The sequence below is a fragment of the Rattus rattus genome, chromosome 2, assembly GCF_011064425.1.
Source record: "Rattus rattus isolate New Zealand chromosome 2, Rrattus_CSIRO_v1, whole genome shotgun sequence".
In the NCBI taxonomy this organism is placed as follows: domain Eukaryota; kingdom Metazoa; phylum Chordata; class Mammalia; order Rodentia; family Muridae; genus Rattus; species Rattus rattus.
The window spans coordinates 825,396-937,100 of record NC_046155.1 but is presented as its reverse complement, the minus strand read 5'-3'; the positions used below and the strand labels follow the sequence as shown (position 1 = coordinate 937,100).

General features: G+C 49.1%; 9 protein-coding genes across 14 annotated transcripts; 3 read left to right on the top strand and 6 right to left on the bottom strand.

Annotated features, from left to right (window-relative positions):
* Positions 1-20,763: 20,763 nt before the first annotated feature.
* Positions 20,764-21,298, top strand: LOC116893592 (ATP synthase F(0) complex subunit C1, mitochondrial-like). Its single transcript, XM_032895290.1, has one exon. The coding sequence runs from the start codon at positions 20,789-20,791 to the stop codon at positions 21,197-21,199; it is 411 nt and encodes a 136-aa protein (XP_032751181.1). The 5' UTR covers positions 20,764-20,788; the 3' UTR covers positions 21,200-21,298.
* Positions 21,299-49,989: 28,691 nt separating this feature from the next.
* Prdx5 (peroxiredoxin 5) lies at positions 49,990-52,931 on the bottom strand. The gene is made up of 6 exons (XM_032896492.1): positions 52,703-52,931; positions 51,273-51,407; positions 50,818-50,949; positions 50,509-50,547; positions 50,333-50,394; positions 49,990-50,237 (listed from the first exon to the last, which is right to left on the bottom strand). Exons 1-6 carry the CDS (start codon positions 52,868-52,870, stop codon positions 50,132-50,134), a joined length of 642 nt encoding a protein of 213 aa, XP_032752383.1. The 5' UTR covers positions 52,871-52,931; the 3' UTR covers positions 49,990-50,131.
* A 159-nt stretch (positions 52,932-53,090) lies between these two features.
* Positions 53,091-54,380, top strand: Trmt112 (tRNA methyltransferase subunit 11-2). Its single transcript, XM_032896494.1, has 4 exons — positions 53,091-53,493; positions 53,582-53,683; positions 53,790-53,879; positions 53,965-54,380. The coding sequence occupies exons 1-4, from the start codon at positions 53,416-53,418 to the stop codon at positions 54,070-54,072; spliced, it is 378 nt and encodes a 125-aa protein (XP_032752385.1). The 5' UTR covers positions 53,091-53,415; the 3' UTR covers positions 54,073-54,380.
* Positions 54,192-64,319, bottom strand: Esrra (estrogen related receptor alpha). Its single transcript, XM_032896491.1, has 7 exons — positions 64,106-64,319; positions 62,577-62,913; positions 57,231-57,347; positions 56,980-57,108; positions 55,926-56,093; positions 55,563-55,832; positions 54,192-55,224 (listed from the first exon to the last, which is right to left on the bottom strand). The coding sequence occupies exons 2-7, from the start codon at positions 62,899-62,901 to the stop codon at positions 54,965-54,967; spliced, it is 1,269 nt and encodes a 422-aa protein (XP_032752382.1). The 5' UTR covers positions 62,902-62,913; positions 64,106-64,319; the 3' UTR covers positions 54,192-54,964.
* A 613-nt stretch (positions 64,320-64,932) lies between these two features.
* Positions 64,933-68,529, bottom strand: Catsperz (catsper channel auxiliary subunit zeta; the record flags this gene model as incomplete). The annotated part of the gene is made up of 5 exons (XM_032896431.1): positions 64,933-65,181; positions 65,822-65,888; positions 66,085-66,155; positions 67,416-67,759; positions 68,312-68,529. Coding segments are annotated over 5 exons (810 nt in total), but the record flags the coding sequence as incomplete, so codon positions are not given.
* On the bottom strand, positions 68,291-76,782 carry Kcnk4 (potassium two pore domain channel subfamily K member 4). 4 transcript variants are annotated; one of them, XM_032896488.1, is made up of 7 exons: positions 76,389-76,782; positions 74,729-74,994; positions 70,898-71,024; positions 70,612-70,772; positions 70,243-70,429; positions 69,718-69,857; positions 68,291-68,986 (listed from the first exon to the last, which is right to left on the bottom strand). In XM_032896488.1, the coding sequence occupies exons 2-7, from the start codon at positions 74,915-74,917 to the stop codon at positions 68,594-68,596; spliced, it is 1,197 nt and encodes a 398-aa protein (XP_032752379.1). In that variant the 5' UTR covers positions 74,918-74,994; positions 76,389-76,782; the 3' UTR covers positions 68,291-68,593. The 4 variants fall into 4 exon arrangements, with proteins under 4 accessions (XP_032752379.1, XP_032752381.1, XP_032752378.1 ...); XM_032896490.1 differs by having other exon boundaries at positions 76,518-76,782; XM_032896487.1 differs by lacking the exon at positions 76,389-76,782 and adding an exon at positions 76,133-76,285.
* Positions 76,783-79,606: 2,824 nt separating this feature from the next.
* On the bottom strand, positions 79,607-82,831 carry Gpr137 (G protein-coupled receptor 137). Of its 2 annotated transcripts, none has more exons than XR_004387043.1 (7): positions 82,079-82,831; positions 81,949-81,998; positions 81,086-81,311; positions 80,819-80,968; positions 80,570-80,726; positions 80,326-80,444; positions 79,607-80,071 (listed from the first exon to the last, which is right to left on the bottom strand). XR_004387043.1 is itself a non-coding variant. In XM_032896484.1 (7 exons), the coding sequence occupies exons 1-7, from the start codon at positions 82,433-82,435 to the stop codon at positions 79,912-79,914; spliced, it is 1,191 nt and encodes a 396-aa protein (XP_032752375.1). In that variant the 5' UTR covers positions 82,436-82,831; the 3' UTR covers positions 79,607-79,911. The 2 variants fall into 2 exon arrangements, 1 of the variants encoding a protein (XP_032752375.1); XM_032896484.1 differs by having other exon boundaries at positions 80,570-80,698.
* Positions 82,832-83,527: 696 nt separating this feature from the next.
* Positions 83,528-92,812, top strand: Bad (BCL2 associated agonist of cell death). Of its 2 annotated transcripts, none has more exons than XM_032896485.1 (4): positions 83,528-83,993; positions 84,429-84,611; positions 91,551-91,741; positions 92,306-92,812. In XM_032896485.1, the coding sequence occupies exons 1-4, from the start codon at positions 83,876-83,878 to the stop codon at positions 92,429-92,431; spliced, it is 618 nt and encodes a 205-aa protein (XP_032752376.1). In that variant the 5' UTR covers positions 83,528-83,875; the 3' UTR covers positions 92,432-92,812. The 2 variants fall into 2 exon arrangements, with proteins under 2 accessions (XP_032752376.1, XP_032752377.1); XM_032896486.1 differs by lacking the exon at positions 83,528-83,993 and adding an exon at positions 84,050-84,177.
* Positions 92,813-94,593: 1,781 nt separating this feature from the next.
* On the bottom strand, positions 94,594-110,765 carry Plcb3 (phospholipase C beta 3). The gene is made up of 31 exons (XM_032896483.1): positions 110,515-110,765; positions 107,785-107,862; positions 107,554-107,622; positions 107,328-107,468; positions 106,992-107,071; positions 106,857-106,910; positions 106,424-106,499; positions 106,211-106,311; positions 105,534-105,700; positions 105,310-105,456; positions 104,005-104,245; positions 103,760-103,844; positions 103,492-103,678; positions 102,659-102,867; positions 101,252-101,348; positions 101,091-101,175; positions 100,746-100,870; positions 99,945-100,099; positions 99,694-99,855; positions 98,972-99,071; positions 98,784-98,888; positions 98,514-98,605; positions 96,963-97,116; positions 96,841-96,876; positions 96,533-96,725; positions 96,051-96,207; positions 95,884-95,960; positions 95,704-95,793; positions 95,563-95,620; positions 95,248-95,334; positions 94,594-95,154 (listed from the first exon to the last, which is right to left on the bottom strand). The coding sequence occupies exons 1-31, from the start codon at positions 110,611-110,613 to the stop codon at positions 94,951-94,953; spliced, it is 3,711 nt and encodes a 1,236-aa protein (XP_032752374.1). The 5' UTR covers positions 110,614-110,765; the 3' UTR covers positions 94,594-94,950.
* Positions 110,766-111,705: the final 940 nt, after the last annotated feature.

Here is a 111,705-nt window from a genome sequence, read left to right as displayed (position 1 = left end):
AGGGTTCCAGACTCCATGGGGAATAAAGGGAAGACCTTTGCTCTGTGGGCAAGAGAGAGTGACCTCAGCCTGGCACTCTGTCACTAAAAGAGCTCTGGCCATGCTGTGGAGTTTATAGGCTGGTCTAGCATTCACTGTAGGTAGTCCAGGATGGCCTTGAGTTTGTTCTTCATTTGTTAGTATCTCTGACAGCCTCATGCCAATCCATCAAACACTGAAACCTGCTGCAGATGCCGCATGTCCCAGCCAGCTCCTCTGAACTCCAGGAGGGAGTGGGTACTGACCGTGCTGTATTTCATGTATACTACTACACGGAGAAGTGGCTGTGGCCCAGTAAACTCCTTAAAGGGAAGCACGCAATACTTGGGAATGTGGCTCAGTCTATAGAGGGTCTGCTTAACGTACACAAGGCCCTGGGTTCAATCCCTAGTACCTTATAAACCCGGAGTAGAGATACATGCCTGTAATTCCAGCCCTCGAAAGGTAGAGGCAGGAGAACCAGAAGTTCAAAGCCATCCTGGATTGCCTATAGTGAATGCTAGACCAGCTAAGCCAACTTAGTGAGACCATCTCCCAAAATAATGATGAGGCCGGGAGTGGTGGCACACATCTTTACTCTCTGCACCCAGGAGGAACAGGCAGGTAGATCTCTGAGTTCAAAGCCAGCCTAGTCTACATAGTGAGTTCAGGATAGCCGGGCCTATTTAGAGAGACCCTGTTTTAGAAAAAAAGAAAGACAGAGGGAAAGGAAGAAAGATGGTGATAGTAGTCACGTGAAGTATGACATTGTAGTCCTACTAAGTGCTTTCATGGGGCAGTCAGAGAAGGCTTCCAAGAGGAGGCAGGAGGCAGCCTGCTGAGAAGGAAGGATATTCAAGGAATCAACGCATGGCTGCACTAAGGCAGCCAGAAGCATAGATCAGGAACTGCTTGTGTTTATCTCTTCTTGTTTGTCACGACATTTCTGAAGTCAGATGACAAGGTACTGCTTGCCCTTCCACTGGCTTCAGCCCTGATGCAGCTGTCCTTGTAGACACAAGCAAAATCCAAAGCCCCAGCAGCAATTCCTGAAGAAAGGTGTGGAGCCTAGGGGAGGACTCAGGTCTCTCGGGGAGCACCCCTCCCACAACCCAAATGGTGAGAGCACCGGAGGCAGGGACCCAACCCTGGTTTTCAAGTCCCCAAGCTGATGGTGTAAACTGTTTAAAGGAGGGCAGCTCTGTGGAGGACTCTGGATGTTCCAGGGTGTGAGGCCACTGCAAACAGACGTAAGGACTCTCAACAGAAGCGACCTCAGGAGTCACCTCTGTGTGGGAATTCTGCCATGGAGCTCAGCAATTCCTTTTGATCCCACCATCCTGTGGTATGTGTGTGTGTGTGTGTGTGTGTGTGAGAGAGAGAGAGAGAGAGAGAGAGAGAGAGAGAGAGAGACAGAGAGAGAGAGAGAGAGAGAGAGAGAGAGAGAGAGAGAGAGAGAGAGAGAGAGAAATTATATATGATGTGAACCTGATCTAATCAGGAAGCAGATCTTCCGGGAAATATAAAAGTCCTAGCAATGAAGCACCTCAGACATGGTTAACTTCTCTTTAGTGGCAGTTTTTATTATACTTAACGACATCTTAACGTTGATATGAGGTAATAAAAACAGCAATGGAGCAGTGGTGGCTCATGTCTGCAATCCCAGCACTCAGGAGGCTGAAGCAGGAGGATCAAAATTTGAAGCTGTCTCAGCTACGTCTAAGGCCTTGAAGCCTGACAATTTGAGTTCGATCACCCAGACCCATACAGTAGAAGGGGAGAAACAACGCCAGCGAGCTGTCCTCTGGCGTTCACACATTCATGGTGGCATATGGGACCCCACACACAAACGTAACCAAAAATTAATAGAAATTAGGCCAAACACAGGCTTCACATGACCTGGGCATGGTTAGTAAATGCTGGGGTCTCATTAACCCATTTGAGCTGGACTCTTCTGTAAAAGAAAACCTATGGAATATTTCTCATCTTACAGAGAAAAAAAGTTGAGGCATAGAGAGGTTAAGAAACCTGCCTAAGGGGCTGGAGAGATGGCTCAGAGGTTAAGAGCACCGACTGCTCTTCCAGAGGTCCTGAGTTCAATCCCCAGCAACCACATGGTGGCTCACAACCATCTGTAAAGAGATCCGATGCCCTCTTCTGGTGTGTCTGAAGACAGCTACAGTGTACTTATATATAATAAATGAATAAATAAATCTTTTTTTTTTTTTTTTTTTTTTATCAATTTTTTTTCTTTTTTTTTTTTTTTTTTGGAGCTGGGACCCAACCTAGGGCCTTGCGTTTGCCAGGCAAGCGCTCTACCACTGAGCTAAACCCCAACGAAATAAATCTTTTAAAAAAAAAAAAAAAAACCTGCCTAAGGTCACACAGCTATGACGTTAGTAGCAGAGGGCAGCAAGTCCAGAGGATAAGGAGCAAGGGCATTTAATTAAGACAAGTCGGGGCTGACCAGCAGCAGAGAAAGCACGCAAGGCTGTAAGGAAGGCTCTACCCTGAAACGTCTGGGAAAGAAGGAAACCAGGTCAAGAAATGCTGAGCAGTCCACAGGTGGGGTTCAGCACAATTATTTGTCAAACGACACAGCTGTGCCCTGGGCCTCCCTAGTAATACTATCCAGGGATTGTGGGCTCCGGGCCTCCTCCAATTTCAGTCCAGGAAGCACTCCTAGCCTGGCCTCACAGGTCCTCCAGAGACAGCCTGAGTGGTGACTGGGGCTCACCTCCACACCTCGGCAGAAGGAGGCCCCTGTCTTGCTCAATTCTGTGCCACGCCCTTCCTGAACCCTGAGGCAGAGACCATATCCTGATTGCTTTTACTTCCTCCACCTAGACAAGCCTGGCTGCACCTCCATCTGTCTCTAGACTGCTGAGTCAGGGGAGGCAGGCTGGGCAGCGGGGCACCCCGTCCCTTGGAACAGACATTCTCCAATTCCCAGGGTACTCTGCTGGCAGTCAGGGGTCCCTCCCTTGGCTTGAGTCTTCTCTTAAACATTTTCATGTACGTATGCATGATTATGCTGGATAGTTTTGCACCTGACACCAACTAGAGTCGTTTTGAAAGAGAGAACCCCCGTGAGAAAATGTCCCCGCCAGATTGGCCTATGGGTAAGGTAAACCTCTGATATATTTTCTCCACTGAAGATTGATGTGGGAGGGTACGGCACAATGTGGTCACTGCCACCCCTAGGCTTCTGTGGCCTAAGAAAGCAGAAGAAACATATAAGCCAGTCAGCAGTGTTTCTTCATGGCTTCTACTTTGGTTCCTGCCTTCAGGTGTTTGCCTTGAGTTCCTGCCCTGGCTTCCCTGGATGATGAACTACAAACTCTGTGAGATGAAATAAACCCTTCCTTCCCCAGATTTGTTTTTTTGGTAGTGGTGTTTTATCACAGCAATAAACTCCTGAGACAACAATTAAAAAAAAATTATTTGAAAAGCAGGACCTTTGTGGCACATGAATGTAACCAAAACTTGCAAAGCTGAGACAGGAGGATTACAAATTTGCGGCCGATCTAGACTACATAGTGGGACCATATCATACTGGCTCATACCTGTAATCCCAGAATTTGAGAAGGATGAGTCAGAGGCCAGCCTGAGTGGGCCAAGTGGTGTATTCCAGGCCAGTCAGGTGCCCCTAGTCCCAGCACTCAGGTGGACCTCTGAGTCTGAGGCCAGTGTGATCTTCAGAGAGGGGTCAGGACAGCCAGGGCTACAAAGAAACTCTGTCCTGGGGAGGGGGGGCGGAATGTACGGAGAGAAACTTAAAAGTCTATCATGCATCACTTCTCCTGCCCAGGCTAGAGGGAACCTCTGGTCTGCCCCCAGGCTAGAGAGAACCTCTGGTCTGCTTTCGTATCCTTTCTGAGGACACAGTGAGACTGCCCCCACATGGCCGTGTGCCTTCTGTGATGCTTCACTGTGTTTGCAATCGTGTTTGTTTTTCTAGTGGTGCTGACAGGGGGCTATGGCTTCTTACATGCTAAGTGCACAGCACAGCCTGAACTGCAGCCCCAGGCGGCCAAGGGCTGTTGTCTTTCTCTTCAGGGAGCCAGGCATGGTGACACACGCCTTTTGTTCCAGAACTTAGGAAGTAGAGACAAGCAGATCTATGTGAGTTCGAGGCCAGCCTAGTCTACAGAGAGAGTTCCAGGACAGTTAGGGCTACACAGAGAGACCTTGTCTTGAGAAACCAAACTAACAAATAACAAATGAATAAACGCATGTTTATAGTGACTGTAAATTTTAGAAGTGACACAAATCCATTGGTATTTAGCATGACACTCAAGATGGCTTCTTACTCTGAAACTCTGAACCTCCTCTCCAGTAATTTGAATAATATCGTAAGGAGCATCAGTCCATTGTTCCAAGCGCCTATCTAAATACTCAGAGTATTAGTAACATTTTTTGCTAAATGATTAATAAAAGGGACTATCTTAACTTCTTGCCTCAAAACAGAAGCAATGACGCGCTAGCTATTAATGTAACCAAAGCTTCCTTACTGGTAATAATCAAACCCACTGCCCTCTTGCTTCTACTTAAAGCCTGACTCACTTCTTCCAAATTGTGTAAGCCCTTTTCAGGATACCAGGTTTCAGGTAAATTTACAGGGATCATAATAAAAGCTTTTGGCGTACTACCATTACAGTGCAGAAACACAATTGGACAAAAGACAAAACAAGAAACACTGAACTCATATTCAGAGCCTACAACAAAGGAAACATTCCTAATTAGTAAAAGATTATGTGGGGTAATTCAGGATGTCACATTTACCTTAACCCTAGAAACAGTTCCATTCTTTTTTCTTTTTTTTTTTTCGGAGCTGGGGACCGAATCCAGGGACTTGAGCTTGCTAGGCAAGTGCTTTACCACTGAGCTAAATCCCCAACCCCTGAAACAGTTCCATTCTTATCCACAACAAACATAACATCATTCAAGGCAGCTGTCAATTTCCAAATATGTCTTTGAAAATGCCCAGAACCGGGGTTGGGGATTTAGCTCAGCGGTAGAGTGCTTGCCTAGCGAAAGCGCAAAACCCCCTGGGTTCGTCCCCAGCTCTGAAAAAAAAAAAAAAAAAAAAAAAAAGAAAATGCCCAGAACCAGCCCTCCCAATGCCCACTGTCATTTCCTTTCTTCCAATATTGAATTGTTTTCCAGACCAGCCCCATGATTGAGTCAGAATAACTGGTCACGTTAAAGGAAAGAGAAGGGTCATTCTAACAACTTCTCTGTTTGATTAATTTTTCAAAGGCAGTTTCCACAGTCTCCATGTTTTTTGTCCCATGAGGTCTAAAAGCTTGAGGCAAGGCGGCTTGCCTAGTCTGGGATACAGGCAAGCAAAGGTAGGTCAGAAACACAGGCCCAGTACAGCTTATTTATCACCATTGTCAGGGCACTCGGCAAGCTCATGGTTAGCATCATTCTTTGTCCCAGCAACAGCGTGTCTCACCAATTGCTTTGGCAGCCACCACACTGCTTTAGCATCCTGCAGGAAAAAGACACAAACATACCTTCTTCCCCATATCAGGACTATGCCATATGCCAGTAAGTGGATCCTTCCATATCATCTAGGCATAAGAATGCTGAGTTGTAGGGCACCAGCAGCAGAGAGGTCCTTAGCGTCCAAGGTCAAAAAATTCAAAATAGAATTCTGTGGTGAAAGAGTATACAACTCTCCCCTCTTCTGTTTTATGTAACTGACTTTTTTAGCGCTCCATGAGCTTGTTCCAGAATTCTCTGTCCTTGAGGACACGTGCATTATAAATATAGCTAATAGGGGTCTGTCTGACAACAGGAGTAGACTCATGACTTTGAGACCTAGTAAAAGCTACCGGCTTGGGTTAAGAGACACAGAACACATTTTCCTCAGAAGACTAGAGATACAGATTGAACACATATGTTTTTAGCACGATGAGAAACATCTTTAAGTTTGTATTCAGAAGACCACCAAAGGGGAATTAAAACCTCGAGCTTGTGATTGAACTGTAAACGGCCAATGTTCCACTCGATTTATATATATTTAACCATAATTTTTAAAAGTTTCTTTTGCAATATCAGAGCACAACCATAATTATGGAAGGCAAAACCAATTTTTAACAGTGTAAACAATCCAGTCTCTCTAAAATCAATACCAAGGGCATTATTTTCACGTTACAAAGTTTGACTGCCTGTTCTTGTATACAGATGCATGATGGGGCATCTTTTAATACCTCATTAAAGAAACATCGTTTTAAATCCTACCTTTTATAAGTCTGGTTTCTAGGGCAGGAATTGCATAAAATATTATCCCAATTTAAAGGTATCTTTAGAGACATATTTCCCTGGGGTGCCTCACACCATATGTTGTTGCCCAAAATGACTCCAACTTTGAGTTTCCAGTTTTAAGTCAACTTTCTGTTACCAGTGTTACAAAATTTTAACCATACTCAATAACTTATAAGCCAATAATCTATAACCAAGAAATGCAGAACATAGTCATACATTTAGGACCAGTCAGAAACAAACATGAAGTGGCTACACACATTTACCTATTTAGTCCAGACAGACAACTTTTTCATATTTTTTTCTAGCTGTAATTTCAAGGAAGGAATGCCTCGTCACATGCTGAACCCAATAATCATAGTCACAGAGATTTTTGTAGGAGAAACAGCCATTGTCTCCCTTACCTGAGGAGCTGCTGGCCCCTTTAAGAGTGATTTATGAAACACGGCAACAATCAAGCAAGGAAACAAGACCACAGGTATAAATTAACAGACATGGACAGCCTGGAGCACCAAGGATAGACATTAGACAGAGAGGGAAGAACTAGATGATGTCCCACCAAAGGGACCCAGCACCAGGACTAGGCATTTCCCCAGGGGAGCCAGAGAGGAGGCGGGATGTCGCCTGAGCTCCTCCTGACCTTAGGAGAGCTCTGAAACAGCTTACATTCATGTTCCTTCTCTTTCACCGAAGTATCCCTGGACAGTGGAGATGACTGCTTTTCTGAAACCCACTTGTCCCTCTCATGTCCAGGGCCTAAACTCTCTCTAGTTGAAATCCAAAGGGTAAAAGCATTTATGGGAACTTTTTCAGGACCATGTATTGGATAGGTAGTAACCTTTTATCCTCTCTCACACCTTCCCCCATGTCTGCAAATTTATCGTACCTTCCTCAGGGAACCAGGGACAGAATTTCTTCTATAAAAAGCAAAAACCGGAGGGTTGGGGATTTAGCTCAGTGGTAGAGCGCTTGCCTAGCAAGCGCAAGGCCCTGGGTTCGGTCCCCAGCTCCGAAAAAAAAAAAAAGAAAAAAGAAAAAAAACCAGGTAGGTCATTTTTGACTTATCTTCCCTTCTCTAGATTTTAGCATATCTCTAAGCATATGAACAAAAAACATTCTACCATTACCCTGTTCTGTTTTTACAGGGCTTACTCACTGCTGGCCCAAATTTCCTTTATTTTCCTGAGCACTTGCTTCCAGTTCCCAAGGTGTCCTTCACTGACCCTTTCCTATTCAAGCCCTCATTGTGGTACCACCTGACCCAGCTCACTCTGTCAGTCAACAAGGTCTCGAAGGAAAGAGTAAGGATTAAAGACAGAAAAGACAATTAGACAACATTGTAGCATAACTCCAGCAAGCTCTGAAGCAACTTTATTCTTTCCCACACTGCTTTACACCATGCTAAGTACACACAAAACATTGGGTCAGTTCTTGGTCAAAGACAAACAAGGCATAAACTAAAGTCCCCTGGATCACTGTATCTGAGGACTTATCAAGAAGATCGAGATACAAGGAACGCATCCTCAGCTGTATTTGTCTTGAGCCTACTTTCTTGTCCTAGCCCAATGTCAAATATTCTTGCTGGTTTCCTTGAAGCGGCACCAAGAGCTCTCCACTTGCTTCGAACTGTCCACAGCAGCTGACTATGATTTGCCTCATGCTCTAGCAGAATCGTGGTTTTGCCAGCAGATAATTTCTATGACTGTGTGATGTTTGGAATTCTGGGAACTTTTCAGAGGATACATAAATGCTAAGGCCTTGAGAGGTGGGGTGGTGGTTGGGGGTTGTTTTAGGGAAGTTGTTTGCAGTTTGTTAATAGCCATGATCAAGAAAGAAACAAAAAGGAAGAAATTAGATTCGGGGATTTTCCTACTCCCTCCCTCCCCTCTATCCTGCTTTCTCTCCTATCTAGTGTTAGGGGTGAAACGGTGGGAGGAGATAAAGGGTGGGAAGAGAAGAAGCCACAGTGTAGCAAAGACCAATGCAAAAAGAGGATCAGGAGTTCAAGGTTATCTTTAGCTACATAAGGACTTTGAAGTCAGCCTGGGCTACATGAAGTTCTGTTTTTAGAAAATCTGGGCCTTGTGGCACAGACTCATATTCCCAGCCATAAGGAAAGCTGAGGCAGAATGGTTACAAGCTCAACGCCTGCCTCAGCTCTGTGTCTAGCCAGTTCCAGCTCCATTTCAAAATATATAAGCGGTGGTGCACACCTTTAATCCTGGCACTCAGGAGGCAGAGGCAATCACTTCTTTGGGAATTCAAGGCCAACCTGGTCTATAGAGTGAACTCCAGGACAGGCAGGGCTGCACAGAAGAGACCCTGTCTCATAAAAACTAAACCAAACAACTGAACAAGCTATCACTGTATAGCCCAAGGCTGGCTTCAAAGACAAGGTCTTTCTGCCTCAGGCTGATAATTGCTGGGGTCACAGGCTTGTATCACACCTCCCACTGGTGGCTTTTTTTTTAATTTTTAAAAATGTTTTTATTTATTTTATGTGATTACACTGTTGCTGTCTTCAGACACACCAGAAGAGGGCATTGGATCCCGTTACAGATGGTTGTGAGCCATCATGTGGTTGCTGGGAATTGAACTCGAGATCTCGGGAAGAACAGCCAGTGCTCTTAACTGCTGAGCCGCCACTCCAGCCCACTGGTGGCAATTTTTAAAAGGGCTCAGTTCACATTGCTGTCCAGCAGAGGGCGCCAAAAGAAGGGCAAGAAGCTGAGACTGTCAGACAGACAAATGGATTGTGGACGCCATATCCCCTCCCTGGGTGCACAACAAATCTGTACAAGACAGGGCTGGGTAGGGGTTGGGGATTTAGCTCAGCGGTAGAGCGCTTGCCTGCGAGCGCAAGGCCCTGGGTTCGGTCCCCAGCTCCGAAAAAAAAAAAAAAAAAAAAAAAAAAAGACAAAAGATAACAAGACAGGGCTGGGAAAGACTGCAGCCTTTAGTTCTCTTCTGGTTTTGAGATTTATGCATAGCCACAATCCAACAGGAACGCCAGAAGGAGGAGGGCCAGAGGGCTGGGGGCCAGAGGCCTGACCAGGCAGCCTCCGCCACTGTGAAGCTTTTCCTCTCTAGCTGGTTGACCTAGGGGTCCCACCTGCTAGGATGTGGCGTGGCTGCTCTCCCACCCTGTACTCAGGTGGTTCATGGATGGCCCCAGGTTCAGAAACTCAAAACATAAAACAGCCTCCAGGGCTAGATGGCATCTCCACAGAGACTCCCTCCTTCCCAGCCCTGTGGGAGAAACTGTTCAGGTCCAGAAATGCTCAGTGACCCATGCTGCCTCTGTAGGAGGCCAGATCCAGCTGGAATGGAGCCCAGAGCCCTCTGCCCACAGCTTACCAGGTGCATCTGAAGGAAGAGAAGTCCAGGTCTATCACTGTCAACAGCCAGACCTTCCTTCCTGCCCTCCCCAAAGTCTCACTTCCCTGTCTGTCCCCCAAGGCTGTCGGCATCAGGACACATACCTCCATGTCCTTGCAGGCCTCTCCCTGTGCTTCAAATCAAGCTGGAAGCTCTGTCCATGACCTTCAAACCCCTGAAGAAAAGCCCCTCTACCAGGTGTGGTGGTGCATGGCTTTAATCCCAGCACACAGGAGGTAGAAGCAAGCAGATCTCTGAGGCCAGCCTGGTCTATAGAGTGAGCTCCAGGACACATAGGAAAACCCTGTCTCAGAAAAAAAAAAAAAGAAAAAGAAAGAAAGAAAGAAAGGAAAGAAAAGAAAGAAAGGAAAGAAAAGAAAACAACCCTGACTAGTAAGATTCTAATCTGAAATGTCCCCTGATGTCTTGTGGCTCCCAGATGTGGCCCTATTTTGGTTCTAAAAACAATGAGAAATTGGATCCCAGCTAAAGAAAGACAATCTCCGGGGAAAGGTCCTTGAGCATGCATTATTTTGACTACTTCCTGTCTTGCTCTCTGCTTCCTGTTCCGCCATGATGTGACTCCGGCTTCTCCACCATGCATTCCCCCAATACAATGGACTGAACACTCTGAAATTGTGAGCTGAGTCTGTGGCTCAGTTGGTAGGATACTTGCCTAGCATGCATGGTGTTCTGGAGTTTAAGTCCCAGCACTGCATATACCAGGGACTGGTGGCACACTTCCCAGACTTAGGAAGTGAGATTATAAGGTGTTCAAACCCATCTTCAGTCATATAACAAATTCAATGCCAGCTTGAGATAGGTGAGATCCTGTCTCAAAAACAAATAAGGTGCTGGAGAGATGGCTTCCCAGTTAAGAGGACCTGAGTTCAGTTCCTAGCACCCATATAGTGGCTCTCAATTATCTGTAACTCCAGCTGCAGAAACTCCCATGCTCTCTTCTGGCTTCCACAGGTGTGGTGAGCAAAGACACTTATACACATTAAAATAATAAATTAATCTTCGGGGCCGGAGATGACTCAGTGGTTAAGAGCACTGGCTGCTCTTCCAGAGGACCAGGGTTCAATTCCCAGCACCCACATGGCAGCTCACAACTGTCTGTAACTCCAGTGCTAGGGAATCTGACACCTTACACAGATGTACATGCAGGCAAAACACCAATGCATAGGAAAAAAAACAAAATAAATAAATCACTTGAAATTAAAATAAATTAATTGATCTTCAAAATAGAGTTAAATAATAAAGAATAAGTGAATAAAGAAATCTTTGTTTCTGCCAGGTGTTTTGTTATAATAACAAAAAAGAGTAAGTAATATACTTACCTGATCTTTCTTCTTCTCTCCTCTGTCCCCTCTATGTCTTTCTGTCCTTCTCCCGTTCCTCTCCCCCTCCACTTCATAAGGACCCCTCCTCTTTCTCATCCCTACTATACACGGTCAACAACCCACCTCTCACAAATGACTTCCCCTTTTCCCATGGACCCCAAACCCCATCCCAGACCTGTTGTGTTCTGTGACGGTCTCATCTGCCCTGTGGAACTGTTGTCCCTGCCAAGCACGTGCGGTATCTACAGCCACCTCAGGACTGCTCTGCTCCGTATTTGTATTAACGCTTTTGCCACCGGCCATAAAACATTTGTAAGCAAGGTGCAGTATGTTCTTCCACATGCCTGAGGCCATGCATCCAGGAAACTATGGTGCCAAGATCCAGAAGGCACCCAAGGTCATCCTCCTGCCTAAGAATTCCCACTGCAACGATAAAGAGAATGAGTCTCCCACTGGGTGTGGCGGGGCACACCTGTGATCCTAGTACCAAGGAGATGGAGCCAGAGATAAGAGTTCAAAGTCGGGCTGGAGAGATGGCTCAGCGGTTAAGAGCACCTACTGCTCTTCCAGAGGTCCTGAGTTCAAATCCCAGCAACCACATGGTGGCTCACAACCATCTGTAATGGGATCCGATGCTCTCTTCTGGTGTATCTGAAGACAGCTACAGTGTACTCATATATAATAAGTGAATAAAATCTTTAAAAAAAAAAAGAGTTCAAAGTCAGCCACTCCTCAGCTACATAGCAAATCTGAGGCCAGCCTGGGCTGTGAGATTGTCAAAAGAATAAGACAGAGGCCGGAGGGACAGCAGTGGCTGCTCTTCCAAAGGGCCTGTATCCAATTCCCAGAGCCCATGTGACCGCTGTTTCTGAAGATCCAAAGCCCTCATCTGGCATCCAAGGACAGTTCACATATGCTGCACAGATATGCAGGCAGGCAGAACACCCATACTCATAAAATAAAACATTTTTCAATTTTCATGATTAAAAAAAAAAAGAGCACTTGCCGCTCTTGTGGAGAATCCACGTGGCATCTCATGGCTGTCTAACTCCCGCTCCAAGGGATCGGATGCTCTCGTCTAACTTCCAAGAGCATCAGGCACGCAGATGGTACACATATGTATATGCTGGCAAAACTCTCATTCACATAAACAAAAATGAAAAAGGAAGGAAGGAAGGAAGGAAGGAAGGAAGGAAGGAAGGAAAGAAGGAAGGAAGAGGGCACCTCAGGACCAGGTGGTACACACCTACAGTTTCAACTGAGGCTCATGTTTCATGTGAGCTCAGAGTTCAAGATTGGCTTGGACAACGTAGTGAGAACCTATGCAAAAAGAGGAGAGAGACAGAGAGAGGGAGAGGGAGAGGGACAGGGAGAGGGAGAGGGACAGGGACAGGGACAGGGAGAGGGAGAGGGAGAGGGACAGGGAGAGGGACAGGGACAGGGAGAGGGAGAGGGAGAGGGAGAGGGAGTACAAGAGAGGGGAGTTAGCTAAGTGGGACTGGATGGGGGTATAAGAAAGCACAGCCTGAAGGTGGAGCTCAAGTCCACCACCGTGGGCTCTGAGAGCTCCAAAGGCACCCCAGTTTCTGAGCCGGCACTGGTGAAAGAGAACAGCAGGGATCCAGGTGCATCAGCTAGCAAGGAGGAGTCGGAAACCGCCTGGGGTCACCAACCACCCTTTAATTAAAATGCACGTTAAGAATCCACCACCATTAAACACCCCTTAAACAGGGAAACCAAATCCCAAAGGAAAGTGAGCTGTGAGAAAGTCCTCAGGGCTCCTCAGTGAGTGCTTCCAGGTGGGCCAATAAAACAGTCAGCCTTTGCCCTGGCAGCCCAGCCTCGGAGTCCAAGAGGAAAGAAACAGAAATTGTGTCCAAAGCCTCGCCTTGAATGAGGACACCAGATTTCCACCATGACAAGCCAAGAGAACCACACATCTCTGACTCGCTACGCCCAGACTTCCCGCCCGTATCCTCCCCTCCTGAGGCTTTAGCACAGGCTGTTCCCACATCTTAGAACATTCACCCAAGGTATGGGTCCATGCCTGGCAGCCTCACTGCTGGGAGCCAGACAGACTCTCAACAGAGGGCTACTGAAGGCAAGGCACCTTGCATGACTGTGAGGGGACCTGGGGGATGAGAATGTGGAACCCTAGACATGCCAATATGCCCCCTCGAAATTATACAAAGTTGCACTGCTCAAAACAGAGATGGCTTCCCAATGTATTAAGAATCCATATTAGGAGCTGGGCATGGTGGCACACACATGTACTCCCAGCACGCAGGAGCCTGAGGAAGGAGGGTTATTGCAATTATAGATTACATAGTCATTTCAAAGTCAGCCTGACCTACACTGTGAGGTGAAAGAGAGCCCGTGACTTGGGGCGGGGGGGGGGGTATAAAAACTCAGTAAAAATGGCTGCAGAGCAAACCTGAGGGCCTGAGTTCATTCAGTCCCAGGACCCACAGGGGTTGGGGATGGTGGTGACTGACTCCTAAAAATTACCTTCTGGTCTGAGAGATGATAAAAAAAAAAAGGGAGTCCTAAAGGATCCACTGCAGGAGAATTAGGGTGACAACAGATCAAGGTTGTGAGGACAGGGTCAGAGCAATGTCACCAGGGAGATGAGGCCACACTGAGATCTGGGACAGCTCAGCACATGTCCCTTTCAAAGCTGATGGTTTGGGGTTTTGAGACAGGGTCTCACTATGTGGACCAGACTGGCCTGAACTCACAGAAATCGTCTGTGACTATGAGTGCTGGATTTAATGGTGTGTGTCACCATGCCTGGCTTCCAAGGCTGGTAGAAGCAATACTAACGATTTGGAAACCATGGTCTCCTCAAAGTTCCCTTTTCTCAGAAGTGACCCTTGAGTGGCCAATAATTCTTGCTGTCTACCCAATGTTCCATAGCAACACTACCCACAGTTTCGGCTTGGAAGCGATTTCCCAATTACCCTTGTAGCTGTTTGGGTCATGTGACTAAATTCTGTCCAATGGGATATGTTGAGCCCCCTGCCCCCAGCATAGCCGTAGTCATTTTGTTCCATGCCTGCCAGCTATTTCATACTGTTTCCGTAATATGCCTGCCAGTCATTGACACCAAAAAATAACTTGACTCAGAGCAAGGTCATGGCGATCACACATCCTGTTACGTTCTGTATGTGGTTTGTTATCTTAAGAAATTCCACAAAACTTTATGTAGGACTCGTTAAATTAAAGGTCAATGTGAACTGTCATGTCTAAAATGGCTTGAGTCACAGCCAACCACCAGACAGCACTTCCTGCGCCTGGATATGAGTTCACTGTGGTTTGGGGGGGTTTAGCCTTTATAAGTTGACAGAGAAAAATGTTGGGGGTCATAGCCTCAGCCCCCCAATTCTGAGCTACGTCCCTGATTGATCAGTCTTAGGGTGTGCATTCAATAAGCCATCCCTGCTGGACTGAGATCAGTGTGGGGGGTGTCTCCTGAACCCCAACATTGGGTACATTGGCCACGACGGCCTCTACCCTCGAGCACCCCTCAGTTGCTGACAGTGAATGCCACCAAGCCACCTGAGCCCTCGGTTTCTTTGTACCTGCTCAGTTCTTTTTCTTGGTTCGGTCTTGTTTCTGATACCTTTTGGTGACTTAAGTGGAGGCAGCTGGGCAAAGGAATGCCCTTGGGTCAGGAGAATGGAGGATGCTCTGAGCCCTCTCTTGGGCTAAGGAGCTGGAGTACAATCCAGCCCTTCAGACTTGACTTGGACTTTGAAACTCGGTTGTGCTTGTTTTGTCTTCCACTTTCATTTTGATTTTTGGCACCACTCTCCTCTTTTTAACCCCTTCACTATGGAATATCTGGGTCCCTTTGGTGTGACATCCGAGTCCCTTCTCTCTCCTCCCCAACTCTATTGATTGTCCTTGGAGCGTTAGTCTCTCCACGTCTGTCGTCTGTCCGTTTATGTCTGCCGTTTCCTTTAGTTGCTGGATTGTTGCCCTGTGCTTCATATTCACAGTAAAAAAGGTTAAAACTTCATCTGCTGGATGTTTACCCCTTGGGTTAGATTTGACTCAATTCAAGGATCTTTAGGGGAAAAAAAAACAGCTGAATTGGGACAACGAAAACTGAAAAAATGGCCCTTGAAGCCCTGCTCCTGCAACTAGGAGTCTAGCATTGCTGAAGAAGCCCTCCAAAGCTGCTTGATCGGCACAAGCCGCACTTAAAGAGGCATCACCAGGTTCTCCGCAGCTCTGGTGAGGGAGCTTATGGCTAGTCCTACAAAACCTCCGTGCCCACGAGACTTGGACTCAGCAGGTGGAAGGTGCTCTTCCCTTGAAATTACAGCTAGAAAAAGTAAGAAAAAAATGTATCCGTCTATTCTAAATGCATAAGTGTATGTGGCCACTACATCTTTGTTTCTGACTTGTCTTAAATGTAGAAGCTTACTATGTTCTGCATGTCTTGGTTATAGATTATTGGCTTATAATTTATTGGGTATGGCTAAAAAAAATTAGTAACATCTGCTGTAACAAAAAATCAGCTTAAAACTAGTAAGACAGAGTTAGAGCAGTTCTGGGCAACACACACAGGGCATGAGCCAACCCAGGGAAACAGGTGGCTAAAGATACTTTTAAATTGGGATGATATTTTTATGCAATTCCTATCCTAAAGATCAGTCTATAAAGGAGAGGGTTTAAAACAATGTTTCTTTAATGAGGTTTTAAAGCTGCACCTTGGGGGTTGGAGAGATGGCTCAGCAGTTAAGAGCATTGACTGCTCTTCCAGAGGACCTGAGTTCAATTCCCAGCAACCACATGGTAGCTCACAACCACCTGTAATGAGATCTGATGCCCTCTTCTGGTGTGTCTGAAGACAGCTACAGTGTACTTATATAGAATAAATAAATCTTTTTTAAAAAAAGAGAGAGAGAGAGATTTCTAAAAAAAAAAAAAAAAAAAAAAAAAGCTGTACCTTGATGCATTTTCTTGCTGGCAGCCAAACTTTGTAACACTTGATATTGCAGTTGATTGCATTGCACTGATACTAATTTTAAAAACACTGGATTATTTAAATTGCTTTAAAAAAACTAGTTTTGTCTTCTAAAAATTATAATTACACTATTAAAACTTAATTTTGGGGGGTTAGGGATTTAGCTCAGTGGTAGAGCGCTTGCCTAGCAAGCGAAAGGCCCTGGGTTTGGTCCCCAGATCCGAAAAAAGAAAAGGAAAAAAAAAAAAAACAAACTTAATTTTGTCTTCCAAAAATTATAGTTATGCTCTATGACCTCACTTTTTTTGTTTTTTTGTTTTTCTTTTTTTTTCCAGAGCTGGGGACCGAACCCAGGGCCTTGTGCTTGCTAGGCAAGTGCTCTACCACTGAGCTAAATCCCCAACCCCATGACCTCACTTTTTAAAAGATACTTTATTTTGATATTGTAAAACAACTTTTAAAAAATATTAAAATACATAAAGCTATGAGACATTTTAAATTTCATTAAATATTTTATTATGGTATCTTTATTAATATATGATGGTTACAATGAAGAAGAACATTTTAATGAAACTAACTTAATGGTGACAGAAACTATAATGACTTTAGGTATCTAATGAACAACAGCAATTAAATTATGGACCCAAGAAGACAATTATGATTTAAAAATAAAAGCTCAGTCAATCCCTATTATGATATCTATTATCTGATAATGAAAATAATGAATATGAAAACAGAAGGTTTTTGTTTAAAAAATACAGCTATTGATTGATGAAATATAATATCAATTAGATATACATTCCTGAGGAATTTTCAATCAATTGTAGTTTTTGTCTTTTTCTTTTTATTACATCAGGTATATTGCTCTATAAATTATGGTAATAATACCAAGAATAAAAATTAAGGAATTTGTTAATTTAAATTTTTTTTAAGATTTACAAGATTTACAATATTAAAAAGGCTAAGAATCACTGGCTCCTGAAATCCACCCACCATTCCTTTCAGTTTATCTGAGCTCCAGCAAGGCTCCAGGATCCCCCTCCTTTCAGCACAACAGGCCAAGCAGATAAGAGCTCCCTTGCCATTTTTCCCAATTTGTTAACCTTCTCCTGTCCTGACACTTAGTGTAAACCTAATCATATGGGAAACCGCTATGTTCTATAATGATATAACATATAAAGATCAGAAAAGGTTCTAGTCTCTTTATGGAGTATATTTATGGATAAAAAAGGGGTTTGTTTTGTACTAAAATATCTTCAACTCAAAACTATAATTTTTAAGGCTCAAACCTAACAGGAATTGATAGTAACCTTGAAGGTGATCAAATGCTTTAATATGTTCAGAGATATATTTAAAGCCATTCTATGTACTGATACAGTTAATTACAAGGTTTAAGCTTTATTTAGTCTCTTGTTTTATGCTTGTAAGGAACAGTTTAGAGTAAATGGCTAGAAACAGATGAAGGTTGTTTAACTCAGATATGTCAGGTAGGTTCTAGCCCTCAGAAATCTACTGAATATGGCATTTGCTATGTTTAAACTTACCATGACAGTCAGAGACTCCCAAATCCTAACAGTGAACACACACTCACACACACACACACACACACACACACACACACACACACAAACACACAAGATCTCCAAGAAGATATGGGCACAGTGACAAAGGAAACCACCAGGATTGTGGAATGATAATGACTGGGCATAACTGCCCCAATCTCTCTTCCTGCTTCCAAGTCCCAGCCTGAACTATGGACAGAGAACAATTGGAGAACTGACTACCACACATTGCTTAACACACGGTGAGGTCAGTCTCTCACATGTTCCTCCTCCACAGGAAAAAGCCTCTTCATTCGGTTATGATGGGCAAAGACTGGCTCTGCCATTGGTACCATAGAGACAGGGGAGCCTGGGATAACTGTCTAGGTAATAAAATACGGACTAGACTCTGTCATTTTAATTGACACATAAGCCATTTAGACTACAACTTATCCTTCTTAGGTCTCTGGTCATATTGACAGCTAAACTAGTTGTAGCTTAACAGCTAGAAAACAACAGGCCAGGCTGGAGAGATGGCTCAGTGGTTAAGAGCACTGACTGCTCTTCAAGAGGTCCTGGGTTCAATTCCCAGCAACCACATGGTGGCTCACAACCATCTGTAATGGGATCTGATGCCCTTTTTGGGTGTGGATGAAGACTACTACAGTGTACTTACATATAAATAAATAAGCCTTTAAAAAAAAACAAACAGGCCACTAGTTTTTTATTTCAAGGTAATCCAGGACTGTGTTAATTCATTAGTCAATTTATTAGTTAGTTAAACCTACTAGGTCTCTTATTAAAAAGGGCAAACAGGTTTGCCATGCTCATGGGCTTCATATTAAATGACTGCTCTCAATAATCAACTGCCTGTGTCTCATAGTAAATAATTGAATAAAAATATAAAATGTAACATGTATTTAAGAAAAATGTGGGTCCAGAAAAATGTTTTAAATTGATAAATGCAAATAATAAAGATTAGAGGAAATAAAGAAACTTAGAGATGGCAGAAAATGATATAGATAAAAATACTTTAGATGAAAGATGTTTAAAGTTGGAAATGCAAGTTATAAATGATGGAAAATCTAAAAAGACATTTAAGGGGTTGGGGATTTAGCTCAGTGGTAGAGCGCTTGCCTAGCAAGCGCAAGGCCCTGGGTTCAGTCCCCAGTTCCAAAAAAAAAAAAAAAAAGACATTTAAGATTGGAGGGTCTAAGTGTCTAAGAAGGTGTTTTAAGGTACATGAATGCAGGTTATAGAGGCATAAGAAAGTGATTTAAGATATAAATAAAAAGGAAAATGTTCCATACTCCATCCCCCATGCTACCATTATACTAAGTTCAAAGTTCAGAATTTTAACATCGATCAATGAAGTTGTAATAAGCTAATGGAACCCTGACTGCTTACAGTTCAGTCACAAGCTCAAGATTTTAAATTCTTTTTGGTTGTCTTCTAAATGTAGACTTAAAGGTGTTTCTCATCACGCTAAAAACATCTCCGTCCAATCTGCATATCTAGCCCTCTAGACTGAGGAAAGAATGTCTGTGCCTTTTAACCCAAACTCACAGCTTTTGCTAGGTCTCAAAGGCATGAGTCTACTGTTGTATTACAGATACCTGTTAAGGAATTTTTGTAAAATATGGATTTCAGTACACTAGAATAAACTAGTACATTAGAATAAACACTAATGTATATTCTTTTGTAAACTAAAGTTCACATAGGCTTTAGGGAATTAAAAAGTTTTTCACAAAGCTTTAGGGAATTAAAAAATCATAAGATGGGTTGGGGATTTAGCTCAGTGGTAGAGCGCTTGCCTAGGAAGCGCAAGGCCCTGGGTTTGGTCCCCAGCTTCGAAAAAAAGAACCAAAAAAAAAAAAAGTCATAAGATTTGAATCCACCTGCCACAGATCAAATGGACTCCAGATAGGTACGCCCATGTGTTCTTGAGAATGGGATTTTCCCCTTGGTCTTGGGATTGCTCACCTTCCCCACTCACTAGACAGTTTTAACTTCCGTCGCTAGTCTATTCTCTCAGCAGATTCTCACCTGGCTGGCAGACTCCGTCCAGGGCTCACCTGTGGACCGAGCTCTGGACTTGCTGACACCTGGCTGGCAGACTCCGTCCAGGGCTCACCTGTGGACCGAGCTCTGGACTTGCTGATGTTAACCAGTCCAGCTGATGGGACGGCTTCTGTCTTCTCCAGATGCTAATCAGATGCTTCTGACAAATGCCCACTGCCCAGCCTTGATTAGCATTTCAGCCTTCCTGGGCCCCGATAACAACATCCTAATGTGAGCTATAAGCAATTTCAGAAGAGACTACATCATCCATTGTCCCACCTTACAGGCTAAAATACTAAGTCAAAAAGGAACTCACCGGGGGCCATGCTGAAAAGGACCCCACTTTGTGATCCTGACCACCCTAATGGTCATGAAAGTAGATGGGATTGAATCCTGGATTCATTACTCTAATCCAAAGCTCACCCCCTGGAAACATCAGGTCCCAGACCAGCAATGGGGTCATCAGACAACACCTCCAGGTCCAGTTAAAAGCCAGACTGGTATAAGACTCTGGAGACTGGTTTTCTATTTTTGTGTTGCCTTGAGTTCCTGAGGCACACACTCCAGTACAACACATCCGAACTTTGATTAGAACTACAGACCGGAGCCTAATTACTGACACCACTGCCTGTGGTTCCCCCAACCTCACCCTTGACCTATGCAAACTGTTTGGCCCAAAATGGAATAGGTACCCAAAGACTACAAAGATATATGTTCCTCGTTCTTTGGGTCTTTTGGATATGGGATGCAGAGTACAAAAAAATAGTTTGGCCACCCTTCAGGTATATTCCTGTCCCTCAGACTCTGACTGTGGAGAACAAGACATGTACTTTTGTGCTACATAGGGCTGTGAAACATTAGCTCCCTGGATCACCAATAAGGATAATTATATTCAGATAGAGAAGATTCAGAACCTGTCTTAAAAAACTGAAAAGATATTAACCCATTCAAATTAAGATTAAGGGCTGGAGAAATGGCTCAGCGGTTAAGAGCTCCGACTGCTCTTCCAGAGGTCCTGAGCTCAATTCCCAGCAACCACATGGTGGCTCACAATCATCTGTAATGAGGTCTGGTGTGTCTGAAGACAGTGACAGTGTACTTGTATACATTAAATAAGTAAACAAACAAATAAATGAATAAATAAATATTTTTTTAAAATGCTTTAAGACCAAGAGCTAAAACTGCGAGATTGAAAAATGCAGACCACTAAGGCACTGCTCATTTCTCCAGTTCTGATCCACTCCTGTACCAGGGGTCTAATCAGGCCTGTGTCTGCCTCCCTCCTGAGTAGACCAGAGGCTCCATCTAAAAAGCCTTCCTGCTGCAGCCCCCCTCTCCAGGTGGCCAGACGGGAATTCCAGACCAGTGTTATTTCCCGGGACATCGACACAGCAGCCAAATTTATTGGTGCTGGGGCCGCCACAGTTGGTGTGGCTGGATCAGGGGCTGGCGTTGGCACAGTGTTTGGTAGCTTGATTATTGGCGATGCCAGGAACCCGTCTCTCAAGCAGCAACTCTTCGCCTATGCCATTCTGGGCTTTGCCCTGTCTGAGGCCATGGGGCTCTTCTGTTTGATGGTCGCCTTCCTCATCCTCTTTGCCATGTGAGGCTCCATGGGGTCACCCGGCCGTCCCTGCTGCTTTGACTCCTGCCAGTCCTGGTGCTAGAGTGTGCTGAGCTTTACCATTAAACAACGACGTTTCTCTTTTTAAAAAAAAAAAAATGCTTTAAGTAATGCATGGGAAGACTTGAAGACTCTGCCTTCTGTGTGTACAGCCTCTCCCTTCCCTCTACTCAAGAGTTCTTCCTTCCCCCTGAGGGACTGAAGAATCTCAGGTAGCTAGACTCTTTAGGTCACATTGTCCGTGCGCAACTGTTGCCTCAGGTATACCGTTATTCCGGAGAGGGAGGCTGGGACCAGCTAGGGCGTCTACACCGATCCGGGATGGCCAGGGCAGCTCCAATACTAGTTCCCCTCCTCATAGGCATGGGCATAGCAGGGTCTGCAAATATGGGAGCAATAGCACTTATTAAGGAAGATCAAAAATTTAAATACTCAAGTTAACAAGTTGATCAAGACCTGTTAGAATTTTTTTAAAAAAATCAGTCATTTAACTTCTTTTCTTGATCCATTAGCTAAAGTCATATGATAGGCTGGAGACATGGCTCAGTGGTTAAGAGCACTGACTGTTCTTCCAGAGGTCCTGGGTTCAATTCCCAGCAACCACATGGAGGCTCACAACCATCTGTAATGAGATCTGATGCCCTCTTCTGGTGTGTCCGAAGACAGCTACGGTGTACTTACATATAATAAATAAATAAATCTTTAAAAAAAAAAAAAAGCAAAAAGTTTGTTTAACTGGCCCCACTGGCCAAAGAGAAAGATTTTGAGTCAATGATTTGACTCAGTGAAACAACTCAAGGGAGAGAATGTTAAGCCCCGCCCCTGCCTCCCAGCATTGCTGTAGCCATTTTGTTCCATGCCTGCCAGCTATCATATTGTTGCTGTAATATGCCTGCCAGTCACTGACACAGAGAAATAACTTGACTCAGAGTAAGGTCATGGCGATCACACATCCTGCTATGTTCTGTACGGGCTTATTGATTTTAAGGAATTCCACAAAGCTTTACACAGGACCCATCAAATTAAAGGTCAATGTGAACTGTTAAGTCTAAAATGACTTGAGTTGGAGCTGACCACCAGACACTACTGCCTGCACCTACACATGAGCTCACTATAGTTTTTATGTGCTTAGCCTTTATAAGCTGACAGAGAAAGATGTTGGAGGTTGTAGCCTCAGCCCCCAAATTCTGAGCTACATCCCTGATTGATCAGTCTTAGGGTGTGCATTCAATAAACCATCCCTGTGGGACTGGGATCGGTGTTTGTGTGGTTGTGGGGTGACTCCAAGACCCCAGTAAGACATAAGAGGAAAAGGCACATAGTAGGAGCTTTTTCTCTGGTTTCATTTTCTGCAGTTTTAATTGTCAGTGGTTTATTAGGGTCTGAAAATATTAAATGGAATTTTGTTGTTTGGGGGAGTTGTTTGTTTGTTTTTGTTTTTGTCTCTTGAGACAGGGTTCTCTCTGTGTAGCCCTGGTTGTCCTGAACTCACTTTGTAGACAAGGCTAGCCTGTAACTCACAGAGATCCACCAGTTTCTGCCTCCTGAGTGCTGGGATTAATGACAAAAGCCACAACACCTGGCTTAAATAGAGATTTTTAGAAATAAGCCATACCTTTTAAGTTACTCTAAATAGCATAGTAGAACCTCATTCTACTTCATCCTTTTGAGCATATCCACATTGTATAGGCTACCCTCCCATTAGTAATTAGGTAACTATCTTGGTCATAATACCACAGCTCCTGTTCAAAGAGCACTGGAGAGATGGCACAGCTGTTGAAGACTCAAACTTAGCACTTACTTTACTCAATAATGACCCCAAAAAGTAGTGATAACATTGAGAGAAAACAATCTCTCTCTGACCTTCCCTCCCTCTTTTAAGACAGGGTTTCATGTAGCCCAGGTTGGCCTCAAAGTCACTCCTTAGCTGAGGCTGGTCCTGAACCCTGATCTTTCTGAATCCAACTTGTTGGTATTAGAACTAACTATATGCATGCACAACCATGCCTGACTTAATGTGTCCTCTCTCTCCTCTGTTCTCATACGTCTAAGTCCAAGAGAGAACGCTCACCAGATACAGGAATCCCCACATGCCAAGCAGGTGCTGTGGCTTCAGATGCAGTTCAGTTCTGATTACCTGAGATCCCACTACTTGGGGGTTTCAGCCCCAGGATTGTCGAGTTCTAGATACCGGCCATAAGCTTCCGGTTCCTTTAACTGTGCTTTACAGGTATCATCTATACATCCAGGTTCCCGCGACATATATATTTTTAATTTGTGTTAGTGTTGGAGAGACGGCTCTGTGGATCAAAGTATTTGCTTCTCTTCAAGACGACCAAGGTTGTGCTTACAGAACCCAGAAAGGGCAGCGTATTGCCACCCGTAACTGCAGCTCCAGAGGACCCAACACCCGTGTGGCTTTCATAACCACCCCCCTCCATATGCCATATATTAAGGCAGGCATACACATAAAACATAAATCTAAAAAGAAAAGTATTTTTGAAATTGTGTATATGATATGTACTTATGAGTGTGGCTGTGTACATCTGTGAGGGGGTGTGTGTTCGTGTGATGCATAACGTGCGGAAGCCAAAAATCCACATTGAGCCTGTCCTTGATCAGTGTCCAACATTAATTACTTTATCATTGTGTTTGCAAGATGCTCGTGTGTGGGCACATGTGCCACCACAGTCATGTGACAATCAGAGAACAAGTTTGCACAGTCAATTCTCTCCTTGCACCTTTATATGGTTCCAGGGATCGAACTCGGGTCCCCAGACTTGTATGGCAAGTGCCCTTACTTGCCCAACATCTTTCTGGCCTTCTACCTTCCTTCCTTCCTCCTTCCTTCCTTCCTTCCTCCTTCCTTCCTTCCTTCCTCCTTCCTTCCTTCCTTCATTTATTTATTTGCTTACTCACTTGCTTTGTTTTGTTTTCTTGAGAAAGGGTTCCCCTGTGTATCCCTGGATGTACTAGAACTCTGTAGACCAGGCTGGCCTCAAACTCAACAGAGGTCTGCCTGCCTCTGTCTCCCAAATATTGGGATTAAAGGTATGTGCCACCACCTCCAGACCCTCCTTTATTTTTTTTTTGAAACAAAGTATTGCACTAAACAGGAAAATAAACTTCAAGAATCCACTTGGTTCTGTTCTCTCTCTCTCTCTCTCTCTCTCTCTCTCTCTCTCTCTCTCTCTCTCTCACACACACACACACACACACACACACACACACACACACACACACACGTGGGGAGTGTTCATGTGCATGCATAATGCATCTCTGTGTGGTATGTGTTTCATGTGGGTGTATAAATAAAAGACCTAGAGTTTGGGTCGATCTACAGCCAGTGGGGAAGTTCCACCACAAACCTCCAAGCACAAAAAAGACCCCTCCTTCCAGGGAGAAGTTAGTTCCCAGAGCAACTGCAAACCAAACTGTCAAACAAAGCTACCTGTAACTCCCAACCGACCTACCCTTGACTCTCAACTGTCCCCCCTGGAAAGTCCAGAACAGTCCACTGATCACGAGTCAGCTTGGGGGTCACTTTGCCCCATCAATAATACCCTGCCTAGTTATCAATTGTTTGAATTCTGCCCCAGTTGTTTGCAAGGTATATAACTCCCTGTCAGAGTCTGCTCGGGGTCGTCTCCCCTCGAAGTGGGAGGACCCCGACATGTCAGAATTAAACTCCTCTTGCAATTGCATCGATCACTGTCTCCATTAGTCTCATTCAAGAGGTCCTGGAAGGGGTTCAATTCGGACCTCACATACATGTGCGTGTGTATATGTGTGTGTGTGTGTGTGTGTGTGTAGTGTATGGGCATGTACATCTATGTGGGTGGTGTGTGTGGTGTGTGTGTGGAGGGGGTCTTTGTGTGGGTACATGCACATGTATATTTTTAAACAAAATCTCAAACATTCAATTTTACCAATGAAGACTTGGGAGTCAGATGTTGGGTTGAAAGCCTACTAGCTCAGAGAGGCAGAGAAAGCACCCAGCTGGTCCTCCACAGCTGACATCCCAAAGGGAAAAGGAGCTTCTTCTCCAAAATGTCTCAAAAACACCCTCAGACTGAATGTTCCTCCTCTTTACTTCCTGTGTGTCTCTCTATCCATCCTCCTGAGTTCCTCTTACTCTCTGGTTTTTCCTATATTCACTCCCCGGTGACTGGTTGCTTGCTCTGCCCCTTGACCTATGCTCGACTTCATTTAATCCTGTTTACAATAAGCACAAGGCTCTTGGATTAAAGGTGTGGGCTAGGACTGAGCCACACCACACTAGAAACATATTTTTCCAGTAAATAAGACAATCTTGGGGTCTACAATGTGATCCTGCAACATTTCTCCGTCCGGTATAAATAAAAAGGAAAGACTTTAACTCTAACATAGTAAAACTATTTACAATAATAAAGATATTTCTGCCAAGCTTTCCGCAATATCCAGCTAAGTTCTATTTGGCAGTTTTAAGATTAAGTATTTTGAGCTCAGAGTTCTGTAAAATGTTTATGCCAGTCTCATATGAACTCAGCAACTTGAATGTTCTGAGCAGTTTGTAGTCTGAAGTTTATCTTTGGGTGGTGTTGGTCAGCTCAGTGGCAATCCTGGCTAGGTAGAACCCAGCAGCCAAGCCAAAGGTGTCCACTGTGTAGAACCTGGTGGCAGAAGAGGCATGGGGCAGTTTGGCCCTGTGGTTAGTGTTACCACAATCCAGGTGGCTTCATCTTTGCAGGGCCCCATCATCTTCTAGGAGACTTCATAGGTTACTGTTGGGAATGGTAGAAAACTTAAAACATTTTAAATGCCATATTCAGCAGATCTCAGAAAGGTTTGAGGACTACAGTCTATTTAGTCTGCTCCTTTTAACATAACTGTAGCCATTTTGTATTTAGTCTCCATTTTGCTCATACAGTGAAATTAAGTTCAGGTTCTCAGACTCTGTTTCCCAGACATAATTATCCACCACTGTCACTGAAAATGTCATGACCTTCTCTTAAAAGGTCATACAGAACACTATGGTTTTATTACCTAGGCTCTGTTATCTCAACTTCTGAAACTCCCCTGTTCACACCCGTCTACCACCCCACTTAGGACCAATCACTTAAAGGTTAGTTGATGATCCTTCTAGTTAGCCAAAATGCAGTACTGTCTCCACTCTTGCCTTCTGAGCTTCTAAACTTGGTTTTTCATATAAAAATCTGCCCTAAGAACAGACTGGTACCACATTTAGGCTCCCAAGGCCCTTTGTGTGTGTGTGTGTGTGTGGTGTGTGTGTGTGTGTGTGTGTGTGTGTGTGTGTGTGTGTGTGTGTGGTCCTGATTGATCAGTCTTGGGGTGCACCTTCGATAAACTATTCCTGCTTAACTGAGATCAGTGTTTATACAGTTTGCGTAGCGATTCCTGAACCTTGACATTAAGTACAACTGAGGCACACAAACTTTGTTCCTAGTTACCTGCTGTAGACTGAAAACACATACAGGAAGCTAGAGCAAACCTATTTCTAGAATTAGTTTGTGTTCTGTATGACTACTGGTATCATGACAGAAAATTTATATATGCAAAATAATCTCACAGGGTTTGAGATAATATTATTATATTTAACATACAATACATAGTTATATATTATAATTATATGTGTTATAAATATATTATGTATTATAATAATATATTGTACCATAAGAAAAGTTTTAAAGAGTCAAATGAAAACCAAAATATTGTGAGATTAGTGTCTATTGAATCACCCCTTATTTTTTATTTTTCTCTGTCACATACCAAGTGGCTTCTCTGATATGTAACAGAGATTTTAGATTTTTTTCTTTGACAAGCATGTGTGGGTTTAGAGAAGGGAAGAGCCAAGCTCCAACCCCAAAGCCAGCTTTAATTTTTACTGAACTGGGACTACAAAAAGACTATTTGCCACTTCCTTCTGTAGAGGGCAGCAGAAACGTGCTGGAGGCAGGCGATACCACTTGGCCAATTCACTCTTTGTCTCGGGACATACTCTCTTGATAATGTCCTCTCTTCAGATGTTTCACTTGTCCAGTGGTCTCTGGCTTCCTTAGTTGGATTCTTTTATTCTCCTGGAAAGATAAAAACAAAACCATTCCCCAACCCTAACTCTGAGGGTTCCTCTTTTGTCAGGGTATATCTTTCCTGGGGCAAAGTGGGTTTAGCAACAGTAAAAGTGTTACCTTTCAATTGAAATTTTAAAAATTCTTTTTGAAATTTTAAAATTAAAAAATACCTCAATATGTGTAGACAGATATACCTAGATTTCCTTTCTCTTTATATATAAATTCAAGGTTTAGCTTTCTTTATTTTTAGATAACAAAGGATACTCACTTTGAATTTCAGCCTTCCTTTTGCAGGTGGCTTTTAAATTTAAATCACTGTAATTCTTATGTGCCTGCTTCTGCCTCCCAAGTGCTACGATGAAAGATGTGAGCCACGGCTGACAATACAGTCCCTACAGTAGTTATTCTGACAGGGTCATCCTGGTTTAATCTCATTCTCCATTTCCCCTTATTTTTTAGTGTTAGTGGTAAACTTTCAAGTTTTTCAAATATGTAATCTATCATTCTTTCTTTTTTAAAAAAAATACTTATGTATGTGTGCACTGTTGCTGTTTTCAGACACACCAGAAGAGGGCATCAGATCCCCTTACAAGATGGTTTCGAGCCACCATGTGGTTGCTGGGATTTAAACTCAGGACCTCTGGAAGAGCAATCAGTGTTCTTAACCACTGAGCCATCTCTCTGGCCCTCTATCATCCTTCCTGATTTATTCTGGATTTGTTCCCTAGTGAATTGTAATTTTCTGGTCTTATGCTGATGTGTCCACTATTTCCTTGTTTTCAGTAGTCTTGTCTGTCTTGCCTGTATGAGCTACATAACATTTAGTGTCTTTGCTGTGTTTTGCTAGCTTCTGCCATTTCTGTTCACACCTCCCAGGGCTAGGTATCTTTGCCATTTACCTTCTAGTGAGTGTTTCCACTCTGTTGACCATTGCCTCACCCAGATGTTCTGTCATGCAGGACAATCATGAGGGAGGGTACGGAGAGTACCTGGAAGAGGATGGGAGACAAGAGACACGAAGAAGGACGCCAAGACAAGAGTCTGATCAAGGCGACAATTTTATTTTTTCCCAAGGCTGAATTTTTACCATAACAAGGGTAACAGAGAGAGGGGAGAAGTGGGAAACATTTACACAGGCCAAGGACACAGTACTTGTGTGGTCAGCTGATGTCAACAGGATGTTGGTTTTTCAGAAAGGTTACAGGTTTGTCATCACATTGGGCATCCTGACGTCAGATGTATTTCTCAGCAAGGTCACAACTCTGTCATATCATTAGCCATCCTGACCACCAGATTTGTATTAGTCTTCTGCAGCTGGCTGGGGATTTTCCATGACCCCAGTCATACTTAACTTTAACTATAATATTAACATCAGTAATTGAGGGTTTTAAGGGCATTGCTCCCAACATGCACCATGAATTAATTGGAGAAGAAGTTTTTCCTTTTGCTTTCTTAGTTGTTTGTCTTATAACCAGTAGTGCTTCACTGATTTTGTGGTTCCTTCCTCACTGTTGGCCATTCCATCCCCTCATCTGTAAGCTGCCTCTTTCCATTAGTTTTGGTTCCATCAGAACCATCTGTAAACCATGCATTAGCCAAATGTTGTGACCATTCAGTATGTCCCCACAGATCAGTGGGTGCCTCTTTTGGGGAAGGGGTGAGCAATTTAGGGATGGAGATTATAGGCAACTGAGCTATTTCCTCAGTGCAGAAAGGCACAGACTCCACATCAGTCCAAACTAACTTATAAAGACTAACATGATCAGCCATGAAAAAGTAAAAATTAAAAAAATATTTTTTTCCAAGTGATAATTTACCAAAGGCACATTTGCCTTACTGGCGTGAAATGAAAAATGAATTTCCTTAATGTGTCTTAATTACATGTTAGAATGTTAGACTGTGGTTTAATTCTCTCTAAAGTGATAGATATTATATCCTAGATATAATGGATAGAATCTCCTCTTTTATTTTTTCAGGAGCAATTTTTAATCCTAACAATGCAAAGTTCTCTTTACTTTATCAAACATTTCTCCTAAGGTATCTGCATCTGAATCAACCAATAAGATCTCATCCATATAATGATAAATTGTAGGTGAAGAAGACTGCCTACAAATTATTTTTAACAGTTGTTGCACAAAATATTGGCGCAAGATAGATCTGTTTAACATTCTTTGTAGTAAGACTTTCCAATGCTATCTCTTTATTGGACAACTAGTATTATAAGTAAATACTGAGAAAGCAAACTTCTCCCTACCATGCTCAGTACCTTGCAGAGGCTGTGAAAAGCAATCTTTTAAGTCAATGACTGTCCCAGGCCATGACTTACATAACAAAGAAAGCAGTGGGATTTCAGGCTGTGAAGAGCCCATTGGCCAAATCATCTTATGTATGCCTCTTAAATCTGTTAACATCCTCCAGTTTCCTGATTTTGTTTTATAACAAACACAAGGGACTCCCATGAGCTGGCAGATTCTTCAATGTGTTGAGCATTTAGCTGCTGCTGTACCAGCTGTTCTGGTACCTGTAATTTATATGACGTCAAAGGCCATTGCTCCATCCACACAGGTTTGTCAGTTAACCATTTTAAAGGTAGAGTCATTGGTAACTTTGAAACACTTGTTCAGTCCTGCTTATGGGCAATGTGGACAGTCTGTGACTATTTTTAATAACACCTTTCAACAGTTTTCTCAAAAACATTCTTTATTTTTTCTGAAATTGGATAAATGTTAATTTGTGTTTTCCATTGCTGCAACAAATCATGTCCCCATAAATTCATGCCTACATTAACCACATGCAGCTTTAATTTTTCTGTTTGTCCTTCTGACCCTATACACTTGACCCATCCTGCACTTTGCTTCATCTGAGATAAAGTTCCAATGCCTAGAAGCTGAGTATTTACCTCCTAAAGAGACCAATCTGGGTGCCGATATTTTGGTGAAATTATTGTTACATCTGCTCTCGGGTCTACTAACCTTCTATTTCAATGCCATTTATTTGTATTTTTTAGCTTTGGTCTGTGACCATTTATAGCAGTTTGGCAAAATATTTGTTTTTGGTCTCTTCTGAATTTTCTGTTTTATCTACTGAAGCTGTTCTTTCCTTGATTACATTCACAGCACTGTTGTTTTAACAACAGACATTAAATCTTTTAATTGCTCTGTGGATGATTTTCTAGGACACTAACAGGGAATGATTGAATCAAATTTGATACTGGGGCATTCAGGAGGCCTCTTAGGCCATTTCCTGACAGCAAAGGGTTACCTTACCTGTCCCTTGCTGGTCTACATTCATTAGTCCAATGCTGGCTTTTGCTACACCTTCTATACATGACAGAAGGCTGGGGCTTTCTTTTTGGATTATCTCTAGAAAAAACATTGTTTCTAGGTATGCCTAGCCTGCAATCCCTTTTCAAATGACCTTACTTATGTCTTAAAACCTTTAGAAATTACTTTTCCTAATAGAGTGGCATCGTAAATGTGAGATCTAATATCAGCTGTATTTCTAATCCGTTCCTCAATTGGTGATGATCTTGCCTTTAAAGGTCTAATCACTCTTTTGCATTCTGAATAAGCATTTTCAAAGCCAAAGATTTGATTAGTATTTTCTGATTCTGAATCTGAACCTATTCTAGTTACAGCTGAAGTGAAGTCAATTTTTACAAAACAAAACAGTGAAGGCTTCTTTTGGGCATTCTATAATTTTAGTAAATGACTTTGACCCTTTCCTGATTCTTCAATTTTGTCCCAAGCATTTAAGGCTGCAAAATGACATAGTGCCAAGGTGTGATCATAAATTCAAGGTGGCTTTGTGGCTCAGCATACTGACTTCACCTAACAACTGACCCTGGGAACTCTCAATACCTCTGGCCTTATGTCATTGCTGCATGGCCCTAGCTTCCTCTTCCCTCCATGTTCACTATTGAAACTGAGGACCAGCTTCCAATATTGATGTTGTCAAATCTCACCAGTCTTGGGGAATAATTCAGTTCTGAGTTGCCCATGAATTTAATATCTGTTTCACAGAGGGTGAATGCACACCATATGAAATAATTGCTTCCTTAAATCTCCTGAAATCTAATATGTCTATAGGATTCCATTTAAATTCTTTATAACCTTTAGGGCATGGGGGTGGGGGTGAAACCTACTGACTCCAGGTAGATATTGTATAGTAACTAGATAAACTAAAGTTGATTTTCTAACAATCTTGGGCTGACCCTCTTGAGTTTCATCATGAGGTGGCGTGGTAGGTTATCGTCTAAATTCCTTTGTCTGAATCTAAGTGTTTTTCTTACTTTCGTTTCTGTCTTTCTAAGGCTTGTATCTTACCAATCCACTTTTCATATTTTTCTTTTACCTGTGTCTACGTAGTTTTTTCTTTGAAAGGGTACAGAAAGCCACTATGACTCTTAAAGATAAAATATGAAGTACTAAGAGTGTAATATACTGAGACAGTTTCAGCTAAGCCATTTAGCTTTTCCTTTTCTGTATCTATCTTCAAGCCAAAAAAGTAGCACTATTCGGGGTCCTAGAGCCTTGTATTGTGGTATTTCCCCTCCTTAACTCTCTCTCCTTGAGGACTGTCCAGGTGACTTACTAAACTCGATGGCTTCTCTGCCCACAGCTGGTGTGATTTATCTATCCATGTGGTTGTGCCACAAGTTGGAGCACCAAATGTTTTTTAACAAAATCTCAATTGTTCAATTTTACCAATTCAGATTCGGGAACCAGATGCTGGGATAAACGCCTTCAAGCTCAGAGAGGCAGAGAAAGCACCCAGCTGACATTCTCCCACAGCTGACATCCCAAAAGGAAAAGCAACTTCTCCACAAATATCTCAAAACTGTTCAAACTGAATGTCCCTTCTTTCTACTTCCTGTGCATCTCTCTATCCATCCTCCTGACTTCCTCTTACTCTCTCTGTTTTTCTTTTTCCTATATTCATTTCCTATTAACTGCTTGTGTGTGCTGGCTCATGACCAATGGCTGGCTTTATTTAATCCTGTTTACAATAAGCGGGTTGGAGAGATGGTTCAGCAGTTAAGAGCACTGACTGCTCTTTCAGAAGTTCTGAGCTCAATTTCCAGCAACCAAATGGTGGCTCACGACCACCTGTAATGGGATCTAATGCCCTCTTCTGGTGTGTCTGAAGACAGAAACAGTGTATTCATATACAAAAATAAATAATTCCTTTAAAAAAAAAAAAGCAGAAAACTCTTGGATTAGAGGTGAATGCTAGGGCTGAGCCACACTACACTAGAAAAACTAGAAACAGTTTTTTCCAGTAAATAGCACAATCTCCAGGTTCACAGTATGATCAAAAATCCTGTATATTTGATACATGTGGTGTGGTGTGTGGTGTGTCCTTATGGTGTATGTGGTATGTGTTTGTATATGTTCATGTGGGTGCATGTGTGTGTGTGTGTGTGTGTGTGTGTATTGTGTGTGTTTGTGTGTGTATGTACACGTGAATGTGTGGTATGTGTGTATGCCAGGTGTGTGTGTGTGTGTGTGTGTGTGTGTGTGTGTGTGTGTTTGTTTAAATCTAGGACCTCGTGAACTTGTTATGTAGCTAAAATTGAACTATGCTCCTGACCCTCTTGCCTTTACCCTCTGAATACTGGGATTACAAATAAGTCCATTTTTTATTTTTTAATATGTATTTATTCTTACGTGTATATCCGTGTGCCACATGCATGCCTGGCACCTGTAGAGTTTATGAGAGAGTATAGAGTCTTCTAGAACTGGGGTTGCTTGATGATTGTGAGCTTCTATGTGGATTCTGGGAACAGAATCCGAGTCCTTCCCAAGAGCATCAAGTACTCTTAACCAGAAAACCTTTTATCCAGTTCCCAGTTGTCAATACTAATTTCTTTCTGCTTGATTTCTCTTTGCAATGAATGCAGGGCCGTGTTTCTGATCTGTATCCTCAGTCCTTCCTACAGTTCATCTGCACAGCATGTCAGAAAAACTCAGAAAAGTACTTCAGTTTAATTTCTCATGCGGAGTATTACAAAGCTGGGGGTGTCAGCCAGAGAAGATTGCTTGCCTAGCAAGGCCTGGGTTCCACAGGCACTGAGAGCCCTGAGGGGAGCAGTAGAAGGGTGGGACTCACTGCCCTCAGGGCCCTTCTTGTTTAGTAGTTTGGAGGATCTTGAGAAAACCTGTCTTCTGGGTCTCAGGGCAACATCTCCACGCAGGCAGGACTGAAGTTCCACACCCTCACTAAAAAGTAGTTAGACAGAAGGGTCAGACTGGGTGTGGAAGCCAGCTCAGCCTGTCTGCTCAGATTCTTGCTGGCCCCATCTGCAGCGCCTTCCTCCAGCAGATGGGACAGGTTCATTCCAGAATGATCAGGGTCTTGTGATCTGTTATCACACAAGTAGGTCAAAGAATTGTCTAGCTCTAAAGCAGAGAATAGAATTTAGAACATCATGAGCAGCTTTGAAGATGATTTTTAACTTCTACAGCTGCCTTAGGAAGGGAATTAGAAGCCAGTGACCATGATCAAAAGCCAATATACACGGCATTGTATTGAGTAGATAAATAGATACACACACAACTGTGTTGTGCTAACTTACACTTAGTTGGATGGATAGTTCATTCTACAGTCCAGCACATCAGAGGCTTAGACAGGAAGATTTTAAGTTCCAGTACAGACTGGAATACCTAGCAAGACTCTATCTCAAAATTAATTAATTAATTAAACAAACGTTGTCATAAGAAAGTATGTAGAGAAGAAAAATACACTGTGCATGAGTGTCCGGCACTATCTTAGCTTGCTTTCTGTCCCTGTGTAAAATGCCATGACAAAAAGCAACTTGGAGAGAGAAGGACTTGGTTTACAGTTTATAGCCTATTATGGTTGGAAGCCAAGACTGGAACCTGCAGGCAGGAACTGACGCAGGGGAACTGACTCAGGGACCACAGAGGAACCACAGAGAGACTACGGCCTACTCAGCCTGCTTGTCGCTTTCTTGCTTTCTGTTTGATTTTTATATTTTGTTTTTTTGGTGTTTGGGGTTTTGGGGTTTTTTTATTGAGACAGAGCCCTGGCTGTCCTGGAACTTGCTCTATAGACCAGGCTGGCTTCATACTCATTGAGATCCACTGCCTCTTCCTTCCCAACCTACTTTCTTATACAACCAGGGATTACCTGCCTAAGTTGACAGCCCCCAGAGTAGGCCAGCTCCTCTTACATTTCCAATCTGATGGGAGTTTTATTTTGGTTTTCAGTTGAAGTTCCCTCTTCCAGATAATTCTAGCTTATTTCTGTGGGTTTTTTTTGTTTGTTTGTTTGTTTGTTTGTTTTTGCGGAGCTGGGGACCGAACCCAGAGCCTTGCACTTGCTAGGCAAGTGCTCTACCACTGAGCTAAATCCCCAACCTCTCTGTGGGTTTTTCTTTTAAGATTTATTTATTTTATTTATATGAGTATACATTGTAGCTATCAAGCACACCAGAAGAGGGTTCAAATCCCACTACAGATGAACCACCATGCGATTACTGGGAATTGAACTCAGGACCTCTGGAAGAGCAGTCAGTGCTCTTAACCACTGAGCCATCTCTCCAACCCCAACTCTAGCTTACTTCAAGATGGCAAAAATCCAACTAAAAGGCTCTCACCCGGGTCTCTGAATGTACCAAGGGAACAGTGGCAGCTTTCAGGAAACCTTAAAGGTAGTGGGATCTTCTTCTCCTGGCCCCTATTTCCTCCTTTGTAGGGGAGCCAAGGAAGACCTAAATGATATTTTTGACATGGGCTTGGCCATGGTGAGAGCTGTAAACTCTTCGACCCATAGAGAATTGAGCAAAGCTGTTACCCAGACAGGCCAGGCTCAAGAGGAGTGGCAAAGCTCTCATGAACTATTGATCAGTGTGTACAGCTTTCTCCTTGCTTATAACATGAGACTGCTCACCTACAGAGACCACCTATGGAAACTAGGTAACTCTTTCCCCAGTGCTACACCCAATACACACACTGAGGCTTCCTATTGCAGTATTGGGAGCAGATTCCACCTGATCCCAGCTTTACTGTCCGTGTCCATGGCTGCCCTTTCTTTACTTCCTTGCTGCCCTTAGCCAAAGTTCCAGAACCCAAGCTGCACAGGACACAGCACTCCTTTCTGTCTGCTAGACTATGGGCATGATATCCGCAACTCCAGCAGCCATATTGGGTCTTCAGATGAAAGCATGTTCAAATTGGCAAAGCAGTAAGGTAGAAGTGTGAGTCCCCAGCAGAGCAGTCACCCAGCAGCCATTCCACCTCAGTGCGTCTATGAGTGCCCAAGCGTCTATCCCATATCAGGTTCAAAGGAAAATTGATTCCCCAAATTCCAAAAGGCACTTCAGATATGGTACAACCAATTTAAACCTATCCCTGACCGGCTTACACACTACGGTTATTTTATTTGTCTTTGACAATTACTGGAGGGTCACTCTAAGCTACTTTGCTCATAATAGTGAGTCTCCTCTCATGGCCCCTTCTGCTCCTTCTTTTCCTCCTCCTCCCACCTTCTTCTTTTTTTTTTTTTTTTTTTTTTTTTTTTTTTTTAGATTTATTCATTTATTATATATAAGTACACTGTAGCTGCCTTCAGACACACCAGAAGAGGGCACCAGATCTCATTACAGATGGTTGTGAGCCACCATGTGGGTGCTGGGATTTGAACTCAGGACCTCTGGAAGAGCAGTCAGTGTTCTTGAGCATTGAGCCATCTCTCCAGCCCATCCTTCTGCCACCTTCAATCAAACTCAAAAGCCTTCTACTTCCAATCCCTCTAGTAATTGGCTGTAGCCACTTTTATTTGACCAATGGTTTTAAATTAAGGAACAAGATTTGCACAACGAAAGCTGGTAAACTCAGATACAGATTTCAGCAATTACAGTGCATAGTGACAGACCAAAGCTCAACAAAGATATCTAGAAATGAGCTCAACCTGGGGTTCTGGAGCTCAATGAGGGGTTCTGGAGGTTACACAAAAGCCAGCATTCCTCAGGAGCTTGGGAAGCTGGTTCCCGTCTAGCAAAAGGAATAATTTCCCTTACCTCCGCCAGAAAAGACATAAGGCTACCGCTGCTGTCTATCAGCATATCAAAGTGAACACTGGCCTCCAGCCTCCGGAGGTGTCACAAGTACTTCTCAAAAATGTGTTTTTCCTCCTCTCCTGCCCTAAATTCCCTCCAGCTCACAGGCTTCCCTCCCCAGCTCCTCCTTCTCCTTAGACTCCGCCACTCTGTGCTCCGCCCTCTTTCTCTTGCTCTGTTTTCTCTTTCTTGTATCCATGGCTACTCTCCTCCCGGTCACGGAAAACCCAGGTCATGTCCCGCCCGCTGGTCATATTCAGTCCATTTCTTTCTTTCTCTGCTCTGAACTCTTCCAGGTGCCTTGCTCTTCTTTTTCTTGTCTCTACAATAAAAACCTCCTTAGCCCAGCAGTGGTGGTGCATGCCTTTAATCCCAGCACTGGGGAGGCAGAGGCAGGAGGATCTGCAGAATGAGTTCCAGGACAGCCAAAGCTACACAGACCCGGTCTCGAGAGACAAAAACAACAAAAACGTCTTAACTATACCATGGAGTAGTCATTTGGTTAACTTTTATAGCCTAGATCCAAAATGGTCAAGTAAAGCTGGGAGACAGATAGCCACCCACTTATTTCCATGAGGCCCAACTCAGGCCGGGAGAGATGGCACATTATAAGTAAGATGGCGGGCGAACGCAAGCGTTTGTTAGCACACACCTATCAACACATAAGCTTGCGCACATTCAGTCTCAGGAGAAGGTTCGGTGGCTAAAATGCTTGCTACACAAGCTAGACTGGAAGTCAGCAAGGCCCAGTGATTCCCCTGCCTCCACCCACCTTAGAGCCTATAGGCTTGCACAGACAGGCTGCCAGTTTACATGGATTCTGGGATCCAAACGGCAAGCCTCATGAGTACACTGAAAGTGTTCATAACCGCTGAGCCATCCCTCCAATCCTTTCCCAGCTTCTTTTTATTGTTTCCTTTTTTCTTTTTCAAAATGTGTTTCACGGGTGTTTTGTTGGCTTGTATGTCTGTGTACCATACGTGTGCCTGGTGCCTGCGGAGGCCAGGAGAGAGTGTTGGATTCCGAGGAACAGGGGTCATAGATAATTGTGTGCCACCAGATGGATGCTGAGAAATCACCCGGGATCCTCTGAGAGAGCAGCCATTTCTCCAGCTCCGTTATTGACTTTTCTTTGTTTTTCTCAATCAAGTTATTTTTATTTTTTGTGACAATTAAAATTAAATTCACGGGGTTGGGGATTTAGCTCAGTGGTAGAGCGCTTGCCTAGGAAGCGCAAGGCCCTGGGTTCGGTCCCCAGCTCCGAAAAAAAGAACCAAAAAAAAAAAAAAAAAAATTAAATTCACATAAAATAATTATATAATTTTCCCCATCCCTCCTCCCTCTAACCCAGTGCTTCTCAACCTTTCTAATGCTGCTTTTAATACAGTTCCTTATATTATAGTGACCGCAACCATAAAATTATTTTCCTGGATACATCATAACTGTTTTTTTTTTTGCTACTTTATGAATCATAATGTAAATATCTGATATAAAAACCCTGCAAAAGGATTGTTCAGCCTCCAAAGGGGTTACAACCCATAGGTTGAGAACTGATACTCTAATGCCTCCCTGCCTTTTTTGAGACTGGGTCTCTTTCTACATAGCCCTGGCTGTCCTGAAACTCACAATGTAGACCAAACTCAAACTCATGGAGTCCACTGTTTCTGCTGCCTCTCTCTAACTCCTTCCATATCCCCCTTCCTCTCAAATTCTTGGTTTCTTTTTCTTTAATTATTGTGGTGGTTTGAAAATGCTTGGTCCATGGGAAGTGGCATTATTGAGAGGCGCAGCCCTGTTGGAGGAAGTGTGTCACTGTGTGGGCAGACTTTGAGGTCTTCCCCTATGCTGAGGTTCTGCCCAATAAGGATGAAACTTCCCTAAGGATGTGACTTTCCTTCCGGTGGCCTGCTGAAGATGGCCTCCTTCTGGCTGCCTTCAGATCGTGATGTAGCACTCTTGGCTCCTCCAGCACCATGTCTGCCTGCAGGCTGCCATACTTCCTTCCCACCATGATGATAATGTACTGAACCTCTGAAACTGTAAGCCCAATTAAATGTTTGCCTTTATAAGAGTTCCCTTGGTCATGGTGTCTCTTCACAGTAATGACACCCTAAGACTATTCCTAAGTAGATATGTGCACATAAAACTGTGTATTATAAACCTGTTAAGTCTGTTCAGTGTTGCTTGTATGTACATGATTTTAAGACTGGTTGAATAATCAATTAGAGGACACCTCCCTGGAGAAAATGAATTCTCGGCAGTCGTTAGCTGCCGCAGTTCTGTGTCTAGGGTGTGGCCTGTTAGACTCCCACCTTACATTTTAGCGTTTCCCTTGGTGTGGTAGTTTAGGCCTTATGTTTGCACAACTGCACTGTTACGGAGTGTAGTTTCCCTGTCAATTCTGGGAAACAAGATCTCACAGAGACATCCTGGTCCTCTGGCCCTTATTGTCTTTCTGCCTCTTCTTCCATGGTATCCCCAAGTCTTAGGTGTAGGGGAGTCTTTATTGATTTCTTAAAAGCCTTTTTGTGTGTGAGAGGGAGTTAGGTATGGTGGTGCACAGTTACAATTCCACCACTCAAGGAGCTGAGACAGGATTGTGAATTCCAGCCCAGCTTGAGCTATATAACAAAAACCTGTCCCCTGCTGGGGGTGGTAGCACATGCCTTTAGTCCCAGCACTTGGGAGGCAGAGGCAGGCATGTCTCTGTGAGTTTGAGGTCAGTCTGGTCTACATACTGAATTCCAAGACAGTCTGGGCTATGCAATGAGACCCTATCTAGAAAAAAGAAGAAAATAAAACAACAACACACACACATACATACACACACATACATACACACACATACACACATATACATACACATACACACACATACACACACATAAAACGCACATACACACACACATATATACATATATACACATACATACACATATACACACACATACACACACCCATATACACACATACACACACACATACATACACATATACACACACATACACACATATACACACACATACACACGTATACATACCCACACTTATACATACATATACATACACACACATACATACACACACATACATACACACACATACACACACACAATACACATATACACACATACACACACACAAACTTGCCCCCAAAGCTAAACAAACAAAAAGCATTTGTCAATCTGTAAATGTAGCTCAGTGCTAAAGGGTTTAACTCAAGATTAGCCTTGGATTCCACCACAGTAACAGCTATGTGTGCTCCCACAGTCTGCTATGTGCCAGGTAATGTGACACTTGCTTCAGAAGTCATCTCATTGGACACACCAACTTTGTGAGGTGGCCTACATCATTTCCTTATTTTTTCTCATTTGTGAAATTCGTTCATTCATTCATTCATTCATTCATTCATTTTGGGGGTTATGCATGTGCCATGATGAGCCTATATAGCTTATAGAACAATTTTCATGAATTGGTTCTCTCCTTCTATCATATTGGTCCCAGGATCAAATTCAAGTCATGAGGCTTCGCCATCTTGCCAGCCCTTTCAAGATAAAGAGAATGCAGTCCTAGAAAACCTGACTGACCATGGACACTAACATCTAGTAGCTGATTACAATTCACACTCTGGAAGTCAAAGCCCCAAGCTTGAGGATCCCTCTGGGCTCCAGTGCCTTCCAGGTAGGCCTACCTGAGGGTTTGTGGGTTTCCAGGCATCCTTGGGGTTATACAGGGTCTATTCAGTAGCTCTTCAGAGAGATCCACCCAGAGGAGCCAACCACTTCAGATGTTGAGTTAAACATTGGCCCTGGGGGTCCAGGTGTGCTGGTCCTGGCTGGTCGGTGGCTTTATTTGGGGATGTGTTATGGTTTTAATGGGTGGCCCAGTTCACATGCTGGAAAGTGGTCACTCGTGCAGCAGAGGAGGAATGTTGGACTAAGGAAGGTAGGTGACCAGGTTATGCAGCCCAGCCTGGCGGGTGGTGTCGCACGCCCAATGTCCCGCCAGCAAGAACGACGCGCGGCAACAGGATTCTTCTGCGAACAAGCCTTTACTGTGTTACAGCTCTTCTTAGTGTTACAGCTCTTCTTAGTGTTACAGCTCTCTTGAACAGGGACCCCGAGCAGCAAAATCGCTCGGCTTATATAGACAACAGTATGCTAATTATCTCTCAGGGATTGGTGGGGCTTGGATCACCCCACTACTTGTCCTCCAGGGATTGGCGGAGAATGAATCACCTCATTAGCATATTAACGGTCAACTGACACCTGGTGCATAAACCGCATGTGCAGTACCGCTGTTCACCACTAGAGGGAGCCCTAGCAAGGAGACAAGCCTGCACATGCGCAGTAAGTCATTTATATCCAGACAAGGCTGGATGTCGGCGCCATCTTTGTTTCGCTGCGCCGCTCTCTACATCTCCCCCTTTTTTGTTTAATAAAATGACTGGTCTAGATCTGGGTGTCACGTCAATCTTGTCATTGCTCCTGTCTTAGGTCGTTCTCATCCAAACTCGGCCTTACCCGTCATAGAGTTACCCTATCGCCACCGGGCCTCGTGTCTTAGGTTGGTCCGAGTTCGAGGAAAGTTGCCTGTCCCTGGATACAATGACTCCACATGACTGTGACAAAAATGATCTAGGGCGAACTCTTGATCTTTCAAAGAGGCCAGCCATATGTTGGGAGAAGCACCCTTTTTAATGGTGGTCATAGCCTGGTAAACAACCACTTTGTGTCTGGCATGTTCTCTTATTAAACAGCCAATAAGCCAGAGACATACTCCGCATCCCAGGAGGACAATAGCTCCCTGGGACAAACATGCCCGCCCATTCCTTAAAAAAGGAGAAAGCATTGGTAACCCATGAGGTAAAGTCTTCAACTGTGATGGGGTCCAGCCTAGTGCTGTTGAGGACAGCAATCTGCATCAGCAAGTGTCTTGATAGTTGCTCTGCTTTCATGGACCAGTTTCCTTTCCGATAATTCGAGATTTCTTTGCTCTGTTGAAAATTCTGAGAAAAGTTAGCTCGCAAAGGAATAATGCACAAACCTCTAAGGGAGGAAACACAAGACAGCTGTGTCATATGATACAGTGCTTCAATTTGTTCTTGAACTAAATCTATCCTTTGATTGGCTAATAGAAGGCCAGATGCCAAATGGGTATTAAATTCTTCTTGTATCTCTAGCACCATTGCAGTTCTTTCTACAATCTGATTGACAGTCTCAGCCGTCTGTATTTGATTGGTCATAGAGATTGCAGCTGTAGTAGCTGCGGCAGCAGACAGCACAATGGCTGAAATTATGGCTGCCGTAATTCCAAAATCTCTTTTGGCTCTCAGCAAATTAAGAATAGGAAAGCTATCTGGGTTTGCCTCCACTGGGATTGGCACAAAGGAGGGAATCTTAACCATCACTGCGGTGTCATTAGTGCCATCCCAGCATTCAGCTAAATAGCAGACTACATCAGAGCTATTACAATTTAAAGCACCACTGCTTACATTAGTGCTTATCAGAAAAAAGGTAATCTAGCACATACTGAAGTACTAGTGGCAGTATTATTTACCAAGAGGTTATTATATTGAATATTGATCAACCTGGTATCACCTTTTTCTGGTAACTGAAACATTATACAGCACGAAGTTCTCTCCCATCAACCTAGCAAAGGGGGTCAGGGATGTATATGACCCTTGCTCATTGGACAGCACCCATAGAAACCAAGGCCAGAGATTATGCTTGCCAGTCTTATTCTCAAAACAGTAGAATTGCTATGAACTGACATGGGTACTGGCCAGGATCTGGCAATAGCCCACAAGGTGAGCGAATTAACCTGTATTACCATTCCCAGTAGTAATAGTAGGGTTCGTAGTCTCATCTTCAGGAAGAGCAGAAGGCAATTTTTGAGTCAAGCACTCAGGTACCAAATTGGATTTTCTTGATTCTGGCATGAAAACACAAATCGCCCCCTAGATCTCAAATCACGGGATCTGGGCCACGCCATTCATCAGTTAAGACATCCTTCCACTTTTTACTTCTGTATTAGTTATAGGTGTAGTAGTAGCATGGCGATCCGCAGCAGAGCGCCATGTGCATCCAGAATTAAGAAATTTAGAGTAAAAAAGAGCTAAAGAAAGTTGTTCTTTTGGTGTTTGCTGCAATTTTTTTTTTTTTTGTATAAGCTTTTTTAAGGCTAAATCCCCAACTCAGATGTACTACTTTCCACAATTCCTTGACCTTGGGGATTGTATGGTAAGCCTGTAGTATGACCGACCTGTATTGTCTGGCAAAATGCCTGAAAGGACTTTGCAGTGTAGGCAGGCCCTGTTGTCTGTCTTGAGACTATCAGGCTTTCCCCAGGCTGCCCATGCCTCTAAGCAATGGCTAATGGCATTACGAGCCTTTTCACCAGTCATCAGAGTAGCGTGTATAATACCGGAACAGGTATCAACAGAAACATGAGCATATTTTAAATTTCCAAATTAAGATATGTGTGTGACATCCATCTGCCAAAGTTTTAGCGGGATCAGACCACGAGGGTTAATCCCCACTTGAGGAGGGTGGTGAAATTGAACACAACTCTGGCAACTTAACACCATATCACGAGCTGCAGCTCTAGAGATTTTAAATTTTTGTTGAAGAGTAAAGGCAGGTACATGAAACTTTTGATGAAATTCTCTAGCGAGATCAACCGGAGCAGTATGAAAAATAAACTCTCTACGAGTACTAGCATCCACCAGGGCGTTATTACTGGTCATGGGACCAGGCAAATTAGTATGGGTTCGAATATGTTGTATAAAAAATTTATTTTTTCTGGCCCAAATCAAATTTTGTAATTCTAAAAGAATTTGACATACAGTACTAGTCGACCGAATTGGCCCTGCAATTTCAAGTGAGCGCACTGCATTAACTACATAAGCAGAGTCAGAAATTAAAAAAATCATGAAATCTTTTGAAAACTTCCAATACAATTTTACATTCTGTAATTTGGGGGGTGCCTGAACTGTATTGAATTAATACTGGTTCTTGAGAATCAACCATATAGGCACCTACACCTGTTTTGGAGCCATCTGTATAAATATCTAACGCTCCAGATAAAGGCTCTGAGGCAGTGATCTTAGGAAAGATCACTGGATGTTCAGTAAAAAATTGTAGCAAAGGATCCTTAGGATAATGACTGTCAAACTCTCCATCAAAACTACAGCGTAATATGGCCCAATCATCTATCAAGGCACACAATGTTTCTATTTGAGCTGTTGTATATGGTATAATAATTTTCTTGGGTAAAATACCAAAATGCTGAATACAAGATTTAACGCCTAACACAGCAAGCTGTGCAACAGCAGAAGGGTAATATTCAACGGTCTTATTAGGAGAAATATGGGGATAAATCCAAAGAAGCGGACCTTGTTGCCATAGCACTCCTATAGGCTGATGAAAGGTTCTCAGTATACACAAAAGGAGATCCTCCTTTTCCTTGTACCTTCTTAGCATTGCCTTTTCTAATCTTCTACTTTCCTCAAGGATAATCGTGCTTCCTTGGTTAAAACACGGGGTGAAGTAAGCTGAGAATCCCCTTTCAGGATCTCATAAAGTGGTTGTAAATCTACATTGGGCATTTTAATATAGGGTCGAATCCAATTTATGCTTCCTAGTAATTTTTGAAAATCATTTAATGTTTTTAAATGATCTTTTCGTAATTCAATTTTTTGAGGGGAAATACTATGAGGAGTGATTTTAGTTCCTAAATATTCTCCCATTTGGCCCATTTGAACCTTTTCAGGTGCTATGGACAATGGATTGTTTTCAAGCATCTTAACCACTTTCGAATAAGCCGCTTCTAGGGTGCCACAATCTTCATATCTCTCCTTCTCACACTGAGCAGCCTCTTACTCGAGATCAGCCTCATCATTCCAAAATCCAGTCTCCAAAACCCCGAGTCTATCCTTCATTTACAAGGTTTGACTGCCAATTCCTTCATATGAACACATGATGGTGCGGTCTCCAATACCTCAACAAAGAGACATTGCCTTAACATCTTTTAGAAGCCTGGTTTCTAGGATCATCCCAATTTAGACCTGTTTCCCTAGATTGGCTCATGCCACATGTTGTCTAGAATGAATCCATCCAAATTTACCAGTTTTATGTCAACTTTCTGTTACCAATGTTACATTTTTTTAAAACCATTTCCAATAACTTCAAAGCCAACATTCCATAACCAAGGCATGTAGAGAATAGTCATATATTTAAAACCAATCAGAAACAAAAATCGAAGTGGCTACACATGTCTTTAATATTTAAATCAATCACCATTTTTACTTTTTCTAGCTGTAGTTTTAAGAGAAGCACCTTGTCACCTGTTGAGTCCAATAATCTCAGTCAAAGATTTTTCTAAGAGAGACAGCGATCAGTTCCGTTACCTTAGAAGCTGGTGTCTTTAGGATCGGCTAGTGTAAACATTTAGCCAGCCCCTGGGGAGCTTGCCCAGCCGATTTAGGCTTCTAGCTACAGATGCAGGCTCCAAAAGCCAATTGAAACATTTTATTTATTTGTTCCTTTCTTGAAAGGAGTTAAAGCTACATCAATGGGTGAATCAGCCAGCATTTAAAGTTTTAACCTTTTCTTTTAAACATGAAACACAAAACATTCAAGCAACGAGAAGCAAAACCCAGACATAAATTGACATACATGGACAGCTTGGTGCACCAAGGACAGACAATAGACACAGAGGAAAAGAACTAGATGGTGTTCCACCAAAAGGACCCAAACATCCTACCTAAAGAACCCAGAACCAGAAATAAGCACTTCTCCAATAGGAGCCAGCAAGGAGGCAAGACATCTCCCACCTCCTTCTGTTCCCAGGAGAGCTCCAAAAAGTTTAAGCTCATTTCCTTCTTTTGCCAAAGCATCTGTGGAGAGTTCGGGAGGACTGTTTTCTCAACCCCATTCTTTCTCTTGTCCAGGGTGTAAACTGTCTCTAGTCAGGGTCCAAAGACTAAAAGTGTCTATGAGAATCGACTTTGCTTCTCTATATTTTAACATAACTCTAAAAGAACACATACACAAAACATTTTTACCATTATTACCTTGTCCCCTTTTGACCACTACCACTACCCCAAATCTTTATCTTTGCACATGCTTTCAATTTCTGTGATCCTTCTGAATTCTGCTTACTGCGGCCTTTAAAATCTGTATCCACCACCTGAGTTCCCATTCAAGGGGTCAATACGAGTCTGGTGGTGGAACTGAGGTCGAGTCCTGTGCTTCCCTTTGTCGCTCTGCGGGAGGCCCGGGACCCGATGGTTCTACCTTTACTTTCACTTTCTCTAAGCTGTCAGTGATGCTTTCTAGATTGTCTGACATTTCTAAGGTCAAGGCTTTTAAAGAAGAATATATCTTATTTGTTTCCTGGTCCTGATTATCCTCTTTTTTTATCTCTGCCTTCTCTCTGTTCCTTTTATCTCTTTTTCTTTTCTTTTTTTCTTTCGAGACCTTTTCTCCCTCTGACATACTTTGTTGCTCTGCAAGGACCCTCTGACCTGTCCTAACGGCTCTAACGGCTTCCTCACATCGTTTATCCTCCAAGCAGGCTGGGACCATTTGCCAAAGAGGTTTTGGTCTGGGCTTAAGCTTGCCGTCTGTGGCTTCTCTATCCCACACAAAGAAAAAAAGAAACAAAATTACCAGCCTTGCCCACAAAGGATCCATAACTTTAGGTTTCTTCACAGTGGCTCTCCACCTAGGCCCATATCTTTCTTCCTCATTTATGGCTGCCTCTTCCTCTAATTCCTCCTCCTCTGACTCTGACAACTCTTGCTCAGAGTCACTGCCAGCCAGTTCTAAGGCTTCTAATTTTTTTAATGGATACAAAGTATCCTCTCCGGATGACTTGTACTTCGTCCTCCGGGGTACGCCTATTTTTTCCTCCAGCAGCGTTTCTTCTGCCTTTTGTATCTCTTTCACTTTTGTTTTAGTAACCTTTTTCTTTTTGCGCGCTCCTAGCTCCGTTTCTGACATGCTCTCTTAAATCCAAAAAGGGGCATGCCTCTCGGAAGCCTAATTTCTCACTCCGCTCCGTTTCTGACATGCTCTCTTCCAAAAAGGGGCATGCCTCTCGAAGCTTACCTTTTAATTTACCTTCTCGCAGTTCTGAATCCTCTTCAGCACACTGAAGGGTCCCCTCGGCACCGGCGATGTTGGTTCCCGGGTTTCGGCACCACTTGTCGGGCGCCCAATGTCTCGCCAGCAAGAATGACGTGCAGCAACAGGATTCTTCTGCAAACAAGCCTTTACTGTGTTACAGCTCTTCTTAGTGTTACAGCTCTTCTTAGTGTTACAGCTGTCTTGAACAGGGACCCCGAGCAGCAAAATCGCTCGGCTTATATAGACAACAGTATGCTAATTATCTCTCAGGGATTGGTGGGGCTTGGATCACCCCACTACTTGTCCTCCAGGGATTGGCGGAGAATGAATCACCTCATTAGCATATTAACGGTCAACTGACACCTGGTGCATAAACCGCACATGTGCAGTACCGCTGTTCACCACTAGAGGGAGCCCTAGCAAGGAGACAAGCCTGCACATGCGCAGTAAGTCATTTATATCCAGACAAGGCTGGATGTCGGCGCCATCTTTGTTTCGCTGCGCCGCTCTCTACAGGGTGGCTGCATGTTTTACATTCCAAGAGTGAATTTGTTCTGAAAGCAGGGAGGAAAATTAGCTCACTCCCCACCCTGTCCACCTTTCACCGTGGGACAGGCCACATAAACTAGGGACTATCTCTAGCCTGCATCGGTACCTCATGTTTGTAACACCAGACTGAAGCAGGAGGATTGCTGGCCTGGGCTACAGTGAGCACACACACACACACACACACACACACACACACACACACACACAGAGAGAGAGAGAGAGAGAGAGAGAGAGAGAGAGAGAGAGAGAGAGAGAGAATGTTAGGTGGGGTATGGTGTTGTACACCTGTAAATCCCAGCTCTTGGGAGGCAGAGGCGGGCAGAACTCTTGAGTTCTAGACTGGCCTGGTCTACACAGAGTTACAGGGCACCCCAGGGCCACACAGTGGGACCCTGTTTAACAATAACCAATACCAAGAGAAGGTGAGCAGAGACTACACCTACAGTTCCAGCACTTGAAGGTAAACAGGACAATGAGTTTAAGGCTATCCATGGCAAGGTGTAGAGTTCAGATCAGACTTTTTTCTCCTCCTCTCCTCCTCCTCCTCTCTTCTTTTTATTTATTTATTTATTTATTTATTTATTTATTTATTTATTTATTTATTTATTGTTTTTTGAGACAGTTTCTCTGTGTAACACACAGTTCCTGGCTGTCCTGGAACATAATTTGCCTCTGGTTCCTGAGTGCTGGGGTAAAGGCATAAGCCACCATGCCTGACCCTTTTTTCTTTTTTTAATTTTATTTTAGGAGCATGGGTGTTTTGCCTGCAGGTATGTCTATGTGCATGTGCACAGTGCCCATGAATGCCAGAGGCGGGGGTCAGAAGCCCTAGAACTGGAGTTAGAACTGTGAACTATCATGTAGGTGCTGGAATTGAACCCAGGTGCTCTGGCAGCTCAGCCAGTGAGCCTCTCTCCAGCCCCAAACCTCTCTTCGTAAAGGCTGACCCTCAGGCTTCCTGCTCCAGCAGCACAAGGCAAGTGTGTGTTCAGGTCATTTTAGGACATTTTGTTCACGTGTTTGGTTTTAATATTGGCCCTTCGGTCTCTACAGCCCAGGAAGGCGCCAGTCCCTCTTCCAGGTGCAGCCTCAGGCCTGGCTAGCCTTACCTCAGGCCTAAAGCCCAGCCTTACTGCATTCTCCTGACTGCTATTGATCTCCTGAGGAGCCGCCGCTCCAGGGCTGGCTCAACTGCTAGACATTCCACCAGCCCAGGTGTTGTGCAGGCAGGACTCCCAACCCCCACGGCTTAGGCGCCAGGGAAACTTTTAAATTCCTTTCTCTCAGCTGAGACCCAGCCAGTGGCAAGAGATAGTGGGGACACTTCTTTGGAGGTCTTACAAGGATGGGGAAAACCAGGCAGCTGATGAGAAATGGGAGTTGGCACCTATGAGAGTGACTGACTGCTGAGGCAGTGTGAGCTTCAGGCAAGAGGAGACGCAACCCAGAGGCCAGGCTTCTGTACTGGCTAGAACCTGTTAGAAGCCCTGCTCCTCAGATCCTTCTTCTTTTTTTTTTTTTTTTTTTTAATTTATTTTCCTGGAGCTGAGAACCAAACCCAGGGCCTTGTGCTTGGTAGGCAAGCGCTCTACTACTGAGCTAAATCCCCAAACCTTAGCCCCTTCATTTGACTGTAAAGATCTGAGAGATGGGACCTGGGAAGGAACAAGTCTCTGCACTGTGCCTGTCAGGGTCACCATTACCCAAGCATCACAAGAGGACAGATGAGAAGTGGCCAGTGATGTAAGGGTGGTGGGTGCGATGAATCTCGGGAGAAAAGACGGGTGCACTGACCACTCAGATGGCTGACCTGTGGGTCCCTTAGTAAGAGACCCCAGTATCATAACCTAGGCCTCTCCCCTGTGAGCCCATGGCCCCACCTGGCCCATCTGGCTCCCAGTTCTGAGCTCCACACACTGGCTCAGATTTGAATCTGACCTGTGCCCTGGAGAAGTCCTGTGGTTAACTGGGAGGCAACCTGCTCTCAGAGGTCTCAATTCCTGCTGACTACCAGATGGCCTCAGCAAGTAGCCCCAGTGCCCAGAGTGCCTGAGCCTGCTGTAACCTGGGCCAGTTACCTTCCAGCTCAGCCTGACTCTTTTCCACCCTGCTTGGCCTCCCATCTGGCTGCCGCAGAGCTGGTTTGGTCCAGAGTACTGGACAGGCCTAGTATGTACCTCACTATGCCTACACAGATCAGGCAGGGGCTCAGTAAGAATCTACTGTTGGGGTACAACCTCCCAAGCACAAGGGGTTCCCAACAATCCCCCTGCTCCCTTGAACATAGATCCAAAGGCCAGCAGCAGGATCTGGATCTCCTGAGGCCCCACTGGCAACCCTGGCTCTTGGCCCAGATTCCCACTCCCCACCGGCCACACCTCTCCAAGGCTCTTCCCTGGGGAAGTCTTCTGTCCTGACCCTGGAACTGTGTGCTCTGATGAAGCCAAGCCAGAGCCAGGGTGCTTCTGGAAGAATGGCAGTTCACAAGATGCAAAGCTTCCAGCCCTGTGTATTAAGTCAATGGAGGGGGTGGAGAGATGGCTCAGTGGTTAAGAGCACTGACTGCTCTTCCAGAGGTCCTGAGTTCAAATCCCAGCAACCACATGGTGGCTCACAACCATCTGTAATGGGATCTGATGCCCTCTTCTGGTATGTATGAAGACAGCTACAGTATACTCATATATGTTAAATAAATCTTTTTAAAAAAAAAGTCAATGGAGTCAGCCAGCTCCTAGGCCAAGCGCCAGCTGTCCCACGATGTACCAAGCAAAACCAATTCTGGCTTCCTCTCAGCTTCGGGCTAGTTTAGAGGATGCTACCTTCTGGAAACCTATCCCGGCTGTCCCTCCATTTTCTCCTCCAAACCTCTGCCACTGACTTCAGCTCTATCTATGGCTACCGGTGAGTAAGGGTGAAGCAGACGATTCCATGCCAGAGGCAAAGACACAAATTAAACTGTTTATTGCAGAAATATTGTCAAGGTTCCATTTCAGTGGCCCTCAGGTAAGGAGGTACTGGGCCTTTTGGCCCAGAGCTGGGTAGAGGAGATGGGAGAGTCAGAGGACATTCTGGTCAGGGCCTCAGAGTTGTGAGAGGATGTTGGGGGCCAGGCTGCAGGTGAGGCCTGTGCCATCCGGCTCCACATTCAGTGCCTTTACTACGCCCTTGTCTATCACCATGGAGAACCTGCCAGAAAGAGGTACAACTGCAGAAGCCCAGGCAGCAGCCAGGGCCCCTAGTGCCAACACCAGTGGGGGTGGGGGAGGAGGCTTCCACTTTACCTTTTTAGCCGACGATTCCCAAAGAGAGACACCAGAGAATCATCTAGTAGTAAATCTGTCTCCTTGGGGACAGGCAGAAATGGGTGTCAGGAACCCCCAAACAGGCCAGGGGCTGCTCCCACATAACATGTCCCTGCAGGACCAACTGCAGGCTGAGGGAAGGGTGGTACGCTTACCTTTCCAAAAGCTCCAGTGGGGTCAGCCAGGAGCTGAACCTGAAGGAAAGAGAATAAATGTCACAAGGAAATCCCCAGTGAGAGGGCTCTGTAAGTGAAGGTGCCTGCTGGCAAGTGTGGCAACCTGAGTTCAATCCCCATGACCCTGCATGGTAAGAGAGAATCAAGTCTCACAGGCTCTCCTCCGACTTCCACTTGTGCATAATGGTACGAGTGCCCACCCCACATACAAAATGAGTAAATAAAGTGTAATAAAAAACAAGGAAACCTTCTACCTGGCCCCGACCCCTCACAGGCCCCACACCTCACCTTGCCTTCTGTCTGGTGGGCTCGACCCCACTCTGCAGTCACGAAGACATCATTAACACTCAGACAGGCCACCACTTGTGCGCCCTTGGCCTTCAGAGCTCCGGCTTGCTCCACAAACCCAGGCAGATGGGTCTAAGAGGAAAACAAAGACAATTGCTGGTGTTGCTCAGCCTGCTCCTCCTCCTATTTCCTAACATCCCTGATCAGGGTAAGGAAACCAGTATGAAACAGACCACTTCCTTTTTGCCTTGGCTACCAGGAAGCTTGGACCTAAGAATCTCTGGTCAAGACCATGAAATCCCATAGGCAAACTTTTTGCCTCATTAGCCGGTCTCCCAAGTGATTTTCACAGTGCTTCCGCCAGCAGCCATAATCAAAGCTATCAGATTTATCAGGGTCCTTTTCTCCCACGCTCCCGATTCCAATTTCTGCTTCTGGAGAAGGAGAAATCTCACCTTGGAACAGCCAGGTGTAAATGCCCCAGGGACTCCAAACAAAACACCTTTCTTGTCCTTGAACAGCTCTGCCAAGTTCACCTTCTTTCCAGGTTCCCCTTCAAATACCTCCACTGAGGGAATGGTGTCTCCCACCTAGAGAAAAGGACACCAGGGTAAGACGGAGTAAAGAGAGGCCAAGTAGACCACAGCCCTACAGACAGACCTTGATGGAGCCAGTGTTTATACCCAGCACAGAAGTGCCTCTCTGGTCCCAGGGGTCCACTTATGTCCTTGTCTCTCAATCTTCCATATCTCCTGCCAGCCCCACATCCTACATGTTTCAAAGCCTGTTTCTGCTTAAGGCCAGTTGGTGGCAACAGAGAAAGGGAGAGGCCTTCTCAAGTGTTGCAATGCTGTGAAAACAAAGCCACCCAAGATGGATCAAGGCACAGAGGAGGAATGCAGAGGACTGTGTCTAGGGTTGAGAAAGCACCTAGCAACAGGGAAGGAGAAAAATCCCATCCACACACCAGGGAAGATGCCTAAGCCAAAAACTGTTCAGGACGTGGGCTCTCAGAGTCAGCCCACCAGGCTTCCTGGAGCCACAGAAGAAAGGAAAGAAAGGAAGAAGTGAGTAGGTAAAGTTGCCCACCACCAAGCCTCATCACCTGAGTTCTTTCCCCACAATCCACATACGAGAAAGACTGACTCCTGAGGAAACTGTCCTCTGACCTCCAGAGTCACATGCCTGTTACCAAACACACACACATAAACAAGTAGGTATTTAAAAGTTGTTTTGTTATTTTTAAGGGCCTTCAATCCTAACATTGGGGACCAGTCTCACTCATCTACACACCAAGTTCCAGGCCAGCCAAGATTATATAGTGAAAATCTCTCTCTCTCTCTCTCTCTCTCTCTCTCTCTCTCTCTCTCTCTCTCTCTTCTTCCTTCCTTCCTTCCTTCCTTCTCTCTTTCTCTAAAACTGAAGTCCAAGAACAGGAGAGGGGATACGTTCAAGAATTCCCAGAAAGACCAAACAGAAGTGGGGCGGGGAAGCATTCACAGAGTGGAGACAGAAGTGGGAAAGACAGACCCTGGTCTCCAAGGAACCACAGCTCTTGCAAAAGATGAGGCGAAGTCTAGTACAACACGGAAAGGGCTGGGGCTTTGGTGAAGGGTATAAAGGGTTTGAAAAGCGACCAAGCGGCAAAAGAGATATTTCAAAAATGTGGGAAATGACACAGCATTCGGTCGCTTGAAAATGATCCCTGGCAGTGGCATAGTAGGTTTGAGAGGGCGGCTCAAGAAATGTCCTCGGACGGAGAGGCAACGACAAGGTCTTACAGAAAGCATGACAAGAAGAAACGTCGAGGAGGACAGATCCGAGACCCCGTGTGGAACCCAAAGAGACGCGATAGGTTGGACCCAGGAAAAGTAAAACCGGTCACCTTGATCGGGGCCATGGTCACCGCGGCACTGCTGAAGCTGCGGGCCCCACCACACTCCCAACCTGCTCCTTTCCGGCCTGCTCTGCTTGCCACGCACGTCCAGGTAGTCGATGCACGGAGCACGGAACCGGCTATGCTGCCTAGGACGCAAAACCTCAGCTGGACCATGCCCGCCCCGCCGCCGCAGCCCACCGGCAGATGACTCTGCCCACAGGAGGTGGGTACAAAGACCGCTCCGCCCACACCAGCACGCCGCACACACTACGCCCGCTTATAGGGCTGGGCCGTGACGCGTTGTGACGCGACGGATCTTCCAGAGGTCGCACGCCTTATTTGTATACAGAAAGAAGTTCCTGGCTTACCGATGTGACCGTTTCTGACCCTTAACTGCAAACAGAGGTCGGAGGGTAATCTGGCTAAGCCTCAAATGTGCTTGTTTTACATTCAACCAGAGCGGCGCGACACATGTGATTTGCATAATATGTACCATTTACAGAGAGCGGGGTTTGCGATCTTCCCGAGAAACGCTTCCGGTATCAAAACTTGACCCAACACAGTTCTTCCCATCTCTGTTGCCGCAAAGCCCCAAAATTTCCCCTAAGTGCACCACTTCCGGTCCGGGGAAGAAGCCAAATGCTTCAGCAGCGGAAGTGGCGCAAAAGAGAAGTGTGGACTCCTTCCGGTTCCGGCCTCCCGAGCTCCGGTGCGACAACATGAAACTGCTCACCCACAATCTCCTCAGCTCGCATGTGCGGGGCGTGGGCACGCGTGGCTTCCCGCTGCGCCTGCAGGTAACTGCACAAGGGTTTGTCGCCCCTTATAGTTCAGGGTGAAGACTTCGGGGCCCGGACCTACCTCGCCAAACCTTTCTCCCCGCAGGCCACGGAGGTCCGCATTAACCCTGTGGAGTTCAACCCCGACTTCGTGGCGCGGATGATCCCCAAAGTGGAGTGGGCGGCGCTTGTGCAGGCAGCGGACACCGTGAGAACCCCGCCCCTTTTGTCACCCCTCGGGGGCAGGGCTCTTCCCTGCCGGGGTGGGTTCGGTGTCTGTGTGCCCACTGACCAAGTAAACCTCCTTTTCACAGTTAAACTTGGCCGAGGTACCCAAAGAGCCGACTGAAGGCTATGAGCACGATGAGACGTTTTTGAGGAAGATGCACCATGTGTTGCTTGAGGTGAGAATCCTTGTTCATCACCTGCCTAGCTCCCCCCACTGCCCCTGAGGTTCCCTGTGCTTAGCTTTGCTCTGCTCCCCCGCAGGTTGATGTGCTGGAGGGCACCCTGCAATGCCCAGAATCTGGTCGTCTTTTCCCCATCAGCCGTGGGATCCCCAATATGCTGTTGAATGATGAGGAAACCGAGACGTAACCTTGTTAGCCACATCTTTGGTGTTTCGTGACTGTGTGTGTTATCTGTTGTATGGTCTGTTAACTAGATGTGTCGTGCGTGACCCCCCAAATTCCCCCAATGATTCACCGACCACCGTGTACTTGAGCTCCATAGTATATTTTTTTTTTTCTCATTAAAGGTTCAAAACCAAAAGCGGTTTCTCTTTGCAGCAAATATACATTAAAATAGAGTCTCTGTACAGCCAAGGGCTCTGGGCCCTGGCTTGCCCCATGGCCCTGCGCCTCCCTGGCCAAACCCAAAAATAAATATAGTGTTATTGCTCTGCAGGGCGTAGAGGCAGTGCTGTCCCCCACCCCTTGAGGTGGGAGCTGATAGGGGGCCCTGGCCACCCCAGGGGTCCAGGGGCTGGAGCCTGCTTGGAGTTATTGCTTCAAGGGGGGGCACTAATGCCCAATGCAATGAGGAGAGGAGCGAAGGGGCAGGGCCTTTGCTTTCCAAGCCCCCCTCTGCTCTGGAGAGGAGGTCGGAGTAAGCAGCAGCAAAAGCATCACCCACTGGGAGACTGTGGCCTCCATCCCCTTCCCTCCCTGAGATCAGTTTTTGCCTCCTACACATCCCCTACAGCCCCCTATGGCTTCCGCAAGGCCCCCAACACTCTGGGGGGGGGCACATTATGGCTTGCAAGGGGCAGCACTGTGCCCACACCTGGGCATTCACTTTCCTGGCTTCTGACAATCCCCCCCAAAGGGGGGAGGGGAGGGCATGAAGCCTGCTCCCAGGGGCGGATGGCATTGCCCTGGCCCTGCCAGCAGGCTGTGGCACTGCCCAGACTCCAGCTTTGCCCCCTTGGGGCTAACACCCTATGCCAGGCAGATCCTGCCAGCCACCCCACCCTGTCCCACCCCTTGCCTCAGTCCATCATGGCCTCAAGCATTTCCAAAAACAGCTTGTGCATGGGCACCTTGCCCTCCAGCTTCACCCCATAGAAATGGGCCAGGACTTTGCCTGCTGTCTGGCGGAGGAGTGGCAGCGTAAGCAGCAGCCTGCCTGCGCGCCTCCGCTCAGCACCCCCTCCAGGGCCAGCCCGGCCAGCTTCATACTCCAGCAGGGCCTCGTGCAGGGCTTCACGCAGCTGCTCCACAGCCTCAGCATCTTCAATATGCACGGAGTCTGGGGGGAGAGAACCACTGGCTGAGAGACCAAGGGGCAGGACTCATCTGTTTGGACACCACAGGGTGGGGCAATGCACTCACTGCTTGGCCTGTGAGCTGGGGCCCACCCTTTCTCACCTGTGGCCACCTCTCAACCTCCACACTTCCCCTCTCACTATTGCTTTGTCAGCCCCCCAAAGGCTCAGAATCCCATGTATAATTCAGGGCCTTGGCTTACTTGGTTATTTTCAATAATTAAGCCTCAGCTGTCTTTATCCACAAAAAAGGAACATACCACCACCATCGACAGCTGGAGGACCTTATGGGGAGACCTGTGTGTTTCCCCTGAATACTCACCAGAGTTGGCAAGGGCCAGAGCTTTCAGCAGGACGTACTCCTCCCGCTCCAGCCGTAGGGCTTGCAGCCGCCGAACCAGCTGCAGCAGGGCTGCCCCCAGATCCCCCAGACCAGCAGCCCGTGCCCCCTCTTCATCCAGGACCAGGTCCTCAGCAAAGGCCAGCTCATCCTGCAGTGGCAGTGAGCGCTGAGCCACACCCAGCACCAGCACCTCCATCCACACACTCTGCAGTACTGACATCTGGTCAGAGAGTGACAGTGAGGAGAAGCCTGGAGGGCAGGGGAAGCAGGACAGGTCAAGAAGGCAGCAGGGTCAAATAGGGCCTACCTGTTCAAGGATGCTCTGACCACCAGGCCCTTTACCTGGGATGCTCTTGGCCCAGCTGATGGTGACCACTATCTCTCGATCAAAAAGATCACAGAGAGTGGCCACAGCAGGGAGGTGTCCATCAGGGCTTGCTGGGTCAGGCATGGCGTACAGCTTCTCAGGTTCAACCACCAGCAGATGAGACACCAGGGCGTTAACTGGGGCTACAGTGACAGGTGCAGGACTAGAGTCATGAACACATAGCTGACAGACCTCTGAAGCCCCTCAGAGTCAGGTGCCTTCCCAGACATTCCCCTCTGGCCTTCTTTGAATCTGATAGTAAGGGCTGTGAGCACTAGGAAATCTCACCCGAGGCTTTGGGGTAGCTTACAGACACCCCAGTCTAGCATTTAATGGACCCTGGTCCCCCCAACACCTTTACAAAAAACAACCCTCTTGTGCTGACTGGTCTTTGTCAGCTCGATACACATATATATGGGAAGATGAAATCGTGAGAAAATGCCGCCATCAGATTGGCCTGCAGGGAAGTCTACGGATAGGGTTTTGTTGTTTGCTGACTGGTGTGGAAGGGCCCTATGTACTGTGGCTGGTGTCATTCCTGTGTGCAACAAAGCAGGCTGAGCAAGCCAAGAGGATTAAGCCAGTAAGCAGCATTCTTCCATGGCCTCTGCCAGCTCCTGCCCCCTGACTCCCCTTAGTGAGGGAGTGTGACCTGAGAGCTGAAATCAACCGTTTCTCACCAGGTTGCTTTTGGTCATGGTGTTTTACCACTGCAACAGAAACCCTAAGACACTCCCATTCTGATCACGCTTCTGCTTGGGTGTCTGGCCTTGAATGTGCTATACAACTGCCTATGGCTTTGAACTCTGGTTTGCCTCCTGAACGCTGGAACTATATGCGGTGCTATAGATAAACCCAGGGAGGCAGGCACTCTATGAACTACAACCTCAGTTTGTGGAGATATTTTAGAATTACCTCTTAGGGAGAAATGAGAAAAGTAAGACCTCGGTCTCAGGGCAAGAGAGGAAACCAGACAGACCTGTAGTAGCTGCCCCCTCCCCCCAAAGCTTAGGAACCCAGGGTCTTCACCTGTCTTCCGGGGTCCTCCAGCTACTGCCAGAGGACCAGCAGGGAAGGGGCCTGGGAAAGGCAATGGGTCCACCTCTGGCCGCCGCTTGTACTTCTGTCGGCCCCCGCGGACTCGGTCCAGACGCACACCTTGAGTTGTAAAGTTCATGAAGTACTAGCTCCATGGAGCCCTACTTTCCCACCTTCTCCCCAGGCTCCCACCCAACCCACTGGACCACCCCCATCTCACCCAGGCTCTGCCCAGCGCTCACCCTCCTTGAGCATGCCCACCCGCAGGCACTTGGTGAAGCGGCAGGCCTGACAGGCCTTGCGTCTCCGCTTGGTGATCTCACACTCATTGGAGGCCGGACAGCTGTACTCGATGCTCCCTGCCAGGAAGAGGCAGGGCTCCAGTGGCGGCCTCCCAGAGCCCGGAGGGGGCCCAGATGACAGGAGAGCCCTGACTCACCCCGGGCAAGCACCAGTCTGGGGGTATTGGGAGGAAAGGGAGAGCAGGATTCCATGAGCAGGACAGGGAGGGAAATAGCCACTGGGCTGGGGGAACCCTGCTTGGATGAAGCAGGGCCCCAGAGGCCAAGATGAGTATTTGCCCTGAAACCATACTTCTGGGTTCATCTGCTGTCAAGGGCCATCGTGACTTCCAGGCTAAGTCCAGGGCTCCACTGAGTTCTCATCTCCTAAAACACTGCTTTCTACGTCTAGAACTCCTTCAATGCTGTTTTTGTTTCTAGGACAGGCTCGCATGATCCTTATACCCTCTGGCACCTCTATGGTTTCTGGATAGCACACTGGGGCAGCACTGTCCTGGCTCAGTCTCCCTATCTCCCAGACCTCCAGGTTTGCATCTCTAGCATGAAGAGCACTGTGCTATTGACATGCACATGTCCAGCAGCCCCAGGACATCCGGAGGGTCTCATAATCCACCCGCTGGACAAGGCCCCCACTTCTGCCAAGCATGCAATCACACACACACACACACACACACACACACACACACACACACACACACACACACACATCCCATTGCTCAGGAACCTGAGTACCATCTAACCTTCCTGTCAACTGATGTCCAACCCGCTGGCAGTGTTGGGAACCTCACCTTCTCACCTAGCAGAACCCAACTCCTGCCTGCGGCTTCCAACATGACCTGTCACCATTGTGGTTCACTAGCTTCCTGCTGTCTCTATTCTCCACACAGGAGCCTGAGGGATGCCGGCCCTCTCCTCTGATCAAACTCCAGTGAGTTCTCCTGAGAATAAGTGATGCAGTGTCCTCCAGGTTCTCACAGCCCAGGCCAATCATCCTTTCTAATTCTGATCTGCACTGCGTGCTCCTCAGACAGGGCCAGCCTCGGGGCATTCTATTCCCTGCCTAAACTCTGATCCTGACAGCCACGTTTGCTCCCTTACATCCCATCACCTTGGAGAGGCCTTTCCTGAGTGCCCTGTGACAAATCCCTGTCTGCAGCTACTTCTGGCCTTACCACTATCTGATACACAGTATGTGTACGTGTTCAGTTACCCTGCGGCTTCCTGCTCCCTTTGTGCTGGTTGGGTAGCTGGGCTCTTGTTTTTGAGACAGTCTCACACCTTAGCTCAGGCTAGTCTTGAATTTGCAACAATCCTTCTCCACCAGTCTCCTGAGCGTAAGCCACCACCCTGGCTGTTTTGGTTTTAGACTTTGTGGGCTTGTGTATGTTCCAGGTACATGTGGGTATGTATGAGGAAGCCCTGGGTTTGTGTACGGTGTCTCCTTCAGTGGCTCTCCCGTTCTGAAACAGGATCTCACACATCCCTTGTCAGACTTAAATTCACTATATAGACAAGGCTGGCCTCAAACTCTGCCTCCTATGCCTGGGAATAAAGGTCTGCCCAGGATGCCTGACTTAACCGTATAGTTTGAAACAGGGTCTCTCAATGAACCTGGAGCTCACCAATTCAACTAGAGTAGCCCAAATCTTCCTGTTACTCCCTCCAACATGTGGCTTTTATCTGTGTACTAAGAACCAATTCAGGTCCTCTTGCTTAGGCAGCAAACACCAAATGCGCCTCTCCTCAGCCCCCCCCCCCTTTTTTTTTGAAACAGGGCTCAGATGTAAACCAGGTTGGCCTTTTGACTCACTATGTAGTGAAGGAAGGATGACCTTGAACCTTGTTCCTCCTGCCTCACCTACAAATGCTAAAATCATGGGCATGTGCCACCACACCAGGGGAGACTGTCTTGTTATATAGCCCATATTTATTCATTATTATGTACCCCAAGTTTGCCTTTGAACAATTCTCATGCCTCAGCCTCCCAGATGCTGGGATCAGACGGATGCTATTGTGAGCAGTTTACTCTGTGTGTTCTCTCTCAACTTATTTTGTGTCAGTTCCAGTTTCCCAAGGCCAGTCCAAGGCCTGATGTGTAGTAGGTACTAGTGGCCCCCTCAGCCTCACAGGGCTGTCCCAAGGACCAAAGCACACAAGGAGCCAGCAGGCCTTTCATGTGTCTCTCCTCCTATATCCACAGGGCTGCTATGCTCAGCTCAAGAGGCCTCCCCAGGGAAACCCTCCAGCCCGGGACCTGACAAGACCTTAACACACACCCTGCTCTCTGCCTTCCAACACATGCTACAACTCAAACGGGACAGTTCTGACCAAGTCAAGTTTCACCTCCCAGCCTCAGGCACAGCTGGGTGGGAAGAGCAAGGACACCTGGGATCTGCAGCACACACCTGTAATTCCAACACTTGGAAGCCCAAGGAAAGAAAACCTCCCAATGGAAGCCAGCCTGGGCTATATGGCATGGCCCTACTTAAGAAGGAAAAATAGGGCTGGAGAGATGGCTCAGGGGTTAAGAGCACTGACTGCTCTTCCAGAGGTCCTGAGTTCAAATCCTAGCAACTACATGGTGGCTCACAGCCATCTGTAATGAGATTGATGCCCTCTTCTTGGTGTGTCTAAGACGGCTACAGAACTCATATATACTAAATAACAAATCCCTAAAAAAAAAAAAGAGAAAAGAAAAAGAAAAGGCTGTGGGGACTTGTTTACTTATGTGTTTGTTTTGAGACTTGGGTCTCTCTTTATAGCTCTAGTTGCCCTGAAACTCCTAATGTAGATCAGGCTAACCTCAAACCTAGAGCGATCCACCTGCCTCCGTCTCCTGAGTACCAACTGTGACCTTATGTGGTTCCTATCTTTTGGTTTGTTTTTTCAAGACAGGGTTTCTCTTTCCCGCTATACTCAGCTCAAGCATAGAGTCAATACTCATACTGAATGTATATGGACTATAGAGCAAGACATTGTCTCCCCTGGTGTGGGGCCCATGAGTATAGCCTTGGCTGTCCTGAAACTCAGTCTATAGACCAGGCTGGCCTTGAACTCATCTCTCTGCCTGCCTCCGCCTCCCAAGTGCTAGGATTAAAGACATACACCAACACTAACCCCACTGTACTTCCTATTCCTAATACCTAAGGCTAGCGTGTAGCGCACTGGTCTATGTGCTCAGCAGCGTTCATGAGGCCCTAAGTTCTATCACTAACAACTTCCCTTCCCCACCCCCAAAATCATACTTTGACAGGAAGGTTGAAAAAAAAAATGAATGGAGCCAGGCACAATGGCTCAGGCCTTTAATCCCAGCACTGGAGAGGCAGGAGCAGGCAGATTTCTGTGATCTGGAGTCCAGCCCAGTCTACATAGTGATTTCGAGGACGGTCAGCAAGAGTTTTATAGAGAGATCCTGTCTCCAGAAAGAAAGAGAGAAAGAGGGAGGAAGAGGAGGGAGCAAAAAAGAAAAGAATAAATGAAGGTAATTTACAGTAGTTAGGTTTGGCCTACAGTCAGAATGGGAGGCACCTGGCTCTGTCCAGCAGAGCCGTTTTAGACCAGTGCACTTCAGTCAAATGAAAACTCACTGGAACCAAGCACTCTGTACGGAAAGGCAGGCAGAGCTCTGAATTCAAGGCCAGTCAGGTCTATAGAGTGAGTTCCAGGTCAGCCAGGGCTACACAATGAGACCCTATATCAAAACAATATCAAAACCCCATAAAACAAATCTCTAGAACATCACTATCAGTGGTCCAAAGTCCAGGTTACTAGTGATACACAGAGGCAGCGGTCTGGAGTTTAAGAGCTCAGCTCTGGACCTGCACCAAATACCAGGGCTGTCATTTTCTACTTGAGAGATCCAAGTAGTTACAAATGCCTCCCTGTGTGTCAGCTCTTAACACTGACCCTTTTTCCTAGGGTTGCAGTAAGGGGATGGAATACAGTACATGCCACAGGACAAGTACTCAAGAAAAAAATGTTCTGAAACCAGTTGAGGCCTGGCAAGATGATTCAGTAGGTAAGGTCACTTGCTGCCAATCCTGATGACCTGAGTTCAATCCCCGGGTCCTTTAGGGAACCTACTCCCACCTTTGACCTCTACACACATACACTGCGTGCAAAATGTATACACACACAAAATAAATACATGCAGAGGAAATTTTTACAAGTCAGCTTCAGTGGTTTTTGCCCATAACCACAGCACTCCTGGAAGGCTGAGGCAAAAGGACATAGCCTTTAGGCCTGGAAGACACAGTAAGTTCCAGGCCAACTACATAATTAGATAATGTCTCAAAAAAATATTCTTTTTGTAAATGATGTTTAGCCTCAAAGTAACGAATGGTTGCATAAGAACACTAGGCCTGCCCCTGAGAATGCTGTCAACGTCTGGATCACCTCCTCAGGTTCTGACATGCTCTCCTGGGTGAGAAGGAGAAACCAGTGGCTGAAGAGTGAGGAAGCCTGCCTTTTTAAAGCCGGATGCTAAAACATAACAAACCTATGTGAGCTGCCCATAAAGGCCTGCCTGAGTTAGTAGTGTGGTGTTTTGGGGGAGACAGGAAGAGCAACTCTGTACTGTGCTAGGAAATTGCAGCAGCTCTAGAGGCAATAGGAAAGTCAGGAGCTAAGTGTTATAAGAGGTTCAGGTTCAGGCACCTGCATCCTGGCCCATATCCCATTCCAACCCACCAGTGGCCTATGCTGGTAGCTTTTTCTTTCTTCTATTTCGCTTTTTTCCTTCAAGACAGAGTTTCTTTGTGTAGCCGTGGCTGTCCTGGGACTCACTTTGTAGACCAGGCCGGCCTCAAACTCACAGATCCACCTGTGTCTGCCTCAAAAGGTGTGCACCGCCACTGCCCAGCTTCCCCCCCCCCCGGGGGGGAGGGGTAGACTCTCACACAGCCCAAGCTGTACTTCAACTTACTATGTAGTTAATGATGACCTTGAATTTCTGATGCTCCTAGTTCCATCTCCAAAGTGCTGAGATTTTAGGTATGCAACACCACACCTGATTTAGCCGGTGCTAAGGACAGAACCTAGAGCCTCCTATAAACTAGGCAAGCACTCTACTAACCTCACCTATATCCCCAAGCCATCACACCCCTTAAAAAAAAAGATGTCCCGGGAAGTACAAGGAAATTCAAACTCCAGATGGACAACCTCAAGCAGCAACACACAAACTCAGGGCCTCCTGCATGCAGCACTGTACTGTACTAATTAGAAAGTGCCAGGCCCAAAGGGTACAGGGCAAAGGGCACAGAAGCAGGGGTGGGGGTAGGGGCTCACCCTGGATGGTCCTCTTGAAGAAGGCTTTGCAGGCCTCACAGGATGCCACACCGTAGTGGTAGCCAGAGGCCACATCCCCACAGACCAGGCAGAGGCGTTTGGGTAGAGAGCTGAGCACTAGCTTCCCACTGCCCTGCTCACCAGACCCTGCCCCCTCCCCATCCTCCTCCTCCTTGTGCCCTGGAAGGCAGCGGGCTGGAGCTGGACCAGAGGCCAGGGTCACCGGGGGTTCAGTCTCAGTCTCTGAGGAACCCTTTGGACTGTCAGGGCTGGCTGGCTCTGCCTTGATGTAGAGAGGCTCGATGCCCACCACCTGGCTGGACATGGTGCTGGTCACCTGCAGGAAAAGACCATCAGGGTCACAGGGAGCCACCCTGCCACATAGGTTGGGCAACACTGGGCCTAGGCCAAGCTTCCAGGCTCAGCCAAGGAGAAGGAGGAGGTAGAGTCCAAGGAAGGGCTGCCCATGAAGAGGGCTCCCAGCTGTCGCCATGGGAACAGAGTCTCCAGAGCCTCTGGGGCCAGTAACTGACAGCAGGTCCTCCTCTTGGGAACCTGGGAGCGGCTTGGCAAGTCTACCTCCCACCCAAGCCAGGAAGCAAGGTAACCTCAACCTGCAGGCAACTCTCAACCCCCAAACATAAGCATGGTACTTCTCCCCAGTTTTCTCCAGATGTTGGGAGGTACCCTCAAGTATTCAAGAGCATATTGAGAACTGGGAGGGGGGCGGAAGGGGGCGGAGGCAAAGGCTATGGCCACTCTCTCAGGAGTTTCCACATGTCCACACATGCTCGCTCTCCTGGGAACCTTCAAATCACACATGGCCTTTAACCAGTCCCAAGTTCTCACATACCCCAGCAAAAGAGCACACTCCATAAGCAAACTCACACTCAGGTCTTATAATCCCTCACCACACTCTTGTAAGGGAGTCTCTCACCTCTGACACGCCACCCCCTCCTCCCTTAGCAAGCCCAGTCCAGCCACGCCGTGTAGGGTGCGGCTCCACCTCTTTTGCACCCCAGACCTGCACAGTTCATTCTTACACTCCAGCTGCCGCAGAGTTCACCACCTCTCGCGACCTCCACCCCCCCCAACCTGCGCACACCTACGGGAAGTTGCCTGAAGTTACTAATCTCCCCTCCCCCCATTGCCCGCGGGGGACTTCTATCAGGTTATCAGGAAGTAAGAAGAGGCGACAAGGAAGAAGTTCTCCCTCGCGCTACAGTGACCTATGACCCAGAGAAGAGAGTGGCCCAAAGCCCCTTCAAGCGCCCCCACGTGGCCTCAAGGGCCCCTTTCAATCCCAGCCCACCCCGAGGACTCCCGCAATGCTCAAGGATCGATCTGAGAGCTGCCCCGGGACTCGCTCCAAGGCCCGAGGCTAACCGGAGGCCAGGACCTGAAGTCGGTCCTGACCCGGCCGCCGCACTAGGCGCGACCCCGCCCGCAGCCCGCCCCCGCCCGCGCTTGCACATGGCCCCCGTCGCGCCCGCCCACCCCCGCGGCCGCGTTCCCCTCCGCCCCCGGACCTTGGGCTCCGGCAGGGCGGGCGGGCAGGCATGGGGGCCGAGCGGCCCGGAGCGCCGGGGTGAGCGGGGGCCGCCTCCTCCGGCCGCACCGCCCCGCCGCGCTGCGTCCCCCCTCACTCGGCGGCGCCGCTGGCTGCTTGTAGGACACAAAAGGACATCGCGGCTGCTTCCTACTCCGCTTCCTCCAGCTGACAGCGGAGGCGGGGTCGGCCTGCGCATGCAAAACAGGGGGCGGGACCAGGTGCCCTATGCTAATATCCGAGGGAGGCGGCGGCGCCTGCGTACCCCGAGGCTATTGGGCGGGCCTTGGCGACACACACGCGTGCGCGGCCGTCCCGGGAGCAGGGCCTGAGCCTAGGGGAGGCGCGAGGACTAGGAGCTGGTGCTGTAGAGAAGCCGGAGCACCCTTGCATCACGAAGGAGGGCGGTGCTCTGGCTTATAAGAGTGGGCGTAGCTGCTCAGTGAACTCTACTCTGTGAGGGCGTCGAACGTGCATGTAAATGAGAGGGCGGGGTTATGTAACTGCATATGCATAAGGGGTGGGGCCGAACGGGGTTCTGCTCCCCCCCCCACCCCACCGCCACACACACACCCCATTATGTTGATGGGACACTTGACCGATTTGGTATACCAGCACCCCTGAGGACCCTCGAATGAAGAAGCAGACCTAAAACATACAAGAAGCCCTGGTTTGCGAGTTCCGGAAAGGCAGTACTGGTGAGACGCGAGCGGACAAAACTCAAGGTCACTGCGGTGACCGAATGAAGGTCACCGGGGAAAGGCGGGGCCACGTGCGTCCGCCTCACGCAAGCAGCCACGCACTGACTCTGGAACCATGCATAGACTCTTTAATTTCTCTATGATTCAAATTTCATGCAGATGGGTTCGAGCTTGGGTTCCAGCTTGGGTTCGAGGGACGGAAAGGACATGGGACGGACGTCTCGTCGGCCACTTGAGCTGGAGGTTCACTGAGACAAACAGTACAGCCTCTTGTTCCGGCGCTTCTTCATCCCTTCGATGTATCCCTGCAGCTCTTTAGTCATGAAGTGGCTCCTGCCAATCGTGGACCTATATGCTAGGAAGAGGGCAGAGCTGAGCGCAGGGCCATGAGCAAGGGCAGAGGGTTCCTCCCATTTGAGGAACCACAGCTGATTTGATGTGGCAGTTAGTGCTAGATTTGGATCTTGTGGTAGTTTGGGGGATTTTGCATCTCCTAGGTGTGATGTGAAGAATGGAGGGGGGAAAGGCTGAAAAAGTTGCTGCGAGCCTAGACAGGCGCAGTAAGAGCCAGTTCCCTCTTGGGCCACTTACTCGGAACTAGTTATCTGGCCCTTCCTTCCCGCTATATGCTCATATATCATGAACAGAAGGTTATCCAGATAATCCAATAGCCGGTACATTTGCCCAAATAATCCAGATGTGTCACAGCTCCCCCGCCTGGGAGTGGAGCAAAGCTACACAAAGGCGGTCACTCCATTGGACAAGCGGAGAGAACACACTTGCTAGAAAGGAGCTTATTTTAAGTCCTCTGAGTCACTCACTCCATTGAATCTGCCTGCGCCTAGTCTCTTGACTTTTAATTTTTAGGGTGTCCTTGGAGTATTTGTGAGTGCTGAGGGGATCTGACAAAACATATATATCCTGAAACTCCACAGCCCCAAGCCCTGCCAAAGCCACCAAGATCTTTTGTGGAAGCTGGGGTAGGGCATGCTCACTACTGAGGGCTTTCTTGAGGATGTCCAGAACTTCTGTCTCCATGATATCCATCAGAGGCAGGGGCAGCTGGAAAAGCAACAAGACACTCAATGGACCAAGGAACCCCAGTTCCATATAAAGCTGAAGTGCTCCCCAAATGACCTCCCTACCCTGCCTGCCCCACTTTCCTAAAATCTGCCCCACCCCACTACTACTACAAGCCTCAACCTGCCCATCTCCTACCCACTACTCGACCCCAGTAGACTTCCCAGGCCCCTCCAACCCTGTTCTGCTGCTCTATCCAGTAGGCTCGATGCGGCTTTGATAGACTGACTTCTGATTCTGAAGATGTTGCTGGAGAAATGAAAAGAGAAACCAGTCATGCTCAGGCTCCTGGGTCTTCTGTGGAACAGAGTTGTATATGGGTAGGCACGCAGTAGTAGTAGGGTTCAGGGAATAGTTCCAGATACTACCTTTGTCAAAGACCATAGGGGACACTGGCTTCAGCCCTAGCTTTAAAATCCCACTCAACTGGGATCCAGAACCAACTGTCCCCTTGTGTGAGACCTGGAGAGTTTTTGATTCATCACCTGTAAATGGAGTCATAGGAGTTCCCTTTTATGAAACTTGTGTGCTCTGTGTAAGTTTGTTGCTGAGAATTGAACATAGGACTTTTGTAGTTCTTTGTATAAGCTAAGAAAGAACTCTACCAATAAGCTATGTTCCCCAGCCCACAACAGTCTCTTATGGAAGTTGTGACATGTAAAGGTCACAGTACAAGAAGTCCTGTGCCTGACATGTGACATATATATCAATCATTATATCTGTATCACTCTAATTTGCTTAGACTTGTTCTCACTATGTGAACCTAGCTGTCTCGGAACTCGATATCTAGACCAGGCTGGCTTTGAATTCACAACCTCCCAAATGCTGGGAACAAAGGTGTACACTTCCACAACTGAGCTCTTATCAGTGCTCATTCCTTGGTGAAGGTGGAAATGGAAGGGACAGAAGATAGACACACACAAATCTCAAACAGCTTGGCATACGGTGTGTAGTCTCAACACTCAGGAAGATACCAAGATCCAAGGTCATCTTGAGCTATACAGTGAGACTCTCATTCCAAAAAGAAACGCAAAATAAAAATAAAGTAACTATTGACCAAAAGAGAGACTTCCAAAACAGTCAGATCCCAGCCAGGGAATGAATTCTGTCCTTTCAGCTGGCCCACTTGAAATAAGGCTTTAGTGGTAAAGAATTTTCCTACCAAGCGTAATGCACTTGTTTCGACCCCCAGCACCACATTTAAATAAATAAATAAATAAATAAATAAATAAATAAATAAATAAATAAATAGCAAAACCAAAACCAACCAGGTCTTTACTGCCCTACCTGCGTTTCCCGAGTTCCTCGTAGTAGGACGCCTGCCCGGTAGGGGGCGCTCAAAGAATGTCTGAGTTAAAGCGTGAAAGATTCCAGCCTGCGCCCCCACCCAAGAAATCCTAGAAACTTAGGTTTCTATGGAATTATCCCCATTTCGCAGGAAGGGACGTTGAGACCCGGGCTAGCCCCATCCCTATGGCTCAACCATCGCCTCAGCGAGGCTACACTGACCTAAGAAATTCTCTTCGGTCTCCTCACGCTCCAAGGATCTGCTACGGTACTGTTCAAGCTCTAGACGTGCTTGCTGCTGGATCTCCTCTGGCTCGAGGTTCAGGGCTTCCCTAATAGAAACGGCCTGGCTGTGCTTGCGAAGCTTGCTTACAGATTTGCCCTCTTCGTTGAAGTCCTCGCAGACGCCGGATACCGACACGTTCGTTGTGGACAGCGTGGCCGTGCTCCATAGTTGACGAACATCTCCGTACGGGCTGGATCTATCCAAGCTGCGGCGACTGTTTTCCTGTTTGGGCACCAGCTGCTGGTCACACACAAGTAAAGTAGCCAAGGCATTCAGGGAGCTGGAAGGGAGCAGGGAGACACTGGGATGGGGACTCTAGGAGAGCTGCCAAGCACCCAGGCTGAATGACAGGCCTGAAGGAGTTCTAAGGTGCGTCTAGGTTTGGGGAACTCGGGCATACTTCTTACTTTATTAGAGTTTTCTTCCATCGTTCCGCACCAACGGACCAGTATCCACAAGGCTCAATCGAGAAGGGAGGGTGGGTCACGCTCCAAGAAGGGGGAGGGGCAGAGTCTCCTCCTGGATGGTTATAGTGGTCTCGCGGAAGGAGACTTCAAACTGTAGATAGCATCAAGACTCTAAATTGCTCCCACCCCCCCCCAACTCCTCCTTCCCCCACTCCTGGATATCAATGCCAAGACTGGAAGTGCCCAGGCCAGTTTAGAGTCCGGATCTCCTCCAGGCAAGGGACAAGAGTCTGAATACCTGAGCTTAACCAAAAGGACACCACCTTACCGGTGTGGGTGCCCAAGGACGGCAGTGGGCCTGATATAACCCCACGGTGGCGCGAGAAAAGCCCTCGCACACCCACTTGGGTCCCAGGAGCACTCACTCGTTGGTGCAGACTTTTTGTTTTATTGATGCAGGTTTTGAGGCACAGTCGTGAGGTGTGGGGGCAAAATCGGCAGGGAAGCGAGACAGAAAGCCTTGGATGGTGGGCTTTGGAAATGGTTGGATGTGAAGAACCAGCCAGGGGAGAGCGGTGGCATTTGGCAACCATTGGACTCCTCTCCGGGTTGCAATTCCGTGGAACAAAAGAGGGCTCTTTGGTCAAATAAGCCAAGCATGCCTGGGCGAAGCCCTGGCGTAGGGTCGCGGGCCAGAGATCCTGTCCCTACACCGGCACGGCCTTGTCTCGGAGACGCCCAGGACCCCGGGGTCTGGAGGGCTTCTTCGTTGTGTTGGGGCGGCGGCGACCCCGAGGCGCACGAGGCAGGGCACAGCCACGCTCACTCTGCGTGTCTGAGGACTCGTCGATGAAGGCCAGATTCTCACTGGGGTAATCCAGAGCTGAGGCCGTGGGCGGGGAAGGAGTCTCGACCTTCTCTGCGGGTGCGGGGGAGCCGGGCCTGTGGGCTGGCTCAGCAACAGCAGGAGGTGCAGGCAAAGAAGAGGGCAGGAGTGGTTGCTCCTTCTCTGGCGGCGGGGCGCTGGGTCCAGTTCTCTGGGTCACTCGTGCTGTCACTGTGCCGGTCCAGCTAGCAGCCTGCGCCGTGAGGCCACCCATCTGCACAGAGGAAAAGGTGTCGGCTCATTGCAACTCCGAAAGCTGCCCCTTTACCAATCCTACCCACCTTTTCGCCTGACCCTTGAACCTCAGCCTATAGATGATCCAGAGGCACGCTGACCCTTCCTGCATTGGCCCGAAAGCACCCCCTTCTCTAGGAAACTTTCTTGAAAGCCCCGAGTTTGTTTCAACCTTCACTGCCTCTCTGTATTCGGCTAGCAAAATGCAGATAAATTACAAAACCAGTATGACTCATACAATATTTGGGACATCTTTTAAAATTGTATTCATTGTTCATCTGAAATTCACATATAACTGGCCCTTCTTTCTGTTTTTTTTTTTTTTTTTTTTTTTTGAAACAGAAGTCTCATTCTATAGCCCAGACAGGTCCGAACTTGCAGCAATCTTTCTGATTCTACTCTGCTTACCAAGCGCTGGGATTTACAGACGTGTACTACCTACCACCTTGCCTCTCTTAATTCGTATTTACTAATCCTAGCGACCCTATCTATCCACGAAGAACGAGATGGTCAAGTCTCTGACAAACCTGAATTTACCCCCAATGTTCTCCTTAGCGCACCGTCCGGATCTCAATTTCAGAGAAGCCCACATTTTGGAAGGGAGTCAGACTGGTCAACAGCCCCTGTGCTCAGGTGCTAAGGGCACAACACACAAGTGACATGCACGGCGCATGCGCGGCAGCGAACAGCTCCTGGAACACAAACATATACCTCTGCGCGAGTTCGGCGGGACACCGCTCGCAACCAGTTGCCGATAGTGGTGAGCACTGAGGCGAAGTAAGCTAGGCCAAACAGGATCCAGAACCACACCAGCGGCTGGTAGGCTGGAGAGTTCTGCCCGGTGCCATCGCCTAGACGGTACAAAGAGAGGGAAAAGTAAGTTGATGGTGTCAGGAGGAGGCAAGGCAAGCCTGTAAGCCTCTGGTTCACTGCGAGTTTCCGCACCTTGAGAAAATGCCCCTCCCTAGAAAAGAAGGGGATGTGCTAGAGTGTAGACGTATACAATGAGTGTGCTCGGGTTGTAATTGTGCATAACAGCATGCAAGAGGAGGTGAACGTGAGCGTGCATGGGACTCAGGCATGCAAGATGTAAGTGGGCATCAGGTGCTGCCTGTTGGAAGAGTATGGTGCATTCCATGATCGGTGTGGAAGCTGGGGCAAATGCGCCACAGTAGTGCATAGGAGGAGTGCAGGATCCAAGTACTTAAGGAAAATGCTGGGCAAAATCAGCCTCACCTGGTACATAATCGCCAAAGCCTACAGTGGTGAGTGTCACTATAACAAAGTAGATGGCTTCCAGCTTGCTCCAGCTCTCCATGTAGGAGAACACGAAGGTAGGAGTGAGGACAAAGAGCAGGCAGCCAATCAGCAGGAAGAGCACCGCAGACAGCATTCTCACCAGCCCTGGTGGCACATGCCACTTCTGCGGGGGAAGGGTGGTAGATAGAGCCATTGAGATGCCAGTAAGCTATAATTTCATTCTCTCCACCCCACCCTGCCCCCATCCTGGCCTAGTGTGTGAGAGGCTCCTGCTCTCTAGGAGCACACACTCGCTTGCCAGGGACCTAGGGGAAAAGACCCTGTGAGGGGCACAATGCAGCTCACCAAGAAAACTGCTTCGATGTGACCGATGCCCCGGCGCAGAGAGGAGCCCAGCCGGTCCCCGACGCCAGCTAGCAGCATCCCGAACAGTGGGATCCCCACCAGTGCATAGAAGATACAAAAGAGACGCCCAGCATCTGTGTGTAAGGCTATATTGCCGTAGCCTGGATAGAGAGGGTAGTGTGGAAGTCTAGGCGCCACCTGGTATCCCCGCTTCTCCCTGCTCCTTCCCCCATAGGGAAACTCCTTGCCCCTTGCCTCCCTCCACATGCCCCATCTCCACCCCCACCGATGGTAGTGATGATGGTCCCCGAGAAAAAGAAGGCGCTGCCCAGGTTCCAGGCTGATGAGTGGTTGCTGCTATTGGTCCAACTGGTTTCTGGGTTTGCGCCCCCTCCCAGGGCTTCAGCCACGAGCTGCAGGATAAGGCGCACAAGGAGGAACCTCAGTCCTTCCCTCCAGCCGGGCTAACCCCCAGCCCCGCCCCCTTCTTTGCACAGCTTAAAGGCTGTGTGTCTTCTTTGGTTTTAGTGTTTGACAATGTCTCTATCTAGCTATCTTTTTGTGGTTGGTTGGTTTGGTTTTCTGAAACATGTTATACAGTCCATGCTGGAACTATTGAGCCCTCGTGCGTCAGCCCACCCAAGTGCTGGAATTACAGGAATAATCGAGCCATTTATAACTGACTTAACATGATAAATTCCTAATTTTACTTTCAGAAGCATAAATGCTGGAACCAAGCTGCCTGAGTTCTAATCTTGGCAACCTGGGGCAAGTTAACTCAGAGTGCCTTAATTTTCTCCTCTTTCACATGGGAGTGACTGTCAGAGCACCAGCATCATAGATTCACCATAAAGAACAAACGTTGGGTATTTGTTGGGTTATTATGCCCCGTGAGTTCCTGCTTTAGCAGACTCCACCCTTCACACTGCTCCTGTGGAACTGAGTCTGAGTACCTGGCCTTTAAACCTGTCTTGAAAGGTGAGAACTTCTCTCCAGAAAGGTTCACATATCACATTTTGTGGCCAATTTTAGGATGTGTGCATGCCTGTGCTTGTGTCCATCTAAGGCAAACCCATTGTTTCCTAGGGCGCTCAGTAGGCATGACTGAAGTGCCAGGTACAGGCTTTTCCTGACGGTGTTCGGATTCCCCAGGGGCATAGACTATGTCTGAAAAGAGCTTGCTGTCTGGATGCTGGGATATCAGAGCACCAGAAGAGGGGCCTTGCCCCAAATTAAGCAGGGAGAGAATAGACAGGGAAGTTTACTACCTGTCTCATCTCCCTGATGTCAGTCCCCATTAGCAAGACCCACTTCAAGAGTTCATCCTCACTAAAGAAACCTCTGCAGACACTCCGGGCTCCCATGTGTCCATTTGTCCGAAGGAGAGTCTAGACTCCTTAGTCCCGCATTTATTTATTGTTTTGAGAAAAATGTCTCATGTGGCCTAGGCTAGCCTCAAACTCACTATGTAGTCAAGGATGGCCTTGAACTCCTGATCCTCTTTATCAAGTGCTGACATTACAAGTGTGAACTGCTCCCAGTTTGTGCAGTTCTGGAGAACCAACCCAGGCCTGCAGCATACAAGACAAGTACTCTACCATCCAAGCCCCAGCTCACCCCACTCTTTCTTATTGGAGGTGAACTTGGTTTTGTTTTGAGAGACAGGGTCATACTCAGTAGCCCAAGCTAACCTGGAACTCACAGCAATGCTCCTGCCTCAGCCTGAGAGCTGAGATTACAGGTGTGAGCCGCAGGCACTTTTCCCAAACTGGTCTCAACCTTTCCCCAGTCTTCTCTCAGGAGATTCTGGTTTTACACCCCAAAATAGAGCAACTTTCCCCCCCAGATTTTCTGAGGTGATTCCGTTTTCTGTAATGACGGTCTTTGTATAAAGAGGTGAGATGTCTGATTGAAAGTGATTTAATCTTTTTCAGATTTACTTCTTTTCTTACATGTATGCATGTGTATCGTGTGTACGACTGGTGCCCACAGAGACCAGGAGAAGGTCACAGAGTCTCTGGTTCTAGAGTCATGATGGCTATGAGGACCCCAGGTCCCCTCCAGGAGCAAAAGTACTCTGAACTTCTGAGCCATCTCGCCAGCCCCAGCCCCAGCCCCAGCCCCAGCCCCAGCCCCAGCCCCAGCCCCGGCCCCAGCCCCAGCCCCAGCCTCAACTGTTACTGTTTTGTTTCCTTTCAGTTTTTCAAGACAGGGTTTCTCTGTGTAGCCCTGTCTCTCCTGGAACTCATTGTGTAGAGCAGGCTGACCTCAATCTCAAAGATTCACCTGCCTCTGCCTCCCGAGTGCTGATATTTAAGACATGGGCCACCACCTCAGGGCTCATGCTTTAATTTTTATTTAATAGCATTTCTCCACATCCTCCAAATCCTTCATCATCCAGTGCAGTCTAAACTTTGTTTCAGTGACCAGGCATTTGCTCCACACTGAGCTTGCCTGCTTCCACACTGTGGCCATGCTGTGTGTCCCTCTGCTTGGGAGCTGTTTGTCCCCACACTCTAAAGTCTGTCCCTCTCACTTGGTACTTCCCAAGTGCTGGCTCTCTTCAAAGCCTCTCCTTCTCCCTCATTCCCAGCCTTCAACCCAAGGCTCAGTAACCCGCAGGGTGCTTCATGATGGAGAAAGGAAATCTCAATGCCCACTGCTTCCTGCAGTGATCTATCTGTCCCTGACCTGTGCCTCCTTGGATGTGACACCTTCCGCAGAAGCTCCACCCCAGTGTTTGTACCTCCGCCCTCCCCCCAGCCCCCACATAGAACTCATAAGTGTACAGTTGCCACGGGACTCATTCATTCTGGGAGTGGCTCTGGGAAGAGAAGCATCGCATCGGCCACCCACCCTGCCAGGTCGCCTGTGTCTCCCTTTCTTCCTTCTTATCCCAGAAAAAAGCAAGTCCATTGTGAAGATAAATAGGTCAGCCTCCCTCCCTCCCTCACCGCTGCCCTGTGGTCTGGCCAGGAGCACTTTCCACCCAGGCACTTCTGAGCAGAGCTTGTCCTGATTTCTGGAAGTGGGAGAGACTCTTCTCTCTCCCCTCATCTTTGCACTGGATCCTGCCACCTTAAGAGTCAGTTGGGATGCTGAGGCTGACGTGCTGGCCCTCCACAAAGAAAAGGCAGGGAACAAGGGATACTCTTTCATCAAGTGAGATATATTAATTTATTAAGGTTAAATCAGAGCATTCCGGGGCAGTGAGTGAGAGATCAAAGGAAATGATGCAGGAGCTCACTAACTGGACCAGTGAAGTCGGAAGCTCACAGCTTCCCTTAGTGACTGGATGGAGATTGATCAAATCTGGGCAAAGCCTGCAGCCCCAACCCCTTCCCACTTGCTTGAATGTGAGTCCTAGGGAGGAGGGTGGAGGGAGGAAGGCCCCCTGAACTGACATCCACAATGGTATGAACAGAAACCCCCTAAAATCATCTGCACTGGTTTATGTGCAAACTTGGGAACACAGGGGGAGGTGTTTGCAGTATTCTTGGGTTTCTCTAAAACATGCATAGGAACTGGTGTGGGAGGAGCCAACATTAGCAAGTAAAAACTGCAGGGCGCCAGGTGCGGCGGCTCAAACCTGTGATCCCAGTACCCTGGAGGCTGAGGCAAGACAGAGCCAGAGTTCAAGGTCAGCTTGTGTAACACAGTGAGTGCCAGGCCAGTTGGGGCTATATAGCAAGCTCCTGTCTCAAAAAACCAAAAATCATTACCAGAGTTATATTTAAATTCAAACGTTTAGCTGAAAGTCACATGTGACTAAGCATCCTAGATTTGGGCTGGTGAGCGAAGGATGTTAGAGCTGTGCAAACGCAACATCCCATGTGCCCCACCCATTCACTCGTTCATTCCATTCATTTATGTGTTCATTCTCCCTTCCTTCCCCCATCATCACACTGGGAAGAAGACACTCCAGGGGCACAGCCTGGTGCTAGCAAAGACAAGCAATAACAACATGGCCGGCGTATTAAAAAAAATCCCCTGCATCCCAGCTCCTGCCCAGGACTCCCAGAGATACTCCAGGACCTACCTACCCTGTCCTCAGAGATACTTGTCTGGAAGTAGCACCCTGAGCACGACCCCACTGCTAGCAACTGTGCCAACCCACCTTGATGAACTCCTCCAGGTTCTTCTGGCTCACGCATGGATGGTCCTTCAGAAACTGATCTCGGCCATCTTCCAGGTCCTTCTGAACCTGCTGCTCATGAGGCTGCTCCAGAGCCTGGAACACCAGAGCCCCAGATACCAAGTAAAGCAGCACCAATGCCAACAGGGCCAGGAGTGTGGTGCTGCGCATGGCCCTTCCAGAGGCAGGTCCAGCTCCACTTCCAGCTTGGGAAGGAGGAGCAGGGAGCTCCTGAGGAGCAGTGGTCACTGCAGGCCAAACCAAGGATTATGGGGTCAAGAAGAGATCTGACATCCACACCCTCCTTCTCTATCTTAGACTCCCCGACGTTTTTGAGCCCTCAGCTTTATAATCCATAGATGTAACCCCCACATATCCTTTGGTTCCAGGTACTAACACCTAGCCTCCCTCTTACCTCCAGGGCCTCACCATCAGGAGAATGGTATAAGGAAGGAGACCCTAAGCCAGGTAGGGTGAGTGAGAAAATGGGAGGACTTGTGAAGCATAAGGGAGCCTGCCTTGGAGAAGACCAAGGGAAGACTAGGGAGTTCCAGAGGAAATCAGGAGAGGCTGGAGCCCGCAGAGCTGGAGACAGGAATAGCAGGTCCATACTTGGCTCTCCCAATGCGGCTGTGGCAGCCTCCTCAGATGCATCTGCCCCTCCTGCCTTCCAGCCTAGCAGGGATCAACGGGGCAGGGATCTTCCAGGGTCCCCACCTGCCCCCTGGGCTTTCGAGGAACCCCGAGGCAGGCAGATCTGGCTGCAGAGTATATAGGCAAGGCCCAGAGCCAGGGAAAGGAAAGGTGGGCAAAAGGTTCCCAGAAGAGAGGTACATGATGGGAAGGGTAGCACGGATAACAGCAGCCCACGGGACAGCTGTCACCTAGGGGGCAGCAGGAGATGGCAGGCGCGCACACACATATATACACAGCCTGCTACATGTGCCACAAAGATCTTTGAGCCACATTCCATCCTGCAGTTCTAGCCACGCGCTGCCCAGGCTGCAGGCATAGCACTGCACCACGCTCCGGCAGACCCTGGCACAACTGACCACCATGGGCGTGCCCGCAGTGCCAAGCTACCTAGAGATTCATGCACACATAAGCGCGCACACACACACACACACACACACACACACACACACACACACACACACACACACACACACACACCGGACCCGCGTGACACCGCACGCCAGCCGCTTGCTCCCACCACCTCCCCCGCGTCCTTACGCCGACGCCTCCGAGCGTGACCGGCGACGGGACGCACGGTCACACCACTCGAGGAAGGCATCCACGCGCGGGAGGTGTCCCGCCCTGCCGGTTGCCTCCCAGATCCCGGGGCCTGAGATCCAGCCCACATTCCCGCGCCTGCTCCACACTTACTGTCTGCCCACTCTGTGGCTGCGGCTTTGGATGCGGCCAGGTCTCCCGCTCCTCCTCGAGCGGGTGCGGGCTGGGCCACGGAGGTGACAGCGGCAGCCCAGAGACCGAGCGGGCGGCCGTCTGACTGGGACCCCCCTCCTCCCGCCCTCAAAAGCCCCCTCCTTGGGAGCTTAACCCTACCAGAGCTGCGTCTCCCTACGTGCCGCACCCTCGCCACCGGCTCTCGCCACCAACCGCCTTGCATCCAACCCTTTACCTGCACCTGCAGCCTCTGGGCTCCCCAATCTTGTACTGTCCAGGCCAGTGAGTGGCAGAAGAGCCAGAAAGGGGTCGACGCAGAGTCCAACCTTCCAGGCTGGAATCGGGGCCCCAGTGCTGCCCTAACCTGGACATCAGCTGGCCCGGGGCTCAGGACAGCCGCCACAATCATCTCCTGGAATCTTCTAGGTCTATTACTGGACTGGGAAGAGCCTTCGTTTCTCCGCCCATGAGGATAGTCTGGCCCATGGGCTCTGCACTTATGAGGGAGAGGCCCTCAGGGAGAAGAGGGTATGTGGGGGTGGAAGGCGGGGAGATCTCTTTGAGGCCACCTGGATTTAACCAGCTGAATGGGTTGGGTCCCAGTTCTGGGAAGTCACTGATGGAGTACCTCTTGCTCCTCAGACTGCACCCCCATCTTTAATCCTCCAGGCCCTGGAGTCAGCCCCCAGGGGCAATCTGCTCCCTGCCAATTCCAGCAGAAAGAGTGCTAGCATTTCCTGAACATCTAAGGCTGATGCTCTCCTGTCTCTGTCTCTGTTCATGTTCATATCCATTTCTTTACTGATCTCTGCAAAATCTCTCCTGTAGCATTCCAAGACCCCATGCTTTTGTGGTCAGTTCTGTTGTTTTGTTTTGTTTTTTTTTCGGGTGAGGGGTGTTTTGAGACAGGGTTTCTCTGTGTACTCCTGGCTGTCTTTTAGACTAGGGTGGTCTCAAACTCAAGAGATTCACCTGCCTGTCTCCTGGAGTGATGGGATTAAAGGTGTGCCCCACCACCACTAGCTTTTGGTAATGGTCAGCAAATGTTTAAGCCTAGAGTCTAAGGTGAGCACCCAGATGATAGGGGTCAGGGTGGGCTACCAAACTTTTTAGAGTCTTCCTATTCCTACTTAGAATAAAAGGGTGTTTATTTAACTCCGGATACTGATTTTTAGTATTTGGGGGCTAGAGAGATGGCTCAGCCTTTAAGAGCACTGGCTCCTCTTCCAGAGGACCCAAGTTCAATCCCTAACAACCCACAGCTGTCTGGAACAGCCTCACACAGACATACATGTAGGCAAACCACCAATGCCTGTGCACACATACAACACCAGTGTTTTTTGTTTTATTTTCTTTTTTTTTTCTTTGTTGTTGTTTTTTATTTGTTTGTTTTTGTAGCCTTGGCTGTCCTGGAACTTTCTCTGTAGTCCAGGCTGGCCTCAAACTCACAGAGATCCACCTTTCTCTGCCCCTCAGATGCTGAATGAAAGGCATGCACTGCCACTGCCCAGCTGAGGTCAGTGTTTATAAATGCTTAAAGCCTTGCACGCAGAATTAAGTGCCCTATAAATGTAGCAATTTTGTTTCCAACCAAAAGTGCTTGTCCAGCTTACTCCTGAAGTCTCGAGCCTCTGCTGATCTCTCCAGAGACCTTGTGGACCTGGCTCCAGGATAGTCACAAAGAGAGAATTTCAAGGCAGACTTACTTCTAGGCTGAGAGCTCAAATGAGCTGGAATCACAGGCTCTGATAATCAATCCTGAGACACAGGGCAGATCCGCCAGGATGTCAGGAACACAGGGCAGTGACTAAACTTTTGGGGGCAATAGGAGGAGTGTACCAGGAGCTGAGTCAGCATGCAAGTAGCCAGGAAATGAGGGTGAATCCATACCTAGGTAAGCAGATGGAGGCTGTGCCACAGAAGTGCCCCCTTTGTAGACCCTCCATAAACTTGACATTTGGAGACCACATTAGAGGTGGTGGCAGAAACCAGGCCTCAGGTCAGTGAGATGGCTCAGTGCTTCAGAGGGCTGCTTATCACCAAGTCTGAAATTCCAAGTTTGTTTCCTGGAACCCACATGGGTTCTTTTGACTTTTATACCTGTGTGTGTGTTGTGTGTATATCCATGTGCGTGCTTATGCATGCTGCACACACACACACACACACACACACACACACACACACACACACACACACACACACACACACACACGCCTCCACAAACTAATTCACTAGAGGACAGGATGCTGAACAAGTTTAGTGGTTAAGAGCACTGCTACTCCTCCTCCAAAAGTTCAGTTTCCAGCACTGGCAGCTCACGACCTCTCACTCTAGCTGCAAGGGAATCCGATGCCCTCTTCTGGCCTCTTTGGGCACCACACACAAGTACAGGTGCAGATAAACGTATACATGAATAAAAATAATCTTAAGGGGAAAAAAGATGCCAAATTGGGCCACTGAGATGTCTTAACGCGTAAAGGCCTTTGTCGCCAAACCTGATGACATAAGTTCTACCTCGCCAATCCATATGAAGGAGTGAACCAACTAGTAAGTTGTCATCTGACATCTACTTATGTGCTGTGCCAAGTGCTTGTCCGTATATAACAAAGACATACAAATAAATGCATGTCATAAAGTTAGCTGAGCGTGGTGGCACCGCCTTTAATCCTAGAGCTCAGGAGGAAGAGGCAGGTGGATCTCCATGAATTCAAGGCCAGCCTGGTCTTGAGGGAGTCCCAGGATAGCCAAGGCTACACAGAGAATCCCTGTCTTGGAAAAACAGAAACAACAACAAAGAATACTGAAGGCGGTAGGATGGCTTAGTGGGCAAAGGCACCTGCTACCAAGACTTACACTTGAGTTTGCTCTAAAGGACTCAGGATAGAAGGAGACAATTGCTTCTATAATGCATAAACCCACACCTATACACATACACAATAAATAAATGTAATAAAAAAATTTTTAAGGATGCCTAAGAGCCACTACAGTGCTGTATGGCTGGAGAGGGGTTTTGGGTCTCTGCTCAACCACTGAAGTTTCATGGAGATTTGATTCCCTGGCCCCTCTCATGGAAATTCATCTTGGACATTTCTGGAAAGTACTCAACAGTTAAGCCCCATGTCCAGCGTGCGGAAGTGACCTTCAACCAGGACAGGTGCGCAAACCTCAAGCTTCAGTTAATTGAGCTGAGGCTAAGGCAGGAGGGTTACATGAGTCCTGGGATTTCAGCCCAGGTTGGTTGGGCAGCACAGAGAAGGATATTCTGAACCAGGAAAGCTTTAAGAACAGAGGCATGTGTAGTGGCCCTGCCGCTCAGGGCCCACTAGCTTCATCGAAGGTGAATAGCACCTGCCCAGACTAGTCAAGGGTGACCCATGTCAAGGTCAGTGTTTGATCATCCTGATACCAAGCAGGACGAGGTAAGAGGGAACAGAACTCAGACAAGTGACCGGAGAAAGGACAGGGCACAGACTCTGTTTATTGAGTGGTAGGCACAGGAGAGGTAGCTGGCTCCAGTGTGGAAGCAGAGGTGGCAGGTCATGCCAGGGCACTGTGGGCATCTGGTATCCTGGGGCCTTGTCCCCATTTTAGGGGGGTGGCACAAGCTCACTACAATAGGAGCAGCAAGGAGCTGGCCAGAGGAGAGAAGCAGCCACAGTCTCCTGGCACCCTGGGCAAGAAGCAGCAGACATACTTGGCACAGGGGCCAGGGGTTAGGGGAGCTGGGGCCTGGGCATTCTAGGGGGAGTAAAAGGAGATCACGTCTGTGGCGTGGAATAGAGGCTGTGGTGGTGGCTACCAGGTCCTGGCACCTGGGAGAAGAGCAGAGGAGTGGTCCTCGTCTGGCTGGCCCCTCCCCAGCCTGGCTCACGCCCGATGGCACCATACCAACTGCCAGAGCCCAGGCTGCCGGACATGCTGCAGGCAGAGAAGCAAGGTGAGTCCCAAGCAGTGCCCAGGGCCACATTTTTGAGAGGAGAAAGGAGAGAGGCTGAGAATAGAGAGCCCTAGGTCAAAGGGCAAATGGCCTTTGGAGGCAGGGGTGGACACTGGGAACCCAGAGGGGATTTCACTCAGAACAGATTAGGAACAAGGGGCTGGCTCTTGGTCCCCATTGCTTCTTGGAGCCAGAAAAGATCCCAAGGCACTTCAGGCAGGGTTGAGGCTCCTACCTGGTGCTCTCACTCCGGCTATGCTCCCAGGAGTAGCCCTCATCCTCACAGTGGCCAGCCCGGTCAAAGAAGTAGGATCGGGAGCCAAAAACCTGCCCATTGAGGATTCGACTGGTACTCTGTAAGGGGGAAGAAGTTGCTACTATGGATATTTTTCTGCTCCCATAACTGTCCCAGGACCCCAGACCAGAATTCCCAGGGTTTAGCCCTCTACACTGGACCAAGAGGTGGTTGGAGAACCTACCAGGTCCTGTGGGGGCCGGTGTACCCGGAAGAAGCCCACCAGCAATGTGGTGGGCAGTAATTCCCACACGAAGAGGATGAGGCCAAACACCAGATAACCTTTGTTCCCTAGGTCGTTCACCAGATCTGCCTGGGGGGAAACAGAGGCAGAGGACAGTCTGCCACCACAGAGGATGCTGGCAGGTTCCTGGCCAGCTGGAGGGTAGATACTATAGTTACCAAAGAAGGGACAAACATGACCAATGCCTACCTGGTCAGATACGTTGTACCAGTCGTAATCGAAGGCATCTAGCCGGCTCCGAGGGGCCAAGGCCAGAGCTGCCAGGTTGTAACAGGCCCGGCTGGCATAGAGCAGGACCATGGCACCCCCTATAGCAGCTGCCTGACACACACTGGTCCCCTGGCAGATATGACAATAGAGGATCTTCAGGGAGAGGAGGTTCCTATCTCCCCTTACATCCTAAAGAACTCTGTCCAAGGAGCCCCAAGGGTACTATGTCAGGGTTGGTGGCCCTACCTTGGCCTCTAAGTAGATGCTGGTGGAAGGGGCTCGACGGGCCACGAGGCAGAGGCAGGCAGCAAGCGAGAGGGCGCAGATGACAAAGAGGGAGTCGCTCACCAGGACGCGTACCAGCAGAAGGACCCAGGGCTGTGCCTGGCGCTGGCGAGACAGCACTGCACACAGTACATTCACCAGCAAAAAGAGCAGTGAAGCACCCACGAAGGCCCCTCGGACAGCCAGCCTGCAGCCCACAGCAAAGTCAGCCCCGGACCGTGGATCCCCTCGGCCCTCACCAGCAACCCTGACTCCTCAGGAGACCCCAGGGTCACTCAGAGCTCAGATGGTCAAATCTAAACTCTGCTCATCTAGTTTTGCATAGGAGGGAACTGAGGCTCACGCAGGGGAGGTGACTGGAAGCTACGGCATCGTAGTAGTAGCACCAGACCAAACACCTGGATCTGAGTGCTCAGTGGGCCTCACTCCAGCTGTGTGACCTTGAACATGTGGCTTTGTCTAACCGGACCTCAGTTTCTTCATCTCTCAAATGAGCATAGGAGAGGCACCTCAGGTGAGCTGTGCAAAAGATGCCTTTGAAATATCTTTATAAACTGGAAGGCACCGTGTAAGGACAGGGGAGTCGCAGCCAAGGTCACTAAAGGTACACAAGACTTTATGCATTCCATGGATTGGAGCCTCCATCTTTCTCCACCATAGATGATGTTGATGCTCTCCCTCCCCTGACACGATCACAGATGTCTGAATCGGACGCTTTAGGTTTTTCAAGCTCTATCACAAAATATGTCTGAGGTGTGTCTTGTCTCAACCCTGCTGGGTGGGCTCCTCCCTGCCACTGACCCATTAACATCTCCAGTACTTACAAGCCTCGGCTCATCTCTGGCCGACGCTTCGCCTTGGCCTTGAACACCACCTGGGAGCAGAGATACCCATCACTCCTCTGGACCCTTGGGATTGCCCTCCTACTCCCACCACACCAGTTCCCGTGGTTACCTGCGCAAAGTAGAGGTTCATAAGCGTCAGTGTGAAGAACTGCAGGCAGACAGGGCAGCAATAGAGAAGCCAAAAAGGCAAGGGCCCCAGGCGGTTGGCCCTGGGAGTATCTCGGAAGTAGAAGGAGAAGAGTGTGGTACGCAAGGCAGCCCAGAGCAGACAGAGTGCCAGGAATACCGTCTGATAGCTGAGGCGCTTGTGCCCATACAGAAGCACCAGCCAGAGCTGGGCATAGACAGAGAAGAAGAGAAGAGCATATAGGGCAGTGTAGGCAGCGGTCAGCCCCAGGGTCACTGTAGGAGGCAGTGCAGGTACCAGCCCAGCTGCAGGCACCAGACCAGACAGGTTACTCTCCATGTCAAGAAGGGAGGCCTGAAACCCAGAGACAGAGATAGAGGGCTGGCCAGATGCCAGGGAGATAAATATGGAGGGGTGGGAACTGCAATAGGTGGTGAGAGCTGGGAACTCTGGAAGAAAAAAGTTAGGGTTGTCAGGCCTTTCCTCCTCAGCAGAGACAGGGTTGGGGGTAGGTACGGGTAATCTGGGCCCTGTACCCGTCACTCTGGAGTGTATAAGGGTAGTCTTTCCTACCCAGGGCAAATGAAATAGGGGTTGGGGTGTCCTTCCCTGGGCCAGCCCCAGGGACAAGATGCGAGGATGCAGTGGCACAGAGTCTCTGGCCTTAGTCGCTCGTGTCCGGCTGGCAGGAGGGGGAGAGCCGGCCGATGCCCGTCAGCTTAGGGCAGCGGCCGCTGCGGGGGCGCCCAACGCCCCGCTCTCCCCCTCCCCAAGCTTGGTTCCTCTTTCCCCTGCAATAATCCGGATTGGGAGGCTTCTTCCTCTGTCCTCAAGATTCCAGACGTGTTCCCCCACCGCGTCCACCCTCAGCCCCGGTGAATAAAAGGAAGTCGATGTCAATGTCCTCAGGCCGCTGCTGAGGAAGCGGGATCCGGTCGCCGGGACACCGGGCTCCAGCTCCCGGCTCCCGCTGCTCCGCCCCACTCCTGCGCCTGCGCGGGCGTCCGTTCGCTACGTAAACTGCGTAGCGGCTGGCAAGGACTCCGAAACCATGCGCCGCGCCCGGCGTGAATCTCTTCCAGAATCAACGCAAGGTGCGCTGCCGGCGGGCGTCCGGGGTTACGGATGGCGGCCGGCGGCCGAGAGTAGAACAGGCCGCACACAACAAGCACCTGGGTTACCAGTGCCATTGACCGCCAGCTCTTAATGTTGGGGACTACCATTTCCCACGCTTAGATCCCCAAACCCACATCGCGATAGGCATGCCCATGTGGGGGCGGCAACGACTTCCCTGCACAGGGTCGCTGAAGGAAACTTCCGCCCACAACCAAGATGGTACCTGGGCCCCGCCCCCTAGCTTCAGTCTGCAGGCCCCGCGCTCCGGCCTGCAGCAGAGCCCCTTAGAGCCCCACGGCTCGCCCTCCTGGGCGCCCCTGTCCATTCTTCCGCACCCGGCCGGCCATCCTGCCGGAAAGGAGCTCCCGAGATGGCGCGGGGAGTCGTCCCCAAGGCAGGTAGTGCAAGGCTTCCACGACCGGGAGGAGGAAGGAGCTGGTCTTCCCATCCCGGTCACTCGGTCCAGGGGAAGCAATAACCATCGCAAAGATCATTGCATCCGACGGCCAAGCTTCAGTGAATGACTCTATAAGTAATCACTAAGCTGTTTACAGAGTTTTCACCAGCTCCTCAGGGAGGTGTCATTAGCCCCATTTTACAGGAGGAATTCAGGCCCAGAAGGGCTGGAGGACTTATCAGCCGAAGCAGGCCTCCAGGATCCAAATGGGAACCCCAAAGCAGCCCTCGCTGGCTCCTGCACACGCCCTAGGCTTGAGGAAGTCCGATCCCGGAATCCGGAGCCTGGGGAGCGACGCGGGAGGAAGGCGGTGGAGACCAGCAGGTCGGTGCAGGGGTGGGACCTGGCTTGGGGTGGCCCCGCCCCCAGACCGACCCGGGATTTACTTCGAGAACTGATTGGGTTAGATCTGTGACAGTTCCTGTCGCCCAGGAAACTAGGGCCGGGAGCCCTTAGAACTGGAGAGAGGAGGCAGGCCCGAGTCAGGGGCCTCGAGAACGGGCTTGGGGTGAGACCTATTCGCGGTGATAACGGGCAGGGGGGAAGTACCAGGGTCTGGTCAGAGATCTGAAGAGAGATTTAGTATTCCGGCGACAACCAGGCCAGACCCAGAAGACAGATAAGGGATTGGGAAGATTGGGGAAGCTGGGGAGTGGGTCTACTCTGGTGGGAGAGGGAGCCAGGAGTACCTCTCGCCTGCTTCTCATCACTACTGTTTGCTTAGCTGAGTACTGAGTACTTCTTACCTTGTCTCTACAGCCCAGAGTATGTTCCAGATCCCAGAGTTTGAGCCGAGTGAGCAGGAAGACGCTAGTACTACAGATAGGGGCCTGGGCCCTAGCCTCACTGAGGACCAGCCAGGTCCCTACCTGGCCCCAGGTCTCCTGGGGAGCATCGTTCATCAGCAGCAGGGACCGGCAGCCAATAACAGTCATCATGGAGGTAGGTTCCTCACTTCCATCATCTTCCTCTCCCATGTCCCCTGACTCAGTTGCCCCTTACATTCCTGTTGCAGCCATACTTCTGAAGACTCTTGGGAAGCCCCAGATAGCTCTGATCATCAAATTGCCTCTTCTACAAACCAACTATCACTGGGCTAATGCACAGAGATTTATGGCATGTCCTTAATGATTAAGCTGGTTCACTGAATGCTGAAAACAGACTCCCTTATTATGTCCCAGACAAGATAAGATAGATGTACGTGGGAGGTAAGCAGAGCCCCCAAAAAGAAGTGACTTTCCTAAGGTCACTCTAAGGGGTGTTGTTGGAAGACTCCTCGGTGCCTGGAATAGGACCTTCCAGTGGCCAGTAGGTTCTTCTTTATTCCATGGCTCACCTATAGCACAACTGTTCTTGCTCAGATGGAGCAGGCAGGTGACCCTAAGTGACAAGCCAGAGCGGTGTGAAGTTGGAAAGAGGAAGACGGAGAGGCGTTGGAAGACACTGGTTATACTTTCCACTTCCCATTGCTGACCCCGTAATAGCCACAGAAACCTGAGCTCAACCAGGTTTGTCACTGGCTCCATAGAGCTTAAATTATCCCTACCCCATTATGTTTCCCTGGACTGCTTCAAGCTCCCACACAGCTGAGACTGGCCTTGAACGCTTGATCCTCCAGCCTCTACCTCCCAAGTACTAGGACCACAGGCCACCATGCCTGGCATTCCACCTTCTTTTTAAAATTATGTGTATACGTGTGCCATTGTAAAATGCACATGTGCAAGTGTGGGGGCCTTGCAGTCCAGAAGAGGGCGCTGGATCCCCTAAAGCTGGAGTTACAGGTGGTTGTGGGCTGCCCCACCTCTTTGCTGGGAACTGAACTCATGTCCTCTGCAAGAGCATCAAATGCCCTGAACGACTGAGCCATTTTTCCAGTCCCCACCCCTTTTAACCTTCAGGTTTCTTTATTATAATTACTATCATCATCATCATCATCATCATCATCATTTATTTTTTTGTTTTTCAAGACAAGGTTTCTCTGTTTATCCCTGGCTGTCCTGGAACTCTCTCTTTAGACCAGGCTAGCCTGGAACTCAGAGATCTGCCTCTGCCTCCCAGTGTGGGGATTAAAGACATGCACTGCCACTGCTGAGCATATCTCCAGGTTTCTTTTTCTTTCCTTTTAAAAAAAAAAATGTTTATTTAATGTGAGAACACTGTTGCTATATTCGGACACACCAGAATGGCATCAGATCCCATTGCAAATGGTTGTGAACCACCATGTGGTTGCTGGGAATTGAACTCAGGACCTCTGGAAGAGCAGTCAGTGCTCTAAACCACTGAACCATCTCTCCAGCCCCACGGGTCAAATTCTTAAGGCCTGGGACTTACCTTGGGGCCCCGGAAGGCCTCATTCTGTTTCAGCTTCACCATAAGCTCCATGTACCCTGTGCAGCTGCCGATCTGCAAAGGTGGCTTTGGCGGGTCCACCTGGGAGGGCAGCTCTTCAAAGTACAGGCAGACCCCAGTCAGCTGCAGCAGCTTGTGCAAGAAGGCAGGTGGCTGGTGCATGTCCACAGGTGGTGCCTGGCTTGGGTCCTGCACTGCTTCGTCACAGTACTCCAGTCTGCGGAGTGAAGGGCCCGGCCTTGTCCAGACAACCCCAAGCCCCCTCTTTAAAGCTGTCCTAGCAACATGGGCCTGAGGAACCTGGCTTCCATGTTGTGATTGTGGGGTGAACTGGTCCAGCCCCAAGAAGAGGAGCTACCTTAGGTATTACACCTACTCCAAGGGGGTACTCCAACAGGAAGGAGGTGGCATACTAGGACAAAGTGACACGGTTTAGATTATACTTATGGGATGAGAGACTGGGAGGAAGGATGGGACACTGTCACAAGAGGAAGGGCAGGGCAAGCCTGAGTTACGAGGTGGGGGAGGGGCATTGACAGACTCTGAAAACAGCTTTAGGAAGCTCATTGAAAGTGGGGTTTGTGGGCTGGAGAGATGGCTCAGCGGTTAAGAGCACCTGACTACTCTTCCAGAGGTCCTGAGTTCAATTCCCAGCAACCACATGGTGGCTCACAACCATCTGTAAAGAGATCCGATTCCCTCTTCTGGTGTATGTGAAGACAGCTACAGTGTACTTATATATAATAAGTGAATAAATCTTTAAAAAAAAAAAAGAAAGAAAGTGGGGTTTGCTGCAGCAAGGAACAGAGGTGCACCCCAGCTTCATGAAGGAGCACTTCAGTGAATGAGGGCTACCAGGAAAAACAGCCAGTGTGTGTGTGTGTGATGGTGGTAGGGTTCATAGACATTTGATTTACTTTTCAGTGGTCTCAAAAGCAAACTGAGTATGGTAGTATACTCCTGTAATCTCAGCACCACGCACAGAACAGATGAGTCTGAGGATGGCTTGAGCTACTTAGACCCTGTCTCAGTGAAACAAAAGCAACACAAGTGAGATTTGCAAGTGTCAGACCTGCCAGAGCCATGGGACTACAAGCCATCTGTGTGCAGTCAGCTCACCCTGGTCCCACCTCTCCTGACTACCTGTACCAGGTCCACTGGGCTGTGAGTATCCCTAGGGCAGGGACTTCAGCACTGGGACTGCACAGTAGGAAGTGGGGAGGAGGCCATAAAATGGGAGAAGCAGCCAGTACTGACCTCTGGGCCAAATGGCAGCATCTCAGGAGAGTCTTTTAAGTGCAGATCGAGAGGTTAACTGCTTCTGCCTTAATTTCCTAATGTGTAAAATGGAAATAGAACTGGTCCTACTTCTCAGGGCTCCAGAAGGGCACCTGAATTCATGTGAACAATGCTTAGAAACTGCCTGGCACGCAGGAGGCGTCATGGAGGTCCCTATGCCCAACTAACAGCATAGTTGTGGATGTCACTGTTGCTGGTGAGTTGACTTATTCTCTGCAGACCTGGGGTTCCTTCAGTAGTTAGGGCAACCCATGCAGTGCCTTAAACATCCAGTGCTCTTGCATGGCAAACAAGAAGTATAGGTTAGACTCGGGATAGGGGTGGCTTGAAGAATACAGATGGTAGGGAGCCACTGAAGGTTTGAGACAGACGTAGTTGGGTTTTAGAACAGGGATTGAGACATGGGCCCAGGGCCTCCAGCCTCTCACTGAACCACATCTCCAGCCTTTGTTACATTTGGTGAGACAATCTCATGGTGTCGCCCAGGCTGACCTCAAACTCCGGGGCTGCAGCAACCATCTGGCCTCAGACCTCGACACCCAACTAGCAAGTAGCTGGGACTACAGTTTGCACCAACTTCAGGAATGGTTCTTTATTTCTTGGTTTTGAGTTTTTGAGACAGTTTCTCTGTGTAGCCCAGGTTTTCCAGGAACAAGCCCTACTGGCCTGAAACTCTTGCCTCTCCTCCCAAGGGTTTGGATTAAGGGCATGTGCTACCACGGGAACAGGTTTATCTATTGAAGTGGTTGACAAAATCCAGGGAACAAACTAGTTTATGATAGCAGGTAAGAACTGTATGAAAATCAGATTTCAGTGTTACTAAGTAAGGTGGTGGTGGTGGGCACAAAGGTGTTTTCTGGGACATTTTGACTATGAATCCAGCAAGCTGCGCTGTTAGGCCCTGGCAAAACATTCGGCCAGAGCAGGGCCAGGTAAGGCCCCAGGCTAGAACCCTAAAATGCCTTTCCTCAAGGCTCCTGCACAGGTCTGGGCAGGCCATTGTGGAGACCAGGCTGACAGAGTGGCCTGCCCTGCCTGAGGGCAGAGCCTCACTGCTTGTAAGCATCTGGGAAACCACTGGTTTTGTTTTTATTACTGTTTTCTCTGGTCACCATGCTATGTGTTTGTTTGTTTTACAAATTTCTTTATATTGTGTGTGTATAAGCATATATAGAGATCAGAGGATACATTTTAGGAGTTAGTTTGGTTCTCTCCTCTTCTCCCTTGTGGTTCTCAGGAATTGAAAGTTTAGTGACAAGCACCTTGGCACTCCCACCAATTGTAATGGAGTATGCTAGGATGTCTCTTGCATTGTGAATTTGCCGGTTTGGCCACACCCACTTACCCAGAGGCCCTGTGGGTAAGGAGCTTAAAGCTAAAGGTGCATATCAACCAGTTTCTTCCCACTTCCCCAACCCCAAGTCTGTATGGGAGGGTGGCCTAAGGGTTGACACCCAGACAATAGCCACCCATCCCTTCCCCTGAGGAACTGAGGCAGGTCTAGGCCACTCCCACCCATCCTCTTTGTCCAAGGAGTTCACGGAATCTCCTGGTTCTTTCCAGTAAACGTAAAGATAATTTTACAATTCCATTGCGGGGCTGGAGATGCAGCTCAGTCTGTGGAATACCTGCCTAGTATGGGTGTAACCTCAGCCTCTAATCTCAGCACCATATAAACTGCAGTTGGGGGCGGGAGCAGGAGGACCAGAGGTTTAAGGTCAGCCTTCCACCACCTGAGACCCTTTCTCATCAGTCAGTACAAATACTCTTGACACAAATGGATGTTACTTTGTTGCTGAGGCATTGCTCAGTGCTGTTCTCCATGCCACAGCATGGGCTCTCGGCATGGCTGACACTAGTCAGGGCGGGAGAACATGACTCCTCCAAATTAGGCCACCAAGTTGGTTTGTGGTACTGTTGAAGGGTGGACATGAGAAGAGCACAAGACCGGTCTTTGTCACTTATTATGTGACCTTGGACACGGTGCACATGCTGTTTGCCTTAGTTTCACTCCCTGTAAAATGAGGAACTGCCTCCATAATCAGAGTTAAGAACTAAATAACTGAGCTGGAGAGATGGCTCAGTGATTAAGAGCACTGACTGCTCTTCAGAGGTCCTGAGTTCAATTCCCAGCAACCACATGGTGGCTCCTCACCATCTGTAATGGGATCCTATGCCCTCTTCTGGTGTGTCTGAAGACAGCGACAGTATACTCATAGACACTAAATAAATAAATCTTGGGGGAAAAAAAAACTAAATAACCAATCCAAAGGAATCTTCCAGCCTGACCTGGTCAGTGTTTTGATTGGTTGGTTGGTCGGTCAGCTGGTTTGTGAGGTACTGGGATGGAACCCAGGGCCTTGAGCATGCTAAGCAAGAACTTTTGTTTTGTTTTTTGAGATTTTATGTAACTCTAGCTATCCTGGAACTCACTCTGTGGACCAGGCTGGCCTTGAACTCAGAGATCCAAGGACCTCTGCCTCCAGAGTGTTTTGGAATTAAAAGTGTGTACTATCACACCTGATGCTAAACAAAGATTTTAACATAGCTTATGAAAGCAGATTTGTTCGGGGAGGGGGCACAGGTGCCACATGTCCAAGTGACGGTCAGAGGACAGCTTGCGGGGCTTGTTTTCTCTTTCCCCTTCACATGGGTTCCAAGGCTCCTCTCAAGCCAGCACTGAAAGCTCCTTTAGCTGAGCACCCTCAACCAGCTCTTGTTTTGCTTCCTCCTGAAGGAGGAGGGACATTCACCTTCCCACCACCAGCTCAGCACACAAAATAGTGATTCTCCCACTCAGGTTCATTACTCAGTGCAGACAGGCTGCACCACCACCACTCAGGCATGCTCCTTTTACTGTCTGGCTGCGTTCTATGTAAGATGGGGAGAACTCCACATCTGCCACACAGGAGCCAAGAAACCAATGGATGCTCAAAGGACAGGGTAGAATGGTGACTGTGAGACAGGCAGTTCCCGTGCCACAGACAGACTGAGGTAACAAGGAGCTGGGGAAATGGGTCCAAGATTATGAAAGGGAACCCACCTAGCTACTGAGTGGCCCCAGTGAAAGCACTCTGTAGATAAGCAATGATATTCTGTCCTGGCCAGGCCTTTCGTGATGGATCCTCTCCTTACCTCTGCTTTTTGTCACATGTCTGCAGCTGAGATCCTCAGATCCTCTAAGCTGCAGAGTCTTGCAGCTGACCTTTGAGAGGGGGAGGCAAATTTACCAACCTCCGAACCTGAGGGTGATCTTACCTCCTCCCCAGCCTGCAGACAACTGGGTGTGGGCAGCAGGCTGTGCCTAGCTCTGGACTCTGCCCTTGGGAGTGGTTCTGGTCTGGACAGAGGGGTACAGATGGCAGAAGTCAGGATGGCACACGATACCCAAACCAGAGAAGAGCACCCACAATGCTCTTGCAGCTCACAGGGCACGCCTGTACTTCGATGCAACCTTCACACAGGTGTGTTACTATGTAGGCAAGGTGAGACTGTCCCTTCATGAAGAGAACCTAAGCATGGCTGGGCAAGGTAAGAGCTGCACACAGCCTGATGGGCTCTGAGTTCCAAACCCAGGGCCTTCTGGCCTCAGGCCTTAGCAACCTTGTTAACCTGAGTAAACCTGACCTCTTGGACCACATTTGTAGCTATTGTGTGCATGTGTCTTCGTGGGCCAGTGTCCCCCACCCTACCCTTCTTTTGTAAGGCAAAAGACAAGTCCTATAGTCTAGGCTGGCCTTAAACTCAACCTCCTGCTTCCACCTCACCAGTTCTGGGATTATAAATATAAACCACCACACCCAGCTCAGGCCTCAATGCTCAGGCTTTTGAACCAGGTAGTGTGGAGGACAGTTTAATGCGTTCAGAAAAATAGAACGAATGAGTGATGACAGTTCTTGACATTGTCTCCCAAAAAAGGCATAACAGGATGCTCTAAGAGTTCTTGTTTTCCAAGACTCCTGCAAAGACACAGAAAGGCACCTCCCTACTTAAGGGTTGCTATGAGACCGTATGATAGTTATATCTATGTCCCTATTTTGTGAAAGGCACAGTAGACTGTCCTTTTGTACACTAAAGGCTTCATTACTAGCACTGTACAAGGATTTGTGGAAGTAATCGATTTCTCACAAAAGTACTATGAACTCCCTGTATTCACGAGAGAGGGACTCGGGCTGTGATGCGGACAATAGCAGGCCAGAGATTCACACCTCTTCCACTCCCTGACCCCGGCAGGCGCTGGGACTATGGAGACCCGGAGTCGCCACAGTTCGTACCCAGCGGGGACCGAGGAAGATGAAGGGATGGAGGAGGAGCTTAGCCCTTTTCGAGGACGCTCGCGCTCGGCTCCCCCCAATCTCTGGGCAGCGCAGCGCTATGGCCGTGAGCTCCGAAGAATGAGCGATGAATTTGAGGGTTCCTTCAAGGTGAGCGCCAGCGTTGGGTGCGACGGGACCTGAACCCTGAGGCTTCCTGGGATCTAGGGCATGTCGGGATTTCTAGTTTCAGAGCCACCAAGTTTTCCCTTGAGTGTTGTAGAGCATGCCGGGACTTGCAGTTCTAATCCGTCCCCTGTCCCAGTGTCCAGTGACTTGCTGAGATTTCCTCCCTCTTCCTTCTTTGTCCGAGGCCCCGCCCCTAGTCCCCGGAACATGCCTTCACCTGTAATCCGGAGCGTTTATACAGCCAGACGGCTATGAGAACTTCACGCTAAAGTTTCTGAACAGTTAGATTCATCAGTACAAGGCTTAATGGTATCTGAGCCTTTCCCCAACTTAAGCTACTTTAAATTCTTAAGTTCTGCCCCATCCTCTAAATTCTTAAGTTCTGCCCCATCCTCTAAACAGTAGATCTCTAGCAGTGCGGTTTCATGTAGGATCCCGGCACACGCATCCTCCCATGTCTCTGACAGCCCAGTGCAGAGCAAGCTGGTGGTGGGAACCTGATTCGGGACGCTAGAGTGAGGCTCACTCTTTCCTCCTTCCCTGAAGGGACTTCCTCGCCCAAAGAGCGCAGGCACTGCAACACAGATGCGACAAAGCGCCAGTTGGACGCGCATTATCCAGTCCTGGTGGGATCGAAATTTGGGGAAAGGAGGCTCCACTCCCTCCCAGTGATCTGCTCCACATTCCCGGAATTCTACCCGCTCCCGTCGCCCGCCATATTGGGTGTGGGCGGAAGTCTTTCGAGGCCTTAGGAAAAAAGGATCGCTGTGTCCCTTTAACAGGGAGAAGAGCTGACGTACAGCGTTGAGTTCCTTCCGGTGCGTGCAATAGCCATGGAGGGGTGGCCCTTGCTTTGGAGTTTCAAAGTTTTCCACACACCCTACCCCCTACGCCTCCGGAAGTGGCTATGTTCCCTCTCCGTTACTGGACAGCCCTCAGGCGCCTGTGCTAAGTTGCGAGTCCTGGTAAACCGAGACTGGGTGCTGTCCTATCATCCTAACTGGGGGCCCCAGGTCGGGAGAAACGTGCTTTATAATAAAGCCCGCGCATGTGCCGCCGCGCCTCTGTCCTTCGTTTGGGGTTTCGCGAATCGGATTTCTGTCACTGATAGTTTTATGAGATTCGTTTTACCCGAGGAAGAAACAAGCTCTGTCTGAGACCAAGAGGTCGAGTCAACCCACGGACTTGGGCTGCTTGGCTTGGGTGGGGAAGAGGAGCGTGGCTGGACCCCTGGGACTGACAGGCCCTTATCTCTAATATGGTAATTGGGAGCTGCAACCCAGCCAGCCGCTGGAATTTGGTGTTCTGCAAACCATGTCGCGGCTCCCCCGGGGCGGGGGAGGGGGGTCATTTGCTCCTATTTGGGTCAGTCCTTGTGAGCAGCTACTGTTTGACCGGCCTGAGGCCAGCGCAGCTCAGGGACCTGGCAAGGCAAGGCATTTGGGGCGGGGCGGCGCGGCAGCATGATCACTAGGGAACGTAGAAGCTTCTCACAGGGACCTGGAGCAGGGCCCAGAGCTCAGTTCAGAGATTTATTGGCGCCCCTATAGCCCAGGCCAGTGCTTTGCGCTGGATATGCAGATAAGTTGCGCCACCACTTTGCTTCCTGGAACATGGGAGGGGTGGCCCCCACAACAGGGCCTCAAGGAGTAGGTCAGTCTTGAAGGTGAGGCTATGTCTGGAACTGACACTCTGCAGACGGACACACCAGGATGTTGGGACTTAGCTTATTTTTGAGGACCCCAGCCCACATGTAGTGTTCGGGAAATGGAGGTCAAACAGTCAGCGATACAGGACTTGGGACATGGAAAAGTGGCAGAGCTGGGAACGTGACAAGGACTGACTACAGAAGAAGTTGACTTGGGCAATGGTAGGAATCTCAGGGAGAGCTAAGGCCTTAGGCCCTGGGAAGCCCAACCCTGGCCACCCAGTTTCTCTGGCCTTCCTACCCGATCTGTTTGCCTGGGGCTGCAACAAAAACAAAGCGAAGCAAACACTTCATTGGCAGGAGATAAGCCCAGATAAGAGGCTGCCTTCCTCTGGAGGGAGCAGCCAGTCCCCAACGGCCAGGAAGCTGGGAGAGGCCTTGAAGAAGTGCCAGCCTGCCCCAGCTGTAGAGCTTAGCCAGTTCTCTTGCCACAGGGTCTCTGGTGTTCCTGGCTGGTCCCAGGCTCAGAGCATGTCCTCCAGGCTGGTGAAGACCATCCAGCACAGAGCTAGCACGTAGGCCATCCTGCCTTCCAACAGGTCTCCACTTAGCTATGGCCCAGTACAGACATCTTCCATTCGGGACCTGTTTCCTTCCACATCTGTAAAACAGGTAAAACACCTCCCTCATAGGGATGAGAGGGTCACAGGGTATCCGCGGTGTCATAGCCCCTGCCAGCCATAATCCTTAAGACATCAATCTCCTTTCCCCATCCCACCAGTCTGAAAACTCAGCTTCAACCCTCTGTGGAGCCCTCCGCAGCCCTGGTAGAAGATGCTAGTGCTTGAGTCATGTCCAGCACCAGGAAGGGGTAGGGAGTAGGGAAGGCTTCCTAAAGCAGGGTCTGAGCCTGAACTAAGACAGACAGGGAAAGACTGAGAGAAAACAGATTAATGGGTTTTGGGAACTTAGGGGCTTGAGACAGACATGGGAAAGCCAGAAGCTACCTTTGACAGACAATAAGGTCACCACAGACCTTTAGCAAGACAGCCACGTTCAACCTTGAAACTCTTTGATAGAAATCTGACCACATTGGCACAACCTCATTTTACAGATAAGAAAACTGAGGTCCCAGAAAAAATGGCAGTACCAGAGCGTTTTCATCCAAACTACACTGTACACAGAGTCCCTGAAGTCCACTTTTATTGATATAAAAAAATCCCCAAATATAAAGGATTGGTTTCTACTACTCAGAGTTCCAGGGCTCCACTTGCTGCCTCTTGGGAATTGGGGAGCACCTATCTTAGGTGAATGTTATAGGGAACAAGCCCTAGCCCTTTCCCTAGGCCTGAAGTTAGAAGGGGAGGCTGACAACTGAAGAGGTCCCAAGAAAATGAAGGGCGTTAGTGTGAGGCATTTACCTCGGATTTTAAAAAAATAAAATTTCTAAAGATAAAAGGTTAAAAAAAACCCAAAGTATTAGTGTCTTCTACCCACAGCCCAGTGCCCACCCAGTCTTGTGGCCACCTCTCGCTCCGCCAGTTCAAAGCTGGGTGTTTTCCTCCTGGCTCTCCGAGTCAGCACCGGACTGGTGCCCACCACTCCCAGCTGCATGACCATTGCTGGCACAGGCCACCAGGGGGCCATCCCCCAATCCCTCTGATGTCTCGCCCAGCAGGCACCGACGGATCTCCTGGGGCAGCCTCTCTCGCTGTTCCTGACACTCCTGGGTCAGCTGGGCCACCAGCTGCAAAAGGATGAGTGTCCCAGAGGGGCCAGGCTGCCCAGCTCCTGTGCTATCCCCCCGCCCCCCGCCTGTCTGCCTCCTCCCAGGCCTCACCTTGGGCTCCTCTTCCACTAGCTGCTGGAGGACCTGCTGTTGCCCTGCCAAGAGGCGTTCGTGGCGCTGCTTCTGGGCCTCTTCCAGCTGTAAAGGAGGGCAAGGGTTCAGTAGAGGGAGGGGCAGGGCCTAGGGTCGCTGAAACTGGGGATGGGGGGATGCCAAGGCTCCCAAGGTGTTGCACATGATGCAGGGGTGGTTGGTACAGTCCCTGGAGGAAAGGCATTAGGAGCCTTTTGGAGAGAGATGTGGCACCAGGGTGGGCATTGAAAAGCTGAGTTTCTGATGAGTGAAGGAGAGGCGTGGCTCACTCACCCTCCTGATGGAGTTCACTGACTCAGTGATGTGCCTCCGATTAATCTCTGTCAGTTCCCTGCAGAGGAGAAAGGGATAGCTCTGGGTCAGGCTCTCCCCTGCCTACCCTCACTCAATGGCTCCCAGCCCCAACACACTTACACCTCCTTCTTGTGTTTCTCCCTTGTCTTGGCCTCTGAGATGCTGTTGTTGCGCTTCCTGTCCAGGATCTTCTGAAGCTCCTTCTTCTCCCTGGAGCAGTGAGGAGAGACAGGAGGGAGTCAGAGGCGGGACGATGGCCACCAGAGTCCCCCACACTCACACAGGATCTTCTATCTTTACCTTTCATTCAGCTCCTTCAGCCTCTTGAACTGAGTCGTATGTGCGTCCAGGACAACCTCCCTGAGCCGCTGCTGAGCCTAGGGATACAACAGCCAGCAAGAAGCACAGGGCTAATGGCAGCTCCACCCAGCAGGCCAGCTCCCCTTGCCTGTGCCACATGCCCTCACCTGTTTCAGATGCTCCAGCCTCCGTTCTGTCTCTGCATCTGCCTGGACCTCCCTCAGCTCCAGCAGGCTCTGTACTTGTCGGTTCTGGAACTCTCGATACTGTTTGGCTGCCTCTTTTTCTTCCTCCTTCATGTCTTCCACATTGGTGGCCCTGCTCCTATAGGGAGAACCTTCTCAATGCCAGTCCCTGGTAGAGGACAGTTAGAGCAGAGCTCATGCCAGCAGACAGTGGCAGGCACCAGCTAAGTGAGCTATGCTATGCAAATCAGGAGGCCTAGCAGGGGCCAGCAGCTGTCCCGTTAGCTTCACACAGGTGATGGGTTCCCGCTTCTTGGCCAGGGACCTCAATGTTACTCCCAGGGAGGAGTGAGCGTCCAGTGTTGGAGCCTGCCCCCACCTTCCTGCCATGGGAGCATGCCCACCCCCCTCTAATATTCCTGCCAGCACACAACACAGGTGGCAACAGGCTGCAGGGCACTCACAGGGCGCTGGAGGAGGGCCGGCACTTCCCCTCAGCCCTGGCCTGGGCCAGGCCATCCAGAAGGCGGCGGGTGAGGGCCACAGCCTTGCGCTGGTGTTTTTTATGCAGTTCCCTCAGGTCTCGATCCTGCCGGCTCCGGAGCTTCACCATAGCCTTGTGGCTTCGGAGCTCCTCTAGGGGTGTAGGGGTCACCTCTACAAGGGGAGCAAAGGAGGTGAGATAGCAGTTGGGGTGGGCCAGGCATGACTGAGCTGGGGGGAGCAGATGCCCACCAGGTGGCACTACTCCAGACCAGGCTGTGCCCCTTACCAGAAAGGATGCTGGCGATCAGATCATCTCGCTGCCCTGGAGAGCAGAGACTGGTGAGAAGCTGAGGAATCCAGCTGCAGGTGGCTCCCCTTAGCCCACCCCTAACACAGGCTGCCCCTTACCTGGGCTACTGAGGGAGGTGCTAGTAGGGGAGGTGGTAGGACCTGGGGGCCATCGAGGTGAGGCATCCAGTGGGTTAGGTGCGGGGTTGGAGGAGAGCTGTGAGCCTGGCTGTTGAGACGGGGTCTCCTGACACGTCTCTGTACTGGCCTGAGCCTGTAAGAGAAAACTCTTTCCAGAAATGTCCTCCTCATCTTTCTGGGTCCTTCCACCTCCTGGATGCCCTATGCCGCTCCCGGCTCTCCCTGCCTACACAATGAGGAGACAGACGATACACATCCATAGACCCTTGCCCACGCCATCTAGGAAGGCTATGTGTTACCACATCACATCATGTCTTCAACAACTCCCAGATGCTTCTGGAGAAGCCTGGCCCTGCCCCAACAGGCCTTCCTCTGTGTCCCTCCCTCCCATCCGCCTGTGGTTTGTCCTCCTCTTGGATGCTTAGCTTCTGATTTAATCAGCAAAGGAAGCAAGTGCAGAGCGGGCACCAGTCTCTTCGACTAACAGCTCCTTACAGCCCTAATTGCAGTCATCTCTTTCCTGGCCGCCACAGGCCCCATGGGGACCGGGTCAGGACATGTGGCTGAACCTCTGCTCCTGGCGCCTCCCCACTGAAGCCGCTATCTCCTCATGGCGTCCCTGGCTCCCAGTGCCCCAGCGTGTGTATACCCACCTAGATACAACCCAAATCAGTGCAAATGGGTGTGTCCTCTTTCCAAGAGTCCATAACTGAGCTGAGGGTAGAGCTCAGTGGTAGAGCACTTGCCTGGCAAGGGCTCCATCTCTATCCAGACGTGGGGGAAGAAGTAAGGGTTGGAAAACTAATTGACTGACTCAGTAAAGTGCCTACCATAAAAGCACAAGGGCCTGCGGTTGGATCACCTCATACCTATAACCCCAGTGCTGGGGTGACCAAAGGCAGGGGGATCCCTGAGTTCACTGGCCAGCCAGTCTGGTTCACTGAGAGACCCTATCTCAGAAAAGAAAGTGGAGTGTGTCTTTGGAAAACCACACACACACACACACACACACACACACACGCACACGCACTCAAACCAACATGTTTACACACAAAAGCAAAGACCTCCGGCCCTTTTGCCCACTGCAAGCCATCCAAAACCCCCTGACAATGCAACATGGCAGAAAGGTCAAGCTTTAGGGGCTGAAAATGGGCTGGAGGCCCAGCCAGGCTATGTGCAGCCGAGCCACTTCTCATAGCCTCAGTGTCCCATCTCTGTGAGGGACAGGGCAATGAGCCAAGGATGTGACTAACCTCACACTAGGGCTGGCAGCAAGCTGGCGCTTAGCAGCCACCTGACTTCATTTCTAGGTTTGAGTAGACAAAAGAACCCAGAAAAGGGAACAGGCTTCCCAGGCATGAACCGGGCTGGGAGACATGAAACTAGGGTCTGCAATAAGACACTGAAGAGCGTAGTTTGGAGAGGGTCAGATGGCAGCGTTGGGAGCTGGAGATACCTGGGGAAGAGCTGTCACTGGTCCCCAGTGTCAAGTGGGCCTAGCCCTGCCCACCTCCGTGGCTGCCCACTCACCTCACTCTCCCCAATGAGAGCAGCCAGTTGCTTGGCCCGCTGGTCCATTAGGCTGACGTGCTTGATGGGGTTGATCAAGGCCTCCGCATAGTCTAGAGGAAGTAGAAGGCCCAGTCTTCAGATCAAAGCGCAGGCCACACTCTTCCTGCCAGCACAGGGCTCTAAGGGTGGGAAGTCTAACCCCACTTGAACTGGGGCACCTACATCAGCCGTGCCCAAGCCCAGGTCCCACCCTTCTGGGCTCCACCGAGGCCTATCACCCTGACTTACCCTGGTGGTCATCTGGGATGTAGTCAGAAGCTTCAGTGTAGATAAGCAGGGCAGGCAGGCACAACGGTTGGTTGGCCTCATTTCGCAGGCAGACGTAGTGGTATCCTGGGTGGGCAGGAAGGAAAGTTGATCTAGGCCTGGTCAAATTCCCAAGCTACCCCAGTACTGCCTAGAGCCCACGGACTCACCTGAGCGGATAGCAGAGACAGGCAGGATACGATGCCCAACAAATCTGCCACCCTCCTCAAAGGCTGCAATGCGAAGTGAGGCCAGCGTGGGCAGCACAACCTGTGAAGCCCAGACTGCTGAGCCATCGGGCAGAGCCAGGACCACCATCCCATACCTGCCAAGGCTTCACCCTCAGAGCACAGAAGCCCAGCTCAAGGGATGACCACCAGAGTCCCGAGCCAAGAACACAGGTAGCCAGAAGCCCGCACGGCTATCCAGAGGATAGGATAGGTCACATGGCCTGCTTAGCAACTATACGGAGCCATGTGTATAATAAATTCAGGACACATTTCAACAAGTCAAGAGTAGAGGCTACATTCCCATGGGACCATACTAGGGGTAGGGGGCCGGTCAAACTTGTAGCTGCGGTCTCTGGCAAGTGCTTCTTGCCTTGGAGACAAGGCAGGCAGTGTCTGTTCCTCATGTGGGGAAGAATGGGAATGACACAAGATAGGACATGCTGTCATTATCCCTAGGCTCCAGCCCTTGTCTCTTCTTATCCCATTTGTCACTCAGGAAAGGACAGAGAACCCAAGCCTGACCCTGGGATATGTCGGCTCTCAGGAGGTCACCTGCTCTTCCTACCTTCTGACTACCAGTCACTATCAAGGTGCCTGGCCCCTGCTCTCAGACTAAGCACAGCAGAGTCATGGTGTCTTGGCTTGCCACTGAGTGGGCTTACCTTGGGGAAGTCAAAGGGTTCTTCATCCCACACAGGGTTGAATGAGTTCCCCTGGGATGTCCGTGTGCGATATTTGCGTCTTGTGTCAACTGGGAGACCAAACATGTCCACCTCGACATAGATGCCCACCTTCCTGTCAGACAGAAACTGCCCCGAAATCACCTGGGGTGGGGCAGCCCAAGAAGGTAAGTAAGGCAGCTGCTGTGTGTCTTCCTCAAAAAACCCTAGGCCCAACCCCTCCTGGGCCCCACCTTGACCCGCAAGGCGTTGGCCACTATGCCATCTACGATGACCTCAGTGAAGGGGTCAAAAGACTTGTCCGGCCGCCGCATAAACTCAGGCTTGAGCAAGTACCCACTGCGCCCGTTGTACTCAAACACGCCTGCGTTGAGCTGCATTGGCAAATCTGTAGGCAACACAGGCAGGGTCAGTGAGGGTCCTGCAGGGTCAGCCAGAGTTCAAGGTCCAGGGCCAGGGATGGGATCAATGGATCAAGTCTGTAGGCAACACAGGCAGGGTCAGTGAGGGGTCCTGCAGGGTCAGCCAGAGTTCAAGGTCCAGGGCCAGGGATGGGATCAACGGATCAAGGGTCCAGGGTCAAGAACAACTTGACAGGTAAGGGTCCATAGAATCAGTCTAGGTAAGTGCTCAGGACAAAGTCTGTGTGAAATTTGGGGATCTAGGATTAGGTAAATCAGAATCCAGTAAGATGGGCAAGGGTCAAGGAGGGTGTGCTGGCCAGTTCTATGTCAACTTGACACCAGCTAGAGTCACTTTGGAAGTGGGAACCTCAATTGAGAAAAAGTCTCCCATCAGACTCGCCTGTGGTGCACTTTTTTTGATTAAGGATTGATATGGGAAGGCTGGTGGTCCTGGATGCTATAAGAAGGCAGGCTGGGCAAGCCACGAGGAGCAAGCCAGTTCCTTTCCTGACTTCCCTCAATGATGGACTTGTAAACTGTAGGATGAAACGAACCCCTTTCTTCCCAAGTTGCGTTTGGTCATGTTTTATCCCGCCAATACAAACCCTAAGACAGAGGGCCAGAGCTCACCCAAGGTCTGGAAGTTGAGGGCAACAAGCTGACAGCCCACGTTCCAGAAGAGCTGAGGCATGTAGTTGGAGGAGTCCACACGGGTGCCCTTGGGGTAGATGCGGCTAAGCTGCTGTTTGTTGTATCTGGCGTTGTTGGTCAGGGCCATCAGGGAAGAAGTGACCACCCTCTGCCAGTCTCTGCCTCGGGGCCCACCTCACTCTCTGGAATCCCACTCCCAGCAAAGCTGCCCACGCTGTCACAGAGCCTGTACCTCGGCCTACTGAAGACCCCATGCAGACACCTCAGTGGCATCTGCAAGGCCCCACCCAGTCCCACTCTCGCCCCAGTGCCTGAGTAGGATACTCCACGAACTCCATGGGGCTCTTGGTCAGCTGCTCCATCGCCTTGGTCTCCACGAAGGACGACATCTCAAAGCACTTGTTCCTTTCTGGGGGTGGTGGAGGGGAGATGTAAGAGGGGCCAAGGCCTGGCAGGGCTACTCCCAGGCACCCATCCACACTCACTTCGAGCAGCCTCAAAGGACTTGAACTTGACGGGCTCAACGTAGTTGACGAGTGTCGACATCTCCTCTGTGGCGTTGACCTCACTGCTGGCTGTGCCCTGTGGCCCCCAAACTCAAGATCAGTGGTGTCCCTTACTAGTCCCCACAAGGGGGAGCTAGCCCTCTCCCACACCTGCATGTATACTGCTCAACAACTTCCTGCAAAATGATGCTGACACATCACCTGGATAGAGAGAGGCCTCTCGGTGCCTAGTACACTCTGTCCCCAACTCAGGGACCCTCTCAATTCTTCCCTCCCGCAACAGCCACAGTGACCCTTCTGTCACCTGACTCCCCAGAATTCCCTTTGAGACTCTCTCTACTGCCACTGTGCCTTGGCACATGCTAGTGCCACGTCTTTAGGTCTGTCTGCCCCAACTTCCATGCCAGGGCACTGTCCCTTTCCCAGATTGCAATTCTGTAGCCTCTCTTCTTTAAACTTTTAACTTTATTTACTATTCGAGAGAGAGAGAGAGAGAGAGAGAGAGTGTGTGTGTGTGTGTGTGTGTGTGTGCGTGTGTGTGTCTGTGTGTCTGTGTGTCTGTGTGTGTCTGTGTGTGTAAGTGTGGTACTTGCTGCCACGGTGCACACATGTTGATCAAAGGACAACTTCTGAGAGTCAGTTCACTAGGCTTGTATGGTAATCACTATTACTTGCTATATCATCTTGCCAGTCCTGTATCCTCCCTCTCTTGATAGCCCAGAACTCACTATGTAGATAGACCAGGCTGGCCTTTAACTCACAGAGCTCTACCTGCCTCTGCTGGGATTTAAAGGCCTGCACCACTACATACGTTTATATGCTTGTTTGTTTGTTTACTGGAGACTGGGTTTCTCTTTTTTTTTTTTTTTTTTTTGGTTCTTTTTTTTGAGCTGGGGACTGAACCCAGGGCCTTGCGCTTCCTAGGCAAGCTCTACCACTGAGCTAAATCCCCAACCCTGGGTTTCTCTTTGTAGCCTAGAACTGTCCTAGAACTTAAATCTGTAGATCAGGCTGGCTTCAAACCTAGAGATTCACCTGCCTCTGCCTCCCTAGTGCTGGGATAAAGGTGTACACCACCACGCCCAGCTCTTTTATTATCTACCAACCTACCTACCTACCTACCTACCTACCTACCCACCCACCTACCTACCTACCTACCTACCTACCTACCTACCTACACACTTCTTTGTTATCTGTAAGGAGGAGAAGCATGTCGAGGCAGAGGCTTTTACTAGTGGGGTGTCTCTTTGGCCTTGCACCCAACTCTTGCAGACTCATTTGCACAGCCACAGAAACTGGAACCTGCATAAGTCAAGCTCTGCGAGAGCAAAGAAGAACAAAGGCTGCCACCCAGCAAATACCGCTCTACCCGCCTGTGGTCCTCACCTCATCGGTGGTGGGCTTTTTTGGATCCGTTGTTTCCTCCTCTTCTTCATCTTCCTCCTCATCCTCTCGGTCACGGTCAGGCATGAGAACATTAGGTCCTCGGTTGAGGCCCTCCTCACCTAGAGACTTCTGAGGCTCCAGGCTGGTCTTCTCAAGTCCCACCTCCTCTCCATTGCTTAGGCCAGGGCAGCTGTCGGAGCTGGGGGACCCTGCACAAGGGCCAAGGGACCGGTGTCAGGACCACAGGCTGGTACTGAGGAAGCCTGCAGGTTGTGCTCAGTATGTGGGTGGGGAGGCCAGGGTGCCTCTTAAAGAAGTACAGCTTGGGGAGAGGGTAGGGATCAGAGTCTGGGTGTCACTAAAGCTAGTGGTTGGCTGGGGGTGTCACAGGTCACAGTTATATAGAGCAGGGAACTAGAGCAACAGCCTGCAGAGCTGAACAGTAGCATGGCAGGGCTGCCCAAGTTGGGCTCAGCCAAAGCCATAGCCAGCAGGGGTTAGTGAGGTGAGCAGTTATGTGTCACGTGATGAGGGACCTCAAAAAAGAGACTAGGCAAAGGTTAGCTGAAAGTTTAAGTAGGTGGGTGAACAGAGTCAGTGGAGGTTACAAGTCAAGTGTCAGGGGCCTGAAGGAAGAGGATTGATGAGGTCAAAGGTCAGCATCCAGAGCCCTACGCTGGCCGGGGAGCAGTGACACACTGAAAGTCAGGGCAGAGAATCAACGCTCAGCCAAGAGGTGGGAAGGAAGGAGGTCAGGCTGGAGTGGCGGAGACACTGGGGTAGGAAGTTTAGTCCACGTTAGGATTAGGGCTGGAGGTCAGGCCAGGCCATACCCAGCTGGGGTGAGGAGGGCTCTGTGGCAGCTGAGCTCTCACTCAGGGCCGAGTTGCTCTGTTCCAGAGGCCGCTTGCGCACGGAGCTGTCAGGGACACCTGTGCTGGGCCGATGCCGCTTCTTATTCTTCACCAGGATACGGCCCATCAGGTCCTGTGGACTAGGAAGGGGGGTGCCCGCAGACAGCTGGGCACCGGGGACAAGTCAGGACTAGTCAGTCACCCTTCACCTTCACACACCCTGGCTCAACTCCAAGCACCCCCATACCGGGTACTTGTCCAGTGGGTCAATGAGCAGCGCTTCCCCAAAGATAGAGCGGCAGTACTCTGCCATCTTGGCCTGCTGTTTTGCCCTGTGGGGACAACAAGGTCAGAGGTCAAAGGTTCCCAGGGTCAGAGGCCTATAGAGTGAGTGGGGTCAGAGCTGATGAAAGAATCAAAGGGTTGTGTTAGGGTCCATCCAGGCTGCCTCCACCAGAGGTCTCTAGAGATTCCCAGGGCAGGCTCACTCACGAGTCCACATGGTTTTCGAAGGAGAGAATGACAGGGTAGGGTGAGGTCTTGAAGGCTGTCTCGGCGATGGCCTCTAGCACATCACGCAATGGCACCTCAGTGGTCATGGTGAAACCATGGGTAATGAAGGGCTCTTCCTCCGGTGGCCGTCCCTTCCATACATCCAGCTCCACACAACGGCAGCCCCACAGCAGCGCCTGGCGGTACATCTCCACTGACGATGTTCCAGCCAGCTGGCCCGCTGCAGGTACAACTGTGTCACTACCCACTGGCCACATCATCCCACGTGAAACCAACCCATACTGGGGACGGAGAGACCACTGACACAGCCCAGTCAATTCCAGGGCGGCACACTCTAAAGACTAGCCTCTTTCTCCTCCAATCACTGTGGAGGCAGTACCATCTCCCCCAGAAGGCCTCAGGAAAGGGCAGATATCCTGAACCCCAGCCCCTGGTATCCATGAGGTGGGCACAGAGTAGGCATTCAATAGCATCTGCAGACACAGCTGGTTCCTTGCATTCCTCACATGACGGACTCTCAACACTGCCTGTCCCACTACTTTGAACTATGGAGTTCCCAGATACCTTCTAGAGCTCCCCAGGACCCAACTCGTATCTACTATAGCTACTCCTGCTACCCACCTCTGGCCTGCATCAGCCTCCCCACCTCCTGCCTAGGGGATCACAGCCCCTCCCTGCCTCCAACCCAATCTCCACAGATCTTCTGACAACCTACCAGGTCTCAGTGCTTCCCCTACCTCAAGCCATCCAAAGAACCTCTTTGCCACTTGCACTGAGTCCAGTACCCTTCCAGACTGTGTATGGTACACACACACACACACACACACACACACACACACACACACACACACACACACACACAGACTGGCTTCCTTTCCTGCTTCTCCTGTGCTATGCACATGGTAGACTAGCACTCTGTCCCTGAGGTTCACCTCCAGCCCTTTTTTACTTCTAAAACCATCCATCTATCTCTGGTCCATGCATCTATACAGGCACAATGAAACAAATATGCCGTCAGCCTGTCCCCAGGGACACTTCAAGATACCCAGAAGGTCTACCGCACAGAGATACCAGCTCTGGCCAATGAGGGATCAGGTTGAAAGTGCTCCCCCCCCTTGGGGTTGGGGGATTTAGCTCAGTGGTAGAGCGCTTGCCTAGGAAGCGCAAGGCCCTGGTTGGTCCCCAGCTCGGAAAAAAAAAAAAAAAAAAAAAAAGTGCTCCCCCAAGGAGAAGCAGTGTGAGGGCAGAGGATAAGCGTGTCTCTGCTCCCCCTCTCTCACTCACCAGTGAGATAGGTATTGTGTGAAGAATTGATGAAGTATGCGCTCAGTGGCTGCGTCATGTCCATGCTCAGATCCAGGGCCTCCAGGGGCAGGATGCCATTCTCCTCCCCTCCCAGATAGCGGCTGAAACCCTCCATAGACATCTGGTCTGCGGATGGGGTGCCAACAGGTCAGCTGGGCTTGGCCGGTCCCACCCGCACTGACCCAGTGCCAATGGCTACTCACCGCGCTCCAGGAACTGTTTGTTCGGCTCATACTTCTCAATGAGCAGCCGAGCTTGTGAGGAGCGAAGCGGTGGGTACAGCACTTCGTTGAGTCTCGGGTCTCTTTGCTTCTGGTTGATAAAGTCCATGAGCTGCTCCAGAGTGAGGTACGGCTTGCCCTTAGCACCTCTGAAGGGGCCCAGAAGCTGGGTCAGGCTGTAGCCTCAGCACCCACCTGGTGCTAAGCCCTCACCCTGGGAGACAGAAGTGACAAGGCCTGCACCTAACTTCAGCAGTCACAGACCGGTATTCTGGGCCTCTGCTTCCCTGTCCACTCTCCTGACCACTCAACAGTGTCAGGCAGAAGGTAGACCGGCAGCAGCTTTAAAAGCTGCGAAATGCTTGACCCCAGGACCAGCCAGTCTTGCCTCTGGCCTCCCACACTGTGTTGGCTCAGGCTGGTCCCACAATATGTCTGAGGCCCTTGGTTCCCATCCTGAGTGGGCTGATTAAGCTACCTGTGGCAAAGGGATGACAGAGTTCCAGAAACCACATGAGTATTCTGGGCAGGTTCCCTCTTTCTCAGTCTGACACCCACAAACCTGCCCACTGGCACCCCTTTTCACTGGATCAGAAGAACACTGAGCAGAAACCAGAGACACAGCCCAGCCTATGGGAGCCATTTCCCAGGCCACTTACATCTCCAGCAGGATCTTGTCAATATCCGGTCGCAGACACAGCTTATTCAAGAACCGCTCGAAGATTTCCAAGGAAAACTCATCAGGCCGAATGGACTCACTCTGAGGGTAAGGAGTGTGGGATGAGAACCTAGGGCAGCCAGTTCCTGAAAGCGGGTACCCACTGTGATACCCCACCCTGGCCCACCCTCACCCTGGCCCTGCCCCTACACACCCGGTTGAAGTTGAGGCCGCAGGACTCCAGTGCAGTCTCCACCCGCTTCTTGTCCGCAGAGAACATCTTCAGAATGCTGATGCAGGCAGGAGGGGTCAGGGTCAGTAGGGGAGCAAAGATCACCAAGGTCAGGGCAGAAAAGAAGAAGCTGGGGGGGGGGAAGGGGGCTCACTTCTTTTTTTTTTTTTTTTTTTTTTTTTTTTTTTTTTTTTTTGTTTGGGGATCGAACCCAGGGCCTTGCCCTTCCTTGGCAAGCGCCCTTCCCCCGCGCCCTCCCCACCCCCCCTCACTTCTTTTTTTTTTTTTTTTTTTTTTTTTTTTTTTTTTTTTTTTTTTTTTTTTTTTTTTGCTGGGGATCCCGACCCAGGGGCCTTGCGCTTCCTAGGCAAGCGCTCTACCACTGAGCTAAATCCCCAACCCCAAAGGGGCTCACTTCTTGACTGGAATCCGTCCATCCTGGTTCACCTGCAGCTTCAGTTTCGTGTATCTGGGAGAGCAAGTAGAAGGGTCAGATCTCAGGACTAGTCAGCTGGACCCCCAGTGCTCCCCAGGGTAACCCCGGGCTCACGCTTTCCGAAGGAACGTGTTCCGGGAGGCGTTCTGAGCCAGTATGTTCATAGCCAGCTTAAACAACTCCTCTGACCAGACCTGGGAATTAATAACATACACACAAGGGTATAGGTGAAGGGGGCAGAGGGGCTAGCCCAGCCACAGCCTACATCCAGAACAGGGTCTGGTGCATAAAACATCACGAGAACAAAACCAGGCATGGTGGCTTAGTCCATAATCCTGGCACTTGAGAAACTTAGGCAAGATGGTTACCCTGTGTTTGAGACCAGCCTGGGCTACATGATGTCTTCCAATAAAGCATCTGCTTTCCTGGGTTGTCTCGACCCCAACCCACCTTGACTGTGTCATCTTGCACGGCCATGAAGTTCAAGAATGTGGTGTTTACTGGATCTGGTCCTGCTACCACTGTCATCAGTTTCTCCTCCAGCCGGGTATCAGGGCCCCCAAAGCCCAGTACCTCTCGAATCTTGGGGTCCTGTGTAGTAAAAGTCAAAGGTGAGGAGGAGAAGTGTCCTGTCCCGACAACCTTAGCCCCATCAGTATCAGACTGTATCCCTCACCTTAGGCAGGCGGGCATAACGACCTGTCCTTGTGTCCCTGATGGAGCTGATGTCCAGTGTGTCCACCTCCTGGGAAAACCAGAGCCAAGGTTTGTGTCTAAGAAATATGAGGGGTCTTCCCACTCACGCTGGGGAATGCCAACCCCCTGGCTAGGCCTTACCCCCAGGACAAGGGCAGGGGTCACCCCTAGAGGCCTAGGCCTGAGCCAGCAGCACCAACACCGCTCTCACCATGTTGGGTCCTGTCCAGTACAAGAAGAAGCCATTGGGGTCCACTCGCAGGGTCACCAGGTTCCGACTGGAGGCCTCCTGAGGGCAGTACAAGACAAGGGTCAGGGGAGTGAGAGCTGGACCTACGGTAGCCGGTTTCTGCCAGTGAGCTAAGAGGACGCTCCGCCGACACACAGGTGCTCCTGGAGACGAAGACAAGTCGTCAGCGTGACATTTCAGGTTCAGTCTCTAACACGTCTCCCAGCTTCACCTTTACCCTGAGATTCTATCCCATAGGCTACTACCCTGTCTGTAACACCCAGCTTTTGCCACACCCTACCCTGTACTTTCACTTTTTCTCTACCTTGAAACTGCTGTGGAGGTCTCCAGGAGGTCGCCAGAAGGCCTGAGAGGTCGAGAATGCTAGAATCCGGGTTGGGGATTTAGCTCAGTGGTAGGCGCTTGCCTATGGCGCAAGGCCCTGGGTTCAGTCCCCAGCTCCGAAAAAAACTCAAAAAAAAAAAAAAAAAAAAAAACGCTAGAATCCTCTGTCTCCGATCCCTTATTATTCCTGTATGAGGGCAGAGGGCTTAGAAGCCTGGAGCTGAAGTTCTCTCTGTCCTTGAGGCCTCACAGTATCTGGCCACCCTAGGATCTTTCTCACAGCTTATCACCCATCACACTGTACCTCATGGGATCCTTATAGCCTCTAGGCTCACCCATCTTATAGAAAAGGCCCCTCAGGAAGACTAGGCAGTGGGTTCACTCTTCTCCCTAACACCCCTATGGTGACTGACAGGAAGGCAGGATAGGAGGAAAAGGCTCACTTTCTTTGTTTTTTTTTTTTTTTTTTTTTTTTTTTTTTGGTTTTTTTTTTTTTTGGAGCTGGGGACCCAACCCAGGGCCTTGCTTGCTGAGGGCAAGCGCTCTACCACTGAGCTAAATCCCAACCTCAAGGCTCACTTTCTAAAAGGACCCAGTCACTGATTCCCAAGGCTACCCCACGGAGCCCAAGATTCAGGACCAGCAAGGACTTCACTCAAGTCAATCTTACTCTTATTCTCCCTTGAGCCAAAAGAGGATTGAAATCCCCAAACTCTGACTCTAGACAACCCTGCCACCAACAGTATACACTCCAGGTCCCAAGCCCCGACTGTGAGCCACAGCGAATTCTATACCCTGAATTTCACACACACACACCCCCATGTTCCCCAACGCTGTGTAGGATGTGTCCTGCATCACCCTCATTTTACACAGGAGGAAACTGAGGAGTCGAGATCTGCAGGGGTACACTTGTAAACAGAGAGCCAAGACCCTTCTGGACCACCCATGGCTCCTGATCTCAGCATCAACCTCATAGCAGAGACCTCAGTTTGCCTCTTGGGAGAATAGGGGTTGCCCCACCCATGCAGTCTTGGTTTACAAAAGAACAGCAGCTGATCTGGGGACATTCATAATCCTTCAACTCTAACCAGGTCCCAACCTCTCCAGGAGATTCCAAACCTTGCCCTGGGCCTGACTAACCAGCCACCAGTAGTGCAAGAAAGGGAGAAATTTGTGGGTACTGTCCCTAAAGCCTCTGTGGTACCATCTTCAGGGTCCTAACCTCCAAAGGCTACCCAGGACCCTGACTCTGCAGTTCCAAACTTTGCTCGGCACCCCCACCCCACCCCAGGCCCTCTCCTTGTTCCCACTTCCTTATTTGGGTTTATCACACTGCAAGGAAAAGGAGAAATTTTTCCCTTTAGGCTGGCCTGGGGGAAGGGGTCTTCTGGGGACCCAGGGGTACCCACCCTTGCCCAGCACACCTGCAGCTAAGGCCACGCCCCCAGCCCCTCCCCTTAGTTCCCACTCCTGCCCCACCCAGCCGGAAAGAAACCTAGCCCTAGCGTCTTCCAGGCCTATGGCCCGACTGGGAAGGAACAGTAAGGAAGCTCAGGCCGCTGAGTTGAGGCCCTAGGGAGCAAGGGGCCCAGGGGGCAGGGGAGAGAACAGTACAGAAACCAGAAACGTGGGTAAGACGTGATATCTGGATAAGAAGCCACAGGTGGGTATCAGGAAAGTACCAGGGAGAAAGTAGTAAAAAATGGGGGGGCAGGATTTATTGGGGTTCAAAGTCACTAAATTAAGGAGTGGGGAGCAAAGTTCCCAGAGTTGGAGGGACCTGGAAAGGGACAAAGTCTACGGGTAAGGGGTAACTTGGCGCTCCCATCTGAACAGAAAGCTCGCTGGAACCCAGAAACAGGATGAAGGGGTACCAACCAGGACAGGCTGAAATGTGATGAATAGAATAGCTCAGACGATGCACTGCTAAGAGTAGGATCCCAGGGGCACCCCACCCAAGACAAGGATGCCCTATACCCCCTGGGAGCCCAGTGCCAGGCACAGGGATCTGAGGACAAGACCAGAAACTGAGAACCAGCATGGAGACTGATATTCATCGTCTGGCAAGGGTGGGAAAGAGTAAGAAGAGGGACAGGATTTATTGAGGTTCAAAGTCTCCATGCCAAGGAGTGGAGAACCCAACTGACCACAGCTAAAGGACTGGTTTGCGGGTCGGTGAGGGGAACGACGACGACAAAGTCTTCAATTACCAGGACAACAGTGGGACTCAAGTTTCCGGAGTGCAGCAAGGCTGGAATAGGGGTGCAGTGGTCAGGCAACACTGAAGTGGGGGTCCCTGGCATCTAGCCGAATGTGAATGAAGGAATCCTTCGATCAGGGCAGAGCAGGGGACAGACACTCTCTTACCTCGTCCCATTTGATGAATTTACTCCCGCGCCGCAGGGTCTCCACCACTGTGGGCGGCTCCAGCTGCAGCGCGTGGACGCCGGGCCTCGCGCCCGCCATGGCCAAGCCAGGGGCGGCTCGGGGACCTATGGAACCCCGACGGGAACGGACGGTGCCACTGCTTTCTCCACACGCTCCCGCGCGGCCCGCTCTGGCCCCGCGGCGTCAGCGCCCGCCCGCCAGCCAGTCTGTCCCGGACGGACCGGAGACTCGGCGCCCGGCCCCGCCCCCGCCGAGCCCCGCCCCGTCGGGCGGTGCCGCCCCCTCCCACCGCGGAGGGGTCGCCCGACCCGCGGCGGCGCCCCCTGGCGGTCGGGGCGGCGACTGCAGCCAAAGGGATGATAGAGCGAAATTGGGGATGGGGGGGGGGGGTCTTTGTTGGCCGGCTCCGTAGGTCTCAAGTTTTCCGGAGTCTTAGATAAAGTAGGAGAGCTTGGGAGCCCGGGGCTATTGAGGGTGCACCTGGAAAGACCGGTGTTGGAACTACCGAAGACATGCCAAGGTCAGCTAGTTGAGGACTCCAGGTAGAAAAGGCGAAGATAATAAGGCTGGGGGATACAGACCCCTGTCCCCAACCCCACTCCTACCGCACTTAGCTGAACTCAGGAAATATCACCCCATCTCTCTCCATCCCACTCCACCCGCGTGCCCTCACTTCGCCTCACCCCCTGCTGCTGCAGAGCAGTCCCCCCCCCCTCCCAGGGAGCACTTAGCTGGCTAATGGGCCTCCCGCCGGCCGGCGCCCCCCCCCCGTCCCTAGCCCTGGAGGCCTGGAGCTGCCACCTCCTTTGAGGACCCAGGCATCCTGGCTTTCCAGAGAAAACCTTGCCGCAGTTCTTGGCGCTGCTGACCCTGAGATGGGAGCCAGCCTCAGTGAGCCTCGTAGCTGAAAACCGCACAGTGAAGGATGGTTGTTTGCCCAGAGGGGGCAGAAGCCTCGTGGGTGTCCCCAAAGGAGGGGTTGTGCAGCTCCTGGCCCACAGCAGGTGCCCTGAAATCTGTGTTCCAGCGATCGAAGGAACGGAAGGGGCAGACCCATGGGCACCAGCCCGGGTGGGGGCTGCAGCCCCTCCCGCAGGGCTTGGCTGGGGGGGCTCCTGCCTGGGGGCCCCTGTGGGAGCCCCCCCAATACAGAGGAGGCAGCAGCAGCAG

Bases quoted from the DNA above. Each gene is read 5' to 3' on its own strand.
- Bad (XM_032896485.1), top strand. From the start codon at position 83,876: ATGGGAACCCCAAAGCAGCCCTCGCTGGCTCCTGCACACGCCCTAGGC. The intron at 84,612-91,550 runs GTAGGTTCCTCA...TGACCCCGGCAG, and splicing joins CAATAACAGTCATCATGGAG to GCGCTGGGACTATGGAGACC. The intron at 91,742-92,305 runs GTGAGCGCCAGC...CCTTCCCTGAAG, and splicing joins AATTTGAGGGTTCCTTCAAG to GGACTTCCTCGCCCAAAGAG.
- Plcb3 (XM_032896483.1), bottom strand. From the start codon at position 110,613: ATGGCGGGCGCGAGGCCCGGCGTCCACGCGCTGCAGCTGGAGCCGCCC. The intron at 99,072-99,693 runs GTAAGCCCACTC...TGGGCTTCACAG, and splicing joins AACCCTTTGACTTCCCCAAG to GTTGTGCTGCCCACGCTGGC. The intron at 95,335-95,562 runs GTGAGTGAGCCA...CCTCCTTTACAG, and splicing joins CAGTGAACTCCATCAGGAGG to CTGGAAGAGGCCCAGAAGCA.
- Prdx5 (XM_032896492.1), bottom strand. From the start codon at position 52,870: ATGGTCCAGCTGAGGTTTTGCGTCCTAGGCAGCATAGCCGGTTCCGTG. The intron at 50,950-51,272 runs GTGAGATTTCTC...TTTTCCTCTTAG, and splicing joins TTACACCTGGCTGTTCCAAG to ACCCATCTGCCTGGGTTTGT. The intron at 50,238-50,332 runs GTAAAGTGGAAG...TCTTTCTGGCAG, and splicing joins GGGAATCGTCGGCTAAAAAG to GTTCTCCATGGTGATAGACA.
- Kcnk4 (XM_032896487.1), bottom strand. The intron at 71,025-74,728 runs GTGGGTTGGCAC...CTTATCCTGCAG, and splicing joins ACCTGGAGGAGTTCATCAAG to CTCGTGGCTGAAGCCCTGGG. The intron at 70,773-70,897 runs GTGGGGGTGGAG...CTCTCTATCCAG, and splicing joins GACCATCATCACTACCATCG to GCTACGGCAATATAGCCTTA.
- LOC116893592 (XM_032895290.1), top strand. From the start codon at position 20,789: ATGCAGACCACTAAGGCACTGCTCATTTCTCCAGTTCTGATCCACTCC.
- Trmt112 (XM_032896494.1), top strand. From the start codon at position 53,416: ATGAAACTGCTCACCCACAATCTCCTCAGCTCGCATGTGCGGGGCGTG. The intron at 53,494-53,581 runs GTAACTGCACAA...TTCTCCCCGCAG, and splicing joins GCTTCCCGCTGCGCCTGCAG to GCCACGGAGGTCCGCATTAA. The intron at 53,880-53,964 runs GTGAGAATCCTT...GCTCCCCCGCAG, and splicing joins TGCACCATGTGTTGCTTGAG to GTTGATGTGCTGGAGGGCAC.
- Esrra (XM_032896491.1), bottom strand. From the start codon at position 62,901: ATGTCCAGCCAGGTGGTGGGCATCGAGCCTCTCTACATCAAGGCAGAG. The intron at 57,348-62,576 runs GTGAGCCCCTAC...TCTTCCTGGCAG, and splicing joins CTTCAAGAGGACCATCCAGG to GGAGCATCGAGTACAGCTGT. The intron at 55,833-55,925 runs GTAAAGGGCCTG...CCTGCCCTCCAG, and splicing joins CTGGGCCAAGAGCATCCCAG to GCTTCTCCTCACTGTCACTC.
- Gpr137 (XM_032896484.1), bottom strand. From the start codon at position 82,435: ATGGAGAGTAACCTGTCTGGTCTGGTGCCTGCAGCTGGGCTGGTACCT. The intron at 80,969-81,085 runs GTAGGGCCACCA...CATATCTGCCAG, and splicing joins GCATCTACTTAGAGGCCAAG to GGGACCAGTGTGTGTCAGGC. The intron at 80,699-80,818 runs GTAGGCATTGGT...GTTTCCCCCCAG, and splicing joins GGTACAACGTATCTGACCAG to GCAGATCTGGTGAACGACCT.